At 52.6% G+C, this 112,662-nt stretch overlaps 4 protein-coding genes and 2 long non-coding RNA genes across 8 annotated transcripts; 1 reads left to right on the forward strand and 5 right to left on the reverse strand.

Annotated features, from left to right (window-relative positions):
- The first annotated feature begins 21,024 nt into the window (after positions 1-21,024).
- Positions 21,025-42,989, forward strand: LPO (lactoperoxidase). Of its 3 annotated transcripts, none has more exons than XM_045773524.2 (12): positions 21,025-21,115; positions 22,247-22,334; positions 27,196-27,356; positions 28,678-28,795; positions 29,197-29,326; positions 30,093-30,299; positions 31,535-31,859; positions 33,968-34,128; positions 40,320-40,572; positions 41,425-41,598; positions 42,281-42,518; positions 42,705-42,989. In XM_045773524.2, the coding sequence occupies exons 1-12, from the start codon at positions 21,040-21,042 to the stop codon at positions 42,910-42,912; spliced, it is 2,139 nt and encodes a 712-aa protein (XP_045629480.2). In that variant the 5' UTR covers positions 21,025-21,039; the 3' UTR covers positions 42,913-42,989. The 3 variants fall into 3 exon arrangements, with proteins under 3 accessions (XP_045629480.2, XP_087710838.1, XP_045629481.2); XM_087854712.1 differs by having other exon boundaries at positions 21,040-21,121; XM_045773525.2 differs by lacking the exons at positions 22,247-22,334; positions 27,196-27,356 and having other exon boundaries at positions 21,040-21,115.
- A 1,735-nt stretch (positions 42,990-44,724) lies between these two features.
- On the reverse strand, positions 44,725-54,736 carry MPO (myeloperoxidase). The gene is made up of 14 exons (XM_045773430.2): positions 54,582-54,736; positions 54,369-54,446; positions 54,152-54,245; positions 53,661-53,836; positions 53,322-53,445; positions 53,106-53,235; positions 52,797-53,003; positions 51,704-52,022; positions 49,328-49,488; positions 47,911-48,166; positions 47,273-47,443; positions 46,432-46,669; positions 45,473-45,687; positions 44,725-44,818 (listed from the first exon to the last, which is right to left on the reverse strand). Exons 2-13 carry the CDS (start codon positions 54,442-54,444, stop codon positions 45,480-45,482), a joined length of 2,160 nt encoding a protein of 719 aa, XP_045629386.1. The 5' UTR covers positions 54,445-54,446; positions 54,582-54,736; the 3' UTR covers positions 44,725-44,818; positions 45,473-45,479.
- Positions 54,737-56,298: 1,562 nt separating this feature from the next.
- On the reverse strand, positions 56,299-64,435 carry LOC123777006 (uncharacterized). Its single transcript, XR_015721329.1, has 4 exons — positions 64,199-64,435; positions 59,168-59,261; positions 58,868-58,987; positions 56,299-58,477 (listed from the first exon to the last, which is right to left on the reverse strand). It is a non-coding gene; the product is annotated as an uncharacterized LOC123777006 (long non-coding RNA).
- A 709-nt stretch (positions 64,436-65,144) lies between these two features.
- On the reverse strand, positions 65,145-89,734 carry TSPOAP1 (TSPO associated protein 1). Its single transcript, XM_087854537.1, is given in 31 exon segments — positions 65,145-66,241; positions 66,243-66,275; positions 68,767-68,877; positions 69,088-69,159; positions 69,244-69,347; positions 69,539-69,577; positions 69,992-70,063; positions 70,435-70,603; positions 71,216-71,370; positions 71,462-71,561; positions 72,169-73,023; positions 73,614-73,796; positions 74,143-74,361; positions 74,446-74,814; positions 75,014-75,165; positions 75,301-76,131; positions 78,888-78,997; positions 79,288-79,403; positions 80,572-80,744; positions 81,371-81,575; positions 82,796-82,846; positions 84,205-84,309; positions 84,562-84,684; positions 84,860-84,949; positions 85,159-85,242; positions 85,329-85,406; positions 86,581-86,766; positions 87,322-87,501; positions 88,087-88,215; positions 88,501-88,608; positions 89,405-89,734. Coding segments are annotated over 31 exon segments (5,679 nt in total). The 3' UTR covers positions 65,145-66,094.
- Positions 89,735-92,692: 2,958 nt separating this feature from the next.
- LOC123777122 (uncharacterized) lies at positions 92,693-94,501 on the reverse strand. The gene is made up of 2 exons (XR_015721330.1): positions 94,054-94,501; positions 92,693-93,096 (listed from the first exon to the last, which is right to left on the reverse strand). It is a non-coding gene; the product is annotated as an uncharacterized LOC123777122 (long non-coding RNA).
- A 10,559-nt stretch (positions 94,502-105,060) lies between these two features.
- SUPT4H1 (SPT4 homolog, DSIF elongation factor subunit) lies at positions 105,061-112,249 on the reverse strand. Its single transcript, XM_045773126.2, has 5 exons — positions 112,088-112,249; positions 111,434-111,540; positions 107,019-107,074; positions 106,683-106,736; positions 105,061-106,227 (listed from the first exon to the last, which is right to left on the reverse strand). The coding sequence occupies exons 1-5, from the start codon at positions 112,154-112,156 to the stop codon at positions 106,160-106,162; spliced, it is 354 nt and encodes a 117-aa protein (XP_045629082.1). The 5' UTR covers positions 112,157-112,249; the 3' UTR covers positions 105,061-106,159.
- Positions 112,250-112,662: the final 413 nt, after the last annotated feature.

Genomic DNA, 112,662 nt, shown 5'->3' on the forward strand with positions numbered 1-112,662 from the left:
TTTTTTTCCCTGCATGTGTTAGTTCCGGATTTTTAAGCCATCTTAAGATACTCTACTGGCCTCATGAAAAGCCAACAAAGTGCTATTCAGAAGTCACGCTTCATTGGACTATCAAAGCAAGACACATCGTAACCTGGAGTCTGGCTCTCTGGCACCTTGGGGTATGTCAACAGTTATCAGCCTTTGACATTTGCCACTCCCCCAAGAGAGTAAGCAGTTGTCCCCTGAACTCAGTAATCTCATGCCAGTTTGATTATATGGCATTGGGAGTCCTGGGCAGGATAGCTGCTGTTATGTAACACCAAGGACTCACCATAATAATAGTGCCATTTATTTAGTATCTAACACAGCCTGGGCGCTCTGTTTGCAATGGCCCTAATCCTTGTAGAAACCCCTTAAGTAGGCATTGTTATTCCCATTCAATAGATGAAGTCGGGGAAGACCAGGGCTTAAAGGGTTTACTAAAGTTGAACTCTGGTAAGTGGTGAAGGAGGGGGGATTCTGGCCCAGGTCTGTCTTTTGAAGCCTCAATACCTTCCTCTCTGCCTTGCAGCCTCTCACCTACCACTGAGCTCTTTCATACAGTCTCCAACATGGGAAGTAATTATTTCAACAGATGGAACTGTGGAGGCTTCAGAATACTAGCTCTTAAGAAATGGCCTAATTTTTCCTTTCGAAGTTGTGAATAGACAACACTCTACCACATGAACAATAAATGACAGAGGTGGAGCATGCTTCGAGAGTTTAGTTTATAGCCAAATCAAACTTATAGCAGTGTCACTCTGACACAATTACAAGCAAAATAGGTACTGTACCGCATAGTATGGAAATAGAAATTATGCAAGTAGCCATAATTCAATTATTTTTATACTGATAAACTGGACTTTTATCTTTTCTCTTTGTTTACTGGTATCTGTATATCAGGATTCTTAAAACAGGGGTCCATGAGTGAGGTTCAAAGGGTCTATGAACTCTTTCCCTAGAATTTTGTGGGGTGCATTTTCTGGAACAAGTTCATGGCTTTTATCTGATTTTGGAAGGAGTTCATACTGTAATATCAAGAATTGATATCAAGTGTGGTGCTCCCCACCACACTTATGTACTTACATCTTGTTAAGAGTCAAAAGTTTGGATAACATAGTATAAAGGGCAACATCCCTTGAACCATCACCAGCAACCCTACCACCCTCATCCCCAACCAGGGTGGTTCAGAGCTGACATCAGTGTTCTCCCTAAAATATCACCATCATTTGGAGAAATTTTTTTGTTTAGAAAGCACTGGTACAGGGGCGCCTGGGTGGCACAGCGGTTAAGTGTCTGCCTTTGGCTCAGGGCGTGATCCCGGCGTTATGGGATCGAGCCCCACATCAGGCTCCTCCGCTGTGAGCCTGCTTCTTCCTCTCCCACTCCCCCTGCTTGTGTTCCCTCTCTCACTGGCTGTCTCTATCTCTGTCTAATAAATAAATAAAATCTTTAAAAAAAAAAAAAAGAAAGCACTGGTACAAGCCATCATGAAGGGTAAATATTATCGCTCCATTTCACATATTTATAAACCAAGATGTTAATTACATTTCTCACAGTCTTAGGATTGGGAAGCTTAGAGCCTGGACTTACATTTAAGATGTGCTGACTCAACTCTGTGCGCTCATTTGAATTGTGCTGCTTCCTTAGATCTACTCCCACCCCAAACCCTTCCCTAATTTTTTCATTCCTAAACAAGTACAATTCTGAGCCACATCAGAATAGCCCATCACTTTCCCTTTCCCTTCCCCAGTTGGTACTTTATAGCTCATTTGGGCTGTCCTCCCTATAAGAGTTTAGGAAAGCATAAGAAGAACATCACTATAGTTCTTCAAAAACTTTTCTGGGTCCCACAGTGTCTATGTATTTGTGCCTAATAAAATATCCCTATAACTCACCTTGGTGCCAGAGAAGAGAGCCTCATGAATGAAACAGTCTTATGAGGAATAATAGGATTGACTTCTGCTTTACTCTCTCTCTCCCCAACTTTGAAGTTGGAGGAAGGGGCCATGAGGTATAAACACTCCAATTATAAATCAGAGATTGTCAGATTAGATTTAAAAAATCCAACTATAGGCTGTCTACAAGGAACCCACTTTAGATATAAATATAGTTTACAAGTTGAAGAATGGAAAATGATCTGCCATATAAACGTTAATCAAAAGAAAGCTGGAATGGCTGTATACATAACAGACAAAATAGACTTCAAAATAAGGAATAGTAACAGGGATAAAGAGGTATATTTCAGGGGCTCCTGGGTGGCTCAGTTGGTTAAGCGTCTGCCTTCGGCTCAGGTCATGATCCCAGAGTCCTGGGATCCAGCCCCGAATCCCGCTCCCTGCTCAGCGGGGAGCCTACTCCTCCCTCTCTTCCCCACTCTTGCTCTCTCTCACTATCTCTATTGCTATCTCTGGCTCTCTCAAATAAATAAATAAATATACTTCTTTTAAAAAGAAGTATATTTTATAAATACATACTGATAAATGCAATTCATCAAGTAGACATATGAAACCTAAATATTTATGTACTTAAAAACAGAACTTCAAAGTATATGAAGCAAAAAATTGATAGAAATGAAAGGAGCAATAGGAAAATCCACAATTATAGTTAGAGATAGAACACCTTTTTCCTAGTAAATAATAAGATACGTGGGGAGAAAATCAGTAAGCTTACAGAGGGCCTGAAAAACATCATCAATCAGTTTGACCTAATCGACATTTGTAGAACATTTCAATCTACAACAGAATGCATATTCTTTTCAAGTGCACATGAAACATTGACTAAGACCATTTCTGGACTATGAAACAAGTCTAATAAATTTTAAAGGATTGAGGGGCGCCTGGGTGGCACAGCGGTTAAGCGTCTGCCTTCAGCTCAGGGCGTGATCCCGGCATTATGGGATCGAGCCCCACATCAGGCTCCTCCACTATGAGCCTGCCTCTTCCTCTCCCACTCCCCCTGCTTGTGTTCCCTCTCTCGCTGGCTGTCTCTATCTCTGTCGAATAAATAAATAAAATCTTTAAAAAAAATTTTTTAAAGGATTGAAATTATCTGAAATACATTCCAAGACCACAACAGATTTAAACTAGAAATCAAAAACAGAAACATAACTGGAAAATTCCAAGTATTTAGTATTTAACATCTAAATCATCAGTTTTTCAAAAAAGAAGTCATAATGGAAATTAGAAAATACCTTGAACTGAATGAAAATACAATGTATCAAAATGCTGGATATGCTTAGAGGGAAATTTATACCACAAAATGATTCTATAAGAAAAACACCTCTCAAATCAATAATCTGAATTTCAATTTTAATAAACTAGGAAGAAAATTAAAACCAAAGTAAGAAGCAGGGAAAGAATAATAAACATATGAGCAGAAATCAATTAAATAAAAAACATAAAGACAATTTTTTTTTAAAAAGCCCCTTCTGGAATGGTGGAGGAAGAATCTCAAAAACTGACTTCTTCATAAAAGCAGTGAGAACACTGACAACACTTACCAACATCAACTTTTTCAGAAATCTAGAAATGAACCAAAGGCTTGCAATAATCCAAGGAGCATTTCTTAAAGCAAAACAGCCAAGTTTCCATAGGAACAGTGAGATGTGTGGCATTTTAATTGTCCTATTCCCTCTTTCCTCTCCCAAGCTCAAGCTTACTGTGAGTAGCCTTTTCCCCTGGGGGGACCGTCAAAAGCAATGACATTGCTTTTGTTTAATATTGCAGTTCCCTAATACTACGGCCACTTGAGGTGATGATGATAACAGAAAGAAATAAGAAACTAACCAAAACCTTGAAAGGAAAAACTAGGGACTGATATGTCCATGGGAGTTTTCAGAAGCTCGGATGTTACCTTGGAAATCTAGAAGGCCACACACATATGCAGGGTGGTGTGTATATCCAGGAAAGACATGAGATGCCTGAATCTCATATATAATATCTATCTATCTATCCATGATAGATAGATATCTTGATAGATATATATGATAGATAGCTTATATATTTATAATGTTTGTATGAGAAGAATTTTTATATAAATATGTTCAAAGAACTAAAGGAAACTATGTCTGAAGATCGAAAGGCATGTAATGAGAATAATGTCTCACCAAATAGAGAATAGCAGTAAAGAAATATAACTTACTTTTGAAAAGAAACAATATAAATTCTGGGGTTGGAGAGAACAATAAATGAAATGAGAAATTCACTAGAGAGCCTCAGTAGCACATTAGCACTGGCAGAAGAACGAATCAGCAAACTTGAAGACAGGCCAATTAGTTAATCCCATACCCAGACCTTGGTGTCAAACTTCCATAACATTCTCCATTACAAAGCAATCAGGGCTCATTGATGAATGGATTGATTCCCTGAAAGAAACAGAATGGAACATCTTTGGTACCTCTGGGCTAGGGAGCACCCAGCAGCCAAGAGCAATCCTGAGATAGGTGCATGTATGAGCTGTTGACAGTAAACAGGCTCAGCAGCTGGTCAAGGGAACCTGGGTAGGGCACCAACAGCATCTGCTACAAGTACGTTTGAGGGAGGTGATCCTAGGAAACACTGGTATGGGAGTGGGGCTAAACCCAGGCCAAGTTACTCAGGGCATTCCTGTCTTTCCCTAGCCTGTTCCAGGCAGTGCACCAACACATGGGTATTTGCACACAGACATTACCAGAGTTGGTAGGAGACTAAAATAGGTCAGCAGTTCATTCATATGCCCTAATCAGATATCAAATGCCTTTTCGCAAGAAATATACTCCGTTTCTGATAATTAACTGCTTTTACCTTGGGCAGCCCCATTTTCCCTACAGTGTGTCCCAACAGGTTAGCCCAGGTCTTCAGGGACATGCCAAGACTTGGAGCAATAGGAGTGTTCTAAATAGTAGGACTCTGATGACATTGACTTCTACGACCCCTCCCTCTCCAAGAAGTTTCAATTTTTAGAAATGCAGGGACTTTAAAATTTACCTTCCATGCTCCTCTCTTTCTTGGTATTCTCCTGGAAATACAAAGAAATTAATGTCTTCAATAAATTCTAATAAGCGGCAGAACTTTTTGCCAACTGTGGGATTCTTTCAAGTTTAATCTTATTAAAGTCCACTGACTTTCCCCAAATCAGCAATGACTTTTTGAAAGTCTATATTCATATCTACACACTAATTTTGAGTCGAGTTTTTGGCTGTTCTCTCAAAAAAATCATTTGGCCGCAGCTGCTGGGGTTGAAATTAGGTGGTGATGCAACGCTTTGCAACTTGGATTCTTAGCAATGCTGTCCGAGCCCCTAAGATGTGGTAGTTATGAGTTTGCTCCATGATTCATCAATTAGTTCATTCATTCATTTAACAAATATTTATTGCTGATCTATGTGTGGGGCACTGTGTTAAGCCCCTGGGATAGACAGTCCCTGACCTCATGGAATTTACATTATGGTCCACGTGGATTAGATAGAGAGTAAACAAGGAAAACATGGTACAATATATAGTGGTCAGTTCCATGAAGAAAAATAAAGCAAGGAAAGATGGTAAAAACTGTGAGAGAAGAGTTTGAAATGTTTTTTAAGGGAAATCAGGAAAACACTCACTGAAACTATGATATTTAAGTAAATACCTGAAGATGGGGTTGGCACAAGCCATGTGGATATCTGGGGAATGAGCATCCCGGGCAGAGGAAGCAATGCATAGCTGGGTGGTAGAGCATGGGTATACATTGTACTTATTCTCAACTGTATTAAGTGAATAATCACACTCGTAGACATTGTTAAATTAGATCTGGCTCCAAGTTTCCACTCAGCAAAGCTGATGAGAAACCCAGTGTCAGTTGGTACTGGCAGCTCTTCCTGCTCCCTGAACTCAGAGTGATGTCCCTGTGCCTTGGAAAGACATGCACTCCATCATGGTCATTACTGGGATGGTCACGGCCTGTACTCTCACAGGAGCGAGCTGCTTTGTGCTCATCATGTCCATCTTTCTCATGACTAACCTGGTCCCCCAGGACCGCAGCCTTAGGGATTGGTCCCAGGTGTCCATGTGCCAACCCGTCAGAGGTTCCGCCCCATCGAGGAAAGCTGAATGGGAGCTAAAGTTCCCTGTTTCTTGGCCCTGCATCTCCCAGGTGACTAGCAATCCCTCCAGCCCTTCAGGCTTCAGGAATCCAAGCCATCTCCTCTCTACTTTCCCTCCTCTCCTGAGTACCTCAATGGAGCTCCCTAACCTTTGTGAGCTAGGTTTGTCAGTTATGGTGGTGGTGGTGGTGGTAGCGCGGGCGGTGGTGGGAGGTTGGGTAAATGGTTGGTTTATTGCTTTTTGTGTTAAACAAAGGCTTATTAATTTCCCAGGAGGCAAGAAAAATTCAACCCACCAGGACACAATGCTTTAATTGCTTTCTTAAGGGAGGGTGGAGGGAAAAGTATTTTTATTTTTTTCAGCAGAAGCAAATAGAGTTAAGGTCTCAATTAGGTGAATCTGCCATATAAATATCTCTGGAATCTTGTCAGGCCTCCACCTGCAGGACCTCCAGTCCCTATCTTGTTCCAGGTTACCAGTAGCTCTTGCCTAGATGATGGCAACAGGTTCCCACCTGACCTCTCTGTCTCTTGTCCCCACCCAACTCTTCTTCATACTGAAACCAGAGTGACCTTTCTAAGGCAATAATCTGATGAGGTTTAAAATCTCCTTGCCAGTTAAGAAACTGGCATGTGATCCAGTTCAGGCCACTGAGATATAAGAAAGGTCTTGCCAAGATTTCTGGGAAAGCCATTCTTTTTCTTCTGTGAGATTCTCCACCTTTCTCGGAATGTGGTTGTGTGCCATCTTGCCTCCAAAGGAAGGATAGAGTAGAAGTTGGAGAAGGCGAAACCAGGAGAACTGCAGGGTAAAGGAAGCCAGAACCATTGAGTTAAGTCCACCCTGAAGTCGGCCTTATCTCTATCTGGTTAGAGTTTTTTCTTTTTTTCATATATGTTTCAGATGATCAAAAATATGGAACAGACATTGGTTGCACAGCAATGTGAATACACATAATACTGAACTGTGCACCTGAAATGATTAAAATGGTCAATTTTATGGTACGTGTATTTTACCACAATGAAAAACAGTTACAAGAATAGAAATATGGAACAAATAGCATAATGGCTACTTGTGTATCGACCGTCCAACTTGAAAATTTCCCTATTGATTAGGCCAACTTGAGTTGGATTTTTGGTGACTTGGACCCAGCAAATACATGCTAAGTAATGCAGAATTTGGTGGCGATAAGCGGGAATGTTGCAATGAACAGATCTTAAACTTGATGGAATTGGCTGATCTGAAGAGATGGGGCTTGATCGTGGGCTGGAAAGTTAGCAAACCTTTTGAGGTGATTGTGATATACTTGGTTTATCTGCCTCTTGAAATTTAAGGGGCCAAAAAAAATTCATCGAGAGATATCATTCAGATGAAGATTCCAATTCAGTAGGTCTAGGGTGGGGACCGAGAGTCTGCATGTCTAACAAACTCCCAGGTGATGCCAATGCTGCCAATCCGTGGACCACACTTTGAATAACAAGGGGTTAGATGGATGTACCCTTGAGGAGGGACCGTTTACCAGGCAGTCTGCTGCGTCAGGAGGATGGTGGGAAGATCTAGGATGTTGGACTGTGTTAGCAACTTCTAGCCCGAGGTAAGGTTTTATGAGAGACATGCTTAGCCTCACGCTGGCCTATGTGAAAACAGAGAAAGAAGAAAATACATCTCTGTTAAGAAAGGTTCTTGCTCTGTGAACTACAATAAACAAATGGCTGGAATTATGATACTGTGATTATGTCTATCTTGGTCACCCTTTTAGAGTGTGTCCATATTTATAGAAAATACGAGTGAGTGGTAAGCCAGCTCACTGTAAGAAAAAGCTGCTCAATAATTAGGACCACCTGGCGTGTCAACTAAACTTTAATTTAAAAAAAAAGGGAAAGAAAAGAAAAGATGGGGCGCTAGGTGGCTCAGTCAGTTAAACCTCTACCTTTGGCTCAGGTCATGATCCCAGAGTCCCGGGATGGAGTCCCACGTCAGGCTCCCTGCTCAGCGGGGACCTGCTTCTCCCTGTCCCTTTGCTGCTCCCCCAGCTTCTGCTGTCTCACTGTCTGTCGAATAAATAAATAAAATCTTTAAAAATAAATAAATAAAATTTAAATTTTTTTTTAAAAAGAAAAGACAAAGCACCCAGCAAAGAAGCAGGTTGCTACGTAAAGCAATGAGCTCCCGAACCCAGGGGTTTTAAGCAGTGACTTGGTGGCCATCTGTCAAGGATGAGGAAGAGTGGTGCTTCTCCAGCTTTGATGTAAATAGGTATTCCCTGGTATCGTGTTAAAAATGCAGATTCTGAATTGGTAAGTCTGGGAGAGGGCTTAGGATTCTGTATCTCCAAACAGCTCCCAGAAGATGACAATGCTGCCGATCCTTGGACTGCGCTTTGAGTATAGAGGATGCAGTGGGAAATCCTACGATGGGTAGAAAGTTCAGCTAGGTTATTAGTTTCCAAGCCTGCCTGCGTGTCAGACTCACCCAGGAGATTTATTAGAAATAAGGCTTCTTTAGCTCCAATGCCAGAGATTCGAATTCTGTAGATCAGGAGCAAGGCCTGGACGCGTGTATTTTTAACAAGCTTCCCACTAAATCAGACAGTGTGTGGGAACCACTGAACGAGAAGCTCCCCAAATGTATTTCAAACTCTAAGTCTCCTTTTCTCAAGAATCCGGCAAATATCAGTCAGGATGGGACAAAGCTGGGATGACAGTGATTCTCCCACTGTATTTACATGGTCAACAGCAAAAGGTCAAAGCATTTCCCTGTTTCAGGAGTCCACATTTACATTCACTCCCTTTCCTAGGAACTTGGCATTTTCCATCCTTTCGTAGAGTGACTTCCATTGTGCTCTCAAAATAACTACATTATTGATTTCTTGAGCTCCATCAGCCCACGGTGCTACAGCATAATTACGTTTAAAAAAGGAACTTCCACCATGGGTTTCTTGGAGAATTTTTCCAAAGACAAAAATAGCAAGGAGATCTAGGCCCTGTGTGACACATTGAAAATATCCCATAAACATGAATAATCCAAATGGGGCTTGTTAGAGCCATGATCTCTTGCTCCAGACGCAGCTGTGAGCCAAGAGTTGCAGACCCCTATTCTGAGGCTATAGATTTTTATTTTGTAGATTTAATAAATTCCAAGAGGACAGAATCACAGGCAGTGGTTCCTGTTTTTCTTACCTGCTCATCATCAGTACCCTTTCTTGTGACAGAGTCACATACGGAAGGGTTCATGGATGTGGCAAAGACTTGGTTCTAGGCCTTGGGGCTGGAGAGAGAGGCTGGACGTTACCCACATGGCAGGGGATCGGAGAAGGGCCAGTGAACTGGTAGGATGCAAAACCCATGGGCTATGGGGGATAGCCTCACATGGGCCACAGGGAATAGCCTGGAAGGACACAAGCATTAGGGAAGGCCTGTAAGGTTGGCCCTGGCAGGCACCTTGGCAGGTGGGCACAGGCTAGGAGGAAGAAAATAGGCATACAGGGGGCTGTTTCTGGGTGATCTGCCCACAGTCCCATCAGTCAGGGTCATGTGTGCATCCAGTGTCCCCCCAACACAAGGGTGTTCTCACTCTGAGCGCCTCTGTCTGACGTCTTCTTTCTACTCCTCTAATTCCCTACTCGAGCCCACTTCCCTTCATACCTCCCTCCAACATCACCTTGCTCAGGGTAGCATTTATTACCCTCCTCTATGTCAGGCCCCTGCCATGCCTTCAGAGTGTATGTTCCCTATTTTCTGCCACTCTCACAGTTATAGTTACACAATTAAAAGTGTGGTTAAAAAATTACTTCCAACTCTAAGTTCCACGAAGGCAGAAATCATGTCGATTTTGAGTCCCAAGGCATCCCCAGAACTTAAGAGCCCAGCACAGGGTAGGCACTTGTTCAACAAATGAACAATTATCTTTTTATAAGTCTTTCTGCTTCACTAACCAATGAGCTTCCTAAGAGGAAGAACCCAGACTCAATTTATCTTTGTATCCTCAGGTAACCCAAACAATTGCTCAATGCATAATTATTTGGATTGTACTGAACAGAATTAAATTATCAGGAGTAGCAGTGCCCCAGGGAGTGGTCTGGAGTTCAGGGGGGAATTCCAGGGTTTAGACAGGAGAGGGTAAGAGTGAGGCCATCAACTCAGGGGCCCAGGTATTTAGATGAAGGTGGGCCTCCTAAGGTCTGCAGCCAGAAGAGAAAAGAGAAAACACAGATTACTGTTAGCACTACGGGCTGGTTGTAAGGGACAGGCCTCACCACCTGTGCAGTAACCAGGCCCACAGGGACTTCTGAGAGGTGGGAGGGCTAGCCTGTGTCATTGGGTTCAAGAACAGAAATCCTGTCTGGGCTAGCTGCTGTCCCTAGATTGTGAACATCCAGAGCTCCCAAAAAGGGAAAACCAAGAGCTGGCTCCTCGGGGGACAAGGGTGGTCCTCATGGTTCCCATTACCTCTCTCTTTCTCATCAGACAGCAAGCAGGCCACGGGGGGTGGGGGTGGGGGTGGGGTCCCACAGTCACCAAAACAGACAGGAAGTCCAACAGCAGAAGCCAAACAACATCTGTGACATGCAACCCGGCCATGAGGACATGGGGTTTAAGCAGATTCCTTTCTTAGTTTCAGCTTTGGACCCTGCTTGGGACCATACCTGGAGATTCGAAGACGCCACGGGAGCACGAAACGTAAAGTCTCAAGAATGAGCTCGCGCTGCCATGGCTGCTCGCCCCCGTGGCTCAGAGCTCCTCCCCGTAACCATCTCTCACATGTGGATCATGCTTCATGTCTCTGCACACATGATCGCGGGGGGCCCTGGCAGCACCCCATGATCCAGGCTGGTGCTGTCACTCCCTTTTGCCAGCGGAGGAAGCCGATGCTCAGAGACCAAGTGACCAAGTGACAGCTGCTGAGCAAGGGGTGTTAGGACCCAGTGAACCCTTCTGGCCCCACTCCAAGCTCACTCTCTGTGACGCCTGCTGTCCAAGCCCCTGGACACTTCTCCAGGGGAGCAGGAGTAGGCCAGAGAACACAGAGCACAGGCGAATGTGGCTCAGATTGGGGTGTCTGTTTTAGCTGGATGTTAAGTAAATTTAAAACTTTTATATAAAAACAAACACAGGTAACTTCTGGAGTAGGACATGAAAGCCTAACTCTTTAAAATGAAGATGCAAGATATCAAACTTCTAGTTAATAATAATGTAATGATGTTGGTTGACTGTGACACATGTACCACAATGACATGTTAATCACACTGGAAACTGGGTGTGAGGATATGGAACTTTGTACTATCTTTGCAGTAATACTGTAAATCCAAAAGTGTTCTGAAATAAAAGTTCTATTAAAAAAGTGAGATAGTAAAGGAATTGTAGGATCTCGGGTTCTGCCCGGGATACCTGCTCACAGTCCTGTTTTGTTAGAGGTACACAGAGGTGATGTTTGAAAAGCCCCATGCCCTGTTGTTTGCATAGTCGAAGGACGTGCTACAGCGTCCTAAAAAGTCTGGATTTCTTAAGAGAAGAACAAAAAGGCAGAACAGTAAAGATCCTTTCACTGCCTTCCCCAGGCCTCTGTCCCTTCTTAGCATGGCGAGAACAATGACGGGCCATAACCACTGAGCCCACCCCAGGTTCCCACCAGAGGGGAAGGGATTCTACTATAGCGTTGGCTTAGGCACCTCACCCTATTCTCTACAACACTCTTCTAGAGCATGTTATCCTTGCACACCCCCAAATCATCTGGGTAGAGCCCCAGCAAGAAGTAGTGGGAACTCATCCACTCACAGTAAGTGTGGGAGGTACGCACCTTGGCACCCAGCAGGCATCACCCACGAGTGGGGGGCTAGTCAGCAGGGGAGCAGGGTGCCTTCTCAGGAATGTCCATTCAGGACTCCAGCCTCCATCCAGCACAGAGACCTACAGAGGCAACTTTACAAGACAGGGACACATGGGTCCTGCTGCTTCTGAAAGATTCTTCAGCCATCTGAGGAATAGGAATTGAAGTTCCACCTTAAGGATGAGAAAAGGATTCAAGCTGCTGTTTCCTCCCAACTATAAAAGGACCAAAACTCAGATGTTCCTTATGATCAGTTGGCTCTATTTCTGTGCAGCTTAGAATGGGCAGTGGGGCTTGAAGTTGGGGGAAAATGAAGGAGAGAAGAGAAAAATCCAGAAATTGTTTCTTCTCGCTACACCTTAAAGAGTCACAGTATTTTAATGAGGCCAAGAAATGGTTTCCAGAAACAGCTTTAGAACTGACAGTCAAGAACTGAACTTGAATGACTAACTTAAGCCAAGGGTTACACCACTGTCATCATCTTTATAATCAACACAAATATTATTGCTTGCCCAATATCATTTAGGGCTCTTAAGATATCGATCATCTAATTTTGGCAACAGAAAGATGCATAAGGAGATAATAAGTAGGAAAAGCAAAGGGGAGAGCAAGAACCAATGGGCAGTGCTCTCTGGAGCTTGGCAGATAGGGAAGGCTTCATAGAGAAGATAGGGCTTGAGCTAAACACTGGGCTTGGACAAGAAGGGAGAGAACAAGCTAGGCATGGAGGATGGCAGAAGGAAAGGCATAGAAGCAGGAGTCTGCATAGCATGTTGCAGAAAAGGTGTAGGTGAGTTTGGCTGGAATGGAGAGCTTGGGTAGAGGGGTGATGTGTGATGGGCTAGGAGAGATAGGAGGGGAGGCAGGATTGAAACTTGCCTAAAACTTGAGACTTTGTCCTTTGGGTAGTGGGAGTTTTGTGGTGAACACTCTAGCGTAGAGAAGGGCTAGGGTGGAGAGAAGTGGTGGCAGGGAGACCAGTGAGAATGTGTGACACAGCAGCAAAGCTGAGATAATTCAGAGCAGAGCCAGAACGTGAGGAAGGCAAGGAAGTGACAGGTGTGAGAGATTTACGAAGGACGAATGGATAAGAGTTAGTAACTGAGATGTGAGACAGAAGGAAGAAAAAGAGAAGGAAAAGGAGGAGGGAGAGAAGTAGGGGAAGAAGGAGGAGGAGAAGGAAGAGGAGGAGAAGGAGGAGGGGAAGAATAAAAGCATCCAGGAGGACTCTCTGGTTTCCAACTTGGGTGACTGAGGGAATGATCACACTCCCAGCAGAATTTTCCCTCCCCTTTCTCAACAAGATTCTTCTCATTCTTTTATTTCGATTGTCCCTCAGAACTAAAGAAAACCCATTCCAGCTGGTCGTGAAAGTGAATAACATGGGATTCTGGTCCCCTGTTTGTGCAGAGAGAACCTGAGGATATGTGACTTGTACAGGCTTGTACAAGGGGGCAGAAGCAGACGGGTACCAGGACTGACTGGATCTGATGACAGAATCCTAAACATCAGAGCCTAAGGGAAGCACCACCGTTATTTATCGGATCCACTTCTCTTTTCAGATAAGGAAACTGAGGCCTGCAAATGAAGAGTGACTCCCCCAAGGTCACACAGCCAGTGAGAAGCAAGCTGAGACTAGAAGCTGGCTTGCTGAGTCTTACTCCAGCGCTCCTTGCTTTTCCATTTGTGGCTTAGTGTTTCATGTGTGCGTGCGTGTGCCAAATGTGCACATGTGTGCTCGCTTCAGCCCCAGGGGGCACTTACAGAAGTGATATTTTCTCTGTGGATTTACCACAAAGCATACCTCAACAGACTCCTCACGTAATAACGATAATAATTTAAGGTTGCTTTCGTTGAAAATCCGGAGTTTATTCATGATGTCTATGATAGTTAGCTTATCTCCCCATCTCTACCCTGACCATGTCTGGGTTTATTTGGGTCAAATTGTCTTGGCTGAACTCTGAGATCTGTTGCTGCTCCCAGCCCTATCCCTCCATTACCCTGCCAAAGCAGGGAACAGATCTGATGCCTTTTTCACTTGAAACAAACTTACCAAAATCCATCACTTGTAAGTTAGAAGAGAGAGGATTGAGAGTAAGAAAAGAAAAAATAAACAAGACAGACACAAGGCCAGGTGCTCAATGACTATCCAAGAGGACAGAGTGAGAGGAAGGAAGGAGAGACAGAACTCTTTTGGGGGGCGCTTGAGTGGCACAGCGGTTAAGCGTCTGCCTTCGGCTCAGGGCGTGATCCTGGCGTTCTGGGATCGAGCCCCACATCGGGCTCCTCTGCTATGAGCCTGCTTCTTCCTCTCCCACTCCCCCTGCTTGTGTTCCCTCTCTCGCTGGCTGTCTCTATCTCTGTCGAATAAATAAATAAAATTTTAAAAAAGAAAAAAAAAGAACTCTTTTGGGAAATGAGAGAATGGCCTTGACCAAAAAAAGGATTTTCATTTAATGAAGCGAAAGAAGAGACAACATTCTTCCGACTGCACCACGGTTCCTGGCGAGGCCGTGAATAAGACCCAGCCCTTCAACTCCCGGCATGCTGTGGCTCGTTGGAAAAACCCATTGACACTAAGTTTGCTGCTCAGAAACAACCGAACATCCAAGGAATCCTCCACTACGAAATATTTAGAAAAGACAATGGAGTTTCTTCTTGTCCGCTAAGGAAGGCACACAAATTATCCCAGACATTTTTATCTTCCACAAATCCCTCCTTGCTCCGAAGGGGGCTGCCTGGCAATGTGCCATCCCTCCCGCGGGCCTGTGCTGCCCAGAGACAGCATTCAGAGAAGCTTAGTCATTTCCACTCCACTCCAGAGGCCAGGCTGGCTTAAGCCAGAGCACCTGGGTTCCTCCTTCTCAGAGGTAGAAAAAATGGATGAGGCACAGACAGGGTAAACATTGGCATATGGAGGGGGCGCCTGGGTGACTCAGTCAGGTAAGGGTCCAACTCTTGATTTCAGCTCAGGTCATGATCTCGGGGTCGTGAGATAGAGCCCTGTGTGTCAGGCTCTATGCTCAGTGGGGAGTCTGCTTGAGAGTCTCTCTCTCCCTCTCCCTCTGCCCCTCCCCTCCGCATGCACTCTCTCTCTCTAAAATGAATAAATAAATCTTAAAAAAAAAATTGGCATATGGAGCCATGCTGGGGACAAGAAGTCTATTTGTTTGGTGTTCTGGGAAACAACAAAAGGAAATGCATTTTAGCCAGCAAAGAAAAAACTAACCTGTCCGGCTCTGAATGACCGCCAAGCCACTGGGAGTTGAGTGCAAATAGACAGCTGAGGAAGGGACTGGCTAAGCTTCCAAGGAAGATGGCACCCAAAATGGTGGGGATGTGGAGAGGCCATGGCACAGGGTGAGAGCCACTATCATCTCATAGAAAGAGAGTGTCCACTTTGTCACTGACCATGAGTGTCCCTTTGATCAGCCAAAGGTTTTGTGTGCCGCATTCAGAATTCTAATTCTGGATGGTAATAAAGGAGAGCCAACCAGGTCTGAAGTCAGATGGACTCTATCTTCATTGGGTCCTCCCAGCTGCTGCTCCTCTATTACTAAGATATCTTGGAATCTCTGTGCTTATAAATGAGAATCTGTTGGCCTTTTTAGCTTTCTACTAGACTTTCTGACCTCCTGTCTCCATTTCTCAGGCCAGTTTGCCATTCGCTAATAGGGAGACATCTAACTGGGCTAAACAGATTTCACTAGATTGAGATAAGTCCATCAACACATGTCATCATATGTCAGCAAAGTCCTGAAAACACAAATTAGCCACAGGACAGTTATATGTCCACTGTTACTGCCTCCCCGTATACTTCATGCCAAGAACAAAGGAAAGACCGTAGAGGCCTGGAGCTGACACTGCCCCATCCTTGCCCATAACAAAAAAGGTCAGGCCTAGGACATATCACACCTTGTCGTAAGATGATCAAGACCCAAGGACAGTCAGACCTGCCTTTTGCTGTTACCCTGACTCCAGCAGCTCACTGTATACTGTACCTAGGAAAGTGGTGTTATCCCATAGGTCTTCTAGAAGAAAGTTCCATCTTGAAATCAATCAAAACCAACTAGGTCAAGAGTCATCTAAAGACACAGCTTTGTTAACCCATAAAGCATGAAACTCAGAAGTGAGAGCCTTGAGAAACATGCTCCAAATTTCAGGGAATGGTCGGACAAAGAAAAACAATGCTTGGCTGAGGAGCAGAAATGTCTTTCAAAGAAAACAAGAAGAGCCTGACGTCCCTCACTCATGTTTCCTGGACAGCTGCCTTTTTCTGAGATGCCCAGTTCATTTGCCTGGGCAAATCACAGGAGAAGCAGCTTTTAACTACATTCCATCAGCTGGAGAAAAGGGATATCATTTTTTGGAAGGTAAACCCAGGAGTTTGATGTTTGGTTGTTGAATTTCTGACAGTCTCCTAGAGTCTTTCCAAATCAAGGTATAATTTCATAAAGAGCTTATGTTTTAAATTGTCTGTCTGTAAAATACATTTGGATGAAATTTCATCTTCTGTAAGGCTTCCTTTTTCCTTCCTGTGTGGGTCTAATGAATTTGAAATTTCAAACTCAGTGAGGTAGGGGTGGTATATATTATATTTGGGATTTAAATCAGTAAGTTTCCAGATATTGGTGTTTTTTTAAGGGGCCACACTATAGAAGGCATGAAGTGATAGAACCCTAACAATCATCTAAACCAACTACCAATTTTGTAGCTAGAGAATGTGACATACCAGAAGGGGAAATGACTCACCCAAAGCCATATAAAGACAGAGGCAGGGACTTAATCTACCACTATGGCAACAAGTCCAGAGTTCTGACCTCTCTGGTGGCCAAAAGGGGGGCAACATTTTGAAGTTTTGACCCAAAAAAAGTCAGATTTTTTAATTGCTTTAAATCCAAAAGACAAATCTATCTGCTTCTACAAAGAAGGGTGAAAGTTACGGGAGGGATCAAAGGACAGTAGTGAATAAATGAACGGGGAAAAGAGCCATTCAGTTGTTACTAATTTTAAGAGCTGTTCGGATCCCACAAAGGGCTCAGAGTTTGGAGTTTTGCCTTCCATGACTGCAGCAGGACCACGTATTTAACCTCGAAAATGGGAAGAAGTGTTCTGCTTTACTCGGTCGATGATATTACATCAACCAATCACTGCAGTTTCCTCGTGCATCCGCCCGCAGTCACAGGGTGTTTCCTGCTGAACCTGAGTGTCTCCTCCTAGCCACATCAGCCCCTCAAAATCCTTCCTTCTGAGCCTTTCCCAGAAATAGGTTCTTGGTGGAAGCTATAAAACGCCAGCTCCTCCAAGCAGAACAACTCCAGAGGCCAACGCACTTGGCAGGTAAGACTCATTAACTTTAATCTTTCCTGATTTCTGCAAAGTTGATGATGAAATTTCCTAAAGGCTTCTCAGAAATCTTGGTACTGCATTTGGACTTGTCTTCATTGGGTATTTTTCTGGTGCCAGATTTGGCTGCCACCATGGCAGTTCATCCCTGTTTGGTATAAGGGCGAATGTAATTAAATCCACTGCGGTGCAAGGCAGCTTTTCTGAGTCTGAAAACAGTCACAGAATCATAAACTTTTAGGTCTGGAAGGTACCATAGACCACTCATCCATCCTCTTTAGAAACTGAAGCCTAAGAGATAACACAGAGAGTTGGGGATAAATAGTAACAGAATGATTCTCCATATGGTGTTCTTGAGACTAATGTGATATCCTGTGACATTCTAAATTAGAGTGAAAATTTTGCTGTGTTTTAAGGGTTCCCTAAGTGGGGGCTCTCAGATCTTTATCTTGTTTCCAGCATCGCATGCCTGCTATTTCTAGCATATCTGAACCTAATTGTCCCTGAATGTCTTGTCCCAGGTGTCTTCAATGCCCTTGTGGACACCTGATTCCTAATCAGACATATGAATTGCAACAATATTAAATGGGCTTCACTTTGGGAGAATGGAGTGGTTGGATTATACTGTGTTTTATGTGATTGGGTGTCCCAAACCCTGTGGCTGAGGTGTGGGATTGTTTCTTCTAAAGAGATCTCGATAAGAATTTTCTCCTCACTATTCTCCTCTTGATCCTGGAGCTGCTCAAAGTGTTATGGTGTGTTTGTTGGTTTTCCTACTGGCTCATCCCACCACCTCAACAGAGCTCTTGTCACTCATGGAAAGGATCCTGCTAATTCCTTCCCTTCTCAGGCTTTCCTGCAGCCCCTCTCAGTGACTTCTCAGCAAATCTGAAAGCCTGTCTCTGGAAGGCCTTGGTACTCAAGAGTGTGGTCAGCAGACCAGCGGCAGCATCACCCTGGGGTCCCATTGGAAGTACAGGCTCTCAGGCCCCTTCTATGACCTTCTGAGTTAGAATTTTCATTTAACAAGGTCTCCAGGTGATTAGTAGGCACATTGAGTTGTGGGCTAAGGGACCACCCTCACCCTCTGCTCCCTCCAGATGTTAAACGTCTCTTCCCTAGGAGTTTCATTCATTCAACATATACCCAACACCTATTATGTACCAACAGTAGGCTTGGGCATGGGAAAAAACAAAAGTAAGTAAGACATAGCCCTTGAGGAGCTCATGGTCTGATAGGGGAAACAGACATGAAAACAGTGATACGTGATATAAGTAGAGTACTATGAGAGGACAGGAAGGTGAATGACCTAGCTTTGCCTGGAGAAATCTGCTATCCACTTCACAGAGAGGGTAGCATTTGGCCTGACTGTTGAAGAATAAATAGTTCATCAGGCTCTGCAGAAGAGAGTGTGAGTAGAGGCAAGGAATTGGGGACCAACCTGCTATTAGGGAGGCAGAGGCTGTGACTCTGTCTCCAGATAATGCTTCATGTCACAGGGAAGCCTCCAGGCTTCCAAAGGACTTGGAAAATGATTTCTTCACTGAGCATGATGATAAGAATGTGGACAAATATCCAAACATCACAGAAGCCTCTTGCTGTCCTCTTACACTCCGAAGCCCCATGTCCTTCAACCTCCGCCCTGCTTGGCTCTGGCTGCAGACAGTGTACCTCCAGGTGTCCAAAGATCCTCCAGGACCTTTTAGCACATCTTTTTTCCAGTGCAGTGGCAGGAACTTGCATTTGCCTGGCTCTGCTTTCTGTCCTACATCCTTCCTTCAAACACACGAGGGAAACTGGCCAAGACATGGAATATAATTTGACTTTGGCCTTGAGGTCCCTTCCCTACTTCCCAGTGAGGGGAGCATAAAGGGGGTTCCAAGGAAAGGAGAAGAGAAATGAGCATGGAAGTTGTTTTTCCTGTTCAGATTTCTCAACTGCCATGCCTTCAGCTATGATATTTTTTCTTCCTCAGTCTATCTCAGATGATGCCCTTCTTCATAGACTAACATTTTACTTTTTGTTTTTAATTTATTACTAGTCATTGGAAGAGTGGTCTAATGAATACTTGTGTGGCCATCAGCCCTCTTTAAAAAAACCAATGATATGGTTGTTGCCAGGGGCTAGGGGAAGAGGGAAAAGGGAGTTGGTCTTTAGTGGGTATAGAGTTTCAGTTTTGCAAGATGGAATAGTTCTAGAGATGTGTTGTTACAACAGTGTGAATATACGTGTCACTACTGTACTGGATGGTTGAAAGTGGTGAAGATAGTAAATTTTATGCTGTGTTTTTACTAGAATTTTTAAAAATATATGATACTTTTTTACTCCAAAACCATCATCTTTGTGTGCCTGAAAGGGCAGATTTCTGCTGACTCAAAGTTCCCCTCAAGTCACAAAGAGGAGGACCACGGTTCTACTTGGGGTCATAGAAGTGTAAGACAGGATCCCACTGAGCCATCTGAGAACTCCTTTTGGAAAAAAATAGAAGAGCCAAAGAGAATCTTGGCCAGAAAGATATTTATTCATACTTTGCCTTGTTTTCTATAGTTAGCTTACAAAAAGTATATTCAACAAGATAAAAGTTGGTAAGAGAATCAGAGAAGGGACAGAGGGAAAGATTGGGGGAGTGTTAGACCAAAATTACCTGGTCTAGATACACAGTTCTCTTCTGGGCTGGCCTAACTCAAGGGGAAAGCATCCGGAGGGTGTCCAGAAGACCAGCTGGGTGGCCTCTCGGGCAAAGCTCCAGAACCGCAATTTCTAGTAGCGAGCTTCAAGTAGATATGGAGGGGACAGCCAATCTGAGATGTTCTCCCTGGTGTGTTTCTGGAGTCCAGCCAGTGAATGCACACAGAGGGGAGAACCCGTGCCCACTTGTGACACCTCAGAGGGCTGTCAGGAGTATGGTCTAAACACAGCATCATCCCATCTGCATGCCATGGGCACTTCGCTGGGCTGGGGCTAGAATCTCTCAAAAGATATTTTGCTTCTGTTCCACCAAACCTCATGAACACTCTAAACCCCAAAGCCCCTCATCAGCAAACAAAGCTGCATGAATTTTAGTTTGATGACTTAGGTTCAGGGTTAAAGCTCACAATGAAGGGGTTAATCTGAGAGCTGGAATCTCTCCAGGTGGCCTGGAACAAGCTGTGGGCTCAGGGGAACCCTGAGCTTTGTCACAACTTCCATTCTTATGCTCCCATCAAATTGGCTTTTTGAGGAAGAGGGAAGCCCCTGCTGATTTCTGAAGGGAGGAGCTGAGTGTCTGCTGCTCAGTCACACTCCCCTGATGCAATACATCCTCAAGGGAAGGAGGGAGGGGAGCTCCAAAGCCGTGTTCCAGGTTTGGTAACAGCATTTCTCACATCTGTGACAAGACAGGTGCAGGATCTCAGGTCACAGACTGTCAGGGCAGAAGCAGACATCCTGGGTCACTTGGTCTGACTCCCTCACTTGGCAGGCCAGGGGCCCAGAGATGTTAAGTAAGCTGCCCGATGTCACAGAGCTAGTTACAGCAAATGCAGAGGCACAACTCAGGACCTCCTGACCCCGAAGCCTGAGCTCTTTCCCTTCCAGCTCTGCCTCTTTCCATGTCTGCCAGTACCTGGCATGGGTCTGCATGGATGGTAGGTGCTTTGTTACTGTGGTTTCCCCTTCTCTGCTCCAGTGTGAGGGCATCTGCTGTTCCCTGGGCCTTCTCTGCTTTACCATCCCCTTTCTGTGACTAAGTCCCTCCCATGCGAGCTCTACAAGGCTCACACATGATCCTGGGTCTCATTTCAGCAATGCGGGTCCTCCTCCATCTCCCAGCCCTTTTAGCTTCCCTGACCTTGCTCCAGGCTGCAGCGTCGGCCGCAAATGGTAAGTGTCTCCCTGTATGGGTTTTCTGGGGCTGCTGTAACAAAAGACCACAAACTAGGTGGCATAAGACAACAGAAATTAAGGGGCACCTGGGTGACTCAGTTGGTTAAGTGGCTGACCCTTGATTTTGGCTCAGGTCATGATATCGGGGTCCTGGGATCGAATCCCACATCGGGCTCCATGCTCAATGGGGAGTCTGCTTCAGGATTCTCTCTCCCTCTCTCTCTGGCCCTCCCCCCACCTCTGGAATAAATGAATCAATCTTAAAAAAAAAAAAGACAACAGAAATTATTTTCCCACAGTGCAGGAGGTTAGAAGTCCAAAACAAAGGTGTCGGCAGAGTCCTGTTCCACTGAAGGCTCTAGAGAAGAATCCTTCCTTCCCTCTTTTTAGCTTCTGGTGGCTCCAGCAATTCTTGGTACTCCTTGGTACAGCTGCATCAGTCCAACCTCTGCCCCTGTGTTCACACACTTCTCTATGTGTATCCTCTTCTCTTGCTGAAAGGCCACCAGTTACTGGATTTAGAGCCCACCCTAATCCCATACCCTCATGACCTCATCTGAATTAATTACATCTGCAAAGACCCTATTTCCAAATAGGGTCACATTCTGAGGTTCTAGCAATACATGCATTTTGGGGGGGAACACCATTTAGCCCACCAGACTTGCCCTGTTCAGAGAATGTGTCCTGCCCCCCATGCTCCAGACCCCAATACAAGTGAAAACAAGAAGCAATCCTACCTCTACCCTATGCCACCCCCTTCTCTACTTCGGGGCCCTGATCAGCTAAGCCCTCTGATGGGCTTAAGCATCTGTCTCACCAAGAACCAGAAAAATCCCCACAGCCCAGTAGCCCGAGCCAACCTGAAGGGTCACCCACCTTAATCCCAGCCCTGGGTATTCTAGTAGACTCCTGAGGAGAAATTTTGACATCTTAGCAAGGCTCAGAGAGTATTCTTCCTATTCTGTGCTTTTTTTCCCCTTGAGGATTCTTGTGAATGCTTCCTAATCTCAATCTTCTGCCTGCTCAGATTTGAGGGGTGGGGTAATGGCTGAGAAAGAGGGAGACAGAAGCGGAGGGTATCTCGAAGGAATGGTGTCAGATGCTCTGTTCCTTGCCCTCCCCCCCAAGCACCGCCCACCAGGACTGCTGCCATCTCGGATGCTGTGAGTCAGGTCAAGGTCCAAGTGAACAAGGCCTTCCTGGAATCCCGGACCAGGTACGTGAGATGCACACACAGCATACCGCCCCTTCTAGGCTTCCTGTTAGTGACAAGCACACCCGGGCCAGCCTGACAAGCCAGTGGGCCAAGCAGTTGTATGAGCGGCACTACCACCGCCCCACCTCCTTGGCTCACCGCGTGCGGCAAGTAGAAATAATAGCTCACAAGTCCTAAAAATCCCGAGCCTGTAAATCACCTTGAAGAGAATGTCTGATCTAATCCTATAAGTACTTTCTTCCACGTGGCCAAATGTTTCTTTGGGTCACACATTCCAGAGTCTCAGAAAGCTTGTAGGTACAATTGCTCCATTCCTTCAGCTAATATTGACTGACGTCAGTCCGGTTCCCTGGGAGCAGAATCTGAGACGTGGACTCACGTGTAGGTGACTTACTAAGGCGTGCTCTCAGGAAAGCCGTGGATGAAGTGAGGGGACGAGACGGAGAGGTCAAAGGAAGAAGTGGAGCAAGGACTGGCTCAGTAATCACACCAGAAGGGCTCAGCTGTGAGCCTTCAGCGGCTGCACCCAGGGTGGCTAGGGCTGCAGCACCCCAGCCCCATAAAATGATCCGAGGGTGCTTGGGGACCCCACAGGGTACCAGCAGAGTGAGCCACCCTCCAACCACATGAGGGGCTGGGACCTCTGAAATAAGCAACGCAGACCGGGTCCCTGCCCTCAGGAAGCTCGTCCAGCTAAAGGCGGACAAACAAGAACAGCCATTGTGTTGAGCAGAAAGCCACCATGTTCCTTCCTCTTGCCGTCCCTTTGTGCTAGAACTGGGCCTTCCTTCCTCCTTGGCCTTTGAATATACTCCCAAGCAGTCCCAGAACTGTTCTGCTGACTTTTAGATGACAACATGTCTTCTGGTCACTTCTAGGCCCAAGAACAGTGTCCTTTCAGGAATTCAAATGTCAGCAGCGTAAGGAGACCAAGCCCAGAGCTTCTCACGTCCCTCAGCTCAGAGCTGCATTAGGTTTATAGTGAGAGAGGGAGCACGGTCTGCTCATCCCTCTTTCCTGGGCTCCTCCCCCCCCCCCAGCACAGGTTTCTGAGTCCGTAGGGGTTAAGTTGGGGAAGGGAGGAGACATGCCAGAGGCAAGGTCTAAGTCAGCTCACAACTTAGTGCCTTGGGGGAGTCAGAAGCTCTTCCCCACCTCGGGCAATTGTCAGCTCTCTCGCAGATTCTGCTGCAGCTCCCTGACCCAGAGAACTTTCTGGCCAGTAGCTTACAGCTCCAGCCCTCAGCCCAGAAGCATCTGGCTCACTGTCTCACCTCCCCGCCCCCTCCTGAGTCAGGTCCCTTTTAAGCAGGCTCCAGAAGACTAAAGGCTTTGCCCCGCTGCCAGAGGATGTGTGGATCTTGCCCAGGGCTGCCCTGTCTGGCTCACTCTTTCAGGTGCATAGTCCAGCCACCACTTCTTGAGGCTCTTTGGGCAGGTATCAACCACTGGCCATGACTCTAGGACACACAGTCAGGCCCTCCTCTTGAGGCCCTTGTCGCCAGAATTAATGCACGGAGGAAGCCCCATGGTGGCAGCAGGGAAGTGCCTGGGACTTCAGCAACCATCTCCAAATGAACATTCTCTCTCCCTCCTTAACTTCAATCCTTGTATAGCCCCAAGGTGGGGTTAGAGTAAAAGCCACAAAATCAGGGTTCCTCACCTCCTTTGTAAGTTGTGCCCAGGATGACCAGGCCTGCTTTGAGATTCATCCCCACTGGTTAGTTCTTGGACTCGGGGACCTCATGGAGACATGAAGAATCGCACGGAAACATCTCCTTACATGAACACAACCCAACAAGTCACGATTTGTGAAAAGGACAATGAGGGAAATACACAGAGCAACGGTTGCTACTGTGGGTCAGGGATCAGGGAAGCCTGCTGAGGATGAGAAGCAGCCAGCCATGTAGAGAGCCAGCGGGATAGCATCCCCGGGGCTGGGAGGGGCAAAGGCACATGTGCTAAGGCAGCAAAGAGGCTTGGGGGGCTAAGAAGGCCAATGCTGGTGGAGGTGGTTGGCAAGGAGGAGCACATACTGGTGAGAGAGAGAGGTGCGTCCTGAGGGCCATAGAGTCAGCAAGCAGATCAGTGGTTGCTGGAGGGAGAGGGGGAGCAGGGGAGGAATTGGAATGACTCCAATGTTTGGGAGCTAGACAGAGGCAGTGGAGGCGCGACATTAGGAGCACGTGTGCAGTAAGCAGATGGTTCATCCCTGTCCCGGGGTAAGCTGATGAAGGGCTTTACCACGCAGAGTGCCAGGGTCTGCTTTTCCTTTTAAAAAGTTCACTGCAGCAGCTGCATGGGGACGGACAGGACACGGGGAGGGGGATGGGAGCAGGGGCAGGAGGCTGCTGCAGCCGTCCGGATGGGACATGATGGTGGCCAGGGTGAGGGTGCAGGCATGCAGGTGGATAGACTTCTTTCCAAACCCTGACTGCCCCACGGAGCCCAGCCCTGAGCAAAGGAGGAGGCAAGTCCCTTGGGGGGTCTGCCCTCAGGCAGGAGGGCTACGCAGAGCTCAGGGCAGAGGAGGCGGGACGAGCACAGAGAACCTTGCGTGAGACCTTCCGGGTGGAGCCCTACAAGGCCCAGCACCCCACCTTGTTTCTGGGGTGGGGGGTCCCTTTGGGTCCTGGCTCGTGAGGTTGATGGCGCTGATGTCAACACACGTGAGCATTTATTCTATGCCTGAAACAGCTCCGGCGCTTTACACTCCCTCCTCCCCACAGTCCTATGAAGAGCTCACTTGACCTATATGAAGTCGCTTGTTGTTGAGGTCAAAATGATTAAACAGCGTGGTTCAGCCCAAGTTACTGTCATTATCCTCATTTATGGATAAGGAAGCTGGGTACGGAGAGGTTGAGTAACTTGCCCAGGGCATGCAATTAGTTCAGTGGCAGGCGTCGAAACAGGAGTCAGAACAGCCAGAGTTCAACTCTTGTTTCATAAGCTCAAACTCTCGGCCAGTGCTGGCCGACAGAACATTCTGTGATGATGACACGTTCTATATCGGTGCCGTTCAATACGGGAGCCACGAACTACACATGGCTCCTGAGCACTTAAAATGTGGCTAGTATTGCACTACTGGGTATTTACCCCAAAGATACAGACGTAGTGAAGAGAAGGGCCATACGCACCCCAATGTTCATAGCAGCAATGTCCACAATAGCTAAATTGTGGAAGGAGCCGAGATGCCCTTCAACAGATGACTGGATTAAGAAGTTGTGGTCCATATATACGATGGAATATTACTCAGCTATCAGAAAGAACGAGTTCTCAACATTTGCTACAACATGGACAGCACTGGAGGAGATAATGCTAAGTGAAATAAGTCAAGCAGAGAAAGACAACTATCATATGATTTCTCTCATCTATGGAACATAAGAACTAGGATGATCGGTAGGGGAAGAAAGGGATAAAGAAAGGGGGGGTAATCAGAAGGGGGAATGAAACATGAGAGACTATGGACTATGAGAAACAAACTGAGGACTTCAGAGGGGAGGGGGGTGGGGGAATGGGATAGACCGGTGATGGGTAGTAAGGAGGGCACGTATTGCATGGTGCACTGGGTGTTATACACAACTAATGAATCATCGAGCCTTACATCGGAAACCGGGGATGTACTGTATGGTGACTAACATGATATAATAAAAAATCATTTAAAAAAAAAAATAAATAAAATGTGGCTAGTGCCGGTGAGGAACTGAATGTAACTTCATTTTAATGAAGTTCCATTTAAATAGCTACACGTGGCCAGCGGTTACCGTATTGCACAGGGCGACACTCTGGGCCACGGGGCCAGGCTGTCTCTGCCACAGCAGCCAAAAGACAGTCGGGTTTCTTTTCTTAGGTTCTTTTTTTATTGAGGTTGGGGGAGGCTGGTCGGGATAAGGCCTGCTAATTAGGGCCCAGTCATCACAGTTGTCCTTGTGCCTGTCCCACGTGCCCAGGAAGTCCCTAGGCTGAGACACCATGCCCCTCATTCTTGAAACAGGTAAGAACCTGATCCATAGTGACAGCCCAGGTATTGCGGCCAGTGAGCTGTCCCCCCAAAACCAGAGCTGTCTTTTGTGAGAATCTGAACCGCTTCCAAAATCTCAGAGTCTTAGAGCCATAGACATTCTCTCGCAGAACCCTTCCTCTCCCACCTGAGGGGACTGAGGCCCAGGGAGGGGGTGGTGGATTCTCACGGAGGGACTTTCCTGACCCCACCTTGCACTCAGTCACCTCTGTGTGTCACAAACTTCTTAGGAGCAGGGATTTGGGCTTCTCATTTTACACATTTACACGTGGGAAATTAAGAATAAAAAGGCTGAACATCTTGCCCCAAAAATGGTCCGCAAGAGGCCGGATGCTACGGCCACATGCAAACAAACCCCACACACCCCTAGGGCTACATGCAACTGAGGATGTTTCCATGGGAAGAACTATAGGCCCGTAGGCTTGCTAGTTCTCGAATTCTCGGTCCACACAGTTTGACGAGATGCCAGCTACATGGGCAGGTGTTCCTCAGTCTGAATCAGTACATCTGGGCTTGGGTGCTTTTAAGTTTCCCCCACTGAGTCTGACCCAGCCAGCACAGCTACAACCCTCAGCCTCTGATTCAGGAAGCGCTCACCTCCATCGGTCTGCCCTTTCTCAGAACCCGACACACTCAGACACACTGTAACTTCCTTCTCCCAGAAGAGATTTTCCAGAGGCATCCAAAGGGAAATGAGAAAAGAGCACAGGGAGTGCCTGTCTCCTGCGTGCTGCCCACACCCCCTGTGGCTCCTCCCCAGATACACATCCCCTCACACCCCTTCTACAGGGTCGGACTCGAGGGGCCAGCTCATGACTCTCCCATTGCTCTCCGCCGTAGGCTGAAGACGGCCATGAGCTCTGAGGAGCCCACCACGCGACAGCTCTCGGAGTACTTCAAGCATGCCCGAGGCCGGGCGCGCACAGCCATCCGCAACGGGCAGGTGTGGGAGGAGTCCTTAAAGAGACTGAGGCAGAAAGTGGCCCTGACCAATGTCACAGGTACAGAAAACCCACCGACCCTCTGACGGCAGGAAGGGGCCGTCTCTCCGCAGGAGAGAGCAGGAGACATCGATATCTGCATTCCTATTAGGAGCACCTCGCAGGAGGGGCCCTCCCGGCTTCTCAGAGCCGTATCTGCAGAGTGAGGAGGGGCAGAGAGGACAGCTATGCCAGTGGGGGGTGGGGGGTGGGGGGGTGTTTGGCCCAGAAAGGAACACAGGCCCAGCACGGTCACGTTGCCAACTCCAAATGAGGGGACATTCATGCTCTTTGTATAATGCCATCTGTAAGGCCTCTGTCCAGAGGAAGTGCTAAAGTCAATAAACATGGGCTCCCTGTCCCAAACCACGGAGCCACCACTACAGTCTATAAAGGAGACATTTAAGCCACCTGTATCAGGGGATTTACTGGGATTATGTCACAGGAGATGAGATTTCCATCTTGTTTCTTGAGCTGAAACAATGAGGTAATGGATTGATCATGACTTCCTCCAACCCGTCCACTGCCCCCCCCCGCCCCCGCCACCGGCCAAATGTCTTAGCTCTTCAAGGGTTTTGTCCCGACCAGAGAAGAGCCTGCAGGTTCTCCCTGGGAAAACATCAAGTCCGGGAAGGTAACTGGCCTAGGACTTGGGCAAATTCCAAAGTTCCAAAAGAAGAAAACTGGGACAAGGTGGGGAGAAGTAGGAATCACTTTGAGACTCTGAGGTTCCCTTGCCTCTCTCCCATGCAGGCACCAGGATGCATCACGGGCTGCATTAGGAGGTTAGCAGTTCCCTCCATTCCATGCCTCGGATGCCTGAAGCCCCCCTTTATGTTACTTCTCCCAAGAGCTCAGTGCTGCTCACTTGAAAATTCCCTATCCCTTCCCAACATCTTCCTTATCTAGATTCCTGCTTGCTTGGTACTTTAGATGTCAGTGAAGCTTTAGAAGAAAAGCGGTTTTATCAAACTAATTCATACTAACAGGGGCTCGACCTCTCAGGGGCATTTTCATTCTAAAAGAAAGATCTGTTGATTCTAATGACCTGCTAAATAAAGAATCATTAACAATTCTGGGGAGTTTCACAATAATTATCTGTGTGGCCTCGGGCAAGTCTCTTGAGCACTGCGGCCTCAGTTTCTTATCTGTAAAATGGGAATTAAAATTCCACTTTAATGAGTTGTCAGGATGAACAAGAAACCACCTGAGAGTTCCTTCCCTAGAACATAGACATGTATTCCAAGAAATGTAGGTTCACCTCTGGTTTCGGTGTCCTGCCTCCCCCAAGTGCCCCAGAATGGAGAAAGAACTCAGCCGCTTGGTGTCCCTTCTGTTTCAGACCCCAGTCTGGACTTGACTGCACTGTCTTCGGAGGTGGGCTGCGATGCCCCTGTTGCTGTGGTGAAATGTGACGAGGACAGTCCTTACCGAACCATTACAGGAGACTGTAATAACAGGTGAGTGGGCATGGGCAGGTGTGGGGGACAGCCCCTCCCGATGGCCATGCCCAGCCCACCCGCTCCTGCCCAGCCGGGGGTTTGGCCGCTTGGGTGTTCCAGGCAGAGCCCCCACTGCCCGACCCTCCTGCGCCTGCAGCCCCCCCGGAAACCGTCCTACTGGAACCCTCCCCCGAACTCCCGCATCTTCTAAAAGGGCCTCTGTATCCCACCGGCAGCGCAGCCCCGCGCCTTCGGGGCGGACGCAGTTCAGAAACCCCACATTCGAGAGGCCTCTCCTCCGCGCCCCCTTTCCCGCGGGAGGCTCCGACTGCTGCCGCACCGGGTTCCACGGGCTTGGCGGAGAAGCCGAGCCCGCAGCTGCCGGGCCGAGGCTGAGCGCGGGTCTTGCTCGGTTTCAGGAGGAACCCCGCGCTGGGCGCCGCCAACAGGGCGCTGGCGCGCTGGCTGCCCGCCGAGTACGAGGACCGGCTCTCCCTACCCTTCGGCTGGACGCCGGGGAGGACGCGGAACGGCTTCCCCGTCCCGCTGGTGAGGGCGCGCCCGAGGTGGGCGGGAGCCCGGAGCACCAGGGGGCGGCAGGGCAGCCAGAGGGGCGCGGATGCGCCCCCAAACACACGTGGAAAGGAAGGAGAAAGGTGGAGGGCAGAGGGTGCGAGGCGGGGCCGCAGCGGGAGATGGAGATTTGGACTGGTTCCCCGGTCGTGGTCCCCAAAGTTCCACCAGAGGGCAGCAGAGCCCTGAGCCCGGAGCCCAGCCACGCGGTGGTCGCGCCCGGGCTGCCCACAGGCCAGATACCCTGGGGTGTCCCGGGCAGATGGCCTCCCTGCCCCATCGTGCCCGCGCTTGCCCCGCCCCCGCCCCTGGGGTGCATCAGCTGTTGCTTGCCCGGAGGTCCTATCTGTGGGCCTCATCGGAGTTGGCAGCCCCTCCCCAGAGTCCCTCTCCTATTGCCAGACACCTGGCACCTCAGTGACACTTACTTCAGGAGCCTGTCTTTGTTTTCCCTTTCCATAGTGAAAAGGGCACTGGCCTGGCAAGCCATCAAGTCACACACACCCGTGTTCAGGCCCACCCCTACCCCTTCGCAGCTGCAGCACTGCTGGGAATTGGCCTGGCCTCTGCAGGACTTAGTGTCCTCGCCTACGGGTTAGGTGTAATGCCACCCACCTCACAAACTTGTCATGGGGATTAAATGGACCTGTCATACCCGAGGTACACCACAAGCTGCATTTGAATCTGCTCCTCAAAGCACGTCTTCCTCCAATCCTTCCTCCCCTTCTCTCTCCGCCCACAGGCCCGCGAGGTATCCAACCAGATCCTAGACTACCTGAATGAGGAGGGTGTTCTGGACCAAAACAGGTCCTTGCTCTTCATGCAGTGGGGTCAAGTTGTGGACCATGACCTGGACTTTGCCCCCGACACCGAGCTGGGGAGCAGCGAGTACTCCAAAGCACAGTGTGACAAGTACTGTCTCCAGGGAGACAACTGCTTCCCCATCATGGTAGGCCCCTCCAGCTGTCCATGACAACCCTCCCGCCTCCCTGCCAGAGCAGACATTCCCAGCTGATCAGCCAGGTGCCCAGGATAGCTCTCCAGTGCTGATTTGACGGCTTCCCAAACCTCACACACCCATTCATTCACCCATGCATTTAGTCCATAAATAGACATTAATTATCAACTCCATGCCAGGCAGTGTACTAAGCACTGGGGATCCAAACACTGTTCCTTTCCTCAAAGACCGAGAGCCTCTGTGGGAAATGGACAAGGAAGCACTAATGGCAAAATTGGGGGAGCTCTGGGGAGGGTCGTCTCCGTGCCTGGCCCAGGAGCATTGGCATCACCTGGGGACTTATTAGGAGAGCAAAATCTCAAGCCTCATCCCAGACATGAGGAAGCAAAGTCTGCATTATACCAGGATCCCCAGGACATTCTTTTTATACACAGTGAAGTTCGTAGCACGCTGCTGTACTTCGCCGTGGGGTCTGGGAAGGCTCCTCCCAGAAAGAGCTGCGATTTGATGGATGAATCCGAGTGAGGCAGGGATTTGTGGGGCTTTCCAGAGGGAAGAGGGGAATTTGCCATGGTGCCCCATTTTCTTCTTATTAATGGATTTTACAGTTCGAGAGTGATTTATTCACTCGAATCAAGGCTATGTGCTGTGGTATGAAGAACATAAGCTGTGGACTGAGGTCAATCTAGATCGGAATCCCATATGTTTCCCTTCCAGTTTCTAAGTTCTTAGGCAAATTACTTAACTTTTCTGAGCCTCAGTTTTCTCACCTGTAAAATGGGACTGAATTATCTACGTTACATTTTTTGAAGACCAAAGTGAGATAAGGTATGCATAATACATAGCACATGTTAGGTCCAAAATAAATAAATGGTAGCTGTTGTTAGTAGTGATTATTAACAGGGCCTTTCCTAGCTCATGTCCTGCTTCCCTGTCCAGGGATCTCAGGACTCCCTCCCCACCAAAAATGTGGCACCTGTGCTATGAAAGATTGAATGATTCCCCTCAGCCTTTTTATACAGTGGGATGTAATGAACTTCAGGACATTGTGGCCCAGGGCGTACGCCATCAGCAGGAGGCATCTGGAGTCAGTGTCTGGTCCCAGGGTCGCAGGAGGTCTCCATCAGCATCTTTGCTGGCTGCATCCAGACCCGCCCTGGGGAGAGGTTGCCAAGTCCCAGCTGTACCACCTCTGTGCAGTCACCTACCCCCCAATCTCTCCACAGTTCCCTCCCAATGACCCTAAGTTGAGGACTCAAGGCAAGTGCATGCCTTTCTTCCGAGCTGGGTTCGTCTGCCCCTCTCCACCTTACCGGTCCCTGGCTCGAGATCAGATCAACGCTCTGACCTCCTTCCTGGATGCCAGCTTCGTATACGGCCCCGAGCCCAGCCTGGCCAGCCGCCTTCGCAACCTCAGCAGCCCACTGGGCCTCATGGCTGTGAACCAGGAGGTCTCTGACCATGGGCTGGCTTACCTGCCCTTTGACATCAAGAAGCCAAGCCCCTGTGAGTTCATCAACACCACCGCCCGAGTGCCCTGCTTCCTGGCAGGTGAGTCTAGGCTGGGAACAGAGGGACCCAAGGACTGGGAGCAGAGAGAGACCAAAAAAAGTACTAGGCAGCTTCCAAGGAGGCTTTGCCATTGCCTCTTCTCCTTTGCCTTCTGGAAAAAAATGCAACGAAGCCCCCACTGCCTCTGGCACTGGTCCAGGACTGGCAGAAAGGCCCAGATGAATACAAAATCTAAGAACATGTGTTCTTAAAACAAAACTATAAAAATTAGAAAAAAACTATAAAAAAAAATTCAGTCCAGAGAAGCACAAATAAGAAAATCCACAAAACCCCGCCACCCACAGATAATCATTAACATTTTTAATGCCCATTTTTCCAGGTTTTTTAAAGAAATCACAGATATAGTTCTACACTGTTTTACCCAATTGGGGTTATACTATCAGTTATGTTCTTTTTTTTTTTTTTTAAGATTTTATTTATTTATTTGACAGAGATAGAGACAGCCAGCGAGAGAGGGAACACAAGCAGGGGGAGTGGGAGAGGAAGAAGCAGGCTCATAGCGGAGGAGCCTGATGTGGGGCTCGATCCCAGAACTCCGGGATCACGCCCTGAGCCGAAGGCAGACGCTTAACCGCTGTGCCACCCAGGCGCCCCACTATCAGTTATGTTCTATAACCTGATGTCTTCATGTAATGTATCACATCATTAATTACTCTTCTGCAACATGATTTTTACTGGCTGCCTCGTATTCCATGACATATATTATCCTAATTTATTTTATCGACCCTACCTGGAAGTATTTAAATCATTTCTAGTTTTTCTGTGATTTATTGCTGTCTTTTAGGTAATGAACATCCTTGTTGATGAATCTTGGCACTGATTTTTAATAATTTTATTTTTTAAAATTTTTTATTTATTTTTTTAAAGATTTTATTTATTTATTTATTTATTTATTTATTTATTTATTTGAGAGAGACAGAGAGAGCACAAGCAGGGGAAAGGGACAGAGGGAGAAGCAGGCTCTCTGCTGAGCAGGGAGCGCAATGCAGGACTCGATCCCAGGACCCTGGGATCACGACCTGAGCTAAAGGCAGACGCTTAACTGACTGAGCCACCCAGGCGCCCCTCGTTTTTAATAATTTTATTAAGATAACTTCCTAGAGGAGGAAGTTCTAGATTAAGAGGAATGCCTATTTTTAAGGCTTTTTATTCTCTCAGCACAGAGCCCCCCCCACCTCCATACAACCTGTGCACAAGCAAAGCCCCCTGATTCTGTTCATTCCGGGGGCCCATGCCCCCCTGATCTGCCCTCAGGCCCTCTGCCTTGGGCATCTGGAGACCTCTCCTCTTCCAAAACTCCACTCTGTGGGACAAACCCACTGCCCACCCAGACATGGCAGAAAGCCAGTCCACAGGCCCAGACCTCTTGGGTGGATCTCTTGGATTCCGCGTTCACACGTATCTCACATCAATCCAGTTACAAGCCCGAACCCTTTCCTGTTTTCCACAAAAATATCCGCAAAGATCAAGCGTTTGTGAATTTAATAGACTTTTCCTGAAGATTAGAGGACACAAAGTGTCCCCTTGTGAAACATCTGCTCTTCTGCCAGTTAACTAACCCCCACCATCCTGTGCCTCCCCTCTTTCCTTTCTCCCAGCAGCCCCACATCTCGAGTCTTCTCCCGTTGTTGCATGGAGAAATTCGACCCTGCCCACGTGCCTGCCCTCAAACCTGCATTCCTAAAACTTTCGAAGTTGCTCCACACAAAAAGCCCCTGTTAATTTGTACTGCCCCATGTTAGAGGGCAGTTGGGGTTGTAATTAGCAAAATTTTACTTTTCAACGTCATCTGCAGTTTTAGCACAATCTTGCGCGGTCCGCCTTATTATCCCCATTCTCACAGAGACTGAGGCTTAGAAGTGCCAAGTAACTTGTCCAAAGTGACTCAGCTAAAAATCGTGTGTGTGAAGCTGAGATTGAAACCTATGAATCCCCACCCCATCCCTTTCCACTTGACTTCCCTTAGGTTAACTGGGAGGGGCTTAGGAGAGGGTCCCTCAGGGGCACTACCATCTATTTCTTTGTGCAGGTTACTGGGTTCTGGGGCTGCTCCAGGGAACCAACCTTCCTGCCTTCTGGGCTTTCAGGAGATTCCCGAGCCTCTGAGCAGATCTTGCTGGCCACTTCCCACACCCTCTTTCTCCGAGAGCACAACCGGCTGGCCAGAGAGCTAAAGAGACTCAACCCTCAGTGGGATGGAGAGAAGCTCTACCAGGAAGCCCGGAAGATCCTGGGAGCCTTCGTGCAGGTACGGAAGCCCAGGAGCACTGCCTCCCACGCCCACCTGGCCACCGCCCCTGGCTCTGCCCCCTTCTCCGTTTCCCCACCTCCACTTCCCCTTCTCTGCCTCTGCTGCTTCTTTCCCGCCCTCCCTTTCAGTGTCTTTAGTTTCTTTGCCCCAAAATGAATCCCCGGATTCAGAGTGCCGGAGAGTCATGTTATGTTGGTCACTCAGGTGCCATCACTGGGACCAAAGTCTCCATCACTCCTGGGACTGTCACTCAGCATCTAGGTGGGTTATTTCAGTTGGAATCTCTTCTTTTTAAGGTCTTCACACCCAAGTCACAGGTTACAAGCATTGTCCATTGCTATAGTAGGTTGGCTGATTGACTAGCTAGAATTAACTGGGCACGTCTTTAAGCATTTTTTTTTTAAGTTTGGGGACCTTTTTTTTTTTTTAAGATTTTATTTATTTATTTGACAGAGAGAGAGACAGCAAGAGAGGAAACACAAGCAGGGGATGTGGGAGAGGAAGAAGCAGGCTTCCTGCCAAGCAGGGAGCCCGATGCTGGTCTTGATCCCAAGACCCTGGGATCATGACCTGAGCCGAAGGCAGACGCTTAACGACTGAGCCACCCAGGTGCCCCATTTTTTTGAAATAAGTACAGATTCTTAGGAAGTTGTAAACCAACAGCGCATGCACCCAGCCTCCCCCAGTGCTGATGTTTTGCATGACCATGGTACGACATCAAAAGCAGGACACTAACATTGACATAAACCAAAGGTCTTATTCAGATTTCACCAGTTAGAAATGCAATTGTGTGTGTGTGCGTGTGTGTGTGTGTCTGTGCAATTTTATCACATGGGTAGTTTCATGTAATCACCACCACAATAAAGATACTTCACTCAACCATCACCACAAGACTCCCTCCTGCTACCCTCTGACAGCCACACCCACCTGCCCCCTTCCAGGTCCCTATCCCCTGGCAATCATTCATCTGCTCTCCATCTGCACAGTTATATTATTTCGTGAATGTTCCATAGATGAAACCATGCAGTATGTATCCTTTCGAGATTGGCTCTTTACATTCGGCATAATTGCCCTGAGGTCCATCCAGGCTGTCGCAGGTGTGAAGTCCCTTCCTTTTTGTTGCTGAGTAGTATTCCATGGTTGACTTAACCATTCACCCATTGAAGGACATTTGAATTGTTTCCAGTTTAGGGCTTTTAGGAATGAAGCTGTTGTGCACATTTGTGTATACATTTCTACACGAAAGTAATTTGTTCTTTCTGTGGGATATATGCCCACAAGTGCAATTGCTGAGTCATATCGAGAGTCCATTTTTAGTCTTAAAAGGAACTGCCCATCTCTTTTCCAGAGTAGCTGGGCCGTGTTCTGTTCCTGCCAGCCGTGAGTGAATGATCCAATGTCTCTGCAGCCCGACCATTATTTGTTGCCATCATTGTTTTTTCTTTTACCCTTTCTGATAGGTATATAGGGACATTTCACTGTGGTTTCAATTTACATTTCTCTAATGGCTAGTCACGTTGACCATCTTTTCCTGTGCTTATTTGCCATCTGTATATCCTCTTCGGTAAAATACCTGTTCATAGGTTTTGCCCATTTTCAAATGGATTATCTTTTTTTTTTAAGATTTTATTTACTTATTTGACAGAGAGACAGCCAGAGAGAGAGGGAACACAAGCAGGGGGAGTGGGAAAGGAAGAAACAGGCTCCCAGCAGAGCATGGAGTCTGATGTGGGGCTCGATCCCAGGACCCTGGGATCACGCCCTGAGCCGAAGGCAGACGCTTAATGACTGAGCCACCCAGGCGCCCCTCGAATGGATATCTTTTAATGTTAAGTTTTGAGGGTTCTGTACATGTTCTAGATAACAAATCCTCTGTCAGATACGTGACTTGTAAATATTTTCTCCCAATCTCTCTTTCTCTTAACAGGATCTGTTGCAGGGTAAGAATTTTTAATGGTGATGAAATCCAATTAATCCTTTTTTTTCTTTCTTTTTGGTGTTCATTTATAGATAATATGTCATTTCTCTTTGGCAGTATTTAAGATTTTTTGTGTTTATTTTTCAGAAGTTTAATGATAATGCATCTCAGAGTAGACTTCTTTGGGTTTATGATGTTTGGGAGTCTTTGCTGGGTTGTGCTTTTGGTGTCAAGTCTCAGAACTCTTTCTCTGGTCCCAGATCTCAAAGATTTTTCTCTGGCTTTTCCTAGAGGCTTTATAATTTTATGTTTTCCACTTGAGTCCATGATCTATTGGGGGTTAATTTTTGTATAACGTGTGAGGTGTAAGATGAGGCTCATTTTCTTTGGCCTATGGATGTCCAATTGCTCCAGCACCATTTTTTTGAAAAGGCTATCTCTCCTCTATTAAATTGCTTTTGCTCCTTTATCAAAAAGTGTTTGTGCATTTTTATATGAATTTACTTCTGAGTTATCAATTCTATTCCATTAATCTATGCGTCTATTTCTATACCAGCACCACAGTGTTTACTGTGGCTATCCAGTGGGACTTACCATGCGGAGCCACGATTCTTCCAACTTTATCCTTTTTCCAAATTGTTCTGACTATTCTAGGTCTGTCCCTTTACTATATATATTAAAATAAGCTTACCTACGTCTACCAAAAAAAAAAAACAACAACAAAAAACAAAACAAAACAAAAAAAAACTTGTTGAGATTTTGATAGGAATTGCATTAAAATTTAGGGAGAATTGACAGCTTTATAATGTTGAGTTTTCCAATCTATACATGCAGTATGTCTAAGTGTTCAGGTTTTCTTTGCTATACTTCCCCAGCATTTGGTAATTTTTATCATACAGATCCTGTACATGCTTTGTTAGATTTATACCTGAATATTTCATTTTCTTTGGAGGAGTCATAAATGGTATTACTTTTTTTTTTTTTTACTTAGCTTCCACTTGTTCTTTATCAATGCATGAAAATACAATTGATTTTTGTATGTCGATTCCGTATCATGGCCTTGCTGAATTCAGACAGTTCTGGGAGTTCTTCTCTGGAGTCCTTAGGATTTTCCACACAGAGAATCATGTCATCTGCAGATAAAGACAGTTGTGTCTCTCCTGTTGTAATCTATATATTTTTAAAAATTTCTTTCTCTTGCCCTGTTTCAGTGGCTATAATTTCCAGTGTTGTGTTGCATAAAAGTGGTGAGAACAGACATCCTCGTCTTCCCAATCTTAGAGGGAAAGCATTCTATCTTTCACCATGAAGTATAATGTTGGTTGTAAATCTTCTGTGAATGCTTTATGAAATTGAGGAAGTTCCACTCTCTTCCTAGTGTAAGGAGAGTTTTTTTCATGAATAGATGTTGAATTCTGTCAAATGGTCTTTCTTCATTAATGCAACTTTTCTTCTTTAGCCTATTCCGCTTGCTTCGGGTTTATTTTGCTCTTCCCTCTGGTTTCTTCCAGCACTTGGAAAATGCCGTGCCCCTTTCTTTCTGGCCTCCATGGTTTCAGATGAGAAGCTCCCCATTATTCACATTTTTGTTCATTTATAGATAATGTGTCATTTTTCTTTGGCAATATTTGAGACTTTTGTGTTTAGTTTTCAGAAATTTAATTATAATGCATCTTGGAGTAGATTTCTTTGGGTTTGTTATGTTTGGTATTCATTCATCCTCTTGAATCTGTAAGTGTATGTATTTCATCAATTTTGGGAAGTTTCCAGGCATTATTTCTTCAAATACTTTTTCAGCCCCATGCCTTCTCTATTTCTGGGATTCCATTAATACGAATGTTAGATCTTTTGTTATTGTCCCGTAGAGCCCTGAGGTTCTGGCTTGATTGAGGTGTTTGTTTGTTTTGTTTATTTTCTATCACTTAGGTTGAGTAAATTCTATTGATCTGCCTTCAGTTCCACTCTGTCATCTCCACACTCCTGCTGGGTCTTCCGAACAAGTTTTTAATTTTAGTTTGTATTTTTCAGTTCTATCATTTCAGTGTTTCTTTTTTATAAATTCTATTTCTTTGCTGAGATGGTCTGTTTTTTGTTTCAAGGTAACATAGTGGATTGTTGAAGCATTTTTATGAAACTGCTTCAAAATCTTTATCACAGAACCTCAGCATCTGATTCATTTATTTGCATCCGTTGACTGTCTTTTCCCACAAACTGTGGCTTTCCTGGTTCTTGGAGTTATGAGTGATTTTCAATTATATCCTAGACATTTTAGTTATCGCATGAGGAGACTCGTGATCCTATGTAAGTCTGTTTGGGTTCAACATGTAGGCCTGGCATTCTTTTGTGGGCTTTCGTTCCAATAAGAGTTTAGTTTCCTGAGCCCTTGCAATGCTATTCTGGTCTGCTTCATTCTTCCGGTGCCTCTAGGGTTCCCACTCAATGCCTACTGATGCTGTCTGCAAGGCAGGAAGGCACTTTCCTGGCTGCCTTCTGTTGTAGGACGTCATCCGAATAATGAAACGTATCTACCTAAAGATGATCTGAATTAAAGTTTTATATTAGTTTGTTCGGGCTGCCACAATAAAATATCATACACTGGGGGGCTTAAACAACAGAAATTTATTTTCTCCCAGTTCTGGAGTCTGGAAGTCCAAGACCAATGTGTCAGCAGGTTTGGTTTCTCCTGAGGCTTCTCTCCTTGGTGTGCAAATGGCTGCCTTCCCTCTGTGTCCTCACATGGTCTTCCCTCTGTGTGTGAGCCTCCCTGGTGTCTCTCTCTCTTCTTATAAGGACACCAGCCCTATTGGATGAGGACCCCACCCTTATGACCCGTTTAACCTCAATTACCTCTTTATAGGCCCTCTGTCCAAATATAGTCACATTGGGGGTTAGGGCTTCGACATATAACTTTGCAAGGGGACACAATTCCATCCTTAACAAGGCTTATTGGACTCCAAGAAAAAGAAATCCATTCAGGCTAGTTCAGATGTTTAGTATTAGTTCAATCCTATACATATGTCAAATGGAAGGTGATAAAGGTTTCTTCTGGAACCCCAGGGCAGGGAGTGTAGTTGGGCCTAAGCAAGGGTTGGAGCCAGAGACTGGAAACCATCTGGAATTAGGGCAGCTACTTTCACTCTGCCTCTCCTTCTCCATGCCTTTCTCCACTTCTCTACTGTTCTCTACTCTCTTGTCTCTCTCTTTTTCTCTGTCTTTGTCTTCAGATGGGTTTTCTCTGCTTTTCTGCACATGGTAGCAAATGATCCCCCACATGGCCCCACCTGTCCCCTCAGATCAAGTGCCATCAAACAGTCTAGGACAGTTGCATCCAAAATCTAAATTCCTGAGAGCGAGAATCTGACTCACCAGCTTGGTCTGGTGCCCCAGCTGGGCCAGTCCACCACGGCCAGAGGCAAGTTTCTGTCTCTTGCTGCCTCACAGAGTCTGAGAAGCAGGCTGCCTGCTCCAAGCATGAAATCCCCACAGCCTACGCTGCTGAACAAATTGGAAGCAACCTAAAAGTAAAACAGTAAGAGAAGGATCCATGAATGCAATAGAATATTATGCACATTTAATTACATAATAATTGTGAGCTAGGTAGAAACATGAGAAACTTGAAGCAAAAAAGCAAAATACAAAAGTATGTTTTCTCTAGTATTACAAGTGTGTAAAAATATGTATTGTATAGACAAAAATTAGAAAAAAGAAAAAATTCACATAATTATTGCATTACGTGGTGTCATGATTTTTTCTTTTTTCAAATTTTTCTCTAAGTGTGTTAGCTCATTGCTTTGAGTAAAACAAACTGCTCTCTCTATGGCACATTGTTTGTCTCAGAGTTGGAGATGAGGTGAACTTACCCTGTGAACCATTCCTGTGGTTCATCATTCCTTTGGCCCTGGTCCTATGGGGAAAAGTTGAAAGATGTGACATCGTTATGTTCAAGTGACACACAAGGACTGTCACTTTAGCTTCAAGGTCATAGACCTGGAGTGGAGATGACAAAGAGAGTACACGTCTAGTGCTGATTCGAATGACTGATCAATAGGGCCCGTGTTGAGGCAAGTGATGAGTGACCAGCAGAAAGAATGTCATAATCAGTTAGCAACTGTCTGCCATGGTCACGGGAGGGAAATGGGCATGTGTGCTATCCATTTGTCCTCCTAGATTTTTGGCTCTCATCCCTCTTGACCATAGCTCCCTCCAACCTCACTCTGCAGAGGTCTAAGTGTTCTCCCATCCTTTGCTCATGACATGTTTCTCCCCCCAGATTATCACCTTTAGGGACTACCTACCCATTGTGCTCGGTGATGACATGCAGAAATGGATCCCTCCATACCAAGGCTACGACAAATCTGCCGACCCCCGAATTTCCAACGTCTTCACCTTTGCCTTCCGCTTTGGCCACTTGGAGGTCCCCTCCACTGTGTCCCGCCTGGATGAGAACTATCAGCCGTGGGGTCCAGAGGCAGAGCTCCCTCTGCACACCCTCTTCTTCAACACCTGGAGGATAGTCAAAGACGGTACGTCCTTTTAGGGAAGCACTGTCACCTGGAGGTATCACGCTGAGGTCTGCTTCTAGGGAAGCCTGGCTTAGAAGTCAGATGCCAGGAACTTCCCAAGTGACATTGGTGAATTCACCTCACTGAGCCTCAGTTTCTTCATTTGTAAAACAGGGACAACAATGATACCTGTCCCACTAGGATATACAAACAATTCAGTGGCATATATGTGGAGAGCACCCTACAATGGTTTCTGGCACACAGGAGGTGGTCAATAGATATGAGTTATTGTTCTTTCTCTCCTCTGGCCTCCAAGGTGCCTGGGCTTTCCCTGCCTCAGGCTTCTCTGACCCCTGCAGAAAGAATTCATGGGTTTGGTAAATAAATTGCTTTCTGCTCTCCGCTTGGGCTTTCCACCTCCATCAAGTGCCAAAGATTGGGCCCAGCTGCCCTTTATCCTGGGCTGGACTGCATTGAAACTGGCTTTACTTAAGGCCTGACAAGCTGGGGCCATTCTTTATAGCCTTCTGCTACCTCTCCCCATGCTTCAGAGTTCCTCGGGGGAACATGTAGAAGGAGAAAGAGCCAACTCTCTGAGCCAAAGCTCAAAAAACTCCCAAGCTGATATTCCTGCCAGCATCCCAGGAAAGCCCCATTCCCCACCCCCATCCGTACCCCCTGCAGGCGGTCTAGATGTCCTCAGCCCCAGCACACCCTGCAGGCTGCACCTTGCTCTTCGCTCCCAGCTGCCAGCCTGAGATGCTCAGTTGGCCCTACTTTTACCTGAGAGGAAACATCTGGCGGAGGGAGGGGTAGCAGTGGAAGACCTCACCCTACCCCGTCCCCAGGATGGCCTCTGGGTCTCCTTTGCAGGTGGAATTGACCCTCTGGTCCGGGGCCTGCTGGCCAAGAAGTCCAAGCTGCTCAATCAGAATAAAATGATGACCAGAGAGCTGCGCAACAAGCTTTTCCAGCCCACTCACAAGATCCACGGCTTTGACCTGGCCGCCATCAACATTCAGCGCTGCCGGGACCATGGGATGCCTGGTGAGGGGGCCTGGGTCCTGCCTGGCCCAGGGAACTTTTCCTTACTTTCTGAGGTTCCTGGGGACTCTCTTATAACCCTGGGGATCTGACCAATTCTACAGCAGAAAGCAGAGATGCCAGTTTTTGAAAATTTATTTAGTTCATCTGTGAAATGGAATCTTCCATTCTCCTTAATGCAGAGATAAGTGAACATATCTAGTACCATCTTGGAGCTCCTCAAATGAACAAGAGGCCAACAACTGATTGTCAAGCTGGTTTAAAAGCCCAGAAAAACATTAAGAAAGGAGAATAGAGAGAAACCAATGACTTTTGGACCTTTCTTTTGTACCCACGAAAGGCAATTTAATGTAATAATTAAGAGCCAGATGGGCTGGGTTCAAATCCCAGCTGTGCCATTTCCAGTGGCGTGACCTTAGGCAAGTTACTTAACATCTGTGTTCTTCAGTTTACACATTTATGCAGGGCTTAGAATAGTGCCTGGAGTAGTAAGGACCATATAACCTGCCAGGCCTCTCAAGCCTCAAGTAGCACAAATACAAAATAATGGAGCCCTGCCCACCCCGCCCCAGAGGCTATGAGCCCAGACTTTCTGGGGCTGATGGAGCTGGAGCCGGTATGTCCCCAAGGGGGGCTGTGGGTGAGAAGCCCCTGGGATGAGACAGCTTCAGCCCCTCCGCCCTAGGGTACAACACCTGGAGAGGCTTCTGTGGCCTCCCACAGCCCCAGACCCTGAAGGAGCTGAATGCTGTGCTGAAGAACAGAAGGCTGGCTGAGAAGCTACTGGATCTCTACGGGACCCCTGACAACATCGACATCTGGGTTGGGGGCGTTGCTGAGCCCCTGGTAGAGAGGGGCCGGGTGGGCTCTCTCCTGGCCTGCCTCCTGGGGAAGCAGTTCCAGCAGATCCGTGATGGAGACAGGCAAGTGAGATCTCGTGAGGAGGGCTGGGGAGAGCAGACCCTTCCCTATGGGCGTCCCAAAGTCCTGTGTGAGGACTTGCCCAGACCTCAGTGTGCTCCCAGCCACCTCCTTCCTTCCCCTTGGGCACGGGGGGCAGGGGGTCCACCCCTGGGCTGTGTGGACAGACCCTGCTTCTGTCTCTGCAGATTCTGGTGGGAGAGCCCTGGGGTCTTCACTGAGAAGCAGCGGGACTCTCTACAGAAAATGTCCTTCTCGCGCCTCGTCTGTGACAACACCCACATCACCAAGGTCCCACGGGACCCATTCCAGGCTAACAGCTACCCCCAAGACTTTGTGGATTGCTCCGCCATTGACAAGCTGGACCTTTCACCCTGGGCCTCCGTGGAGAATTAGGGGTCCAGACTTCCCAGCCTCCCACACTGTGCAGTAGCTCTCCCTTTGGTCCTTGATGCCATTTCAAGCAAGTTCAGTGACCCAGTCCCTTAGAGCTCTGCACCCCATCCCGGCCCTTCTTTTCAGCCGGGTTTCTCTTTACTCGCCAGATGCACACCTCGCTCAAGCCCAAGGCCAGCACCTCAGCCTTCCCAGCTCCTCCACCCGAACCCTGCTGCTCCCATGCCATGCCCTCTGTCCGTGGGACGTCGCCCATCCTCTCCCTGCAACATGGCTTGTCTGAAGCCATGGTCATTGTGCTCTTATCTTTCCACCTCTCCTTTCAAACTAGACTGTAAGCTCCTCGAGCCAGAGACTTCAGTCTGCTTCCGAGTGTCCCCCGTGCCACCCAGCATGACACTCAGCACAGAGCAAGTGCTCAATAAACAACTGATGATTGACTGAAGATAGTTGCAATGACACTATTCCCTTCCAGAAGGCAGCCCTTGGAACCACTGCCAAATAAGTAACCAGATGTGTAGAGTGCACACCGTCTTACCACTACGATGCTGTGTGCACGGGTCTGTGGGGTGAGAAGGTATGGTGTGGTGAGATTTCAGAGTTCTCAGAAAAAAGGAAGAGGCAAGGGGCTCCTGGGGAAAGAAACAATAGCCATAGAGGGAGGCAAGGGAGAGAGTTTGGGGTGTGTCAAGGAATCAAACAGGGAGGACGTCCAAGCCTGGATTCTCCTACAGCTAAAGTTGATTTCCCCTCCAGAAACCCTTCTGGGAGCTACCCTCTTCTTCAAGGGCAGTCATTGGAGGCTGTGAGACCTCTGAAGGGGCATCTCCAGAACATTCCTTGCACTGCTACCCAATACATATTCATGTGTTCTTTTAAAATGACCCTCCGGGTAAGGTCGACCTAGCTGGCATCTCCAGGTCCCCTGACTGGTGGAGTGGGGGTGGGAGGCACTTAGCCATCCTGTGGGAAGAGCCCAGAAGCCCGAAGACCTGGGCTGTCATCCTGGCTGTGGCGCCTGCATCTTCGAGTCTCAGATGAGCCCCGTCGCCTCTTTGGCTACCCTCTCAGCATCAGTGAAATGGAGAGTATTTCTCCTGTTATGGGAGGTCTTAGCGTGGCCTGGGGCTCCTATGGGTACATGAGCCTCGGCGTCCTGCACACCTTCAGGCTCCCAGCTAGCTTTCCCCGCTAGCAAGGTGGGCAGTCTGATATGGGGGTCAAGCTCCAGGCAAGGTTATTTGGGCAATAGTCTCCCACCCTTCCCTCAGCTCTGGCCCTGTCCTCCTGGGCCCAGCCATCTGCTGTCCCTGCTCTCAGAAACCCGCTGCATGAAGCCAGACTGAGGAGTCTGCTGTCTCGAAGGCCACTGAACCGCCGTGCCAGGCTGCAGGGATGCATGATCCAGAGGCCCCTGTCTGCTGGGAAGGACGTAACTTCCCATCACACCTCTGTTCTTCCTCTCCTGCAGGACAGCCTTGTGTCCCCTCCATCTCCCAGTCCCTGACACAGGCCTGACGCAGAGTGAGCGCATAGCAGATGTTTGCCAGAGCAGGAAGGAGCGTAAGGGCTTGGCGACCAGTTTCTATTCTCTGGGGTGGTGTGGGGGGAAGGTGAGGCAGGACTGTCTGCTCGGTTTGACCTGGCCCGGGGGCCCCTAGAACTGCCTGCCTGCCGTGTGTGCACCAAAGGATGACTCCCGGATACCCTCACCACCATTTTGGAGGCACGGACCACACTTGTTCAAATTCAGAAGCCAGAGCAAGCCTCATACTGAGGCCCCAGCCCCTTAACAGACATGAACAGAGCAAAGACCCCATCAGCAGTGCTTTATTATCGTAAGTGTCAGGTACAAACACATGGAACAAAAGGGCCGGTGGGCCCCACTTCCTCTCCAGGTGGGCTCCTGGGAACAAGCAAGAGAACAGCATAAGGAAGCAAAAGGGGAGCCACTGACCAAACCCTGCTCCCCTGACCCCACAGCTCAACCACCACACACAGCCTAACTGCTCGTGGTCATTTCCCCCGGGGGTCACCGGGCCACCTCTACTAACCTGGACACTGTCACATATAAGCTCCCTGGGGGCAGACATGGTGCAAACGGAGCCTCTAAGGAGCCACGACAGCTCTTATTTGCAAAGAAGAAAACTCAAGGTTTTCTCCAGAAAAGTGAGGTTGAGTCATTTGCTCAAGGTCACACGGCTGGAGAGCTGCAGTCAGGATTCGAACCCAGCAAACTGGCTCCGAGCTTGTGCTCCTCACCCGTGCATTCTGCTGTCGTCCGTATACTTACCACTCACATTACAGCAAACACAGGCACGTATACACAGCACACGATACACACCCATGGTCACAGAACGCCCACACGGAGGAAATGCAATTTATTACACCGCGCACAAACACACACACACACACACACACACACACGAATGAATGAATGACTATCTATCTAGTCACTCATTTTCTCGGCCAGAGCAGGGATGCGCTCACCATGGGAAGCAGCCCCCATGGGCCAGCCCAGGCCATGCCCAAGCGTCCCCTCACCAGCACACCCCCTTACCCAGCCTCTAGTCACTGTCCCTCCAGGAGGTCAGGTCCAGCGTGGGGAGTGTGTTACAGCTGACAAAGTCCCGAGGGAACGTGTTGGACATGAAGATGTTGTTCTTGGACACGGTGGTGATGCCCGTGTTGTCGCAGATGATTCGGGGCAGGGAGATCCTGGTCAGCGCCTGCTGCTGCTGCCTACTGAACACGCCCGGGTTCTCCCACCAGAACCTGCGTGGGGACACCCGCAGACTTTGCACCCAGGCTGTCCTTGGCCGGGAGGGCGTCCGCTGGCTCCAGCCGCCCCTGGACGTAAGAGGACCACCACAGACACCCGCTCCACAGCCCAGGGGCTCTGGGCCCTCAGGCAGCCCAGGGGCTTTCACACGGGTGATGCCCTCTCACAGCGCGGAGGACGAGCTGCCCAGTGCCCCGGCTCTGCCCCCACCCTGGCGGCCTCCGAGGCCCCACTCACGCTGCACAGGGAGCTGGGCCCACACTCACTCACGGAGCCCTGTGCCCCGGCCGGGGGCCATGTCCATGGGGGTGCAGAGAACCTCACGGTGGGTTTATAATGGGTCCACCCAGAGAGGGACACCTTTCTCTAGTTTTCCCAAGGGCGCCGTATGGGCTAGGTAAGAACTGGGCATGACAGGTGTGAGGGACACAGTGACATGACACTAGGAGAGCCTTGGGGGCTGTTCAACAGTGAGCCCCCTGAAACTAGAGGAGTAGGTGAGAGTCGCATTTTCTCTGTCTTCCCTCCTTCACAACCAGGGGTCCAGGTCTCTCCTGGCTGCACCCCAACAGGTACAGAGCACACGAGGGATGACCTCGAGGCCCCGGAACACCCTGGAAAATCACAGATCCCTTCCTGCCCCTCACTTCACAGATGGAAGTGGGGGGCCCCCCTCCAGAGGTTGGGGAGTAGGCCTGCAACCACACAGCGGGCCTGAGCCACTCGCCGCGCCTCACCGGTCACCATCGCGGAGCTTCCTGAACTGGGTCCCGATGAGGCAGGCAAGGAGCGGGCCCACGCGGCCGTAGGGCTCCAGGGGCTCGGCCACGCCGCCCATCCAGATGTCAATGTTGTCCGGCGTGCGGTACTGCCGCATCAGCTTGTCCGCCAGGTTCTGGTTCCTCAGCACCGTTGTCAGCTCGCCCACCGTGCTGGGCTGGGGGAGCCCGCAGAAGCGCCTCCAGGCATTGTACCCTGCGGGGTGGGCGGAGCACTGCTGTGGGAGGGTCCCACAGAGCCCCCCTTCCCGGCGCACCATATACCAAGGGACGTGAGGGAGAGGAGGACACAGAGGGGCTTCCCCCAGGCTGTAAGCCCCCAGGGAGCCCTGAACTGAAGGGCCAAGACCCTCTCTCTTTCCTCTGCCCTCCACTGTGAGACAAATCCTCAACCGCCGTAAATGCTACAACTCCAAGAACAGAAACCTCTCGTTGTCCCCTCGAAAAATCTCAGACCCGGGAGGGGTGAGGTGTGGCTAGAAGGTTCAGCCACACCAGCTGTCCCATAATGGAGGCACAGGCTTTGGGGTTAAGCTGATGTGGGTTCAGATTCAAGCGCGATCACTGACGGCCGGAGAACCTGCACAGGTTCCGAAGCTCTTCAAGCCTCAGTTTGCTCATCAGTAGAATGGAAGTGACAAGAATCTGTCCCCCATCAAAGTTCAGGTAAAACAAAGCTGCAACATGAAATGTGATGAGCCAGGTTTCCAGCCCACTTGGGCAGCTGGGGGCCGCTGCAGGGGGCAGGGCCCTAGAGTGGGAGGTGGGGAGGGCACAGGGGGCTCCTGCAGCCCCTCACCTGGGAGGCCGTGGTCCCGGCTGCGCTGCATGTTCAGAGCGGGCAGGTCCAGCCCGATCCTCATGACCTGCTCAAACAACCGCTCCCGGATCTCGTCCACCACGATTTGGTTCTGGCGATTCAGCTTGGCGGGGGTGGCCATGAGGCCCCGCAGGATGGGGTCGATGCCACCTGGGACAAGAGGAGCAAGACTTGGGGAAGGATCTGGCTCAGTACCCAGAGCTAAGACTGGAGTTAGGGAAAAGTCCCAGGTACAGTCAGGGGATTGCAGAAGAGGGCTGGGCCCATGCAGCTCCTGGTGCCAAGGCGACCTCAGGGGGCAGGTCTTTGCTGGGGAATTGAGGTCTCAGGGGATAATGCCATTCAGACTTGCAAGTTGGGGTGCACCCAGCCCCTGGGCTCCTGGGTCACTGAGAATCGTAACACACAAGAAGGAGCCAGCTCCCCACGAGCCATCTGCACCCCACCCTTTATTATTATATACAGAAGCAGTCCGGTGAACTAAGGCTGGACAGTCAGATAGGATCCCCAAAGAGGGAAGGCTGAGGATTTCTCCTGCCCTGGCTCCCTGCAGCCAAGGCCACCCCCCCATGTCCTCAGTGGCCAGCCCGCTGGCTCCTGGCCGAGGTCCCGCTCACCTTCCAGCACTACCCTCCAGGAAGCGAAGAAGACCTTGCTGAGTGGAACGCGGGGGTTGGGCCCCATGGGCTGGTACCGGTCATCCAGGCGGAACATGAAAGGCTGGATGAGGGTGTGGCCATAGCGGAAGGCATTGGTGAAGACGTTGGCGATGCGAGGGTCCACGGAGTCGTTGTAGCACCGGTACCTCGGCAGGTACTTCCTCATGGCCCGCGGTCCCAGCACCAAGGGCAGGTAGTCCCGGTAAGTGATGATCTAAAGAAACGTCGTGCTCAGAGTGGCCTCTCCACTTACCCTCTGTGCAGAGTCTGCCTGCTCCTGGCTTGTGGGGGGGGGGGGACGGGGGGCTCCACTGTCCACAGCCAGGGAGTTGTCTCCCACAGCGCGGGATCTGGGGCTAACAGGGTGGCACGGCTTGCCTGCTGTGTGACCTTGGGCCAGGCATGACCCTCGGTGAGCCCCAGTTACTCAAACGTAAATTTAGGATAATTATGTTGCCCTCTGCCTTAAAGGATTAAATAACAAAGGGCTTCCTTGGTCAGTAGCTCCTTTGCCCTAGAGTTATTCATGCCTTTTTTTCTCCTATCTTATAAGCTCCTGAGAGCAAGGGTTGTATCTCATTTCTCTTGAAATTACTCGGTGCCCAGCAAGCACCTGGCTCACGGTGGGGCTCAATATGCATTTGTGGAGGAGGGGAGGCAAAAAGGAAAAGGGCCACCCTAGATGATTTCCCCCAGGGCAAAGAGAAAGTATAGATTCTAGAGTCTGGAATTTTCTGCAAGGCTTCAATGAATCTCACTGAAGTTCTTGGTGCAAAGCAAAAACTTAGCCTCCACACCTGCAACTCTCTCCCCTCCAGAGTCTAAGAGTATGAAAAAGGTGTGTGTGTGTGTGTGTGTGTGTGTGTGTGTGTGTGTGTGTCTTCTGGAGAGGATGGGGGTGCTGAAGCATCAGAAGCTGGGAGAGAGAACCAGGAACACTTCCCAGGGATAAACAAGGGTGAGGAGATTGGGTGAGCTATGATAGAGCCAAAAGAAGAGATGAGTGGGTCAAGGAGCCAAGAGCCGTGAGGAGATGAGGAAAGGAAAGGAAAGGCATTTACTGACCAGCTACCATGTGCTGGCACTTCAGACCCACCCCTTTAACCCTCCTGAAGCCATTTCCAATGGACAGGAGAGCAGAGGGGGGAGCCAGCCTAGGAAGGAGGGGATGGAAGCCAAGTAACCTTTATCAGGCCCTTAGTATCTGCCAGGTGTTTTCACATAGATCATTTAAACTTTACAGCATCATGGACGCACACCCCGAGGCTCATGGGGGTTAACGTGCCCCAGGTCACACAGCGAGGATGTGGTAGGGCCGTGTTTGGATCCCAAGCCTGCCTGACCCCTGGCATCACCAATGCTCAGGACTGCCTACCTGGACCATGGCTCCCACGATCTTGCGGGCTTCCTGGTAGAGCCTCTCTCCATCCCAGCCGGGGTTCAGGCGCTTGAGCTCCGTGGCCAGCCGGTTGTGCTCCCGCAGAAAGAGTGTGTGCATGGAGGTGAGCTCCGGCATCTCACTTGAGCGGGTGTCCCCTTGGGGAAGCAAAAGCCACTGTCATTCCTAAGATCCCATCAGAAAGGACTTGCTCCACCGAAACTGCCTCCTCAGCCAAGGTCTGAAACCCAGACTTCCTCTCCATCCATCTTTCCACACCGCACTCAGTGTGCGCCTCCTCTAGGAGGTCCTCCCTTGCTGCCCTGGCCCGCCATGGTAACTTCTTCCTCCGCGAAGGGGCACTGCTGGTTGGAGATGGTCATTCAGCAGGCATCAGAGCTGACACGTGACTTGCCACATTCTAGTAGCTGAGACTGGGAGCTCCTTGAGGATGAGGACCAGGGCTTGTGCCTTTTTGTGGCCGGCGCGCCACCCAGCTCACACACAGACATCCGGAGTTTTGCACCGTGCCTGCTATGAGGTGATCCATGAACTGCCTGGTTGACTTAGTCTCTTGATGCAGGGAAGGCCAAAAAGTAGCATGCGTGTTGGCGCTCCCTACTTCCATGCCCACGTCAGACAGCTCATGACCACAGCGCTCTCTCCTGCTCGGACTGGACTCAGCCCCAGAATCCCTCTCAGCACAGGACTCTAGAAAGCCACACCGTCTGATCAGAGTTGCCATCCCCAGCCTTACTACATGCTAATTTGCAGCCTGCTCAGGCTCTGAGAGTCGGGGGGAGGGGGGGGCCTAGGGCACAAGATGTGTATAGTCCACATCTGAGATTGTTCAAAAAAAAAAAACCAAATAACAAAAACCAAAAACCAAGTGAGATCTCTAATCCTCTCGTCCTCCCCACCTCTTCTCTGGAAGGGCCCAGGAGTTAGGGCCAGGCCCTTTTACCAGGACACTGGGTCCAGTCTTTATCAGCTCCAGAAGCTGGTGGGAAAGATTCTCTGAGAGCAGGTTTACTATCCCATGAGGTCACGATGATCCAGGCCCAGGACACGATGCCAGGACGGGGGCGGCCGTAACTGGCTGAGGAGCGCTGCTCTTCCCTCACCAGCCCAGAAAAGTGTGGGCTCTGGTGTGGACCGGAGCTGACCTCGGTTCTCGTCCCCAAGGCCCAGCCAGGGGAGAGACCACCAGGAGCCATCGGGAGGAGAGGCTGGGAGGCCAGATGTGAATGCAGGGGCCTCAGGACCACTCTTGGATTGACATTAAAAAAATATTGGAGGGCTGCCTGACCGCTCAGTTGGTGGGACATATGACTCTTGATTTGGGGGTTGTAAGTTTGGGCCCCAGGTTGGGTGCAGAGATTACTTAAAAATAAAATCTTGGGGCGCCTGGGTGTCCATCAGTTGAGTGTCCAACTCTTGATTTCGGCTCAGGTCATGACCTCAGGCTCCACGCTCAGCTGAGTGCTTCTCCCTCTCCCTCTACCCCTCCCCCTGCGCTCTCTCTCTCAAATAAATAAATAAATCTTTTTAAAAAATTAAATAAAATATTTTTTAAAAAAAGAAAAAGGAAACATTGGAAATTTCTAGGCATGGGCACCATTACTGCCCCAACCATATCCCCAGGGCTGCCAGGTGTTTCAATCTAAAATCGCATCCTCTCTTACGACAGGGAATCAAGATGGCGGGGGGGGGGGTATTCCGGAGCAGTGCCGCCCCATAGAACTTTCCGAATTGATGAAAATGTTGGACATCTGTGCTGCCCTATATGGGAACCACTAGCCTGTGAGGTTACTGAACACTTGAAATGTGGCTAGTGCAGCAGAGGAACTGAATTTTCCATTTAATTTCAATTAATCTGATTTAAATTTAAATGGAAATTGCCACGTGTGGCTGGTGGCTAGCACAGCAGATGACGCAGGTCTAGAGAGTGAGGGTGCCACACTGCTCTCTGTCCCCTTAGTTCCCTGTCCCTGGGGACTCAACCCTCTGCCCAAGTCCAGAGGGAGAAGGAGACATGGCGAAAGGGATGGACAGAGGGACAGTGGTTCCGCAGCCACCCCCGAGTCTCCTTCCTACGTTTGGCTTTTTGGTTTTGGTTAGTTTGGGTTTGGGGTTATTTGTTTGTTTTTGGGTTTGGTTTTTGGCTTTTGGTTTTGGGTTTGTTTGGTTTGTTTGCCTTTCTGGCTCCATCCAGCTTGTCACCGAGGCAACTGGATTAACGTTAAGTTGGTGAGGACAGAGTCTCTCTAAACACAAACCCACGGGCTGCTCACCAACAGGCCCCCTGTGGCCCCAGCGCCGGGCGCCCCCCCCCCCCACCAACACCACCCTAGATTCCCACTCGGGGCCAACCTGCCAGGAAGCAGGGGATGTTTGCTGTGCGGTTGGTGAGGAGGCAGGGGTCATCGTGCAGGGTGTCGAAGGGCAGCAGGGCCCGGCCGTTGTCACTAAAGCGGGTGTTGACGGCCATCAGCCCCAGCCCATTGGTCGTGTTTCGAAGCTTGGCGGCCAGAGGGTCCTCGCTGCCGTACACCATGCTGGCGTCCACGAAGGAGGTGAGCGCGTTGATCTGATTGCGGATGGTGAAGTTGCTGTCTGTGCAGGCTGGCGAGGAGCGGAAGAAGGGGATGCAGTCACGCTGGTTCTTGATGCGGGGGTCATCGGGCGGGATCTGTGACACATAGGGCCGGTTGGCTCTCCTCCTGTCCACCCCCCACCCCAAGGCCTTGATCCCACCTCCAAAGCAGCCTGGAACCCAGGACCCGAGGGGGAGACCCAGACACCGAAACGAGGGCTCTTCAGGATTTCTGGCCTGAGGTTGCACCGGCAGAGTGCCGCTGAGCTTCGAGCTTTGGGGGTGGTGACCAGAACTCTGGAAGGGGGCATGTGCGACACCCTGGAGGAGGGCCAGCCAGTCCTCACCTAAACTTCCTTTCTTTCCTTTTCTCCAGGGTGTCTGCCCTTCCCTCCCCCGGTGTTCTCTGGATGTGGTCTCTAACTCTCAGTTAGCCTCCTCTTGCTTTTCCTTTCCTGATCCCCCCCTTCCCTATCCCTTTCCTGTCTTTCACTCTAGCCCCTGCCTTTCTTTCCTCTCTCTCCCTCTCTGCCATTCTCCTTCCTTTCTCTCCTCCTCTCCCTACTGGGTGTGTGCCCCAACCAAACAGTCCCCTCCAGCCCTGCTGCAACCGATGGCCTAGGTTCTGTGCGATGTGCGCCAGAGGCGGGGGTGGGGAGGGCAGGTGGCGCTCTGTGCGGAGGAAAGGACTAAGCACCCCGGCATCTACACGCGGGGTTTGGAGGGAGGCGGAGGCAAGTGGGTAGGCAGGGCCAGCCTTACTAGTTGCGGGGGAGGGAACTCTGAACACAGCGAGAGCTGGCCTCTTCCAGGAAGGCTTCCCCCTCTCCCCACCCGGCAGGCAGCGGCGGGGCGGGAGGAAGGGAGCACCTGAAGCGGGAAGCAGGGCGGCTGCTGCAGGCAGCTGGTCTCGCAGTTGACACTAGTGACGAAGGAGACCCGGGCGGCCGGCTCCGGGCTCAGGTCGAGGTCGTGGTCGATCAGCTGGCCCCACTGCATGAACAGGAGCGAGCGCTCCTGGTCCGGGGTCAGCTGGTCCGTGGGGAAGCGCACGATGGCGTTGGAGACGGCGCGCGCCTGCGGGACACGGTGCGTCAGGGGCCGCCTGGGGACCCGAGCGCCTCCGGGCCGGGCCTCGCCTCCCGCCCAGCCCCCCACCCCCCGCCGGCCGGCGCTCACCAGGGGCACCGGGAAGCCGCCGCGCTTGACCCCGGGCGTCCAGCCGTAGGGCAGCGAGAAGCCGTCCTCGTACTCGGCGGGCAGCCAGCGCGCAAAGGCGCGGTTGGAGGCCCCCAGTGTGGGGCTGCGCCTGCAGGGGGAGGACACGGCGCTGACGCGAGGTGTCCCCGCGGGGAGCCGCCCGCCCGCCGAAGGGCCGCCCGCAGCCGGCCGCACCTGTTGTTGCAATGGCCGGTGATGGTGCGGTACTTGTCGTTCTCCGGGCACGTCACCCTCACGTCCTGGTAGGCGCAGCCGCTCGACGTGGACAGCAGATTCAGCTGGGCCGGTGTCAGCACGTCTGGGGCCGGGGAAAGCCGGGCGTGGTTGCCGAGTCCCCCCCTCCCCATTTCCTAGCCTAAGCTGGGCAGCCTTGGTTGGGGGCCCAGTCTGAGGACACCGAGAGCAGAGTCCGGGGCTCCCGAGACTCCCCGGAAGAGCAGTGGCGGGGGGTCACTGGGAGATGACCGAGGTCACTAGTGGAGCAGGAGACTGGGGTTGTAGGGGCGACAGTACCAGTAACGTTGAAGGGCCCCGGCCACAGAGGCCGCAGCTTCCCCTCCAGCAGGCTTAGGGCCACGTGCAGGTAGTCAGCAGCCCTCACAGCTGTCCTGGTGGCTGCCACCGGCTGCTTGAAGTAGGACAGGAGTTCCATGGGGCTGGCCAAGCCACTGTGAAGCCGCTGCTTAATGCTGCTTGGAGAAGGGAGGAGTGAGGCCAGAGACAGCGGGGATGGAGACACTCAGCAGAGCCCTAGCCCCAGGCCAGCACACCGGACAGTGCAGACAGACCCACAGATGGGAAGAAGGTCTCTCTTTATAAACAGAGTATGGACCCGGGTGTCCAGACAGAGGCCAGGCCATGGGGAGAGATGGTTTTGAAGATGTTCTGAAACCCAAAGACGCAAAGACTGACAGACAGACAGGGGCTCCATCCCCACCCACGAAGTCCCCATGTCAAGTTCCTTCTCTGAAAGACCTGGGGCAGGGAAGTGCCGGGCACCCCACCTCTCCCGCCGCTCCTTGTAGGCCGTGTCCACTAGTCGCTTGGCTTCCTTCATGCAGGTCAGTACCACTGCGGTCTCCACCTCTTCCAGGACAGCTGCCCAGAACATGGGTCACAAGATCAGAAATGTGCCCCGGAGCCAGGGTGGCCTGCACCGAGCCCTTGGGACGCAGAACCACCCCCCAACATACCACTTCTTCCCTTCTTCTGCATCATTACCTGGACCGGCACCCTGAGAGCACTGGGGCACGGCCAGGACGGCCAGGAGCCCTGCGAGGGCCGGCAGCAGCTTCATCTCTGCAACAAGGCCCCAAGCCCAGTAAGTCCAGAGTGCCCAGTGCCCTTGGGAGAAGAGAGCCCCACCGGCCCTCTCCCCCTGACCCCTCACTCCCACCTTCAGACGCCAGTCCAACCTCAACGGGTCCTACCTACCTCCTCAGGGAAGGGGTCCACAGCGCCCCTCTTTTGCTAACTTCGGTCTCTCAGCCCCCAGGACCTCACCTCCGAAGTTCACCTGGTATTGGCCACAAGGCTCAACTGAATCTAGGCCTTTATGTCCTATGGGCTGAGGGAGGGGGCGTGGCAGACGAAACCCCGCCCCAGGAGACTATATGCTCTCTCCTCGCCCCCTGGGGTTGGGGTGCCCAAAAGGTGGTCCATGGTATGGGAGAGAGGGACAGGAAAGGAGAGACCAGAGCTGTGCCCAGCCTTTGAACTTGGCTTCCCACCCCAGAGCTTCTTAGCTCCCATTGCGCACCTAAACCAGCGCTGCCCCCAGGGGCAGACAATTAACCCCCTCCGAAATTCCGGTTAAACTAAGTATCTGGGGGTCCTTTGAAAGGGACAAAATTCAGGAACAAACAGCCTAAGGAACTGTGGGACATGGAGTGACCCCAGAGGAAGAGGGAATGTGTAAGGGACACCTGGAGTAATGATCAATCAGCCTTGGTGGGGGGCCTGTCCCCCACCCCCACCAGAATGCTGGTCCCTGGCAGTCCCCCTCCCCCATTCTTGGCAAAGGCTAAAGGGACAGGAAATCTGGCAGGAGACCGTTGGGTTTCATAGGAAAGCCTGGGGGCTACAGGCTCAGGACCAAGGTAACTTCCTCTCTCCCTCTCCTCCTCCCCTTTCTTCTGGGCTTGGGGTAGCAGGCTGTCTTCAGCACTCCTGCCATCTGCTCCTGGATTTCAGGAACCAGGACAGAGCAGAGCTGGATGTGGTTAATGGTCAGTTAGGTGACACAGCCCAGGGCCTCTCTGGGACAAGATCAGTGCAGTTAAGAAGACTGGGGTTAACTTTTAGGATCGGTCTGACATAGAAGAGGGGGAGGTGTCTCCCCTAAAGAAGGCTGGCGAAGTAGCTGCCACTCTCAGGCAGGACAGGTACCCGATGACTCATGACTGTGCTTGTCCACCTCCCTGGGCCCTTGTCAGGCTCCCATGATGCTTGGTCTAGCCACGTCTCCCGCTCCAACCACCTGCCCGCCCTCACTCTTGTCTTTTATGCCCGGACCACATCTTGGCTGAAGAACAAGGGCCAGCAACACATCCAGAACACCTTCCGGGTGTGCCCGCAGGTCCTGTCACCAGGGGAGCCCAGGGGAGCCCAGGAGAGAGGAGGCCCTTCTTCTAGCCTTGCTCTCTCCGTGACTTGCTCGGTGTGAACTTGGACAAGTGGCTCCTTGCGAATCAGGTTTTAGAATTTTATACCATTGAAAATACTTTTTTAAGGGCACCTGGGTGGCTCAGTCAGTTAAGCGGCTGCCTTCAGCTCAGGTCATGAGCTCGGGGTCCTGGGATCCAACCCCCATTGGGCTCCCTGCTCAGCGGGGAGTCTGCTTCTCCTCTGCCTCTGACCCAGTCCCCCACTTGTGCTCTCTCTCTCTCAAATAAATAAATGAAAAATTTTTTAAAAAGGGAAAAAAAGAAAACACTTTTTTGATCCTACAAGTAATATATTTCTATTCATGAAAAATTAGAGAACTTAAGAAAAAATAAAAATAAACCAAAATTACTTATAATCAAGTGAGGTCATAGGTAAATTTTTTTCTTTCCAGACTTGTCATTTTTCATACAAATAAGAAGCAGGAAGAAAATAATTTCTCATAACCCCACTACTCATAAATAACCCCGTTTTTTTTTTTTTTTAAGATTTTATTTATTTATTTTGACAGAGACAGCCAGCGAGAGAGGGAACACAAGCAGGGGGAATGGGAGAGGAAGAAGCAGGCTCCCAGCGGAAAAGCCCGATGTGGGACTCGATCCCAGAACGCCAGGATCACGCCCTGAGCCGAAGGCAGACGCTTAACGACTGCGCTACCCAGGCGCCCCATAAATAACCCCGTTTAATCAACTGACACCCTATATGTAGATATAATATGTATTGTAAACGGTGATAAAAACATACTTCAGATATTGCTTTACACCTCATTTTAGTACTTAACAATTTAGCCTGGATGTCTACATTGCATCAATAAATATAGACTTAGTTCATTTATATAGCTGGATAACATTTTGCATTAAGTACTAGGATTTATTCACTAATCCCCTCTTGTTAGATACTTGGTTGTTTCCTATTCTCAGTGTTATAAGCAGTACTGGGGTCAACATCTATGAGGTTAAATCTCTTGTCACATCTTCAATTATTCCCTTAGGCCTGGAGGTAAAATTGCAGCGTACTTAGGTATCGGTATTGTTAAGGCTTGAAGAGAATTGTCAACAACCCAAGTTTAATGTTTCTCTTTTAATAGTTCAATTAAACATATGGTAAGTATTTATAAAATATTTGGAGAACTGTATCTTTTGTAATCCATATAGCAACGACTGTTTTTCTAACAGCTTAATTTATTTTATTTTAAATGTTAACTTCAGTATAATTAACTTACAGTGTTACAGAAGTTTCAGAGGTATAATAGGGTGATTCGGCAATTCTATACATTATTCACTGTATGGGCACTTTTAATCCCCTTCATCTATTCACCCCATCCTCCCACCCACCTCCCCTCGGGTAGCTATCAGTTTGTTCTCTGTATTTAAGAGTTTGGGTTTTTGTTCATCTCTTTTTCTTTGTTCGTTTGTTTTGTTTCTTCAAGTCCACATATGAGTAAAATCATTTGTTTTCCTCCGACTTAATCACTGGGATTATACCTTCTGGGTCCATCAGTATCATTGCAAATGGCAAGATTTTATTTGGGGGCCGCCTAGTGTTCCGTTGTGTATATATTTATCCTTATCCATCCATTGTATATCTTCTTTGTCCGCTCATTTATTGATGGACACTGTGCTTGCTTCCATACTTTGGCTATTGTAAGTAATGCCGCAGTAAAACACAGGGGCGCACTTACAAAATCGCCAAATGGCCTCATGAAGATCGCACCTCACCTTCCATTAGCCATGCATGGGAGCACCCGTTCCCCATTGTCCTTAACAACTCCGACCATTAGTGTCCTTTTACTCTTTCAGGGGGATTGTCAAGGCTCAGGAGGAAAGAGACATTTAATACCAGCCCCTTGCAGCGCAGATGAGAAAGACAGAGCCCAGGGAAGGAAGTGCCTGTGCCAAAGGTGACAGTGTGGACAGTCCAGAATCATCTGGCTGCTCGGTCCCCTGCTTCCCACACCAGCGCTCTTCACCCGAAGGCCTCTGCATACTTAATTGTGATCTTTCTTTCGGGCACTTATGCAACAAGTCTTTCCTGAGCCCTTGTGTGTGCCGCCTCCACCGTGCTGGCCACCGGGCATACCCTGCCGAGCGAAGTGCAGGCCTTGTCCTCAGGGAGCGCGCAGGAGAACACAGAGAAGCAAAGGAGTGGAACAGAAGAGCCTTGTGTAGGGTTCTGTAGGAGCGTCAAAGAGCAGCACTTGGACCACCTGGTACGTAGGAAGGCTTTCTCGAGGAGTTGGTGCTTGAGACTGTCTTGAAGAATGTTGACCAAGCAGGGGCACCTGGGTGGCTCAGTCGGTTAAGCGTCTGCCTTTGGGGCAGGTCATGTTCCCAGAGTCCCGGGATCAAGCCCCGCATCAGGCTCCCTGCTCAGCGGGAAGTCTGCGCCTCTCTCTCCCTCTGCCTCCACACCCCCTGCTTGTTTCTCTCCCTCTCTCTCTCTCTCTGTGTCAAATAAATAAATAAAATCTTTTAAAAGAAGAAGAAGAATTTGACCAAGTAGACACAGGGAGGAAGAGCATTCTGGGCCCAGAGAACGACATAGCGAAGGCCTTGACACGAGTGGGCTTCATTTAGACAGTTCGAACTTGGGGGCAAGGATGAGGCAGATAACACTCTTGCTGACTGTTGAATTCTTGTCCTGAAGCCTCCAGGGAGCCATACGGGCTGTGAAGGGCACAGAGGTACATTTTTAGAAAACTCACTCAGCAGAGGGGAGGGAGCCCTGGGGTGGCAGGCGCAGAGGCTAAAAGCTGGGCAGGAGTCACAGCAGGGATTCAGGGGCAGGGGGTGACAGGCCTGTCCTGCTTTCTCACAGGCGGCAATGAAGCAACGAATGTTTGAAAAGCTGAAGCCTTTTCAGAGAATGCTGTTAAAATGCCCTTCACTCTCTACCCCTGTGGGAGAATTCTCAAGAATTCTCAACAATCCCCAAACCACCTGCCTTTGGCTCAGGGCTGGGGCTGTGGGCTTGCATTCACGTACGGAGGCTTGAGAGGCTCCGTGACTTTATGAAGTTTCCAACCAATTGATAATGACACAGCCGGGATTACTTACTGCAAGGCTGCCCGGTCTGCACCTCTGCGGATCCCTCGGGTAGGCCTTGTCTGTGCGGCCCGGTGTATCTGAGGCTCAGAGGCCTTCTCAGCACGCAGAGTAACCAGAAGGAGAACACGTCTGCCCGAGGAGATATTCCAGGCAAGTCTTGTCCCATCAGTTACCCCTGGGCGCCATCCCGGGGCTGGCCTCTAGAGGGCACTGCTGCCACTGCTACGTCCCCAGACTATAGTCCTTTGAGGGAATGAGCACCCCCCACCACCACCACCCAGCATGCTGCCCTCCCTTCTCCCCGCTTACCTTCCCCAACATCCCCACCCCTAGGGTGAAGTCCAACTGCCTGTGGGATAACGGGCCCTCCGCTACTGCTTGCAAAACAGCTTCTTTCTTCATGCTGTTTAGGAAACAGTTCAGTTGGGATTGCCGCCAGATTTCCTGTGCGTCTGTGGCTGGAGGGAAGGAGGCTTTGGGAGCTTGGGGAGGCGGCGGGGGCGGGGGGGGGGGGATGACGCCTCAGGGGCGGCAATGGCACCTGGCCCAGAAACGTTCTTTCCTTGCTCTTTAAATTTTTAAGAGTTAGTTTTGAATGTCACAGGTAATGCTTGGATATATTTTGAATACAATTAAAATATGGCAAATCCTGCGATCGCTCCCTGTGGGTAACGGGACGGCGCCACGCCCCACTCCAGTCTCGTTCCTCCGCTCCTCGCACAGGCACACCGCTGTCACCCTCGTGTCTGTCCTTCCAGACCTTTTCCTTTCCATTCATTCATATGGATGGATCTGTGGGAAACATTCTCCTGCCTTTATTTTTCCATGAATGATATCACATTGAACATTTTTGTGGGGCGATGTGCTTTTCTCATCAACTACACCTGTCTTGTGCTACCTAGAAAACAGACTCACTTTTTTTTTTAACTTTTAGTTGAGCTATACCTCCCTTATGCAACCATTCCTCTCTTGAAGGAAGCTGACATTTTCCCATGTGTTCACTATTAAAGACAAGGCAGCAAGAGGCGTCTGTACGCACGTACACACACTCACCCAGCTCTCCAGGGTAAAGACTGAGAAGTGCGCCACAGATTTTGTGCATTTAGAATTTTTGATAAATAGATATCACCAACATGTCCTCCAGACGTATCAACATTCTCAAGGGCAAAGATTGGAATCACACTATTGGCCCAATTTTTATTTCTTTAATTAATAGCCAGCCCCTTTTTATTTGTACTAGCTCTTCTGTACATTTCCTGTGTTTGGTGGTGTCCATCTTTCTATCGGATTGTCATTCTTTTTATTGATTTGTAGAAGTTACCATATATTCTGAATAATACTAATCTGTTATGCATATTGTTAATATGTTTCCAGTCCGTTGTTTCTCATTTATGTTTTTTATAGGGTCTTAACTTTTTTAATTTTTATTTTATTTTTTTAGGGAGAGAGAGGAAGGGGCAGAGGGAGAGAGAGAGTCTTAAGCAGGCTCCATGCCCAATGAGGAGCCCAACACAGGGCTCGATCTCACAACTCCGAGATCATGACCTGAGCCAAAATCAAGAGTCAGACGCTTAACCGACTGAGTCACCCCAATATAGGATCTTCATTTTGAAGTGTCAAATTTATCAGTCTTTTCCTTTATGGATTTTCCTTTTCAGACTTATTTAGAATGATCTTCTTTTTCAAGATCATAAACATATGCTCCTGTGTATTTTTCTAATATCTTAATATTTGGGTTTTTCACATGCAGATCACTAAAGCATCTGGAATTTCTGGGTGTGACTAGTGTAAGGGTACAGTGCAATAGTGAGCTACTTTCACTCATTTCCAAATGGGGATCCAATTTTCCCAATGCATTTAGTTGAATAATCTGTTGTTTCTCCACTGAAATGAGATATTAACTTTTCTCACTTACGATAATGTGTTTTTCCCCCAGATAGTCTATTCTACTGATCTACTGGTCTATCAATTCCTGTGCCAATGCCTTATCATTGCAATTACCATAACTTTTTAATATGTTTTGATTTCCATTAAGATAAATTCTCTTTCCTCATTCTCCTTTTTAGAAAAGAATCGTCAACATTCTAACATATTTACTCTTTCTTATGAATTTTTGAATGTCTAGTTCCATGAGAAATCCTATGGAGATTTTTACTGATATTGTATTTAATTTATACGTAAATCTGGTGACAACCAGCATCATTAAGATATTGTCATCCTGGGGTGCTTGGGTGGCTCAGTCGATTAAGCATCAGACTCTTGGTTCCGGCTCAGGTCATGATCTCGGGGTTGTGAGATCCAGCCCCATGTAGGGCTCTCTGCTCAGCACAGAGCCAGCTTGAGATTCTCTCTCCTTCTCCCTCTGCCCCTCCTCCACCTGCGCTCGCTCTCTCGCAGCAGCGAGCAATTCCCAAATTACTCTGAGAGTTTATGTTCTTGAGTAATACAGTATGTCATTTTATTTAATTCTACTTTTACATTCTTCATTGAAATGTTATTGTTTCACCTTCTTGTTAGGTTTGTTCCTAAATACCTTCTTTTTGAAATAGGTATATAAATTTTGTCATTAAGTTTCTCCACAGAACTTGTAATATCTTGTAGTATTCTCTTTCCTTGGGACGACAATTTTAGTAGTCTCCTTTTAGCTCTTAGAATGCAGATTCATAGATCTGAAAAACATTGGACATTTTTAACCTACCATTCTAGAAAGGTTGTACTCTCTGATGAACAAGATTTTTTTTTCAATTTAAGTGAATATTCAAGTTTTTGTTAGTCTCAAATAATAGTTCCCAAATGTGTTTCAGGTAGTGTTGTAAAGGTAAAGACAAATCAAATCATATGATTATACAAATGTTTAATGGTTATTCGATTAGCCCCCTTTATACCTGTGGTTATTGGTGGTGCGAATGGGTTAAGCGTCCAGGAGACAAAGTTCTACAAATATGAAGCACTAAGCTCAGAGTAAAAGAATTCAACAGCATCTTTACCAATCAGATTAGTTAAAATTTAAAAAGGCTGATAAAGCCAGCACCAGTCAGCATGGGAAAAAGTAAGTGCAGATTGGCCCCACGCCATGGGATGGCAACTTGGCAATGTCAGTCAAAATCCGAAATGACTCAGCAATTCTACTTCCAAGAAGACACGTATCCTCCAGATGCATTCTTAGGAAAGCGTAGATACCTGCCCAAGAGTGTTCATTTCAGCTTCATTTGCAACAACCAAAAGACTAGAAACAAGCCAAATGTCCATCAAAAAAAATTGCCGTACTGTAGTACTTGCACATAATGGAGTTTTATGCAGCCTTTAAAACTAATGAGGGCGCTTTATATGGAGCAATATAGAAAGATACGTTGCGGAAAGAAAAGAGCTGGTTCCAGGATGTATACTGCATGACACAGTTCCTGCAAAACACACAGACACACGTGCATACCCCGGGCACATTTAAGTACGCACGGAAATCCCGGAAGCAGGCACAGAAGCCTCTTAACAGTGGTTACCTTTGGGGAATGGAACTGAAAGGGCTTGGAGGGGGGCTGGCGGTTACTTTAAAACCAATGCTCCTCTGTTTGATAGCTTCACAAAGAAAAAAATAATAATTTACTTACAAAAGAACTAATCATCTCTCCCTCCACCTTAACTTCCCAAAGTAGCAAATTTTGATTTGTTTCACATAATCAATGGTTTTGGATTACTTTTGCTTTGGTTTCTTAGTAAGAAGTCAAACACTACCAAAGATTGAAACGATAGCATCGACCCAGGAGGCATTTGGGGGTGAGCGTTCCCCCCCTTCCCCCCCCCCCCCCCGTGGGAGGCTTCAGGAGAGGTCATTTGGCCCAGTACAGAATTCAAGTTCAAATTCCTTTCTCTTCAGCACTAGGAAGATACTGCTCCGTTGTCTTGGACTTAACCATCTAGGACGGTTAAGTTCCGTTACAAGTAGACCCAATTCCTGAAATACGCATCCACCCCTGTCTCAGTCAAAGCAGGATTAACATGAACTGCAGGATCCGTCAGCCACACCTGACCGTGGAGATGTTGCAGAAATGAGACACAAAAGTGAAATTGTTGCAGAGCAGAAAATGGCATGAGCTGGTGAGGGGAGCACAGGCTGGGAAGGGAGAGGGGCGGGGCCAGGCGGCTCCGGCAGAGGGTGGCCTGGGGGAGCTTTCCTCCTCCGCCTGTCCTAGCCCTCACCAGCTCTGTGCCGACCCTATAGTGACAGCAAGGCAGGAGAACAGCCCCTTGAGGCCAGCAAATTTTGTGAAAGGGGACATTACATGATGCTGCTGGACCCTGGCCAGGCTAGGGAGTGGAAACAACAGCTCCTTCCTCCGCCCTGAGGACTAGACTATTATGACCTAAGGGGAAGTCCTTGCTTTGGCAGAAGCACATGGAGATTCCCTAATGAGTAAGGTCCTCGGGGTGAGGACAGGGAGGAAACAGAGTGGATGAGCTCAAATTATAACCCCGGAGTTTCTCTACTCTAGGCTGTAAGTCTCCCATCATATTCCCCCCACCCCAGTGCCCTTATCTGCGCCTTATCCACGCTCCTCGAACTCAACAAGAGGGGCACATGATGGCTGTAGGCTTTCACCCTCCACCCACCTCCCACGCCATGACCAAGTAGAATTTACCCCAGGAAAGTAAGGTTGGTTTAACACTGAAAAATCAACAAAATTTGCCATAACTAAGAAAGAAAAACCATATGATCTCTCATCAGAAGGAGAAAAATCATTCGACAAAATCCAACATCTATTACTGATTATTAAAAACAAAACAAAAACAAAACTCTCTGCAGACTCAGAGTAGAAGAGAACTTCCTCAAGCCTGATAAAGGGGATCTACAAAAAAAGAAAAAAATATGTCACTAACATCATCATTCGTGGTGAAAGACTGAATGTTTGTCCCTAAGACCGGGAACATGGCAAGTTGTGTCCGCTCCTGCAAATTCTATTTCGCACTGTCCTGGAGCTTCTATCCAGGGTAGTGGGGGGAAAATTAAAAGCATCAAAATTTGAAAGGACAAAGTAAAACCGTCTTTGCTTGTATACAGTATGATCACGTGTGTAGAAAATTCTGAAGAACCTACCAAAAAAGCTCCTAGAACTAAGAAGTGAGTTTGGTGAGGTTGCAAGCAGACAAGGCCAGAATATGAAAATCAGTTGTGTTTCTATATACTAACAACAGAGAATCCGAAATTAAAATTTTAAATGACAATGCCATTTATAATAGCATCAAAAATATGAAATAATTAGGGATAAGTCGGACAGAGATGTGCGAAATCTACAAACAAAACTTTACTGAGAGACACTGAAGACCCAGAGAAATGGAGAGACGTACTTTGTTCGTAGGTCAGAAGACTCAGTGTTGTTCACATCGTCCCAATCGATCTGTTTGTTGAGTCGCGCTTGTGTCCTGGCCTTAGTAGCTGAGAGTCCCTCCCAGACAGAGTGGGTGAGGCCGCTGGTAAGCGGGAGGGCTTTGGCAGGAGAGGGAGGGGGCACAAGGCGCCATACTTCGGTGGCCCCTCCCCTGGGCAGTGACTCTTCTTTCTGCCAGGGATTGCCAACCACCCAGAACACCACCTGGCCTCTGACCCACACTGCCCCTCCCACTGTTCTGTCTAAATACAGACACCCTCACCTTTGCCCTTGGGCCCCTGGGGGGGGGAGAATGTGCAACAGTCCATCGAACCTGGTTGCTCCCTGCTTGGAATCTGGGCTAATCAAGCTGTCAGCAGAGCCTGGGGTTTCTGCTGCTCTGTCTGCACCGCCTCTGGGCACGGAGCAACGTGCAGGACTCCCACACACACCCTGCTTTGAGGTTTCTGTTTCCCGTCCTCTCTGGACTCCTGCTGTTCTAGTCTACTAAGAGCCCCCCTTCTGCTCTCAAGCAGAACTATATGGTTTGCTCGCTTATCCCATTGGTTTTTCTTACCTCTCCTGTTGCTATGAATTTAGCACAGGAAAGTCAACATGGCAGGATTTGTGCAGTGCACTGCCCTGAAACCCGTGCCTTCTCTTGGGTTTCCCGTCCCCTGGCCAGGTCTTGATCTCCCACCAGGAACCCTGCCTCAACTCCACATACCTGGCCCTGCCACCAGGCACTCGGGAAGCTGCCAAACCATTTTCTTCAGAAAAGAAACTCAAGAGTTGCTTGGTCTTCTTGACGTTGGTTGGTTTTGCCCCAGTCGCCCTCAGATGTAACTTCTGGTTTCTAAAGTCAGGTCCAAAGCTCAGCACGACCCACCCCTCCAGGTATCTTTTGCCCCAAGTAGAGCCCAGCATGGGTTTTGTGAAAATAGACTTTATTATAATAAAATGTCTTTTTAAACAAATGCCCCCACCATTCCAGACCCCTGGAGACCAAGGCGGGGGTGGGGGTTCAGTCAAATGATCTCCCACCACAGTGAAGGAAACATGCAGAGACACTCACCCAGCCGCAGGGTTAGAGGGGGTGGTGAGGGTCAGGGTGGAGAGCGGTCTACCCCACTCTGAACAGGGGATGTATGAAAATAGCTGCATAAATCTGTCCTCTTCCCAGCCCCAGACTCCGGCAGGGACCAGAGGAAAATGATGCAAAAGAGAAGTTGAATCCGATGAGCGAAATAAGGCAAACCCAGCTCCTGCTTCCCTCCCGCTGGCCCCGCGTCTCTGGGGGCGGGGACACACAGGGGCCAGGAGGCCGGGCGGGCAGGGAGCGGTGGGGCACTATGGAGCGGGGTTAGGCCTGCTTTGGCAGGGCCTTTCCCCTTCCTGGGCCTGTGCGGTGGAAGCGACATAGACGAGGCTGGACTGAGGCACTGAGTATGTACATATATACAGGGTTCTGCCCCGCCTGCCCCCGGGGAGCTGGAGCTCCAGGGAATCCAGTGCAAACTTGCCTTCAGGGGAAGGAAGACATGTCAGGACAGCCAGTGCCATCAAGAGGGGGGAGGACCAAGGAGGGGACCCGCAGTGTGGCGGGAAACTAGGCTGAGGCAGGTGGACTAGGAGTCACGGGTCCTGGCTGTGACTGAGGTCCTCGGCAACCTTGACCAAGTTACTTCCTCATTCTGCAGCTCAGTTTCCCCTCCTACATCCAGAGGGTGCATCCTTGAGAACTCATCTAGCTCTGACCTTCACCGAGTCTCTGATGCCCGTCCAAGCGCTGCAGTGTGAACTCGGAAGAGCGGGCGTCCAGGGCCTTCCCCACCTGGTGATCTGGGGGCTTCGGGGCGCTGTTTCTGCCACAGCATCACTCCTTCTTCCCAGAGCCCAGTTTCCTTAGGAGCTGCTTTCCCTTGGAGAGGAGACCCCACACCTTCTCGCTTGCGCCCTGCACCCCCCCGAGGTCAATCGTGGGGAAGCCACCAGGGCCAGGGCCCCAGGGCCAGCCTCTGGGCACGGGGGGGCCCCTGTGTTGAGCTGGCCCAGTCCTGGAATATGAGAGAAAAGGGGCAGAGTCAGGACCTGACTCCATGCCCCAACCTGACTCCTTAAGTGCCTGAAGTGCTCGCAGCCCTCCGTGTCCCAGGCCGTGGTCAAGAACCAGAGCCTCCCCAGCGCCCCCAACAGAGCTCAGAGAGGCGAATGAGTGTGGTGGTGCTGAGGGAGCACTGAGCTGGGGGTCAGAAGGGACAGACACGGAGTCCAGTTCTGCTTCCAGAACCTGGGCAAGCCCCGCCCCTTCTCTGGATCTCTGTAGGGTACTGGGCTGACAGAGCTCCAGAGTCCCTGGACCTGCCCCATGGGATGGGTGCCCCAAATTCCCCCTTGTCATCCCCTCGCAGCAAAGGAAGAGCAAGGCCCAGGACCGCTTCGAGGCAGCCATCGCCCCTGCGGAAGGAGTCTCTTGCAGGGCCTCACTGGGGAAGCATGCTCGGCCAGCCCCGCACATGCGGTGCCCCAGCCCCTGCAGGGAGTGAAGGCAGTGGCCACTCCACGAGGAGGAAACCGGGACTCTTCCTTCCATGGCCTCTGAGAGGCCTGCAGGGCCTGGGCCAGAGGGGCATCTCCCAGGCCCCACCACAAGCTCTGGAGGCTGCCCTGCAGCCTCAGTTAGCATTTCTCCCTCGTGAAGCTCCTCCTGGCTCCACTGGCAACTGTGAGTGGCTCCCCTTGCCCCAGGCCCACCCAGACAGTGCTGTTCAGGGCCTAAAGGACAGGGGTGAGTAAACAGGAGAGCCACCAGGAAGCCTCCCTATCCTACTGATCATCCTCACGTCCCTACTGTGACCTCCTGCGCCTGGCACAGCCCAGTCGGGTCTTGGCCAGCTTACGTGTTCCCCACTCCTGCCCCATTCCTTTCCTCAAAACCCTCCCCCTACTTGCCACCAGAGCCTGGCAGTCTCCTGGCCAGAGCCAGCCATGGAGCCCAGGCCAGAGGCAGGGGAGCTGGGTGCCCCGCCTGGGGCCCCCCCACCCAAGGCTCTGATGACGTGGCAGGGCCTGCCCACAGAGAGGTCAGTCAGCACCTGGAGGTCTAAGCATCTACTGCTAGCCAGCCAGGGCCAGTGGCCAACCAGCGAGCCCCGGGTTCTTCCCACTCCTTCCCAGGGCTCCTTCCATAACAACCCAGGAAGGAGGGGTTGCTGGGGAAACAACTGAAGGGGGTCTCTGAACCCCAGAGATGAATGGTTTGGGGTTATCTATGGATTCCAGTTGTTTAAGCCCCCCCCTATTTATTCCCTCCAGCAGAGAAAATTGAGAATTAGAAGTAAAATCATGCATCTGACCCCTAACAGGTAATGATGCAGAGGATAAGGGTGGGGGGACTATTATTACTGGTGGCATTGCTGAATCATCCTTTGGTCACCAATAATAATCACAATATTATAATACCACAGTCGCATAGTATCATAATATACTGATGAGTCATGCTATGGATATCACACAATATTCTATAAGCTACACGAGCTATAGAATATGAGGGGTCCGCTAATATGGGGCATCATACACTAAAATGACATGTATTCCTGTCACAGCTGGCACTGCCCGGCGTAAAGGCAAGCGGAGGGAATGATCCTACCCCCCGGATCTGGCTCACGGCAAGATCCCCCTCCCCCATTCCCTGGGACAAAGAAAAGCCAGGTCGGCTTCACTATTCAAGACAAAGGAGCGCTCTCTGATTATGGTGATGTAAGGAGCGGCAAGTCACATGAAGAGAGGGGGCCAGTCCCCCACTTACATGTTGCTCTCTCTATATATATCTATCTCCATCTAGCACTGGACTCGTCTCCTCCTCATTCTCTGAAGAACAGGGAACAAAGAGAGGAGATGGGTTATGGACTGACTCACATGCTCCCTGCCCGGTCACCAGGTCACCCAGCTCACAGGAACTGGGACTCGGCATAGCCTTTGCCTTTGGAAATACGGCGGATGGAAGCACAAGGTTCCCCACTGGGGCCTGGCCTCCTCCCCCTCTCCCTGCCCTGTGAGGCTGGAACGTGACTATATTCCATTCACCCCAAGGAGAAGCAGGCTCCAAGAACGAGGACCCGGGAAGCTGGGCCTTACTGGGCAACCGGCTTTAAAAGGACCTGGGAGGCAGGGAGACCCAATAGGGTGGGAGTTCCCCTGAAACCCGGGCTATGACTAGCTAGAGGTGTGGGGGGTCCAGAGGTCCTTTTCCACAAGGTCCCCTCACCTACATCAGCCCGGGGGTGTGGGCAGCTGGGTCAGAGGGGCCGGGGATCAGGGCTGCAGCCATCATTCCTCTGCAGAGAGGGGCACATACTGGGAGGGAGCTGGCCCTGGCTGGGCTCTCCCTGGCTGGACTCTCCCTGGCAGTTCCAGCCTGGGCACAGTGCTCGCCTGGGTCATAGCCCAGGTGGTCCCCTCCCCCGACACTGTCCTCATCCCCGCACCCCCCCAATCCAGCAGGGTAGAGCCTCAACTGCTGAGCCGGGAGCCCAGCTCCTCACTGACCTGGCTCTCAGGCTGGGGTGGCCCGGGCTCCCTGTCGGAGCCGCTCGCCTCAGGCCCAGGGCCCTCCAGGAAGTTGGACGGAACCAGGCCCCTCTGTCCATTGAGCTCCCCCTGCAGAGGAGACGCTGGTGAGGCCGAGACCAGGAAAGAGGCCTCAGCCCCACCCCCTTGGCCCCGAGCCCCCTGGGGGAAGAGCCTGAGATCCGTATCACTGTCAGGGGCAGTGACTCCCTCGCTCATCCCCCTCCCTGGCCCTAGGAAGGCCCTCCCTGACAGGGCTGGTGAGGGGGGTATGGCACCCCCCCACCTTAATGTTCTCACATAGTAGAAACCATCATCGTCCATGTCCCCGAACACAGTAATGATGTCCCCTGCCCGGAAGGGCAGCTCTGCCTGCGGAGAACCCAAGGGGCAGGTGTCAGCCCTGGCTGGGGAGGCCACCACCCCCTTGGCTGGGCTCTGTCTGTGGGTCGTCACCTCCACGTCCATGTTGGGGGAGCTCTCCCGGGGGTTGTAGTCAAACGCAGCCACCATGGTTCGGGGAGATTTCAGGCCGGCAGAGGGGACGTGCTGGGGGTGGCCTGCAGGGGAAAGGGGAGAGGACTAGGGCCCCTCTCTGGACCACCCCCCAGGCCATATTCTCCTCCACCCTGGGGGCCTGCTGACCCCCTATTCACCACCTCTCCACTACTTGCAGCCCCTAGGGAGATCCAGAGGGACCATCTAGCCCCACCTCTTTCCCAGTATCCCCAGCACAGGAACGGCCCCTCACCTGCACAGGGTCGGGCAGGGGCAGGGCTTTCGGCCTCAGCTGCGGAGAGAATGTGTGACTGAGCCCCGCCCCTGCCCCCTCCTCCTCCCAGGCTGGGGCTGGAGCAGGGCAGGCTGCTCAGTCTCACACAAGGGGTGCAGGAGAAAGATGTTCTGAAAATGGAGCCCAGCCCCTTGGGTTTGGAAGTGAGCTGAGACCCAGAGAAGGTAAATGACTTGCCCCAGGCGGCACAGAATTTACAGTCAGGTGTGTTTTAGAGCAGAGGTCCTGGCAAACCACTCCCCATCCCCATTAAAAGGAGGCTTCCCAAGGGAGGGAATGGATGTGGAGGAAGGTCTGCCCTAACTCCCTTTACTTGCACAAAACCCCGCTTGTGTCTCCCCGGAGAGCCAAGCAGTGCCCCCCACCCCACTCATCTCCACAGGCCCCGAGGGAGAAGGGGGTCTCACCCACCTTTCTTGGAGCGGCGGGGCTTGGGGGGAGGCCCGGCTGTGCGGGCTGTAGAGGACACAGAGGGACCATTCCCTGATCCAGAAAGGCAAGTATATGTGAGAGAGAAACTGAGGCAGGGGAGGGGGATAGGGTAGTGACTCTGGAGTCTCCTCTTTGGGCTGTGCCTGGGTTCTCGTGCTCAAGTTTCTAAAGCGCATTCTTCTCCCAACCCCAGCCTCCAGGATCGAAACTACGCGGCCCGCCCCCTCTTCGGCAGAGCCCCGTGCCAAGTGGCAATCCCACGGCTGGGGCCACACAGGCCTCAGTCTCTGCAACGCCACGGGCTCTGCTGGGCTCTGGATGAACGAGGCCCCCCGGCCACCCCGGCCTTACAAACTGCTCAGGAAGGGCTGAGTTGGAGGTGGCGTGGTGGGAGGTAGGTAAGGGACGGCAGCAGGTCATACCTGAGCCTTCAGTGAGAACATCCGGGGACAGATAGCCACGCTGGAGCAGCTGCTGTCTCTCCGCGGCGCTGGCCACGGCCACCTCAACCACCATGTTGCAGGGGATGTAGCCCATCCGGCCGCCACCCTCACCCCGGTAGAAGCCGTCGGCGTCCTTGTCCCCAAACACCTGAAGGCAGAGACCAGCTGTCTCAGGAGGCCAGGGCAGCTCGCTCCCTGGGGTCTGGGCCCTGAGCCCCGCAGCACCCCACCAGGATTGCAGAACGCTCTCCCTTTCGTGGGCCATGAAACAGGAAACGGGGAAAGAGCCGAGAATAAGGATCAGAGGGATAAGAGAAGATGGCCGTTTTCATATGATCGCCACTCACTGTCTGCACGTCCATGCCCCCAGCCCCCCCCAGACTAGATCTCTGGAACCTCAGAGCAACAGCAAAAAACCTTCAAGTATTTGGAGACTCCGTACAAACTATAATGTTAAGAGCAGCGGTTATTAGCCTGTGCTGCACGCGGGGCAGCTGAAGTCCTCTGTGTGTACTGAGCCTAACCTTCAGCCGCCTCCGTGGGGCAGGCATGACCAGTATCCCCATTTACCAGGGACCAAACTGAGGCCCAGAGCAGTTAGTTCATCTACCCAAGGTTGCACAGCTACAAGGGGCAGAGTCGGGATTCAACGCCACAGCATCTGGCTCTGGAGGCTGTGTTCTCACCCATGCAGACTAGAACACCTCCAGGACAGGAAAAGAGAGAGGACACCCCTCTCCCCCCGCAGTCAGTCAGTCACCTTCAGGATCTGGCCCTCCTGGAAGGGGAGCTCCTCTTCCCCAGCATCAGGGTTGGGCGACATTGACACAGGATCATAGTCAAACAGAGCCACGAAGACCCTGACAGGCAGGTCCGGGTAAAGCAGCGCTTCCTCTGGGGGGCTCCTCAAAGGGGCTGCGGAGAGAGCAGGGACCATAAGCTCCGGCCAAAGGCTCAGGTTAGGAGAGGCCCCCTCAGCCCAGCCCAGCTCCCGTCAGATGCTCACCCAGCTCGGTGGCACATGCCCTGGGGGCCTGGGCTCCTCTCCGCGAGGGGCCCCTCCGCCCAGAGCTGTCCTTCTCTCTGGGCTCCCCGGTCTCTGCTGCCTGCAAAGAGAGGGCAACAGACAGCAGAAGTGACACACCACCCCGCGGGTGGGCCGGGACCCCGCAGTGCTCCCCAGCTCTGCCCCGTTGGTCAGCAGAAGCAGCACAGCAGAGCAGAGGCACAACATTCCTCTCCTGGAGCCTTGGCCCCGTCTCGCGGAGACATCAGACACCCCCATGGCGGGAGGAGGGCGGGAGGGGAGACCCGGGCTCCGGCCAGCCTAGCAGATGAGTGCAGTGGAGGGGACTAAGGTTAGCTCTTAGAGCTGGCGGAGGAGCGTGGGAGAGGAGAGCCTCTTCTCAGGGTCAGTGTCCCGAAGATGCAACTAGCTACGCAGAGAAAAGGGCCACCCCGCCCACGGGCAGGGGGCTGGCTGGTGGCAATTGGAGACTAGCGATCACAGAATATTGTGCATCCCAGTTCCAAGGCAGAAGCAGCGAAGCAGTGGAATGTGGGTGGGAGGAGGTAGGGGAGGGAGCCCAGAGCCCCAGCCCCACCTCTGCAGATGGAGGCGGCAGCGTGGAATGGGAGCGGCTGGTGGGCAGCAAGCAGAGCCACCAGGCGGCAGCAGGCAGGGGGCTGCCAGGGTGGGGAGTGGGCACGGACCCGGGAGGGTGGCTCCTTGGCTCTGCCAGTCGCACTGCGGCTTCTCCGCTCTGGCTCCCCCTTCTCCCAGGCCGAAAGGCGTGGGTAGGGGTTGGGGCCTGAATTAGCCTTCAGAGGCCCCCTGGACCTTCCTATGGGGGCTGTGCCCCAGGCCTCCCCATCTCCGAGGTAGCAGGAGTTGGTGACGCTGATGTCCCCGCTGCCTGCCTCCAGCTCATCCTCAGAATCATATTCGATGCTGATTTCCAAGCACTTGGGGGAGAGGCAGCTGGCCAGGCTAGATTCTGGGGCCCGGCCTCGGGAGCACCTCCGGGAAGGGGGCGGCCGCCCTCTCCCACCAGCCTCTGGCACACCCTTGGTCCCCTCGCCCACAGGGGGGCTGCCCCTCTCCCGTGTGGGGCCCGGTCGTCCAGAGGCTTGCGGCCCGCCGTTGCTGAGAAGTCGGCTGCAGTGTTCACGGGGATCTGGGGACCTCCTGCGGTTTGGGGGCTTCTCGGGGGAGCCACCTCCTCGCCTCCGGCTGCTTCCACCCGCTAGTCCAGGCATGTCTTCCAGGCGGTCCCCAGCCCTGTAGGGCTCTGGAGACAAGGGACACGGGCCAGGTCCTCGAGGCTGACCACTGTCAGAGCCCAGCCCCAGCGCCGCCGGCTCAGGTGGGCTGGGGTCTCGGGAAGAACAGCCTGCCCCTGGCCTCTCCTCGTCTTCCTCCTCCTCCTCGTCTTCCTCGTCCTCCTCTTCCTCCTCCTCAGGGATGCTAAAAAGCTTCTTGCTGCAAAATGGCTGGAGGGGCAGCTCCAGGATCTGCTCCAAAATCTCCTCGTCACTGTCAGTCTCACAGAAGGGGTCGGGCTGGGGCTGGGGCTGGGGGGGAAGGGCAGCAGGGAAGAGAGGTCCGTGGGAAGGGGAGAGAGCTGTGACCTTTGTCGTCAAATGAGGACAGGGGTTGCAGGCAACCCAATAGTCCTCCCTCAGCTTCCTCCAAGAGGAAAAACCAGAGAGGGGGCTGGCCCAAAGTCCTACAGCACATGGAGAGCACAGCTGGAGGAGGAATTGGGGAATGCACCCAAGGACCAGGCTGCACAGACGTTGGGGCCCCGAGGGATGGGAGCATCAGGGAGCAGACCGTGCCTGTAAACAGCAGAGAGGCCTCCCTGACCCTCCCTGGAAGCTCCCCGCAGGGATCTCAGATGGCCAGGGCTCTGCATTTGGTGGGCTGGAGCAGGAGAAGGGGCAGAAGAGAGCTCTTCCTCCTCTCCTTTCTTCCCAGGAGGGCAGAGGTCAACCCTGAGCAACTTCCTATGGACTGCTTGGGACAGGGCCCAGGCCACACACCTACACACAATGTCGCTGGCACTCAATGGTGGCCAGAGCAGCTGCCGGCACGGGGGTGAGAGGCTCCTGGAACCCGAGGTCTAGGGCCCACCAGCCCCTCCTCCCCCCATTACCTTGGCCCCATTCTCCCTGATGCTGTGGTCAACAGCCTGCTTCTGGAAAGAACAAGTCCTGGAACCCAGCTCCACTTCCTCTTCCTCCTCCTCCTCTTCTTGAATGTCTGAGAGATCTGAGTTGCGGCCATGGTCCGCAAGGGAGTTCACCAGACGGCCCCCGAGCTCGGCTGTGTCCTCCCTCTGTGAGAGGTGAGACAAAGGAGGAGAGAGGGAAGGGTCTGAGGAGGCACAGGGGCTCTGGAAGGGTCAGCCCCAGCCGGAACGACAGAGGTCCCTTGGCAGAGGGAGAGGGGGGCATGTCTCGAATGGGGGGTGTGCACAGGGTGGGGGCAGGGAGGTGTGGGGGGAAGGAGGATAGTAGCCCAAAGGAAAAGAGAAATCTGGGAAGATGAAGTGACATAGCAGCAGACTCGGAGCACAGACCAGAGCAGAAAATCAATGGAGAGGACACCCAGATTTGGGCTGGCAGAGGCAGGGAGGCAGCCCCAATTCTGTGAGATGGCCCAGTGTGGCCCCAGCCCCGTACCTCAGCCCTGGGCCTCAGCCCAGACCCTGGGTCTCCTCCGCGGCAGCCCTCAGCACAGGGCACTTGCCGGCCCAGGGCTCCCTGGGCGGAGCAGGGCGCTGGGAGAGCCTCTTCCTTGGCCAGTGGCGAAGCTGCCGGGTCGGGAGCTCTCTCGGCCGCGGATGGCTCACTGGCCCTCCCGTCCTCTGACGCACCCGACACAGCTGCCCCAGCCTCGTCCTGGAATGGCAGGCAGTGAGGAAGGGCCCAAGCCCGAGGCCTTCTCCCAGCCTCCGCCTGTCCCCTTCTCCCGCAGTAGAGTACCTGAGCACAAGGTGCCGGGGGCTCCTCGTGGGATCCTTTTGGTGTCTCTCCGGCAGGGGGGCCTCCGGGGGGCTCTCGTGTTCCACGGGGGTCAGGGCGCCGGAGGGGAGAGCTGGGGTCTCCAGGCCCTGGGGAGGCTGGAGCAAGGGGAGGTCTGGCCTCGGAGCCGGGTCGTGGTGAGGGGCAGGAGACCGTGGCTGGTGGGCAGGCTGCCACCAGGGCCGGGGGGACGGGAGCTGGAATGGAGTCGGCCGACTCGCCGTGGGGCGACATGGTGCGCACGGCCACCTCGCGGCACACCTGCAGCAGCCGCAGCTGGGACAGCTCCACCAGCACGCTGCCTGCCGTGGGCGAGGCCACCTCCATGATCTGCAGGGGAGACGGAACGCAGCTGGGGAAGGGAGGCCGGGAGGGCCGCGCGTCAGGAAGCAAGGGTAGCAGTGCAGGTAGCGGGCAGGTGCCAGGGGCACCTCTGTGCCAGGCTGGGGAGACTCGTCCTCTGAGCACGGCAAGGAGAGACCCCCATCCTGTTCCCGGGGTACGGGCAGGCAGAGTCCCCAGGCCATACCTTCTGCCCATCAGCATAGACAGCATAGCCTGTGACCCGGACGCCGTTGGAGGTGCCGGCAGCGTCGATGGTCACAGGGAGCCAGCTGATGATCAAGATTCCGGGGGAGGGTCCCGGCTCGATCTGCACATCCAGGGGGGCATCAGGCGGGCCTGGGGGGAGGAAGGCACAAGACCCAGGGATGCAGGACACTCACCTCAAGGTAGCAGCCTACTTCGCGGTTCCCCTGCAACCCCCGCGGCCTGGCCTTCTGGGTGTCACGGCCAGTCCAGCCCAAGCGTGCGTACCTGCCGGGAGTGTGGTGAACTGCAGGGTGGCAGCCCGCTGCTCCGGCCTCTCCCAGCCTGGGTCCCAGGACTCTCGAGGTGGGAGCTGAGCCTCTACTCGGGCCTGATAGAGGGTACCCGGCCGCAGGTGGCAGAAGGTGGCCCAGTAGGTGCTGGGGCGGGCAGGGGGGCACTCTTCCCCATTGAGGTAGACGGCATGGGCCAAGTTGCTATTGCCGGGCACCCAGGTGATCTCAGCAGACGTGGCCGTCAGTCGATGGACCCGCAGCTGGCTAGGTAGCACCCCGGCTCGGGTACCCACCACCAAGCAACAGCGCAGAGGGTCGGAGCTGCCCTGGCTGGTCAGGGCCTGCACAGAAATACGGAGGGGCCCGGCCCGCAGGTCCAGGTTCTCAAGCACAGCCTTGGGGGGCACCCCCGGCCCCAGGGCCTGACGCAGCTCCCCATTCACGCAGATATGGTAGCCACGTAGCTCCACTCGCTCAGGAGGCGGCTCCCAGGCCAGCACCACACTGTGGGCCAGCTGCCTGAGGACCACCAGACTGCGGGGGTAAGGCACAGCAGGGGGCCCGCCCAGGCCCTTGGGCTGGGGGCTCGGACTGAGCTCGTTCCCTGCAGCCTCGTCCTCAGGTCTGGGCTGGCTGCAGCCCCCGCTGCTCTGGCCCCCGCTACTGCTGCCACCCCCACCTCCACTCAGGAAACTGAGTTCAGGGCCTGAGCTGTGGGACAGATCGGCCAGCTCCGGAGGGAGGGAGGTCAGGAGGTCATCGTCGGACACACGCTCTACAAAATTGGAAGGGACCAGACCCCTTCGGCCATCCATGAGCTCCCCTGGCAGAGGGAGGGCAGGGAAGGGGAAGACAGAGAGGAGGTAGAGAAAAACCAGTCCAATAATGCATTTTAGCCATGGTTGGTGCACGATCTTAAGCATTTGATTCAAATCAACATTTATCCGCGACACTTTTAAAGGGCAGGGACGGTCATCGGTAGGGAATGATTGCTAATATTCACAGGTGTGATCGCAGGGCTGTGGTGATAGAGGACGGCGCTTCTTAAATTTTAGCGTGCATCTGAATCGCCTGGCGATTTGTTAAAATGCAGATTCTAACTCAGGTCTGGGTGGGGCTGCAAGCCTGCATTTCTAACAAGCACCTGGGCGGCCCTAGGCTCTGCCAGGCTGCCAGAGAACGTCCGTGTTCTAAGGAGATGTGAGCCGAGCAAAATGTCATGTCTACAACTCGCTTTTACCTCATTTTTCTTTTTTAACCTACAGACGGAAAAAGCAAATATGACACAAGGTTAACACCTGTTGATTCCAGGTGGTGAGGCTATGGGTGTTCACTGTCTCATTCTTGCATTTCTCTGTGCGTTCAAAAACTCTCAGCCTGAGGAGTGGGGACGGGGCGCCCTTCAACTTCCCGTCATGGAAAACAGACATCCTCGGTGGGAGAGGGAAGCACCACCTGGTTAAGGCAAGGGGAGAACCTCTAGGGACAAAAGATGTGAGTGCCAGAGAAGATTCCCCTGTGGGTTCGAGAAGGGATGAGGACCCACCACGGGCCGGGGTCTAGGAACATGACTAGCGGTCAGTCCAGGCAGCGACCAGAGGTGGGTTCTGTTACCTTGGGCAGGTTCCCCTGAACACGTGACAATGAGGGATGTCCGGGAAGGAAGAAACTGGGCACACAGCATGTCACGTCTCAGCTAATTTGGGAGAGGGGAGAGGGTTCCCAGGGAACAGACGAGCTGGTGGCTGCCGTGCCTTATTAGGAAACAGAGGCCGGGGCTTAAGGAAGAGGGTGTGGAAGAGGAAGCCAGGTCTGAGCAGCCGGAGGGCCGGCGAGTTTCCCCAGCACCCTCACTCTCCGCTTATGCTAGGAGGGGGAGAAAGTAAGTAAACTTGAAGAAACAATAGTGACTTCCAATAACTTCGATACTATCAGCGCTTGGAGAGGGTCGACTGGAGCCCTCCCCAGAATATGTCCACATCCTAATCCCTGGATCCTGTGGCTGTGGCCTAATTTGGAAAAAGCATCTCTGCAGGTGTAATTAAGTTCAAGAGCTTGAGATGAGATCATTCTAGATTATATGGATGGGTCTTAAATCAAATGACAAATGTCCTTATAGGAGTCGCACAGAGCAAGACCCTGAGAAAAGAGGAGGCGGCATCGTAACTACAGAGGCAGAGACTGAAGTGACGTGGTCCCAAGCCACGGAACACCTGGAACCACCAGAAGCTGGAAGGGACAGGGAATGGAGTGTCCCCGAGGGCCTCCAGAGGGAACATGGCCCTGCCAACACCTTGATTTCAAACGTCAGGCCTCCAGAGGTGTGAGATAATGCATTTCTGTTGTTTCAAGCCAGCCAGTCGGTAATTTGGTCCGGCAGCCCAAGGACGTCACTACAAGCACTGATGCTACGGAAGGGACGGGAAAGGAAGGAGCGGATTCACGGCCCAGAAAGGCTGGTGCCGGAGCTCCGGCCAGAGCCAGGTCCCCGTTCCCGAAGCTGGAACGGCGGACAGCGGTCCAGGCGCCAGACGTAGACAAAGCTGTCACTTAAGCGAAGTCTGACGGGGAGTAGGGGCCCAGTTGTCTCCAGGCCTTTGAGTCTATCCCAGATCGGAAAGTTCAAATTCTAATAATTTGGGGTCTGTTACTTTTTGTGTTTTGGCTGCTCCCCCCCCCCAAGAAAAGGTATGGGCTCTGGGGGTTTTTTCATTGAAAACGTCATTTTTCTGGGAAATATTTAATCCCACTTCCATTATCCACATCTCCGGGGAGTTGAGTTGTTTACCATCATTCATAGGAGCTACGCAAAGACCGGCCGCTGGGCCTGGGGAAGGCATGCTGGGCAGGCTCGAAGACCTGGCCTTCCCAAACTTTGGGCCTTAGGGATTCAGACCTGACCTCTTTCCTAAATCCCCGTCCGTGGTTATGGCCCTCACCCTGCCCTGCCTGCACCACAATCCAGTCTCGGCACAGCATCGTTCTCCCTGCCATGTGGCCAGGGCCACCTGGAGAGTTTCCCGAGACCGATTCTTCGGCAGGCCCTGCCCTATTGCCCAGTCTCAGTCACGGGGCAGCCGCTCTGCTGCCTGAGCTCCTCACAGGCCCCAGAGAGCTGCTCTGAAGCCCATGCCCTGCCTGGGCCCGGACACCTGCTGACTTCTTCCTAACCCCCTCTCCGGGGCTCTGGACCCTGCTTCCTCCTCCGCACAACCCTGGAGTCCGGCATCAGCTCTACGCCACATGCCTGACCTCGATGTCACTAGAGTTAAGCACCGTCATGCCTTGTCTGGCACCACAAAAGCAAAGTTAGCCCACATTCCCTGTGACTCCGTCCATCACCTGGACTGTGATGGGCCCTGCCCCGCCCTGCTGACGGCCGATCTGCGGGCAGACCAGCTGCCCCTTTCCTAGATCCCTTCCCCACGGGCCGCCAGGACTCTGTACTGCCTTTTAGCAGGGTCAGAAAAGTCCTGGTGGCCTGAGCAGCCTGGGGAGCGGCTCTGGGTGGGTGCAGGTCTTTGGGACGAGCAGCTTAAAAGCAGGGGAATGGACAGAACCACCCTGCTACCTTCCTACCTTCAAAAAAGCCGTCCTCATCCATGTTGCCGTAGATGTAGATGTACTCGCCAGCCGTAAGAGGGAGCTCCGCCTCTGGGTTCTCATTGGGGCCCTCGAACGGGTTGTAGCTGTTGAAGGAGGTGCGGAGGAGAAAGGAGACGGTGACCTGCACCCTGCCTCCCCGGCCCGCCTCCTCTCTCCCACTGTACTAGGCTTTTATGGGCCCTTGGTGGTCCATCAGTAGCCAAGTAGAGCGCTCACTGCGCCCACCCGGCCCAACTAGGCTGAGAGGACCCGTCCAACCAGGATCCCTGTACCGCCCCCACCACCTCCAGAGTCCTCTTTCTTCTCCACCTGGTCCCTTCCTCCCGTACACCCGAGACCCTAGGGAAATGCGGAGCAGCGGGGAGGGGCCCACCTATAGCGTGCTAGGAAGACCTGGATCCTGGCTCCTCCCCGGCTGCCCTCGGGTGCTGCTGAGAGCAGGGAGACGCTGTCTGCCTCCAGCTCCTCCACCTCACTGGCCGTGTCCACCTGTGGGCAAACAGAAGGGGCCAGTCCTCTTCGAGACCCAGGGCCGATGGCAAAGCAGGCAGGTTTCCAGGATGAGCCAGAGGACCCGCTGCTTTGGGAAGGGAGAGAGAGCACATGCCGGACAAGGCCAGCAGCAAGGATCCCTGATGTTTTCTAAATCAGCACCTTGGCCCGCAGGTCCTGGCAGAGCCTTGCTGCCCTGGCAAAGGGTAGTGAGAATAACCTGGATCCCTTCTGGGCCCTGGCCTCTACTGCACCAGCCCAGGAAGTAAGACCGCTTTCCCCATCGGAGAAGCAGCCAGCCACACCCATATGCGATATGCGGTGGGATATGCGATATGCGGTGGGATATGCGATATGCGGTGGGCGACCAATGGCAGTTTCTCTCCCTAAGGGAAAAACACAGCAAAGCACCCCAACTGGGAAGAACTGGAGGCAAGGAGGCAGAGGCGCTGAGAAGTCCCTGCAAGGAGGGTCTGGAGCCGAGGAGACAGGGTGGCCCGCCCAACCACAGGGTCAAAGCCTGCACCATCGTTCTTGCCCACAAGGGGGCAGTAGAGGCCGGGGCTGGGTTCTACCGCTTTCCACAACCTTGGACAGGAGGCCGGCTCCTGACCTGCCGCCCCCATATTTCTGGGGTTTGGGAGGTCGAGAGAGAACAAGGTGATCAAGCACTTGGTAATGAAAATAGCTGCCACACGTTAAGCATCTACTGTGTGCCCTGCAGTAGTGCTCTGTCTTTTATTTTCTCATGTAATCCTCATGACAACGTTACAAGGCAGGGTTTATTAGCTCCAAAATCCAGACAAGGAAACCAAAGCCCAGAAAAGGTCAGAGACTCGCCTAGGACTCCCAGAACCTGTGTTCTTTCCCACACAACCGTCTGCTTCTGCTACAGACACTCACATGAGCAGTCTCATTACAGGGATCCTGGCGCCAAAGCGTCTCCCTCCATCCAGCTCGGGACTCTGGGGCCTCTCTGAGCCCCAGAGGGGTGGGGCTGGGCAGCCCCAAAGTAGGGCCTGCAGGGGAGCCCTTCTCTCCCAGGGCCTGGCTCCACTTCCCAACTTGGGACCCCACATGGGCCAGCAGCCACCCAACTCCTGGGGACCCCAGAGGAGGATAGGGCCACCCACTCCCCTTCCACAGACCCCTCCCCAGTACTGACCTCGGGCGTGGGGCATGACTTGGGGCTGTTGTGGATGGATTCAGAGCGAGAGGAGTTGGAGAGGGACTCTGCCTTCTTGGCCGTCCTTCGAGGGACCCCGGTAACAGTGGCAGGGGCAGGCTCAGAAGACTTCGGGGTGCAACGCCCAGGGGAGCCCGGAGGGAGATCAAGGTCTAAAGAGAAGATGGCATGTGGGGTCTGTGGCCTGAGGAGGGACCAGGGAGCAAGGGCGGGGCTGCTCAGAGAGGAGAGTCAGGCCCTCCACAGCCACAGTTCCTTCTAAGCGGGAGATCCTTGAGGGAAACTTACTAAGCAGGGGTGGAGGTGATTTACACAGATTATTTCACATGATCTTCAGAGCAGCTCGATGAGGTGCACTGAATTTTCCCGTCTTACAGCTTAGGAAACCAGAGCCCACAGAGATTTAGCAGCATGCTCAAAATCACGTGGGCTGTGAAGTGAGAGGGGGCCGGGGGCCCCCGATCGGACTGACGCCTGACCCAGCTCTTCACAGGCCCATACTGCCAGCTGCTGATTCCCAGGGCCCAGCTCCTAGCCGTGACCACAGAGTCTTGCTGGAGGACAGGAGCAGTGGCCGAGATGCCTTGCCAGACGCCACAAGAGCCACTCCTGTGAGCTCATTTCTCCCCCATCAGAGCCTTGTTCTAGCCAGGCCTGGCACCAACTTGCTGTGTGACTTAGGGTGAGTTGCTAGCCTTCTCTGACTCTGAACGCTCTGCTCTATAGAAAAGCTGCAGACCTGGGGATTCCAGACTAACGTCACTGGGGTCCACCTTACCTTTGGGGCCAGACCCCCGGCAGGGCTGGGGGGTGGAGCAGCAGCAGGGGGGTGGGGGGTGTTCCCCAAGGGTACTGTAGCCCAGGGCAGAGGTGAGTAGATCCAAGGGGCCGGGGTGCAGGCGGAAGGCCTGGAGCTCCTGTGCCAGGAGGCTGAAGCGCTCTGTTTGGCTGCGGCACTGCCCCTCCAGCTCTCGAACCCGGACCTGGGCCAAGACCTCCCATAAGCCACCAGGCCCAGCAAAGCTGCCCAGTCCCATCCTGTGCCTTGTCCACACGGAAGGAGCCCACACCAGGCTTCAGCTCATATCCGCTCAGCCTGGCTGCCCTGCTGCCTTAAGAGTGTCTGAGCTGGGGGTGAAGTACCTGACCTGTGGGGGGCCCGCCTCCCACTCAGCACATCCTCACACCCCAAGCAGTGGCACCTCCTGCTTCCAGCTGTTTCTAGGCCAAAAGGAATGTCGCCCACTCCCAGCTCCACTGCCAGTCCCACTGCTCGTCCCTCCTCAGGAGTTTGCTCAGCTCTGCTGCTTGTCACCCTCCCACAGTCAGTGACCCAAATCCCTACCCTCAAGAGAGATCCCACACAGGAGCTAGGGACATCTTTGTGGCAGGAAGGAGCCAATTCTCAAAGTATTTTTCTCAGGTTTCAGGAGAGTCCCAACATTTGGGGCCTCTCCCCTGGCCAAGATCAAGAGGATCATGGGTTAGACTGGTGATGAACTTCCTCATGGTCTGAGTGGCTAGGTTTTAGAGGAGGGACGGCCCTGTGTCTGCCAAGCACTGTGGTAGGTCTGGGTCGAGGAGGTGGCCCACATGTCCTGCAGGAATCCCAGCCCATCTACAGGTTCTCGGGTCTCTGCTACCAATCACACCCTCCTCTGTTGGACGTGAGAGCTGGGGCCACTCGGACCTGAGGAAGGAGACGCAGCTCAGCCCGCCCAGAGAGGTGTGGGGGAGGGGACAGCCCAGGGAGGGGGTGGCGGGAGGCTGTACCTGCATGGAATCCAGGGTGGACTGCGGCAGGAAAGGAAAGCACAGAGCACAGGTTAGCACCGCTCACAGCGGGCATCGCGCAGAGAGGGAGGGAGGGAGGGAGGGAGAGAGGGCCCAAGTGGACACTACCTGGTCGGCTCCCTGGACTGACTGGGCAGTTCCTAAACGGAAGGATATTTCAGGGTGAAGGCAGCCTCTGGGGGTGGGTGGCAGTGGGGGACTGCTGCCACCAGACCCAGGAGCCCCGGCCCAGCTGTGCCCTTGCCTGAGAACTAGGCCAATGGTGGAGGGGATTCCCTAGGCTCTGGAGCATTTAAGGGCCCTTCTGCAAACCCCACACCGCCCACACCCACAGAGTCCGGCTCTCTCTGAACTTCCCCGCCTTCCCCCCCAAACTGGTGCTGCCGGTGGCCCCCTGCCGGGACCCTACCTCCAGCAGCTGCACGGCCCCTTCATGCTCCCTCTTGGCTTCGGCCTGGGCCTACGGGGAGGAGGAGGCAAAATGTTGGAGGGGAAGGATGAGGAACAGGGGAGGGGATAAAGGGAGACAGATAGAGGAGGGGCAGCAAGGGCAAAGGGAGGGAGGAAAGGGGGGAAAGGTGGGGGAGAAGAAGAGGAAAGGGGGGCTGGGAGGGGGGAGGCTGAGGGTCTTCCCCCCCTCAAACTCCCACCCCAGAACCATACCTCCAGTCAGAAGTTAAGGGTCAAGGAGAGGCAGGGCGGATACTGCTTCTCTCTTTCTGGGACATCCACCCTCTGGGCTTCCCTCCTCCCCCTTGGGGCACTCCTTCTCAGCCTCCTTCACCTGCTCCCTGTCTTCTACCCTTTTTGAATGTTAGGGTGCTGCAGGGCACAGGGCACCTTACGCTCTTCACTCTCTCCCAAGGGGGTCCCGTCTAGTCACAAGACTGGACACACTGATGACTCCGAAATGTCCATGACCAACTTCCCGTGATTCCAGACCCATAGACCCAACTCTCTATGGACATGTCTACTTGAGTGTTTAAGACAAAACCCAAACCTGGCCAAAATCGAACTGAGAACTCAGGACTCCCTAACTCTCACATCTGTTGCCTCTTCACTCTTCACCTCCCTAGGGCTGTCCCTCAGGGTGGACTCAGCAAATAGCTGAAAGGAGCAGGGGCTCCACTAGAATCCTATGGAGTCTTATCAATTCTATCTCCAAAACATATTTCAAATCCTCCCCCTTTCCAGGTGCACTGCCTACACCCTAGTCCAGATGGACACCATCTCCCACCTGCCTCCTCGCCCACTCCCCCAAACCCCCCCACTCCGTGCTGCTGCTCAAGTGATCTTCTGAAATGCCGAATCAGATCATGCTATCTCCCCACTTGGGACCTTCCAACACCTTCCAACCACCCAGAGAACAAAATATCCAAACTCTTCTTTAAGGCCTGACGAGATCTGGCTCTTGCCTATTCCTGTCGTTCTATTCTAGCCACACTGGTCTGGACCCCACACTCTTTCCTGCCACGGGGCATTTGCACTTCGAGTCTCCCACCTGGAGCGCTCTTCAGCTGGCTCCTTCTCACCCTTAAGGTATTAGAGGCCTTCCCTGCTGACCTCTCTCAAGTGGCCCCATTTCAGGCACTCTGTCATATCACCCTGCTCACGTCCCCCACTGGGCCAGTGACTAGGGTCGTCTCCCTCGACCATCTGCTTATTTGCTGATTGGTCTGGGACCTGATCTTTCCCCCCCACTGTCCTCCAGTGCCTGGCACAGAACCTGGCACTCAGGGGGTGCTCAGCAATCGCTCATTGGACGAGTGGATGACAGGGCTCCAGCGGCCTACCACCCCTCCCTCCAGCCGCGCCCACCTGCTGCAGCCTCCGGACCTCCTCCTGCTTCTCCTGCAGGCTGAGCCGGGCCTGCTCATGCTCTACCTCCAGCCGCTGCCTCCGCTGGGCCGCCTCCCGCATGTGCTAGAACACAAGAGCCTGGGTCAAGGCCGGCCCGCTCCACCGTTTCCGCAGCTCGAAGGCGAGGGAGCCTCAGACCCTATGTGTTCCAGAAACCCTCTGTTAAGAAGGAAACCGAGGCCAGAGAAGGGCAGGGGTTGGCGGCACCAGGACTAGACCGCAGGCCCCAGCGCCCCACATAGGGCGCATTCTACCATCCCACCCTCCCCTGTGCCAGGGACCGAGAGCCTCCCCCCACGTCCACCGTCTCCTCACCTTCAGCACCTGCTCCAGGCTCTCCAGCTTGCTCTGAAGGCCCTGGCTCTTGCGAAGGGCCGAGTCCCTCTCCTGCGTCACCCCCAGGAGCTGGCCCCTCAGCTCTGCATTCTCCCACTCCACCTGGTGGGGGGGGCAGGGAGCCAGGGGGTCAGCCTTGTCCCAGCAGCTCCCTCGCCAGGGGAACAGTACCCTTCATACGCTAGCCCAGTGCAGGGGGTAGAGAAGACAGCTCCCGGCCCAGGGACCAGGGCTCCAGCAGAAGCCCGGCCCCACAGCACATGCGCAGAGCGGCTACCTGCTCCTTTTCCGTGGCTCTCCCACTGAGCCGAGAGTTCTCCTCCACGAGGCGGGCATTCTCATTCTGGGCTTCTCTCAGCTGCAGTTCCTGAGAGACCAGGGGAGCTCTGGGGAGGGAGCCCAGCACCCACACGCCTCCTCTCCCCACACAGAGGACCTGGCCCTCCCAGACAACGCCTTCCCCCCCACCAGGAGCCTGCGCCAGGCAGGGCAAGAGAGCCCCGAAGGACAAGAGAGGTGAAAGGGGAGAGGGAGCCCACCACCTGGCTGGACTTGGGGAGGCCCTTGGGAGCTCACCAGCTCCTCACATCGCCTCTGCTTTTTCCGGGCTTCCTGTTCCAGGCTCTCGCATTTCTTTCGCTTCTTGCTGAGCTCTGACTCCTGTGGGGTCAGAACCAAGGGCTCTTCATGTGTGAAGGCAGACCTGCCCACAACTGGTTGCCTCCAGCCCTTGACCTGGGACTTACCAGCTGCTGCACCCTCTGCTGTCTCTCGGGCTCCCCTAGGATGGCGGGTGGGTTCTCCACATCCTCCTGGGGCGTGGCCTGGAAATGCCCAGGGATGGGGGCCGGCACCTGAGAACAGGGCCCCAGGGCAGCCTGGACCCCTGCCCATCCCATCTCAAAGTCAGCAAAGAAGGGAGGGGGGCTGCTGCCTGCCCACATCCCCAGTGATGCGGAAGTGCAGAGGCTGCACCCCTGCGTCCTCCAGACACACTGCTTTGAGATCCTGAGACCCATGTGTGCCCTGGGAGATGGGTCCCTTATCCAGGCCAAAGCTTTCCCTTTTTAGCTTCTAACAGCAGCCCTGCTCTGCGCTCAATAACCGTCCTGGGTGTCCTTCAGTGACTGGCAGAGAGCTAGGAGCCGGCCTGGGCCCCCAGGGACGTGGTGCCCCCCAGAGCTAGGCATTCTGGATCATCCGCACCGGCCTTTGCCTAGACCACTGCAAGCCTGGCCAGACCCTCGTCCTAGCTTCCCCCAAGCACACCCTGTCGCACTGGAGATTCATCTGTGCAAACTCCAGGGGAGGGCCGCTCTTGATGGGAGGTACATCTCCCTCCCTGGGCCTGGCAGAGGGGCAACATCTGAGCGAGAAGCACCCCCCGCCCGGAGGCCTTCGTCGCTAGAGAGCCCCTTCTCTCACCCCCCTTCCCAGAAGGAGGTAACCTAGGAGCCGCCCGAGTAGAGAGGATGGAGAGGAGCCAGACCTCTAAGCTCTGGGGGTCCGGAGTGGGGTCCCAAGCCCTCGCGACAGAAGCTGCCTAAGCCTAGCGCCCAGCGAGGGTCGCCCGTACCTGGAGCCGAGGCGGACGCACCGCCGCCCCCGGGGGGCCAGGGCCGGGCCTGGCGGACCAGGCGGGCGCTGAAGGGGGCGTCCCCGCGCTAGGGCGGCGGCGGGAGGCGGCGGCGCGGGCTGGGCCCCGGGCGGCTGCCAGGGCAACCGGGGATTTGCGGCCGGGCCGTACCACTGGCACCGCGGCAGGGGCGGCGGGGCGCAGGCCTGCGGAGGGCGGACCCCGAATGGCATGGCCGGGGTCGGCGCGGCGCAGGTACGGGCGACCCTCTCCTCCGGGGTCGGGAAAGCTCCCTGGCCCGTGGAGGGCGCACGCCACCGGCGGGTCCTCGGGGCTCTGAGCGCCATGCCGGGGGAGATCCCGGGGCCGCCCCCACCCCCACCTACAGACGCCCACACACCTGCCCTGGCGCCAGAGCTCACCTCTCCCGGGGCCCCGGGGGCGGGCGCCCCTGCTCTGGCCGGGGCGGCGGGGCCCGGGGGCCGGGACGACGGGGGCGGTTCCTGCTGGTTGCGCAGGGCGATCTGCCGCTGCAGCCGCAGCACCTCCCGCTGGGACTCGCGCAGCAGCCGGTCGAAGTCCCGTACGTGAAGCCACTGGGGGCCCTCCTGGGGTTGGGGGACAGGGAGGGGAGTCAGGCCTAGCCCCGGCCCGCCCCCACGCCATCCCCGGCGGAGTCCGCCCTCCACCTTGCCGGGGGGGGGGGGGCTCCGACGCGCGGGAACGTGCAGACCCTCCCCTGCGTACAGGCCTGGTCACAGGTGCATGCGTATACGGCCGCATGCTGCCTCGAGCCCCTGTGCAGTCACGGTAACGCATTTATGGGGCACTCACGGTGTGCCCGGCACTGTGCTAAATGCCTTGTGAACATCGCTTCACACAACTGTGAGGTATGTGTGGATGCATACAGCCAGGCCCGCTGGCATACAGCCCGAAGACTGGAGCACTGAAATTCCCAGGTCTGGGACTCATGGCTCCACCCCCTTCAGTTCAGGCTCTTTCTCCCCGCTCCCACCTGGGCCGTTGCCAGGGGAACCTACTCCCCGGCAGCTTCCACCTTCCCGCTTCATTTGCATCTCATCAACATCTCGTCCACATCCCACAAGCCAGGCAGGCGGCCCCGGTGTAGGACTGACCAGGAAGGGGTGACCAGGGCCTCGCACCTTGCCAGCCAGGGTGAGCCTGGCCTGCAGCTCCCTGCACTCCCGCTGCAAGGCAGCGATCTGCTTGTCCTTAGCCAGCAGGGCGCTGGCTGTCTCACTGAGGTCCCGGGCTCGCTGATGGGCCAGGGCCTTCCGGCACAGCTCCAAGCTGGCCCCAGGTCGGGGCACAGGGGCACTCACCTGGCCAGAGGAGGGTAAGGCCAACGGTCATCTGAGGGCTGGGGCACTTCTCCCACTCCTCAGCTCCTCTCAATGCAGGGGTGAGGATGAAAACCTGGAAGTGTGGTCTCCTGCTGCCACCCTGTATTGGGGGCTTTAGGGGACCGCTAGCCACGCTTGACTCCATCCCTGCAAATCCTCAGACAGGACTGAGAGGGTTAACTCCACATCCTAGTTTAGGCCCAAAGGATGCTGCTAATTCAGGGCTGCCACTGTCATGGGTCTTCATCCCTGCCCCCACCAGCTCTGCACCCAGAGATGAGCTCAGCGGGAGGCTGCAGCCAGCACCAGCACGTGGTAATCCAGAAACCTGCTCCCTGCCTGTTCAGGAACTCCCTGCCCAGCCCTTCCCTCCCTCCTGTAACTCCAGAAACCCTCGGCCCCCTAGCCCAGCCAGCATTTGCCCCGCCTACCCCGTGGCCCCTGGATTCCTGCTTTCCTGGGTGCTAGGAGTCCATGACTCGTAAGCCCCACTCCCTCAGACCTGGCCTGGCTCCCCTCTCTCCCTGGTCACCCAGCCTCCATCCAGCAGCCTCCCAGCCTCACCACCTTCAGGTTAGTCTCCTGCAGCTTCCGGGCCCTCTCCTCCAGGCGCTTGGCGATGACCGCCAGCTCGGCATTCTTCCGCTTCAGCCTCCGCACCTTCTCCTCTGTCTCAGGAAAGCTGCTCTTCCTCTGACAAGGGGTCAGCCAGAATTGGGGCATGTGGGGAGCACCCCACGGACCCAATCCTAACTGCCCAGGACTTGGGTTAGAGCCCTGGGCTCACAGTGGGGCCCTTGGCAAGTCTAAGTAGGGGTTCACCCTGTCTGGGTCTTGGGGTCCTATCACCTCCATGGAGCCCCCACTTGGAGGGATAGTTTACGGGATCAGGAGGACGCTGAGGCAGAGGGCTGGGGTGTCTGAGTCTGCCTTCCCCCAGCTCCAACCAGGACTCGGGACTTGCTTTCCAAGCCTCACCAGCATCTGATTTTCCTCCTTAAGGATGGCGCAGCGCCGCTGCAGCTCCCCCAGGGCCCTCAACAGCTCCAGATTGGGCCTGTCCCCGAAGCCCATGTCCAGCTTGCCCTGGCACGGGGAAGGACAGCACACAGCACCTCAGGAACACACCCTCCCTAGTCCAAGCCTTCCATATGGAAGCATCCTGCCCGCCAACGGTCTAGGGAGACACGGAAACGAGAAGGTTCTCCCCCATGTCCCAGGCCTTCAGAGACAAGCATAGGAGGCCCAGAAGGGGCCCACACTGGCCTCCCCCAGCCCTGGGACCCTCTCTGCTCATCCCCAATTCTTTCCGTCTCTGCCCATCTCTTCCTGGGAAATGCCAGCTCGAGCTCCCAGCCCCACCCCTCCATGCTCCTTATGGGCCCTGTGTCCCCTTCCTTCCCCCAAAGCCCTGGCCCTTCCATCTTCTATAGGAGGCTGCTCACACCTACCCCAGACCCTGTCCTACCTGGCTCAGCCCAGCACTGAGCCCCCTCCCCTGAATCTGCTTCCTCTTAACTCTGATTCCACCATACACCTCCAGAATCCCCACCACCACCGCCCGGGATCCTCCAGCCCCCAAGGACAGAGACTCTCAGAGGAGGAGACACAGACAGACCATCAGAGAAAGACTCACAGAGGGAAGGGGTAGGGACAGGGCCAGATGTAGCAGACAGGCAGAGAGTCAGAAGGACAGACATATGGCAAAAAATGGAGCCCCTGAGATTCCTGCCCAGCGAAGGCATGGCACACAGTCACAGAGAAGGACCCCCAGACAGAGACAGGCCAGGAGAGGAGACGTGGGGTCGCTTGTGATGCCCAGGCTGGAGGGCCTCATGAGAGGCCCCACCACGTAGACCCCGGCCCTCCCGGGCTCCCTTACCTTAGGGAGAGCCTCCACCTCTTCGTCCTCCAGCCTCGGGCAGCTGGGTCTGGAGCTGGCTGCTTGGTGCCTCAGGCCAGGCAGCCCAGTTTTGGTTCCTTCGGGGTCAATGCCCCCCGTAGCCCCGGGGCTCTGGGCTCCCTCAGGCTCGGAGCTCTCCTCAGGCCTCTGCTCTCCACCCTGCAGAGCTGCCGGAGTATCAGCAATGCTTGGGGTCGCGCCTCCAGGTTTGCTCCCCTGGCCCGGAGTCCAGCTCGGCCAGGCAGGCAGGGCCCATGGCTCCATGGCTCTGGGGTCCCCCAGCCGTGGGAGGGGTGTCAGTTGCTCCATGATACTGCCAAGGGGCCCCAGGACCCGGGCAGGGGGACATCACCCGGCCAAGCGGAGGGGCTGGCGAGGGTCATGCCAGGCCAGACCCTCTCCTCTCTGAGCTCTTGGCTTCACCGAGGCTCCATCCGAGGCTGGCCGATCTTCCTCACCCACGAAGGAGGCTGCAGGAGTGACAGCTGCCAGAGCCGAAGCCAGGGGTATGCGAGCTGTGTTTGCTCGTGGCTGTGTGTGTGTGCGGGTGTGTGGAGGAGCGAGGGTGTCCCCGTGGGGGCAGGGAGGATGGGCAGAGGCCACCCCCAGAAGCGCCTGGGTGAGGGTTGGTGTGTGTCTCCAGCTCTGTGTGTCGGGGCAGCGCTGTCTTGCGTGTGTTTGGAGGACGGATGCCCCCACTCGTGTGTGTTGGGGGTAGTGGTTCTGCGTGTCACTGTGCCTGTTTCGGAGTTACCAGTTGTTTCTCTGTGTGTGGGGGTGTCTGTGTTGCAGGGCTGTGGCAGCGTGTGATGCTGTCACTGGTTGTATCCGAGCAGCTCAGTGCTGTGCAGCTGTGTGCATCGGTGTCATTGTCTGTCCGTCAGCGTCTGCGAGTCTGGCCATCCATCACGACCCTCAGCCTGGTTAGGGTGTGCAGGAGCCGCTGGGGGTGATCCTCAACCGTCCGCTCTGGTCCTTTATCTCCTGCCCCCTCTCTGCTGCTGCTCTCCCGCTTGCTGGGCGGTCGGCTGGTCCTAAGGAGGCCTGGGTCGGTGGGCCGCTTGCCTCATAGTCTCTGTCCCTGCTGGCCTCAGCTCTGGGGACTGCGGGGGTCCCCTCCAGTCCAGGAGCCCCGAGATGGTGGGCGCAGAAGAGGGCTGAGCCTCAGAATGGGGGGGGGGGGCGAGCAGGGGAGAGCCAGCCCTCCCCTCCCCCTCCCGTCTTCTCCCGCCCACCAATAGGAAGTCGGCTGCTCGTTTCCATGGTGATAGCGCTGGACTGGTGGGCTGGACCAGCAGGCCGGGTCGGGACAGAGGGAAGAGCTGCTTCCTCACGGGATCCCAGCCCAGTACCCCGGACATGTAGCCTCCCACCCCTCGCCCCACAGGCCCCTGCGCCTTCCTTGTACAGAGGCGAGGGGGCTGCAGACGGTCCTCCCCACATCGGCCCCAGCAGAGACAGAGACAGGAGGTGGTAAGACCGATAGAGCCAGCAATGAAAAAGGATAGGTGTAGAAAAGATGAGATTTGAGATGAAACAAAGAGAGAGAGAGAGACAGAGAAATCAAAAGAATGAGAACAGGAAGACAGAAACAGACAGAGGTAGAAATTGGAATTGCTTCGGCTTCTTCCCGGCAGACTTCATTCGGGGACAATCTGGCCATCTTGGGCCAGCTGGGGAGACCACATGGCCTGTTGGGCTGGCTTTGCCCCGGACTGCGAGGAAATTCATCTTCTGCCTAGCCTCAGGCCTTTGTGCTATGGGAAGATGGCCTTTGGGGACAAGGACATGGGAACTCCTCTACCCACAAGTCAACCTGTACGTGGGGACAGGGGCCTGGATGGAGTCCCCAGAGACAGCGGTGTTGGGAGGGGTCTCGGGGAGGCAGCCCCTGTCCCCTCCGAACCTGGAATTAAGTCCATCTGCAGACAAGCCAGTCTCCGCCGACATTGGGGGCCCTCGTGTGGCACCCCCGGGGAACAGCAGCCGCAGCACTGAGCGGCAGAGCCCCTGACTGTGGGCTCCACCCTGGCTGGAGCTGGCGAAACTGCGGGGGAGTACATGGGGAGGAGGTGGCATCCTCACTTCCCTAAAGTAGCGTGTGCATCAGTGTGTGCTCCACGACGTGTGCGCTGCTGCTGTTTATGTCCCGGCACGCAGGCACGCCATCATTTGCACGCATGTGTAGAGTACGCGTGTAGAGAACAGGCATATATACACGGGAGGGGGCCGCTGTATTAGTCTACATATGTGCACAGAAACGTGTGTGTATATGCGTGTGCTATTATGTGTCTGTGGGGCTGCGACTGTGAGTGTGTAAGTTACAACATGCCTGGCACAGAATATGTACGTGCATGCTGTTCCCTGACATTTTGCAATATATGACACACTCTCGTGCAATCACGTAAATCTGTGTAATGACAATGACATGATTTTCTTTAGATCTATGTATCTAGACATAGGTGCCACCATGTACCTACTGTATACGGACAATCATGGATGAGTTGTCGGCATATGGGCGTATGGAACCAACGTGTTCATTACGTGACTATCGCTATGCGTGGATTTGTATGCTCTTCTATGTGTAACACGCATCATGTGTGCTTATGGTGTTGCGTGTGTGTATACTATTGCACATGCATGTGTCCTGAGTGTGTGTATATCTGTGTCATTGATTGACATGCCAAGCATGTCACATGCATACGTCACTGTCCATGTGTGTTGCTAGCGTGCGTGCCGGGGGTCCTTGTGCGCAAAAGCACGTGCATGCTGGTGTGTATATATATTGTATATTAGTGTCTGTGCGTGCCCTTGTTTATGTGTGAGATGCTTTGTGTGTGTGCACAGTGTGTTTACACCTAATTCTTAGACTACCAGGGACCCACGGGATCTCCTTAGCTTACAACTGGAGGTAGGCCACTTTCAGTTTAGGGGTGTGGAAAGTGAGTGGAGGGCAGGGCAGGGCCAGAGCTCCGGAAAAAGGTAGGAGGGCCCCTCCTAGCCCTGCCCCTCCCTGTCCTGCCCCCTTTCCTGGCTGTGCAGGGAGGTCTTACCACCCCACCCCACCCCACCCCACCCCCTCCTTCCTTCCCAGGCTGGCCAGGCCAGGCCCGGCCCGGCCCAGAGCTCTCTTCTGGTCTCACAGGCAGGGCCAAACCCATTTCTCTCAAGAGAGTGAGTGATTCTCCCTCCTGACCCCCCCCATCCATGTGCCCCCTAAGCCCATTCAGCGCCCTGACCCCAAAAACAGAGTCTCAGACAAAACAGAAGCAGAGTCCATTCTTTATTAGCATTGGGACCCCTGGCACCACCACCCTTCCCTTCCCCTCCGTCTACCCTCCTTTCCAGCCTCTTCCTCGTCCCGGCATCTGTCGGCCTGCGGCTGGGCCCCCACGCTGGGGCCCCTCCATCCCTGCGCCAAGTCCGATGTGCAGCCCTCCCAGACCTCTGCACGGCAGAGAGCGCATGTGGCCTTGTCCCAGGTGGCCAGACCAGGAGGGACAAGGCAGTGGGGGACATCAGAGGCCTTGCAGGGCTGGGCGGGGAGGGTGCCTGAGGGGCTCACCTGTCACACGCGGTCCGGAGCGCGGAGGAAGACGGCGGCGGCGGCGGCGGCGGCGGCGGCGTGCTCTCCGAAGCCCACAGTACACTCATCCATAAAGTAGGAAACACTACACCCTCCAGTGCTGTTAGTAGTGCTTTCTACTTTATGGGTGACTGCACTGTCTGTCTGTCCGTCTGCGAGTGCTCTTCAGGCCGCCCGCTCCTCCTCCTGACTCCTGCTTCGAGAGCCCCCGGCCCTCCTGTGGCTCCCTAAGACCCTACCACCCTGCCCCCCGGCCCCCAGAGGGCCTGCTCTGGGCCTTGTGGGCGGTGACTCAGCATGGCGCCAGTCCTGGCCTCCCCTCCTTCCCTCCCCCCACTTCCTCTTTGGTTCCCTGTTCCCTTCCCCCTGCAGCTCCACCCCATCCCCCCCTTTTGGAAACACCCAGGTAGAAACCATAGCTACTCTGGTTCTGACCCCAGTTCTGACCCTCCCAGGTGACCCCTTCCAGCCATACCCCCTGCCCTCCAGAGTCCAACTGAGGCAGCCACAGCTTCCTCCCACCAAGACCTATGTCCCTAGCGTCCTCACCAGCCCAAGGCCCTGATGGCCTCACCAGCCAGCAGCTCCCCAGGCAGAAGCCCTAGGCTATCACAACAGAGATGGTGGCCATGTTGGGTGGAGGGAGACATTTAGCGCCTCTCGGTGACACGGAGTCCCACTTTTCAGCCTCCACCCACCCCCTGCTATCCCCACCCTACTCTCTGGCCCTTGTCCCTTGAAACTCAGGACCCCTCCTTTCTTCATCTGGGACCAGGAGCCATTTTAACTTCCTTGTCTAGAGGGAAGTCAAGGCCCAGGATTCTGAGTAGCTGTTCCGCGCGGAAAGCCGAAAGCCGATAGATCTGAAGGTTATTGCGCCTCTTTGCCTAGAGCCTTGCTAGTAAGCCTTGGCACCCAAGCTCTCAAAGTCCCTCCCCAGAGTATCTCCACCCAGGGCCTGCAAGCCAAACCCTTCATCACCCCTTGAAGCTAAGAGTTGAGGACCCCGGGTTGGGGCTGACGTGAAGGTTCAGATCCTTACCTGATGCTGCAAGGCCCAGGGGAGCAAGCCCTGTGCGCCAGGCTCCCAAGTGGGGTTCCCTTCAGGGCGGGCAGGGCTTATAACCCCGAGGCCACGTGGGTCAGATCTCAGGGCGCCCAACGGTCTTGGAGCCCGCCCCCACACCACAGCGGGAGATTAGCGTGCCCCTCCCCTCCCTGGGGAGGACAGACTGACAGGAAACCAGCGACAAGGCTGGGTATTGGCGGGAGGGGGGCTGAAGAGACCATCTCACACGCCCTGGGCAGGTGGCTTCCGGGACCCCGGGGCCTGCCCTTCCCCCATGGCACCAAGTCCAGGGGATGGTTCAAGAGCCTGGGACTGACTCAGGGTACTCAGGGTGACTCTAGGAGATAAGGTATTCCTGTCAGGGCCTTCGGTGAGTGCCCAGAACACAGGGTTCTGAATGTAGCACAAAAAAAGGACCTTTTCTCCGAGCCCCACCCCCATGACCCTAGCCCAGAAAACTCCCTTCTCTTTGGGACAGCAGTGACATTCAAACCGAGCCATGGCTCCTCTATACACGTTGCCTAAGAGAGGCCAAAAGGTACAGATGCATGAAAGGAGGTCCAGGCCAGCACATCACAACATCCTTCACACAGTCAGAGGCCTCAGCACCCCACAAAGCCATCCCTCCCCCAGGCCCAGCCTGTGGCAGGCCAGACCTGTGCCCTCAGCACAGTATGGAGGTCACACTTGGGCCAGGTACGCCTGTTAGCTCTAGACTGAATGTTTCTGCTTCCTTTGGGGCCTGTAGGGATAGGAGGGCAGGGCAGAGCAGTGGTGAGGACCAGGGTCTAGGGCAGGGCATAGGTGCCATTGGGCTTGGAGGAGTGGAGGGAAAGAGACTCCAAGGGGAGGTTCTGGCAGCCACCGGATGTGGGCACGGGGCCCGCCCACCTGCATGCCACCCCCGCTTTCCCCATGGGGAAGGCAGGAAGCTGCCCATCCCAGGGCCCCTGGCTGGGGGAGGGGAACAGGGTGTGGGGCTAAGTGGGGGCTGGGATGGGCTAGGTCTAAGCCACACATTTTCCCCAAAGTTCGCCAAGCCTCTCAGTGGGCTTGTTTCTGGAATCAAGAGGAATAGTTTGGGGGGATGAGAGGGTGGTATGCATGGACAAGAATCACCCAGTGACTCCTTCCCAGAAGGCCATGGGTCTCTTCTCTGGGTCCCCATTCAGGGTCAGGCCCACACAAACTTCAGGGAACTCTCAGATTTAAGGGCCAAAAGAGGATTGGCATGGAGCAGGGGCCAGTGGGGAGGGAGATTGCCATGCATTCTTTCCTTCGGGAAAGGGGATCCTCAACCTGAGAATTATTATCCAGCTAGGCCCCTAAACGGGATGGAGTAAAGGAGAACAGCGCTCTTCATCCACTGGGGTCTGAAGAGACAGCAGTGAGGAGGGCAAGCTGGCCAGAAATGGGACAGTGCTCCTTTAACAGACCACCGCTGCTCCAGACCCTGGGTGGAGGGGAAGTGGCTGCCCTCCACGATAAGAGGATAAGAATATCAAAGTTGTGCAGTAACCTGAGTTCCTGGACCCCCACCCTTCAGGGGCCCATCCTCCTGGAGCATCTTGCCTCCCACCACCACCCTTGGCTTAAGAGTGCTCTCAGAGCTATCACCTCAGAGGTCTTTTGTCCCAGCAAACAGGAGTCACAGACTGGGAGCCAGGGGCCTGGCTTCAGGGCCCAGCTCTGCTATGGACTCCCTCCGCATGGGACCTGCAGCAAGTCAGACCCCAGGTTCCTCCCCCTGAGCAAGGGGAAGCTGTCCCTGAGGCCTGCTCCCCTGTGACAACAGAGGCTGCTTTTCTTTCATATAGGTCGTCAGTGCCCAAGGCCAAAGACCACCACTGATTTTTGTGTTTGTGGGGTTTTGTTGTTGTTGTTGTTTTTAGGAGAGAGACTGAGGCCCAGTGTCTCCACCCCAGCACTTCTGGAGTCAGGGGGTTTCTGGAGGGGCTGGGGCTTTTGCTGGTTCCCACCCTCAGGCTAGGGTTGAAGAAGATGGAACAGAGGTGGGACTCAGTGTCCTTGTACCCCAAACTTCTCCCCCCGGACCCGGCAAAGGTTCCCTGCTCTGCGGGGCCTCAAACCAGGAGAAACAGGACACGGCCAAAGACAGAATCAAGGGTGAGGAAGGGGCTTGGTCTGAAATAAGGACACAGAGACAATAAGAACCACCCAGGTGAGTGGAATAAGAGCACAGGGCCGGACGCCCCGCTCCAGCTTGCACAACCCGTGTGTGGGTCCCACATAACTGACCAACAGGTTCCTGAGGGAAGAGCAGAGGGTGCCTATGCAGACACACACACACACACACACACACACACACACACACACACACGGACACACAGGGCCCAAAGGGCCCAAAAGATTCACAGTCTCCTTTCCAGAGAGACACAGCAGACAGGGCCCAGAGCCACACAGACATGCTGTGGGTCATGGCCCAGCTCAGGCCTACAGACACACCTGGAGGAAGACCGGCCGCACGTCCTGGACACCCCTGCCTCCTTCCTGGAAACACCTGGGAAGGTTCACTTGGGAATCGGAGGCCAGCCCTTGGAGAGTGACCGGAGGGAGCTGGGGCTGGCTTCCAAACATGGCACGTCTGTGCGAGAGGGGTGACTCCCGCTCCTGCCCCCAAAGCTGTCTGTTGCCTCAGTCCCCCAGGATGAGAAGTGATGGCCAGTGGCTGAGAGAGGAGGTGGCTGAGAAAGGAGGCCTCTCTTCGTGAAGGAGAAAGGAGTTCAAGTGGACTCCTCAAACTCCGCCCCTTGGCAACAGGTCAGGGCTCCACCAGACACTCACTGGGCAGCCTTGCTCGCTTGGACTCTGCTAGGAAGTGTCCTCCATGGTCCTTTCTAGTTCTGACACTCTTAGTCCCAGGATCATAGTCCTGCTCAGAGGTAGCAAAAGAGGAGAAGGAGTAGGGACCAGGATAAGAAGGAGTAGAGGAGGGGCAGCTGGCATCAGAAAAAAAGTGGGAACAGCCCCTCACCTAGTGAGGGCTGAGGCCACTGGGGTCTGGGATCCTGGAAGGCTCAAGGCTGTCAATCCCTCACTTCTGCCCCAACCTCACTGACCTAGGAGATAGCCCTCTTTGTGTGCCAAGCTGAGACTGGGGGTTGGGAAAGGTGGGCCTGAGGAGAAAAGGACACAAGACCTGTCTTCAGGGATTCCCACTCGGACAGGGTATGAGAGCTCTGTGTGTGGGTGTGAGAGCAATTTGTACCAAAGAGGGCACAGAGCTTCAGTCTGACATGGACTCTGGGCTCCTACTTGAGCAAATCTGAGAGGTGAGGTAGGGCGCATGTATACCCCTCCACACGTACCTACATCTTACACAGTTACAGCAACGAGGGCGAACCAGTCCCGGGTGGGGTGGAGGGGCCCACGGGGCTGGACTGACAGATGTTGCAGTAGGAACCTCGGAGTCTCAGGGGCCCGTCAGATAAGGCTTCCTGGAGAAAGTGAGTATGGGTGGAAGAGGGTTTGGAGAGAGAGGGAATAGGGTGGAAGCTGGCTGGGCAGGGGGAGAAACAGGGAGAAAATGGCCCTTCAAAGGCCTAACACTTGCAAAGGAGAGCAGGCCCAGAAGGTGGGAGAAAGGGCAAGAGCGCTGCCTGCACAGGGAGGCAGAAGCTCTCCCTGCAGCTGCGCGGGTCTGGGGCCTTCGCTCGGCAGGCAGGCAGAGATGGCAGCCCAGATAACCTGCCTTGTGAGGAGACAACAAGACAGAAGCCACAGGACCTAACCACTCACAAACAGGAAGTCAGAAGGCAGAGCAGGCCCGCCCTCAGGGGAGCAAGGGCTTCTGACTGAGGGAAGGAGGGAAACTGAGCCCCCAGCATGACAGAACGGAGCTAAAGACAACTGGGGTCAAGAGTCCCAAATGCTGGCATCTCTTACCACCCTCCCTGGAAGGGCCGCTGAAGGAAGTGGGGTCTGAGAAGAGAAGGCACCTCCAGAAACGAAGACGGCGCATGTCCCTTGCAGAGGCCACCTTGGCACCTAAGCAGGTCCCCTGACTCATCTCAGAGCCTGGGGAGCTCCAGTAGTGCCGAGAGGCCTCCTGACAAGGAGAGCGGGCGCGTTCTCCCCTCCGCCCTGTCCGCACTGCCCAGGCAGCCTGCAGGTTCAACTTCATGCTCTCCTGCTCTGCGGGGCCGAGGGGCAGCTGCAGTGCACCCTGGGAGGCCGGCGCTGCTCCAGGACGGGGCTCTGGCTCAGCTCTCCATGCCGTAGTACCGAAGCCCTTTTAAGCAGCAAGCTCGGGGGATAACCCGGCCTGAGTCGGGAAACCTATCTGCAAACCCAGAGGGAGGCAGAAGGCAGCCTGAGGTCACAATGCAAGTTTAGGCCAAGTCCAGGGTTTTGTCCATAGCATCTGGGAAGAGGCAGGATGGGCTGGGTAGGAAAGGGGGTGTGAGTGTGAGGAAGAAAGTCACCCTGCCAGCTGCTGTGGGAGTGGCCATGAAGCTAGATGGCCACTGGGCTCTCCCAGGGACACAAGCGGGAAAAGCGCCGTCCCGGCTCTGTGCAGCAGAGGCGCTTGGTTTAACCTGCTGCGTCCGCTCCAGTTTTAACTGCTATGAACGAACTCTGTGTTTGTTCCATGTGTGTGTCCCAAGAGCTAGGGGCCTGGCACCTGCCTGAAACCCACTATGATCTCTCCTCAGCTTAATTCCCTACCCACCATCAGGACCACCAAGCAGGAGGCAGAACCAGGAGGCAGGAGACTAGGGGCCCAGCCCCCACACTGTGGCCATTTACTGTATGACTTTGGACCATTCACAGAATCTGACCCCCAACCCGCAGCCTTTGTTTCTTCACCTATAAAACAGAGGAGGAGGTTGACCAAGGACCTGGGAAGTTCCCAAGAGCAAGGGGCCCTAGGAACCTTGGAGGAGGAAGCAGCAGGTTGTGTTCCGAGACCTGCCCGCCCCTGGGTAGCTGATGGATTTCCCCAGCCGGCTCGAGAGCAGAGCTCCCGTTACTCAGAGAAGGCAGGTGGCTGGGAAAGGATCTAGAGCAGAATCCTCCCCCCTATTTTAGCTGGGAATAAGGGACGAAGGGCTGGGGGCACTCCTTGGACTCTCTCTCCCCTCCTGCCAGCATTCTGCCCCCCACAGGATCCCTCACATGCCAGGGACAGCTGGGCAGGCAGAAGGTCAGCTCTGCCCTGTGAACTGCTCGGGCTCAGTGGCCTCATTCACCCTCGTGTTGCACACCCCGAGCTGGGGGGAAGGGCAGCAGCTGAAGCCTCTAGAGAACTTTATAAAACACATTCAGTCTGAATCTCATTTGATCAGCACTCTGAGCCCGTGATGTAAAAGATGGTAACCCCGTCTCAGAGATGAAGAACCGGAAACTACTCCACAAGGTTCAGTGTCACCTTCTTGAAAACCAGCTAACAGTCGGCCTCCAGGTTCTGTCCCCTTAAGGGACTCAATTCAAAGTGCCCCCGAAAAGAACCAGACCTCAGAGAGGTTACCCAACAGACAGGGGAGTCGTGGCCTACATCTGCTCACGGACCCAGCCGGAAAAGGGTTTTGGAAAAGGCAGTGGGAGGAACTCAGGCGGACCCCTCTCCCCAGGCTTGTGGGGGCGGCAGACGGCTCTATCACCAAGGGGCCTGCAGAATCTCTCCAACACAAATGCCCCCCAGCCCCTGCCCTCGGAGCCTATTAGGCAGTCAGATGAGGGAGAGTTAGCCACGAAGTCTGGGGGCCCCCAGCAGCCCCAGCAGCAGCTCACAGCCCTGGAGCCGTTAAAAAATGACTCAACCAGAAAGTGCGTTTGAAGCGACGCCTGCCAGGGCCCCAGAGCCAAACCTCAAAAAGACGAAGTGAGAGAGAAGAGCCTGCGGGGCCGGGCAGGGGGCGGAGGCCCAGCCCAGAGCCGGCCTGGCCAAATAAGGGCAAATGCTCCCAGGCTGACCAATGGGGTGCGGGCAGCCACGTCATGGGGCTGCGGCGGAGGGGCGGGGTGAGAGGCCTGGGGCAAGATGGGAGCTGGGGCCTGGGGCAGGCGGCCCAGGCCCTCCAGAAGGGTCCAAGGATGAGTGAGCACCGCGCAGTGTTGAGGCCCTCACCCCCCAAAGACCTTGGTACTGAGGTCAGTAGACCCGTACCCCGGGGTGCAGCTCACGGGGGCTCCAGGGGGCAAAAGGAAGACAAGGAGGGGCCCCTCAGCCCTGCCCCAGTCATGGGCCCTAGATCCCCGTCTGCCACAGCAGAAATCAAGGGAGGCCGTAGGGACAGCTGGGCTGACACACCAGCGTAGTTTTGTCTGGCTGCTCACCTTGGACAAGGGATATAACTGAAACTCAGTTCTCTCATCTGTGAAAGGGGAATAATACCTCACAGGTGGTCCTCAGGATGGGATCCAATAATGAAAGTGGCCGGTTTTGAACCTGGTAATTCCTATACTGATACAGTAAATTATTAGAAGCCCAGAGACAGCTTGTCCACTCATATTCTTGCCTCCCAATTGCTGCGAAAGACCCCTTTGCAAGGACACCACGCGGTTCTCAGTCGTGGCCCCTGGTGTCTACAGATGTGGGGGTCAGAGGGGTCCTTCTAATCTGAGCCCAGTCCCTCCTGCTGCAGAAGCAGAACAGACACGCCGTCCTCAGGCTCAGTCACCAGAGCCGCCATGTGCCCACCTTGACCACCTGCACCTCACCTTCCCGCCGGCCCCTTTGAGCTCCACACCCCGCCCCCACCTCCCAGCTCCCCTGGGGTGCAGGACTGAAGAAGTGAGTCTATTCAGCTGCCCAGAGAAAGTGTCAGTGTCGCAGCTGCCAGTACAGGGTGGGGGCAGCAGCTGGCTTCTCCGGACCTGCGATCACTCCCTTGCCTCAGGCCTTCCCAGCCCCTGCTGGGACCATAGCCCAGGAGGAAAGCTGAGTGATGGCTGCCAGCCTCTTCCTCTCCGTGGAGTCCTTCTCTGTTCCAAGCACTGATTTGCATTCCCCCCTCTGCCCCCTGCTCCTCAAGCCCTCAGGGACAAGGTGTCAGTTAAACCCCTTCCTCTGGCTGGTGGCCCCAGAGCACTCACTTCCTTCCAGGTATTTTCCGGGATGGGGGAGGGGTTGAAAGGGCTGCAATGGCTGGTGGTGGGGAAGGAGGAGGAATCCATTTTGGGGAGACGCTGGGGTCCCGCTACTGTGGTGTCTGAAGCTGTTGTTTACCTTCCCTCAAGTTCTCTCTGTAGCGCAGGAGCTCAGTGTGGAGGAAGGAGAGTGCACAGGCAGGAGCCGCGCGTAGGAGCTCTTGCAACGGGCTTGCCAGGCCCCTGACTTGTTACAGGCCCAGGCCTCCATCTGTGGGATGGACTCCCAAGTCGTCTGTCCATGACCCCATAATGCCTGCCCTCCACTCCGGGGGGTGTGCTGAGAATAGGAGTACCAGAGGTCTGGAGGAGAGAGGTTTTCTGTCACATTTCTCAGAGAATGGGACATCTTGGTGCTAACAGCCCTCAGTTTTCTCTGCCCTCAGCGCCTGCTTTCTGGGATCTTCAAGCAAAGAGAAACACGAGCATCTCTAGGCAGAAGGCACCAGGCCAAGTAGTGTAGGACATTTAAAGTAGCAGTGACCCCTTTGGGATCAGGCTGGCCACTGCCTCTGGTGCTCAGTCATCTCACTTATAATGTTGGGGGTGGGGGTTGGCCGAAGTCATGACTCGTCCCACCTTCACATTCTCTGTACGATCTGTTGTCACTCTACAGCTCCAACACTCCGGCGAAGGCCTCTGCCCCCCAAAAGCCCAGGCAGGCAGCCATGTGCTTTCTTCCTCAGTCTACGCCCTACTCTATAGCAATTTTTACCAAGTGTAGCTGTCTGTTCTCCTAGCTCAAACGAGACTGGAAGGGGGACAGCCACACATGCGCAGCAGAAGTGACAGGCTGACATGAATCCAAGAGGTAGAAAAATAATCAGTCCCAGAACCATTTCACCACATGATACAAAAATGGAGGCTTCTAACATAACTTTGAGCCAAGCAGAAGTTAAATCACATCCAGAATCTTGTATCCAAATAGCAAGGAAGTATATATTAAAAAAAAAAACAAACCATAAAACCAACAACATATGTCATAAAAAACAAGAGAACAGAGAGATTAAAATCAAAATCCATGGTGCTTAAAGGAAAATGTGTCAGTTATGATATATTTATGTATAATAGATGTATTGAAACATCCATTGTCCAACAACACTACAGGGATGACATTCTCGCCACACGTACGGAGAACTTTTATCTAGAGGCGGACAACGAGATAAATGGGATTCCTTAGATACACATGATAGTGGACAGCTTGCAGATTGCTTTTACATAAATGAATGCATTTCTCACAACGATCTAAGATAGGACTGCTGTGTCTTTAAGTGAACTTTTTGTTTAAAGTTAGCATACAAATAGAAATGCATGAGCAAATCATGAGTATGTAACTCAATAAATCTTCAGAGAGTGAACTAACCTATGTAACTGGCATCCAGATCAAGAAACAGACTACAAGGTCAGGCTCCCCCCATCTTCTATTCCACCCCCGCCTGTCCCGAGGAACGACTATCCTGCCACCTAAAGCAGAGTTTTGTCAGCTGCATTTTACAAAGAGCAAACTGTTTAGAGCAGTGAGGACTGGGAGGCAGGGGCCGTGCCCCTAATTGGATACGTGTGTGTATTTTCATCAGGTCTGTGTTCCAGGGGAGTGTGAAGGTGCCATAATTGGGCTGCAGACAGAGGTGGTGAGTAGGAAAAAAGCAGAAGAGGTTGGGGAATATGGGGCACAGGTCAGCAGATACCGAAGAGCTGCCGGAGTAAAAAAGAAGATGCAGCCAGGTGGGAACTGCAGGAAGGCTGAACCGCTTTCCCAACGTGCTGCGCACGGATCCTTGAGTAAATCCCGAGGATCACCTCCCTGGACCATTTCCCCACACTGCCTCCCTCTCTTTGGGCAATTTTAGACTTGGGGACTAGAGGTGTAAGTGGTAGGCACAGGGTGTTCCGGGGACTCAATGTATAGGGGCATGTAACTCTCACTCATGATACACTAACGCCTCATGCTGGGTCTGTGGAATCATCGTGAAGGGGGCAAGCCCACCGCATCTGGGGATGTTAGGAGGAGTTAGCAGCCCTAGTTTGGGTGTGAGCAACATATTACTTGAGTTCAGGCTCTACTTCTTGATCATGGCAGGTCACTTTGACCTTCGGTCTCTTCATCACTACATAAGGATGTTAACTATAACGTAGGGGTTTTGTGAGGATCAAATAAGATAATGGACATGAAAACCCTTTTGGCAACTGTAAAATGCCATTTAAACGAAAGGTTTCACTGATAAACATGAGGCATACTTCCAAATTAAGATACCTTCTGTGCTTCCACATTACCTGTCTCTTACACACTCACCGGCTCAGGTGTCAGGGAGGGGACACGAGGACTGAATGGCAGGTTTTAGACAGGCTCGGAGTGAGAAGGTAGTGGCCATGCCCAGAGGAAACGAGGCCAAACCTAAAGAGCCCAGCCTGAGCTTACCCCTCCCCAGCTCATCCCCATTACTCTTCTGCAACAGCTTCTCTCCAAGACCAGAATGTTCCGACCCTTGCTCCATCAGCCATCAAGGAGGAGGCTGCATTCAGCAAGGAACTGCCACTGAGTCTGCTTTTTGATCTCACGGGCAGTAGTGGGTAGGAAGAAGAGAATGAAGAATAAGCAGACAAGGGGAAGCCAGCCTGGTCACTAGCCTGACTCGCATCTCTCATTGTGGAACTAAGGAGGAGGAGCCTTGCCTTTCTGAAGTAGAGAAGCCAAATGACTGAGCAGGAGACCAAGACCCGGGGTGGATGTGGGACCTCCGTGGTCAGAATGGGGCCGAACTTTTGACAGGCACAAGGAGCAGGGCATAGCCTTCAGGGCCATGCGACGCAGGGCAGCGGCAGCGGAGACCTCCTGGTCCACATTGCACTGCTCCCTCCTGGGGAGCCTTCGAGAACCAGCAGCCCCTTTCGGTTTCTTTGGGCTCCCCGCAGTGGGTGGACCCTAGCACTTCTTGCCTGTCTGGCCGGGCAGCACCATAAGCAGCTCCCAGGACCGGAAAAAGCAAGAACACGAATTGAGAAGCAGCTTCCAGGCAGAGCCCACTTGGCACCGAGTCTGTGAAATCCGGTCCCGACGACTGGGCACCCCTCCCCCACAGCCATCAGGGCCTGTGTCTTTCGCTTCCTGCGAGGCTAACAGTTAGGGCCTCAGCTCAGTGTGGGGCTGAGGCAGCCTGAGTGTGGTTACTTGTGCACAGCGCCGCTTGCCTCCCCTCCCCACAACTGTTTCCATTCTCACGGAGCAGCCACGTCCGGGTCAGACACGCAGGACAGCAGCCGGGGATTTCCAAGGGACTTTTCGAGAAAAGCCAGTGAAAGTTGGGTGTTGGCTGCTTGGCCTAGGCACTCTTGCTGAAACCCACTTCTTCCCTCCAGAACCAGAACGCAAGGCTGGCCTGGTGCGGCTACTTCCCAAGGAAACTTTCAGATTGAAATTTAGTAGAAACCACCACCCCTGGAGCTCTTTCAGTTTGCTGGGCTGGAGAAATCCTTTAAAAACTCGGCTCCAACTGGGGTTAGTGGACCATTCCCTCAGAGCTTGAAGGCATCAGCAAACATGGTTCTGGTTTGAGGATCTGTGAGTGACAGGAGCACCCTGGGCCACTCCCAGCTTCCTTGCCATGGGCCTATGAGAAAACAAGGACGGGGTGGGCAGGGGTCACTGGAGAATCAGCACCTCTCTCTCCTTCCCACACACTCCAGGCCACAGGTAACAAGAGACGCTGACTCACTAGCAACACCAGGTGGCTAAGAGACACAAAGCCCTCATGTAGGCACCTCTGCTACTGAGTCGAGAGCTCATTCTGTGGTGGTGATTCTGGGCATTTCTCCCACTATTTGGTTAACTGCGCACATACTGCGTATTATTAAAGAATAGCTGATAAAAAGAGTGTAAATGAATTTTACTTTTTATAAAACCTAAGTTCTAGATTTTTCACATTGCTTCGTTTTTGTAATCACAATACTAAGGTAGACAGGCAGAGTGTACCACTGTTTTACAGATGGAGAACAAGAGACCTAGGGAGTCAATATGGGGATAGTAATAGAATTCTTTGTGGATTTAAGTAAACAAGAATTTCTGGTAACTTTCATTCTAAAACAAATAACTCACCTTGACCCATAACTTGGTATCAAAACCTCCTACTAGGCCAGAGGGGAAAGGGGGGGCCCAATACCTGCAGAGGCAAAAACGAACGGGGCCAAGACCCAGCAGCCACCTGAGGGTCTCCAGTTAAGAGAAATGCAGCAGAATATGTGTAGGTGGGCGAGGGAGGGTCATGGGTACCACTGACTGGTCTAAGATAGAAAAAGAGCAGTAAAAAGAAGAAGAAAAAAAAAGAGTGGGGAACAGTATTAAATATGGTCAACAGGCAAAGAATACTAAGAAGCCTCAGGCTTTCTTTCAAAAGACACTTGCTGTGCCAGGCCTAGAGCAAGTCTGCAACCCCCAGACACCAGGACTCCAGCTTGATGGGGCTGCCTACACTCAGGACAGCAGACCTTCCAACAAGACCCAAGGAAGCACACTAGAAAGGCTGCAACCCCGAAAAGCTGAAAGATGGGTAATGGGGAGGAGGGCCTCTGCTGCTCTGGAAAAGTGCTTACAGGGTTAAGTGAGTTCTTGTGCCCAGGTAAAAAGAAGGAGGCAGCAAGGCATCTGTCATGGGCTTAAGAACTTTTCCTAGGGGTTCGTGTTTATTGGCATTTGACCCAGAGTCCTACCCATGGGCAAGGGCTCAGACTGGGTCTTCTACCCCCCATTCAATTCGGTCTCTGTTAATCCACCAGCCCAAACGACCCCCACCCCCACCAGCAGTCCAAAGGTAAAATGGCCCAGGGACACGCTGTGAGGTACTCTCTCAACAGCCTGCTGAGTCTCAGAGTAGGAGGGTGAGGAGTATCTCAAGTTCTGTCCATTTAGTTCCATAACAAAAAATAAGATGCAGGAGGTGGGGAGCAAAGACGCTGGCAGCCACGCATCTTGCTAGGTCTTTATAGCTGTGTCTCTGGATTTGTAGGCCACTCCTCGACTTTTCAGCTCTCGCACGATTCCTGCAGCAGGAAAAGAAACAGCTCTGTGAGAGAGGAAGATTCTGGAGGATAAGAAAGCTCCTTCTCCTACCACTTTGGTGGGGGATGGGAAAGGGAGGAAGGAAGAAGGTGTTCCAAAGCAATAGGGAGTTCTGACACAGCTCACCAACAGTCCTGCTTCTATTGGCTTATTACCACTGAAGATCCAGGCACGTGTTTGGTAATGACTTGGTAAGAATGAGAAGGAAAAGGGAGACACACTGTAGTCACTGAAACCAAGGGTTCTGGGGTCAAAACGCCTGGCTGCAAATTCTAGCTCCTCACTTTTTAGCAGGATAACCTTGGGCAAGTTATTTAAGCTCTCTGTGCCTCAGTTCCCTCACAGAGTTGTGAGGACTAGCGTGCAGTCACATAAAGGACTTCCAGAGAGCTTGCCGCAGTAGGTGAACACTGGCTGCTGTGACGATGATGATTACCTTGGGGAAGGCGACCAGTGACTGACACTGCATACACACCCGGCTTAAAGTTACCTAGGAAAGAAGAAAAAGAGATGGCAGTGAGAGCAAGTTGAGTCTAAAAACCAAACGGAGGTTTAAGCTAAAACTGAAAGGAATTCTGCAACTCCAAGAGAAGAACAAACACTTCTTTTGGCTCCAGTGTTAAACGACAGGGCACAGGACACTTTCCTCATGTTTCCTACAACCCCATCTGCTTCACTCTGCGGCCACTTATCCCCTGATTTGAGACTCCCCCACCAGACCCGAGGAGCGGCAACAACACGGGCCAGGATAAGGAAAAAGGGAGATACGTACTGACTCGCTGCCACTTGGAGACCCAGCTGTCCTCTGGACTCATCATCGCAATGATTCTGGGAAGGGAAAAGAAACAGAGTCAGCCTGAGCCTCCCCTACTACAGGAGAGAGAGATGGAGGAAAATGCTACTTTACTCTGCTGCCAGCCAGCAAAATAGTGCTGGGAGAGGAAACACAGGAAAAAGCCAAGTACTGGGTCTCAACTAGAAAGAAGGGGAAACGGACTACTAATGCTGGGAAGGGGCTGACCCGAAGTTAGTACTAACTTGCCCGCCAAGCACAGGTCAGTCACAGGTCCTTCCCAAAGGACAAGCTCATCAGGCTCAAACACATCTTAGCCCAGGTTCTCTGGGAAAAGGGACGGCCTTTTAAAAGTAGATGGCCAGGGGCGCCTGGGTGGCTGTCGTTAAGTGTCTGCCTTCGGCGCAGGGCGTGATCCCGGCGTTCTGGGATCGAGCCCCACATCGGGCTCCTCCGCTGGGAGCCTGCTTCTTCCTCTCCCACTCCTCCTGCTTGTGTTCCCTCTCTCGCTGGCTGTCTCTCTGTCAAATAAATAAATAAAATCTTTAAAAGTAGATGGCGAGTGCTACTAATTCCAAGCAAGCGACATGACCACTAGGGGGCTGGGCCCTAGTACAAAAGGGGAGGGTGAAGGAAAACCATAGATCCTTCTACCAGAAAGAAGTTAGACTTGGCCAAAGTCTGCCTCTGATGAGCTGTAGAGCCTAACACACGTATGGAGACCTCTCTCAGAATTTTGTGGGATGAGACTCGAATAGTGAGCTAATACATGACAAACACCTGGCACAGAGTAGGTGCTAAATAAGCATTAGCTCTCCTAATTATCCTAATAGTTCTTCCCAGGAGAGCTCTGATCCTAGAGCACAGGCAACAGAAAGGCCACGTTAAGGGCCAGAAGGCTGCCACTTGAGCTTGACAGGTAAACATCAGGTACTTTCAGAAGCTACAGAGGTCATTTCTGTCATTCATTCATTCAATCAAATGCTTGCTGACTGCCTGTGACAGATCTGTTCTAGATACTGAATTTGTCAACTGCCTTCCCAATAAGCATTCCCTCTTCTCTTGGCAACAATCCTGGATTCTTATTTGGGGAGCCTCCCTCCCCATCCAAATCCTACATTCTCAGCCATCTGCTGGGAGTGGAAGTGACCCCACCCTCTGAGGTGGTTAAGTAGGGTAACGCCTGGACCGACACACTGAGCAGGGACAGGCACATACGCAGGCTGTTGTCTGGATGTTCTCTTCTGTTCTTCACAAGCAATCTTCCTAGCCTTACAGTGCCTGTCACCCAACCTTATGGTTTAACCTCAACAGAATCCCCACCATTCCCCAAACATTCCCTGGTTTTCCCACCCCATGATTCTCAAGTCATTCCCTTGTTTAGAATGCTTTCACTAAAATGCTCTCTCACCTTGACCTCCTCAAAAATCCAGTACTTCTTTCTTTCAGGGCCTGATTCACATGCTCTCTCCTCTGCTTCTGGCTGAGTTCATCTGGCCCTCCTCTGATCTCCTTTAGCCCTTGATATATCCATTCTCCAAAATCTAATATGCACCAGAATACACAAATAACTCTTACAACAATAAACAATCAAATAACCTGCTTCGAAAGTGGGCAACGGATCTGAAGAGACATTTTTCTGAAGAAGACAGACAAATGGCCAATAAGCACATAAAAAGATGCATCACTAATCATTAGGGAAAGGCAATCAAAACCAAAACAATACCACTTCACGTCCAATAGGGTAACTACTATCAAAACCAAAACAAAACATAAAACAAAAAATAACAAGCACTGGCAGGGGTGTGGAGAAACTGGAACCCCTGCACACTGCTGGTGGGAACAGAAAACGGTGCTGCCGCTGTGAAAAACAGTATGGCAGTTCCCCTAAATATTAAACAGAACGACTCAGCAATTCCACTTCTGGATACATACCCTAAAGAAGTGAACGCAGGGACTTGACCAGATAGTTCATAAACCCATGTTCATAGCAGCATTATTCCTAACAGCCAAAAGACAGAACCAACCAAAGAGCCTATCCACAGACGAATGGATACAGTGTAGCGTATATAATGGGATTATTCAGCTCTAAAGGAAAATTGGACGCATACTACAATACAGATAAACCTTGAAGATATGATGGTAAATGAAATGAGCCAGACACAAAAGGACAAATATTGTATGATTCCACTTATATGAAGCACCTATAGTACACTTCAAATTCATACAGCAAGAGGGGCGTCTGGGTGGCTCAAGTCGATTAAGTATCTGCCTTGAGCTCAGGTCATAATCCCAGGGTCCTGGGATCCAGCCCCAAGCTGGGCTCCCTGCTCAGCTTCTCCCTCTCCCTCTGCCACTCCCCCACTTTGCTCTCTTGCTCTCTGTCAAATAAATAGATAAATAAATCTTAACCAAAAAACAAAACAAAACAAGAAATTCATACAGAAAGAAAGTAGAATGGTAACTGCCAAGGGCTGTGGGGAGGGGAAAATACGATGAGAAAAGTTCTGGAGATGGATGGTAGTGATGACTGCACAATGTGAATATACTTAATACCAATGAATTCTACACTTAAAAAGGGTAAATTTTCAGGGGCGCCTGGGTGGCTCAGTAGGTTAAGCGTCTGCCTTCAGCTCAGGTCATGGTCTCAGGGTCCTGGGATCAAGCCCCTTGTCAGTCTCCCTGCTCAAAGGGGGGTCTGCTTCTCCCTCCCCTGCTACCCTGCTTGTGCTCTCTCTCTCTCAAATAAATAAAAAATTTTAAAAAGTAAATTTTCTGTCACACAAATTTTGCCACAATTTTTAAACAAACTCTAATATGCAAAACTTTACACTGCGTCTCTCTTACTAGTAAGTGCATCACTGTGTACTCTTTTTAAAAAAAAATTTTTTTTTAAGATTTTATTTATTCATTTGACAGAGAGAGAGAGATCGCCAGTGAGAGAGGGAACACAAGCAGGAGGAGTGGGAGAGAAAGAAGCCGGCTCCCAGCTGAAGAGCCTGACATGGGGCTCGATCCCAGAACTCCAGGATCACGCCCTGAGCCGAAGGCAGAAGCTTAACGACTGAGCCACCCAGGCGCCCCATCACTGTGTAACTCTTGACATCCCTCACAGCAGCCAACATAAGTACTTTACCATAGATGGGAGTCCCTTTACTCATTTGTTAGCCATTTTGTTACAGTGCTAACAAATCAACAAAGGAACCAGAGCACTGACTGTGCACATGCATGTGTAGGAAGTAAGGTTCCACGGCAACATCTTTTTTGACCAATCCTTCATAAAGGAAGTCAAATAAGGAATGGATGGAGTTGGCCTTACCTTGAAGGAAGTTTACTAAGTACTGGATTTGAGCCCAGATTGTGTGTAAATTCTTTTTTTTTTTTTTTAAGATTCATTTATTTGAGAGAAAGAGCGCACAAGGGGAGGGGCACACGGAGAGAGAGAATCTCAAGCAGACTTCCTGCTGAGTGCGGAGCCCAAAGCAGGGCTCAATCTCACTACCCTGAGATCATGACCTGAACTGAAATCAACAATTGGACACTTAACTGAGCCACCCAGGCACCCCTGTGTGTAAATCCTTAACTGGCCTAAGACCAAAAGACACAGGATCTCCTTAACCCACAAAGAATACTGCCCTCTGGCTCCTACTTTGGGGGAAAAAAAACTAAGACCTGGCCACTTACGTTACTCTCATTTTTCCTTCTCCCCATTGGAGAATCTCACCAAGGGAAAACTTTTCTTATGGGGTCTCTTACACGACGTATCTAACAGCATCAGCTTTCAGGTAATAATTTACCATTACTGCACCTTACCTTACCTTCATTTTTAGAAAGGACCTTCATGCATTCAACAAACATTTCTTAGCCCTCTGCAACCTTCCAGGCCGTGTGCCAGATCAGTGTGCACAAGATAAACACAGTCCCTACCACCAATGAGCTGACAGTCTAATGAAGAACTGTCCAGCAGAAATAAGTAAAAACCACACAAGTCATTTAAAATTTTCTAGTAGCCATGTTTATGAGTAAAGACAAAAGGGTGAAATTAATTTCAATAACATATTCATTTAACCCAGTACACCCAAAGAATTACCATTTGGGTATATAATTAATATTTAAAAAAATTAAAATATTTTACATTCTTTTTCCTTGTTCTGAATCTTGTCAATCTAGTGTATATTTTACACTTAAAGCATAACTCAGTTTGGACTAGCCACATTTCAAGTGCTCAATGCCACACATGGCTAGTGGCTACTGTACTGGACAGCACAGAACTAGTGTGTTTCAAAATAACTGAGAACATCGAGGATCATGGTCTCAAAATTCGCCTCACATTTACTGCGTGGGGTGGGATGGGAGTAACCAAAAAGTAAATGAAGGAATCTAAAGGGACTTACCCGTCAAAGGAAGAGCTGGTGCAGTCATATACCATCTCCCGGTTACCCTTCATCTGAAGGTATGCATCACAATTGTCACAACCATCATATTCAAACTGGTCTATGGTCTGGGAGGGAGAAAGAAGAGGGTAGGGGTGAGCATAAACAAGGCCAAAAGAATAAGTAGCGCTCTACATACTTCTACCTGGTCAAGCAGAAGGCTCCCTGTGTTGGTTCTGCCTCATCTGGTTCCCCACCCACCACTCCCACAGCCCCATTCCTAAAGTTCCACCCACCCTCACAGTCCTCCCTCTCTTGTTCCTAACTGCGTTTCACCTATTCCTTTCCCTAGTCTCCTCAGGGCCAGGCATCTTCTCGACTACTCCTTCAGCTGCAGATCCCCACCCTCATCTGACTCCCAGTGGCCTTCGGCTTCAACAGAAATTCGCTGAACGTCTGTTAAGGATCAGACCTGTACTAGCTGAGGAGTCAAAAGTATGAAAAGACTGCCTGCGTTCCTATACTTAAACAATGGCCTCCAGCAGCTTCCCAACCCCCCCGCCAAACCCGGGGTCCTAGACCTTAATTTACTCTTCGCTATCCCCCAGCCCCGTTCCACGTTTTCCCCCACCTTGATTCCCCCATCGCCCCTACAACCAGCTCCCCGAAGGACACCTTGACCAGCGAACACAGCAAACAAGCCCGCAGATGCCGCAGGTCCTTTGGCACCGTCTCCAGTGCCATCCTCTCCGACAAAAAAAACAGCGAAGGACTGGGCCACGGATTCCTCAGCCGCAGGAAGTAAACAGCGAATTACCCAGAATGCCTTCCACTTCTGGTGCCTCGGACTTCCTTTTCCGGTGTGAGAAGCCGCAGGGCCCTGCTCTCCCCCCGCCTAAGGAGATGGTTTCTCCCGCCTGGAGGCGGGGCCGGCCGGGAGTCACCTGGGCCGGCGCGCGCACCCGCCACCTGGGCCGGCGCGAGGGCGAGGCCGCGGCGGCCGTTGGGCCTGTGGGCAGGGCCCATGGGGGAGGGGCGGCACAGCTGGCGCCTGCGCGGGAACGCGCCGCGGCCGGAGCCGGAATCCCGGCGGGGCGGGCCCTTTGATCTAGGCAGCTGGCAGCCGGCGGCCGGTCCCCTTAGGAGGATCCCAGATGCCAGCCGAGATTCTTTTCCGTCTTGCCGTTTTAAAAGCTCAGGGCCAGAGAGTCCACTCTCCCTCTGGGTTATCTCTGCCTAGAGGGAAAGAA

The sequence above is a fragment of the Ursus americanus genome, chromosome 23 (assembly GCF_024610735.1).
Source record: "Ursus americanus isolate L20-20 chromosome 23, mUrsAme1.1.p, whole genome shotgun sequence".
NCBI classification, from domain to species: Eukaryota; Metazoa; Chordata; class Mammalia; order Carnivora; family Ursidae; genus Ursus; species Ursus americanus.

Bases quoted from the DNA above. Each gene is read 5' to 3' on its own strand.
- LPO (XM_087854712.1), top strand. From the start codon at position 21,040: ATGCGGGTCCTCCTCCATCTCCCAGCCCTTTTAGCTTCCCTGACCTTG. The intron at 27,357-28,677 runs GTACAGAAAACC...CTTCTGTTTCAG, and splicing joins GGCCCTGACCAATGTCACAG to ACCCCAGTCTGGACTTGACT. The intron at 40,573-41,424 runs GTACGTCCTTTT...TCTCCTTTGCAG, and splicing joins CTGGAGGATAGTCAAAGACG to GTGGAATTGACCCTCTGGTC.
- MPO (XM_045773430.2), bottom strand. From the start codon at position 54,444: ATGAAGCTGCTGCCGGCCCTCGCAGGGCTCCTGGCCGTCCTGGCCGTG. The intron at 54,246-54,368 runs GTAATGATGCAG...TGTTCTGGGCAG, and splicing joins CTCTCAGGGTGCCGGTCCAG to CTGTCCTGGAAGAGGTGGAG. The intron at 48,167-49,327 runs GTAGGCAGTCCT...ACGTTTCTTTAG, and splicing joins TCGTGGGAGCCATGGTCCAG to ATCATCACTTACCGGGACTA.
- SUPT4H1 (XM_045773126.2), bottom strand. From the start codon at position 112,156: ATGGCACTGGAGACGGTGCCAAAGGACCTGCGGCATCTGCGGGCTTGT. The intron at 107,075-111,433 runs GTAAGTCCCTTT...TTCCCTTCCCAG, and splicing joins ACCAGCTCTTCCTTTGACGG to AATCATTGCGATGATGAGTC. The intron at 106,737-107,018 runs GTACGTATCTCC...CTTCTTTCCTAG, and splicing joins CTCCAAGTGGCAGCGAGTCA to GTAACTTTAAGCCGGGTGTG.